Source organism: Thalassophryne amazonica, chromosome 15, assembly GCF_902500255.1.
Source record: "Thalassophryne amazonica chromosome 15, fThaAma1.1, whole genome shotgun sequence".
Lineage (NCBI taxonomy): Eukaryota > Metazoa > Chordata > Actinopteri > Batrachoidiformes > Batrachoididae > Thalassophryne > Thalassophryne amazonica.
The window spans coordinates 2,190,198-2,334,376 of record NC_047117.1 but is presented as its reverse complement, the minus strand read 5'-3'; the positions used below and the strand labels follow the sequence as shown (position 1 = coordinate 2,334,376).

At 43.1% G+C, this 144,179-nt stretch overlaps 1 protein-coding gene and 1 long non-coding RNA gene across 3 annotated transcripts; one reads left to right on the top strand and one right to left on the bottom strand.

The window, feature by feature from the left end:
* The first annotated feature begins 38,272 nt into the window (after nucleotides 1–38,272).
* Nucleotides 38,273–48,986, top strand: LOC117527096. Its single transcript, XR_004565434.1, has 3 exons — nucleotides 38,273–38,373; nucleotides 47,622–47,624; nucleotides 48,976–48,986. It is a non-coding gene; the product is annotated as an uncharacterized LOC117527096 (long non-coding RNA).
* Nucleotides 48,987–69,917: 20,931 nt separating this feature from the next.
* On the bottom strand, nucleotides 69,918–120,967 carry pex6 (peroxisomal biogenesis factor 6). Of its 2 annotated transcripts, none has more exons than XM_034189258.1 (18): nucleotides 120,476–120,967; nucleotides 109,962–110,588; nucleotides 109,054–109,223; nucleotides 99,877–99,960; nucleotides 97,262–97,370; nucleotides 97,037–97,170; nucleotides 96,709–96,814; nucleotides 96,427–96,629; nucleotides 96,160–96,346; nucleotides 95,324–95,400; nucleotides 95,127–95,244; nucleotides 94,772–94,977; nucleotides 89,857–89,918; nucleotides 75,017–75,125; nucleotides 74,828–74,944; nucleotides 74,617–74,694; nucleotides 73,505–73,644; nucleotides 69,918–71,356 (listed from the first exon to the last, which is right to left on the bottom strand). In XM_034189258.1, exons 1-18 carry the CDS (start codon nucleotides 120,941–120,943, stop codon nucleotides 71,220–71,222), a joined length of 3,132 nt encoding a protein of 1,043 aa, XP_034045149.1. In that variant the 5' UTR covers nucleotides 120,944–120,967; the 3' UTR covers nucleotides 69,918–71,219. The 2 variants fall into 2 exon arrangements, with proteins under 2 accessions (XP_034045149.1, XP_034045150.1); XM_034189259.1 differs by having other exon boundaries at nucleotides 71,222–71,356; nucleotides 73,505–73,552.
* Nucleotides 120,968–144,179: the final 23,212 nt, after the last annotated feature.

Genomic DNA, 144,179 nt, shown 5'->3' with positions numbered 1-144,179 from the left:
TAATCAGCAGGTTGAGATGGACACAGCCAGGGCTGACTCGGTCCACGACTATGGTTCTTTGGACTGGCCAAACACTGTGCTAACAGCTACTTCTAAAAAAACAAAAAACTAATCCAGGACAAATGTGAAACTTGAAACGGACTGTTACTGTGACTGTGAGCGGATTGCTGCTCTTTTGCACGCGCATGAAGTTGCTCGTAGCACTGCCGCCGCAGAAAACAGGCTTCACTTCCTAACTGCTGTTTGCATTCAATTTTTTATTTGAAAATCAATTTCAGGCTGTGCGCACGCTGGTGTCGCAGACCGAACGGTCCCCCTAAAAATCAGTCCCCCCGATGACGCGGTTCACGGATTATCACCTCATTTCTGCTTCAGACTGACTCCAGTCATCATCTATTTCACCGACAGATATCTGAAGCTTTTGTACAATCATTTCCACATAAATTCAGCATTATTTCATCATAAAAGACGGAGGAAGCGATCAGAGCGCCGCGGCTACACGAGCTGTTAGCTGATGTGTTCACTGCTCGTCAGACATTTTAAAGTGTCATGGAATTTCACCTCATTTCTGCTTAAAATGGCCTCTTTTCTGCTTAAAACTGACTTTCGAATGAATTAAGAGGTTTTACCTTCATCATCTGATGGTTAATGATCACATTAAACCATTTGATTGCTTTGAGTGAAGAGACTCCGTCTCAGTCGTGCTGCTGTGGTCTGAAATGACACGTGCAGGTGCAAAGGGGGGGGGGGGCGATTTTTAGGGGGGGACCGTTCGGTCTGCGACACCAGCATTGTGGAGGCATACAGTCTCCAAAAATGGGTGGAGGTGAAAATTTGGTGATGTCATGAAATTGCTCATCATCACGTGTAAATATCCAACGATATAACCACGAGGTTCATTTATTTAGTAAAATCACAAAGCGGATGCTGGCGTGTTAGCAGAATATGCTGGTTTTCAGCCCAGCTACATGCTAACTATCCAAGCTAACAGGTTAGCTTGGATTGGGCTTGTTAGCCTGTAGCTCACTCAGGTTCTGCTTAGATGAAAAGTTAATTTTCTTGAAACAGATGTATCTGTCTGACCTGGGCTTGAAACCACACTTTGGACCATTAGCACTGTAGCGCTCAGTGAAACTGGCCCCCAACCCACGTAAAAAATCCAAGCAAACACGGAGTGCTTAGTGCTTCATTTGTGCTGATCTGTGCCGTTAGAATTTTCGTTTGTGCTGCTATAGTTTCTGAGATATTAAGCGTTTTACTTTTGTGCGATAACGGCGGGCACACGCACAGCGCTGCATTCAGGTACCGTCGGAAATTACAGGGCTTTTTTGTTGGTGTTTCAAACTCAGCAGTGGCTCGTGGCAAGGGTGTGGTTTTGATTTTGGAAAAATAATTCATTGTCTCCACACAAAAGATTAATTCTGGCCCATATAATCTGCCTGGAGACACAAGCATAGTCTCCAGCAAGCTACACACAGTTACTTTCAGTCTTTTGTGCATTTACAAATGAAAGTATTAGCTGTTCAATTTTGAAAATGTTAGCTATATCATGTGCTAACGCTGGATTTTAACTAAAACCTGTGTATTTTACAAGTCCATTTACTGTGTCTTGAAATCAGATTCATCTGAGGGTTGTAAAAATACCACTGAGATGGTAAAATTGTGTAAAGGTCATTGAATTTTTTTTTTTTCCAGAATACTTGTTGATTCGCTATGAAAGACCGCTGTTTTGGTATAGTACGGCTGCAGCTATCGATTATTCTGGCGATAATCGATGTGCAGCTTATTCGTAGCTTTGGAGGCCAGGCTGGGCGAATTGGAGACTCGGCTCCGCACCGTGGAAAATTCTACAGCTAGCCAGGCCCCTGTAGTCGGTGCGGACCAAGGTAGCTTAGCCGCCGTTAGTTCCCCCCTGGCAGATCCCGGGCAGTCGGGAAAGCAGGCCGACTGGGTGACTGTGAGGAGGAAGCGTAGCCCTAAACAGAAGCCCCGTGTACACCGTCAACCCGTTCACATCTCTAACCGTTTTTCCCCACTCGACGATACACTCGCCGAAGATCAAACTCTGGTTATTGGCGACTCTGTTTTGAGAAATGTGAAGTTAGCGACACCAGCAACCATTGTCAATTGTCTTCCGGGGGCCAGAGCAGGCGACATTGAAGGAAATTTGAAATTGCTGGCTAAGGCTAAGCGTAAATTTGGTAAGATTGTAATTCACGTCGGCAGTAATGACACTCGGTTACGCCAATCGGAGGTCACTAAAATTAACATTAAATCGGTGTGTAACTTTGCAAAAACAATGTCGGACTCTGTTGTTTTCTCTGGGCCCCTCCCCAATCGGACCGGGAGTGACATGTTTAGCCACATGTTCTCCTTGAATTGCTGGCTGTCTGAGTGGTGTCCAAAAAATGAGGTGGGCTTCATAGATAATTGGCAAAGCTTCTGGGGAAAACCTGGTCTTGTTAGGAGAGACGGCATCCATCCCACTTTAGATGGAGCAGCTCTCATTTCTAGAAATCTGGCCAATTTTCTTGGATCCTCCAAACTGTGACTGTCCAGCGTTGGGACCAGGAGGCAGAGCTGTGGTCTTATACACCTCTCTGCAGCTTCTCTCCCCCTGCCATCCCCTCATTACCCCATCCCCGTAGAGACGGTGCCTGCTCCCAGACCACCAATAACCAGCAAAAATCTATTTAAGCATAAAAATTCAAAAAGAAAAAAATTATATAGCACCTTCAACTGCACCACAGACTAAAACAGTTAAATGTGGTCTATTAAACATTAGGTCTCTCTCTTCTAAGTCCCTGTTGGTAAATGATATAATAATTCATCAACGTATTGATTTATTCTGCCTAACAGAAACCTGGTTACAGCAGGATGAATATGTTAGTTTAAATGAGTCAACACCCCCGAGTCACACTAACTGTCAGAATGCTCGTAGCACGGGCCGAGGAGGAGGATTAGCAGCAATCTTCCATTCCAGCTTATTAATTAATCAAAAACCTAGACAGAGCTTTAATTCATTTGAAGGCTTGTCTCTTAGTCTTGTCCATCCAAATTGGAAGTCCCAAAAACCAGTTTTATTTGTTATTATCTATCGTCCACCTGGTCGTTACTGTGAGTTTCTCTGTGAATTTTCAGACCTTTTGTCTGACTTAGTGCTTAGCTCAGATAAGATAATTATAGTGGGCGATTTTAACATCCACACAGATGCTGAGAATGACAGCCTCAACACTGCATTTAATCTATTATTAGACTATCGGCTTTGCTCAAAAAGTAAATGAGTCCACCCACCACTTTAATCATATCTTAGATCTTGTTCTGACTTATGGTATGGAAATAGAAGACTTAACAGTATTCCCTGAAAACTCCCCTCTGTCTGATCATTTCTTAATAACATTTACATTTACTCTGATGGACTACCCAGCAGTGGGGAATAAGTTTCATTACACTAGAAGTCTTTCAGAAAGCGCTGTAACTAGGTTTAAGGATATGATTCCTTCTTTATGTTCTCTAATGTCATATACCAACACAGAGCAGAGTAGCTACCTAAACTCTGTAAGGGAGTTAGAGTATCTCGTCAATAGTTTTACATCCTCTTTGAAGACAACTTTGGATGCTGTAGCTCCTCTGAAAAAGAGAGCTTTAAATCAGAAGTGTCTGACTCCGTGGTATAACTCACAAACTCGTAGCTTAAAGCAGATAACCCGTAAGTTGGAGAGGAAATGGCGTCTCACTAATTTAGAAGATCTTCACTTAGCCTGGAAAAAGAGTTTGTTGCTCTATAAAAAAGCCCTCCGTAAAGCTAGGACATCTTTCTACTCATCACTAATTGAAGAAAATAAGAATAACCTCAGGTTTCTTTTCAGCACTGTAGCCAGGCTGACAAAGAGTCAGCGCTCTATTGAGCTGAGTATTCCATTAACTTTAACTAGTAATGACTTCATGACTTTCTTTGCTAACAAAATTTTGACTATTAGAGAAAAAATTACTCATAACCATCCCAAAGATGTATCGTTATCTTTGGCTGCTTTCAGTGATGCCGGTATTTGGTTAGACTCTTTCTCTCCGATTGTTCTGTCTGAGTTATTTTCATTAGTTACTTCATCCAAACCATCAACATGTTTATTAGACCCCATTCCTGCCAGGCTGCTCAAGGAAGTCCTACCATTATTAATGCTTCAATCTTAATATGATCAATCTATCTTTGTTAGTTGGTTATGTACCACAGGCCTTTAAGGTGGCAGTAATTAAACCATTACTTAAAAAGCCATCACTTGACCCAGCTATCTTAGCTAATTATAGGCCAATCTCCAACCTTCCTTTTCTCTCAAAGATTCTTGAGAGGGTAGTTGTAAAACAGCTAACTGATCACCTGCAGAGGAATGGTCTATTTGAAGAGTTTCAGTCAGGTTTTAGAATTCATCATAGTACAGAAACAGCATTAGTGAAGGTTACAAATGATCTTCTTATGGCCTCGGACAGTGGACTCATCTCTGTGCTTGTTCTGTTAGACCTCAGTGCTGCTTTTGATACTGTTGACCATAAAATTTTATTACAGAGATTAGAGCATGTCATAGGTATTAAAGGCACTGCGCTGCGGTGGTTTGAATCATATTTGTCTAATAGATTACAATTTGTTCATGTAAATGGGGAATCTTCTTCACAGACTAAAGTTAATTATGGAGTTCCACAAGGTTCTGTGCTAGGACCAATTTTATTCACTTTATACATGCTTCCCTTAGGCAGTATTATTAGACGGTATTGCTTAAATTTTCATTGTTACGCAGATGATACCCAGCTTTATCTATCCATGAAGCCAGAGGATACACACCAATTAGCTAAACTGCAGGATTGTCTTACAGACATAAAGACATGGATGACCTCTAATTCCTGCTTTTAAACTCAGATAAAACTGAAGTTATTGTACTTGGCCCCACAAATCGTAGAAGCATGGTGTCTAACCAGATCGTTACTCTGGATGGCATTTCCCTGATCTCTAGTAATACTGTGAGAAATCTTGGAGTAATTTTGATCAGGATATGTCATTCAAAGCGCATATTAAACAAATATGTAGGACTGCCTTTTTGCATTTACGCAATATCTCTAAAATCAGAAAGGTCTTGTCTCAGAGTGATGCTGAAAAACTAATTCATGCATTTATTTCCTCTAGGCTGGACTATTGTAATTCATTATTATCAGGTTGTCCTAAAAGTTCCCTAAAAAGCCTTCAGTTGGTTCAGAATGCTGCAGCTAGAGTACTGACGGGGACTAGAAGGAGAGAGCATATCTCACCCGTGTTGGCCTCTCTTCATTGGCTTCCTGTTAATTCTAGAATAAAATTTAAAACTTCTTCTTACTTATAAGGTTTTGAATAATCAGGTCCCATCTTATCTTAGGGACCTCATAGTACCATATCACCCCAATAGAGCGCTTCGCTCTCAGACTGCAGGCTTACTTGTAGTTCCTAGGGTTTGTAAGAGTAGAATGAGAGGCAGAGCCTTCAGCTTTCAGGCTCCTCTCCTGTGGAACCAGCTCCCAATTCAGATCAGGGAGACAGATACCCTCTCTACTTTTAAGATTAGGCTTAAAACTTTCCTTTTCGCTAAGGCTTATAGTTAGGGCTGGATCGGGTGACCCTGGACCATCCCTTGGTTATGCTGCTTTAGACGTAGATTGTGGGGGGGTTCCCATGATGCACTGTTTCTTTCTCTTTTTGCTCCGTATGCATCACTCTGCATTTAATCATTAGTGATCGATCTCTGCTCCCCTCCACAGCATGTCTTTTTCCTGGTTCTCTCCCTCAGCCCCAACCAGTCCCAGCAGAAGACTGCCCCTCCCTGAGCCTGGTTCTGCTGGAGGTTTCTTCCTGTTAAAAGGGAGTTTTTCCTTCCCACTGTCGCCAAGTGCTTGCTCACAGGGGGTCGTTTTGACTGTTGGGGTTTTTTTGTAATTATTGTATGGCCTTGCCTTACAATATAAAGCGCCTTGGGGCAACTGTTTGTTGTGATTTGGCGCTATATAAGAAAAAAGTTGATTGATTGATTAATCGGACAAAAATTACTTTTGCATTTTTAAACGTCATCAATAGTCCAGGGCTCCCCGACTAAGCAGTGGCACAATGTCGCTGTGCCAAAGTCTTGATATTTTGCTGAAATGGTGATGGGATGTGGCTTTTTGTTTTTGACCATTTTTTTTTTTTTTTTTTTTTGGCTGGTGGCTCCCTGCATGATTTTTTTAAAATCCCTCTTTCTCTGTGATTCAGCAGATGCATTTCAGCTGGAGGTTGAACATGTAAGCCTCAAAGTCATTTAAAAAAAAATTGATTTTATTTAAGTTACGGTGTTTGTGAAGCATTGTATGTTGCCCAAAAAAGCAAATAACACAGACTGAACATCCTCATGTTATTACATTAGTTATTGTACACGTATATACATTAACATGTTATAAACGGTGCAGACCACAGATGTAATCAGTTTGGACGAGATATGTGATCCTCTGTAAATAAAACTTGCAATATCTCAGAAACTGAAGCAGCACAAATGAAAATTTTAACAGCACAAATCAACACAAACAAAACACTAAAAAAAGTGGAGGGGTGACCTCTGAATTACCTAAAAAATGATCTTTAATATCTCAAAAACCGTTATCAGCACAAACAAAAATTCTAACAGCACAATCTGCACAAACGAAGCACAAACCACTCAGTGTGTTTGCTTGGATTTTACGTGGGTGGGGGTCAGTTTCACTGAGCTCCACCTTAGCAGAGGACAATTCTACAAAGTTTGATGTGGCAGCGAGTCGCTTGATCGTTAGCAGACGGATGACGACAGTTTCTGAAAAGCTGGTCTTGTCAGTTTGCATCCTTTCAGTCAAGTGAAATGGAAGTGCTCCAAGTTCAATTCAAATGAAATCTTCTTTTGTTTTCATGATGTGACTAAAATCTGATCATCTGCACGTCTGAGATTTAAAAAATTGATTTACAGTACGTCATTCATCCGGGCAGTGCAGCCACCAAGTGGTCAGTGCACGTGTTTCCAGAGCAGAAGGTTCCTGGTTTAAGGTCCATTCTCCAAGTAATGTGGATAGGGCTGCAGGTGTCGATCATTTTAGTAATAGAGTATTCTATTGATTATTCTGGCGATTAATTGAGTAATTGGATAAAAAGTACTTTTGCATTTTCAAACATCAATAGTTCAGAGTTCTCCTTAAGCAATGGCACAATGTCGCTGAAAAGTCTTGACATTTTGCTGAAATGGTGATGGGATGTGGCTTTCTGTTCTGTTTTTTCCCAAACTTGTAAAGTTTAACCTTTTTTTTTTTAAGGCTGGTGGACTTTGTCCCTATGTGATTTTTTTCTTTAATCCCTCTTTCTCTGTGATTCAGCAGATGCATTTCAGCTGGAGTTGAACATGCAGCCTCACAGCCACTGTTTGTTTTTACTGTGTTCGTGAAGCGTTGTGCGTTGCCCCAAAAAAGCAAAAATTAAAAGACGAAACACTCAGTGTGAGTCTGAACAAACAGACAGCCTGTGGCTGTGTGTCGAGCAGACCATGTGTTTTTTAAAATAGACAAACGCACTGCTTCACTTTAAATGCACAGTCAGTCTATTTCACATGATCAGTGTGGACCCTCTTTCTCTTAAAAGGCTTTATTTTATGCACTGGAAAGCAGTAACTTTAGGGCTACATTATTAGCTATTACACAGCCTGAGCTCATCCTCTAGTCTTCTTCTGTTGTTTTTCTGGGGACGTTACAGCGCCACACACGGGCCTGGCATATGTACTACAATGTTAAGCAATCATTTTTTGTAATTGAATTATTTGAGTAATAGTTTCAGCCCTAAATCTGGAGTTGCATCACAAAGACAATCCAGTGTAAAACTTGCACCAAATAAACTCTCAGATCTGCTGCGGCGCCTCCAAGTGAACAAAGGGAGAAACTGAACTTAATGTGATAATCCTTTTTGATTTCTGTCCCTCGTTAGTCGGACTGCAGGAATGCTACAGGGCGTGTGCTTTGATATTTGGGCATAAAGTCCTCGATGTTTCACTGAAAGTTGATTTTTTTCATGTTTGTACAAGTTCACAGTTTTATCCTCATGAGATCATACGCCTCCAAAAGGCCAAACTTGATGATTATATGTGAATTAATGCAAAATACACACCAAAAAGGTTCATTAAACACAGAAAAATGATCAATTCTTAATGACGGACACAGAAGGAAATCAACACAAAAAGAGTCTGAATTTAAATTAACTCTTAATTTAAGGAAACAACTGTTAAACCTACGAGACATAACTTCAGATAACTTTTAGATCAAATTAATAATAAAAAAAAAGATTGAAAAAGTGACTTTATTTCATCAGAATTTTTTATAATTTACAACCCCAATTCCAATGAAGTTGGGACGTTGTGTAAAATGTAAATAAAAACAGAATCCAATGATTTGCAAATCCTCTTCAACCTATATTCAATTGAATACACAACAAAGACAAGATATTTAATGTTCAAACTGATCAACTTTATTGTTTTTGTGTAAATATTTGCTCATTTTGAAATGGATGCCTGCAACAGGTTTCTAAAAAGCTGGGACAGTGGTATGTTTCCCACTGTGTTACATCACCTTTCCTTCTAACAACACTCAATAAGCGTTTGGGAACTGAGGACACTAATTGTTGAAGCTTTGTAGGTGGAATTCTTTCTTGTCTTTGTGGTGTATTCAACTGACTATAGGTTGAAGAGGGTTTACAAATCATTGTATTCTGTTTTTAGTTACATTTTACACAACGTCCCAACTTCATTGGAATTGGGGTTGTAATGTTTGAATTAAATTCTAGTCCAGTCATGGTGACAATAGAGAAATAATCTAAAATCCAGTTTTAATCAGATTAGAGAAACCTGAATATCACATTTTTGATCTGAATTTGTACTTTCAAAGACAGCTGATTTAAATTCATATTGTTTGGACACTTTATTTGTCCTGTGTGAACATAACTCATTAGTGATAAACAGACATGAGATTACCTTAATATTTACACAAAATGATGACATTAATATGCTAATTTGTATATTTTTTGCAGGTTTTTATGTCAGTATCTTAACAAGACATAATAAGAGCCAGAGAGTTTATCCAGATTTATTGAAGAAATGTCCATTAAGGTTTATGAAATGAATGGGACTAAAATTTAAAAACATGTCAAATGTTGATTAACTTTTTTTTTTTTTTTTTTACAAAAACTTTCCTTTCCCCATTTGCTGATTATGAATAATTTCTCAACACTAATTAATGTAAAGGAGGTTGAGGGTGGTGAGATAAGTGTCACCTGCAAACAAGGTTTGAAGACTCAAAGAGAACACGGTCACTGAAATGTTGTCTTTTGTCTGTGTCATGTGCTTTTACTGCCACACGTGCAGTTTGTGCAGCGAGCCTGGCTCCTGTGTGTGGTACTTTTGTGTACTTTGTCCTGTGATCTCTGATGCACTCTGTCCTTCCTTCCTGCACGATGCTAAAGCTAAGTCTGAGCCATCGCTAAACTGCTAGCTGAAGATGTCGGATGACATCACGATGACACTTTGCATGAACTCCACCTCCATGTTGAAATGGTGAAGTATCTTTAAATAAAGCCACATATGCACTGCTCCAGAGGAAAAGCTGATCACCACATTGTCAGGAAGGAAAATTATCAGCACAAAGACAAATATTCAGATGTCATCAATAAACTGTTTTATACTTTGGACTCTCAATTCAATTTCAATTAATTTTCATTTATATTGCGCCACTAGCCCTAAGCTTCACTAAAAGACCCAGAATTTAGGTTAAGTTGAGGCTGCAGCACGCTCCGTTTACTAATAAAATGAATTAAAAGAGTAAAAAGAACCATCATTTCAGTCTTATCAGAGTTTAAAAGTAGGAAGTTTCTAGAAGTTTCCTGAATTTTAGAGTAAAATGATATCGGCATATAGTTTTTCAATACACTAGGGTCAGGATTAGGTTTCTTAAGTAATGGTTTAATCACTGCAGATTTGAAACATTTAGGAACAGATCCAGAATCAGAAAAAGGGGCTTAAATAAAGATCTTCAGGCATTTTTGAGTAAAAGTTGGCAAACATCTTTTTCTAAATGTATTTTTTGTGCTGAAAACCATTTTTGCTGTTCCCAAGCTGTACCTCCCCCGAGGAACCCAGTAGGGGGCGCTTTTTGTAAAAAGAAAAATGGTGTTTTTCCATTATTTTGAGTATAAAACCTGTACATCTTCAAAAAGTTAAATTGCAGAAAGCTGCATATATCCCTTAGCTAGATTAGTAACAAATTTGGCTTTAATTGGATGAAAGAAACTCTGAAAAACAGACCTTGAGGTAATGTACAAATTACCAATTTCAATGACAAAATAAAGACTGTAGTCTGTAGTTAATGGTCTCAGTGACTTTACTGGCCATCCCTTAATGACTACTTGTCAGAATATATCCCACATTGTCATCTGGAATAAATAAGTCACTAGACTGTATAGCCCAGGTCAGAATCACCAAAATGTGTACAGGAGGCATGAAGAGCCTCTGGCATTTCTGAGGGGGCAAACAGACTTTTGGCAAAAGTTGGCCAGTGAACTTTTCTAAGGGTATTTTTTCTGCTGAATCCATTTTTGGTGTTTGCCAAGCTGTAACTCTTATGTACAAGTCAATACAGCCCAAAATCTGGGACGACCAGGAAATTCCACATTTTACAGTTTTATATCGTGTGTGACAACAATAATCAAGTGCAGTTGGTTATTTTTGGTGGGAATTAAGATACTGGATGTGACAATGATAACTGAAATTTAATTTCTCATTGTAGTCATTAAAATATCTTATTTCATCCCCATATTTCAAGCAGACGAATAGAATATCTAAAATTCCTGAGTCATTTATTTTGGAGCCACTAGCAGACTATTGTCCTCAGATTAAAGTCTGTAAATAAGTTCAGAGTTATACAAGAAATGTATTTTTTGAATTCAAAAGTAAATTACTTTCTCCCGTTATTCCCACACATCATTCGGATATTGTCATCAGAATTAAAGACAAATGTGGGTATTCACTTCCACCATTGAGAATGTCTTAAAACTTTGCAGCAAGTTGAAGAAGGTATTTATTATGAAAAAAAAAGGCTATTGTTTGGAATTGATCAGCTGCACGTTGTGCCTCACGATGTAAAGTGTAAAAGGACTCGTCTGCGTTGCTCTGCAGCATGTAGTGCAATTCAAGTGATGCAGAATGTCAGCAATTACTGAACTGAATAAGAGCATTTCCCAGGGCCATGATATAACATTCTGCTTAGTGTTGGGAAACTGTGGCTTTTAAATTGATTTTTTATTTGGTGATGAGATCATATTGAGAATATCGCTCACCATTGTTTATAGTTTTATGTTAATATGTTCACCCATTCTCCTAGTTAAATTACCTTATTTACATGTCCATGTGGATATACAACTAGTTTAAAGATTGTAATTTCATCTAACTAATGTTTCTTTTGGTTTATTTATGCAAAATAGACAGATTGGTTGCATATTGGTATATTGCTGCCTCCAGCATGATGTTAATGTTCTTTTGTGTATGTACAAAATAAAAGGTCAGTGTTGACGAGGAATGTTGTAGGATACTGTATGTCTGATGTGTTTTAATTATTATGTTTGTTTCCTGTACCCAGTAAATCTTATATCACAATATAAACTGTTTTTTTAGCCAGAACTGATATCTGCTGTATAAATACAGTATGAGCCTATTAGGTGCCCGTTCTGTTGAGATACACATAAGAGTTACAGCTTGGCAAACACCAAAAATGGATTCAGCAGAAAAAATACCCTTAGAAAAGTTCACTGGCCAACTTTTGCCAAAAGTCTGTTTGCCCCCTCAGAAATGCCAGAGGCTCTTCATGCCTCCTGTACACATTTTGGTGATTCTGACCTGGGCTATACAGTCTAGTGACTTATTTATTCCAGATGACAATGTGGGATATATTCTGACAAGTAGTCATTAAGGGATGGCCAGTAAAGTCACTGAGACCATTAACTACAGACTACAGTCTTTATTTTATCATCAAAAGTGGTAATTTGTACATTACCTCAAGGTCTGTTTTTCAGAGTTTCTTTCATCCAATTGAAGCCAAATTTGGTAATAATCTAGCTAAAGGATATATGCAGCTTTCTGCAATTTAACTTTTTGAAGATGTACAGATTTTATACTCAAAGTAATGGAAAAATGTTAATTTTTTACAAAAAGCGCCCCCTACTGGGTTACACGTGGGAGGTACAGTTTGCAAACAGCAAAAAATGGATTCAGCACAAAAAATACATTTAGAAAAAGTTGTTTGCCAACTTTTACTCAAAAATGCCTGGGGGTGTTACTTTATCTGAAAATCAACCTAGACTATATAGGATCAAATAAGCAGGTTGTGCTTTTTGTAGACGTTACGAGTTTTGTCAGCATGCCTAGTGAGACACTACGAGGTCTGTGAGAAAAGTATCGGACCTTTGGCTGGGGAAAAAAAACTGGCTTACCTGGAGTGTTGGAAACCTAATCACCCTCGAAGTAGTCTCCTTGGGACTCCACACACTTCTCCCAGCGGTGTCGCTACTGTTGGAAGCATTCCAACAATTGGGGGCCTGCACGTGATGGTGACATCCAACCTTTCACCTAAGGTTTTGTACAGCACACCCTGCTGTGATTACCTTCTAATTCTTAATACTAATCTCTACCAAAAACATTCCCTATCATTTTGGACTTGAACTAACAGTCTTTTTCAAGACTTTTTTTACTTTTTTACCTTTTTACTTTTTTTAACTTTTTTACTGTGCTCCAACGCCTAAGGAAGACCTCTAACGGTCGAAACATCGCGACGGAGCACTTTTATCAGCTAACTTTCATTAGCGTTGGCAGGCTAACTAGCTTGCTAACGCTTTCGTTTTTATTTTTTTATTTTTATTTTATTTTAGCACCGTTGTCGTGCGTTCGCTGTTGTCGTGCATTGCCTGTGCTGCTTCATGGCCTGTTTGGTGCCTTGATTGGGGCACTCCTTCTGCTGAATCACCTCTGGATTATTTGCACATTATTCACTTTGCGTGTTTTTAGGAATCCGCTAGGTTGCGTAGCTACTAGCTCTTAGCCGATTTAGCATGGCGGCTTCTCCTGTCTCTCCCGCACTTTTCTGCTCTGGGTGTGAAATGTTTAGTTATTCCTCGGCCTCCTTTAGCAGTAACGGTACTTGTAATAAGTGCAGCTTATTCGTAGCTTTGGAGGCCAGGCTGGGCGAATTGGAGGCTCGGCTCTGCACCGTGGAAAATTCTACAGCTAGCCAGGCCCCTGTAGTCGGTGCGGACCAAGGTAGCTTAGCCGCCGTTAGTTCCCCCCTGGCAGATCCTGGGCAGTCGGGAAAGCAGGCCGACTGGGTGACTGTGAGGAGGAAGCGTAGCCCTAAACAGAAGCCCCGTGTACACCGTCAACCCGTTCACATCTCTAACCGTTTTTCCCCACTCGACGATACACTCGCCGAGGATCAAACTCTGGTTATTGGCGACTCTGTTTTGAGAAATGTGAAGTTAGCAACACCAGCAACCATTGTCAATTGTCTTCCGGGGGCCAGAGCAGGCGACATCGAAGGACATTTGAAATTGCTGGCTAAGGCTAAGCGTAAATTTGGTAAGATTGTAATTCACGTCGGCAGTAATGACACCCGGTTACGCCAATCGGAGGTCACTAAAATTAACATTAAATCGGTGTGTAACTTTGCAAAAACAATGTCAGACTCTGTTGTTTTCTCTGGGCCCCTCCCCAATCAGACCGGGAGTGACATGTTTAGCCGCATGTTCTCCTTGAATTGCTGGCTGTCTGAGTGGTGTCCAAAAAATGAGGTGGGCTTCATTGATAATTGGCAAAGCTTCTGGGGAAAACCTGGTCTTGTTAGGAGAGATGGCATCCATCCCACTTTAGAGGGAGCAGCTCTCATTTCTAGAAATCTGGCCAATTTTTTTGGATCCTCCAAACTGTGACTGTCTAGCGTTGGGACCAGGAGGCAGAGTTGTAGTCTTACACACCTCTCTGCAGCTTCTCTCCCCCTGCCATCCCCTCATTACCCCATCCCCGTAGAGACGGTGCCTGCTCCCAGACTACCAATAACCAGCAAAAATCTATTAAGCATAAAAATTCAAAAAGAAAAAATAATATAGCACCTTCAATTGCACCACAGACTAAAACAGTTAAATGTGGTCTATTAAACATTAGGTCTCTCTCTTCTAAGTCCTGTTGGTAAATGATATATAATTGATCAACGTATTGATTTATTCTGCCTAACAGAAACTTGGTTACAGCAGGATGAATATGTTAGTTTAAATGAGGTCAACACCCCCGAGTCACACTAACTGTCAGAATGCTCGTAGCACGGGCCGGGGCGGAGGATTAGCAGCAATCTTCCATTCCAGCTTATTAATTAATCAAAACCCAGACAGAGCTTTAATTCATTTGAAAGCTTGACTCTTAGTCTTGTCCATCCAAATTGGAAGTCCCAAAAACAGTTTTATTTGTTATTATCTATCGTCCACCTGGTCGTTACTGTGAGTTTCTCTGTGAATTTTCAGACCTTTTGTCTGACTTAGTGCTTAGCTCAGATAAGATAATTATAGTGGCGATTTTAACATCCACACAGATGCTGAGATGACAGCCTCAACACCTGCATTTAATCTATATTAGACTCTATCGGCTTTGCTCAAAAGTAAATGAGTCCACCCACCACTTTAATCATATTTTAGATCTTGTTCTGACTTATGGTATGGAAATAGAAGACTTAACAGTATTCCCTGAAAACTCCCTTTTGTCTGATCATTTCTTAATAACATTTACATTTACTCTGATGGACTACCCTGCAGTGGGGAATAAGTTTCATTACACTAGAAGTCTTTCAGAAAGCGCTGTAACTAGGTTTAAGGATATGATTCCTTCTTTATGTTCTCTAATGTCATATACCAACACAGAGCAGAGTAGCTACCTAAACTCTGTAAGGGAGTTAGAGTATCTCGTCAATAGTTTTACATCCTCTTTGAAGACAACTTTGGATGCTGTAGCTCCTCTGAAAAAGAGAGCTTTAAATCAGAAGTGTCTGACTCCGTGGTATAACTCACAAACTCGTAGCTTAAAGCAGATAACCCGTAAGTTGGAGAGAGGAATGGCGTCTCACTAATTTAGAAGATCTTCACTTAGCCTGGAAAAAGAGTTGTTGCTCTATAAAAAAGCCCTCCGTAAAGCTAGGACATCTTTCTACTCATCACTAATTGAAGAAAATAAGAACAACCCCAGGTTTCTTTCAGCACTGTAGCCAGGCTGACAAAGATCAGAGCTCTATTGAGCTGAGTATTCCATTAACTTTAACTAGTGATGACTTCATGACTTTCTTTTGCTAACAAAATTTTGACTATTAGAGAAAAAATTACTCATAACCATCCCAAAGATGTATCGTTATCTTTGGCTGCTTTCAGTGATGCGGTATTTGGTTAGACTCTTTCTCTCCGATTGTTTCTGTCTGAGTTATTTTCATTAGTTACTTCATCCAAACCATCAACATGTTATTAGACCCCATTCCTGCCAGGCTGCTCAAGGAAGTCCTACCATTATTTAATGCTTCAATCTTAAATATGATCAATCTATCTTTGTTAGTTGGTTATGTACCACAGGCCTTTAAGGTGGCAGTAATTAACCATTACTTAAAAAGCCATCACTTGACCCAGCTATCTTAGCTAATTATAGGCCAATCTCCAACCTTCCTGTTCTCTCTCAAAGATTCTTGAGAGGGTAGTTGTAAAACAGCTAACTGATCACCTGCAGAGGAATGGTCTATTTGAAGAGTTTCAGTCAGGTTTTAGAATTCCTCATAGTACAGAAACAGCATTAGTGGAAGGTTACAATGATCTTCTTATGGCTTCGGACAGTGGACTTATCTCTGTGCTTGTTCTGTTGGACCTCAGTGCTGCTTTTGATACTGTGACCATAAAATTTTATTACAGAGATTAGAGCATGTCATAGGTATTAAAGGCACTGCGCTGCGGTGGTTTGATCATATTTGTCTAATAGATTACAGTTTGTTCATGTAAATGGGGAATCTTCTTCACAGACTAAAGTTAATTATGGAGTTCCACAAGGTTCTGTGCTAGGACCAATTTATTCACTTATACATGCTTCCCTTGGGCAGTATTATTAGACGGTATTGCTTAAATTTTCATTGTTACGCAGATGATACCCAGCTTTATCTATCCATGAAGCCAGAGGATACACACCAATAGCTAAACTGCAGGATTGTCTTACAGACATAAGACATGGATGACCACTAATTTCCTGCTTTTAAACTCAGATAAAACTGAAGTTATTGTACTTGGCCCCACAAATCTTAGAAACATGGTGTCTAACCAGATCCTTACTCTGGATGCATTACCCTGACCTCTAGTAATACTGTGGAAATCTGGCGTTATTTTTGATCAGGATATGTCATTCAAAGCGCATATTAAACAAATATGTAGGACTGCCTTTTTGCATTTACGCAATATCTCTAAAATCAGAAGGTCTTGTCTCAGAGTGATGCTGAAAACTAATTCATGCATTTATTTCCTCTAGGCTGGACTATTGTAATTCATTATATCAGGTTGTCCTAAAAGTTCCCTAAAAAGCCTTCAGTTGGTTCAGAATGCTGCAGCTAGAGTACTGACGGGGACTAGCAGGAGAGAGCATATCTCACCTGTGTTGGCCTCTCTTCATTGGCTTCCTGTTAATTCTAGAATAGAATTAAAATTCTTCTTCTTACTTATAAGGTTTTGAATAGTCATGGTCCCATCTTATCTTAGGGACCTCATAGTACCATATCACCCCAATAGAGCGCTTCGCTCTCAGACTGCAGGCTTACTTGTAGTTCCTAGGGTTTGTAAGAGTAGAATGGGAGGCAGAGCCTTCAGCTTTCAGGCTCCTCTCCTGTGGAACCAGCTCCCAATTCAGATCAGGGAGACAGATACCCTCTCTACTTTTAAGATTAGGCTTAAAACTTTCCTTTTCGCTAAGGCTTATAGTTAGGGCTGGATCGGGGTGACCCTGGACCATCCCTTGGTTATGTTGCTTTAGACGTAGACTGTGGGGGGGTTCCCATGATGCACTGTTTCTTTCTCTTTTTGCTCCGTATGCATCACTCTGCATTAATCATTAGTGATCGATCCTCTGCCCCCCTTCTCGGCATGTCTTTGTCCTGGTTCTCTCCCTCAGCCCCAACCAGTCTCAGCAGAAGACTGCCCCTCCCTGAGCCTGGTTCTGCTGGAGGTTTCTTCCTGTTAAAAGGGAGTTTTTCCTTCCCACTGTGGCCAAGTGCTTGCTCATAGGGGGTCGTTTTGACCGTTGGGGTTTTTCATAATTATTGTATGGCCTTGCCTTGCAATATGGAGCGCCTTGGGGCAACTGTTTGTTGTGATTTGGCGCTATATAAGAAAAAAGTTGATTGATTGATTGATTCCAAAAACACCTCTTTCGGGATGGCGCACACCGCCGCCGTCATTGCAGCCATGATGTCCTCCCTCGTCTCAAAACGCGTTCCTTTTGATGGTGTTTTGATTTTTGGGAACAGCCAGAAGTTGCAAGGGGCCATGTCAGGAGAGTATGGAGCCTGTGGAACCACAGGAGTTTGGTTTTGAGACAAAAAAGTCCAAATTAAATTGGAGGAATAAGCTGGCGCGTTGTCGTGGTGGAGGCGCCAATTTCCTGTGGCCCACAATTCCCGTCTCTTGCGCCTTACAGCATCATGGAGGTGACGGAGGACATCTCTGTAATACTCCTTCGTTACTGTTTGACCCTGTGGTGTGTACTCGTGGTGTACCACACCACGGGAGTAAAAAAAAACAGCATAACCTTCACGTTGCTGCGCACTTGGCGCGCCTTCTTCGGTCGTGGCGACGTGGAATGCTTCCACTGTGACGACTGGAACTTGGTTTCCGGGTCGTACCCGTACACCCAGGACTCATCACCAGTTATAATGGTGTCCATAAAACTGGGATCAGTGTGAATGGAGTCCAGCATGTCCTGTGAGACTTCCACATGGAGGTGCTTTTGCTCCACTGTCAGCAACCTCGGCACGAACTTCGCAGCCACTCGCTTCATGTCCAAATCTTCTCTAATAATGGAATGTGCCGAAAAAGTACTTATGTCCACTTCCTCCGCAATTCTTCGGACGGTCACTCGATGGTCCCGCATCACCACAGTGTTCACTTTGGAAATGATCTCCTCATTTTGGGACGTCGATGGTCGGCCAGAGCGCGGCTTGCTCTCCACCGTTACGCGTCCGTCTTTAAACCGGTTGTACCACTCCTTAATCCGTGTGGTGCTCATGGCTTCATCCCCGAAAACCATCTGTATTTTTCGAATCGTTTCCGCTTGGCTGTCGCCACGTTTCTGGCAGAATTTAATGCAAAATCTTTTGCTCCAAGCGTTCCGCCATTTTCCGCACAAACAGAACTCCGACGAAGGGGGTGGAGCACTCCTCCCGTAAGGCGTGCTCACATGCGAATGACGTCACCAACAGGCATGGAAAAACTCATGCATGCGCACGAGGGTTCAAGCTTGCCTGACACATTCACACGTGATTCAAATACATATGGTTTTTTTAAAAAATAAAAAGGTACGATAGTTTAATCACAGACCTCGTATCAAATTCTGTAAATCTAGGTAATACCTCAGTAGTGGCACCCACCTCAATAGCAGGGTGTAGTGGCTGGGCTAAGGCATGCTGGGATATGTTTAACCTGATGTCTTCTATTTTCTTCTCAAAGTAATCCAGGAAATCTTGTGCTGTAAAAGGAGAGCGAACTACAGGTGGTTGTCCATGAATAAGTGTTGCCACCGTGTCGAACAAGAACTTTGAGTTATGCTTGTTTTTGTTGATCAAATCAGAGTAATAGGTCCACTTTGTAGCCAGTAGTGCATGTTATAGTCTAAGATAGCATCACGCCACGCAAGGTGAAATACTTCTAATTTTGAACTACGCCATTTCCGTTCTAAACCTCTGGTCTTATGCTTTAGGTCATGCAGGTAATCATTGAACCAAGGTGACTGTGATTTGGGGGAGCGTGGTTTTAACACAGGTGGCACAATCATGTCGAGTGTAGTTTTGAACACTGAGTTTAAACTGTCCACAAGACTGTCTACTGATTGGGTATTTTACAAATGTGAAGCTAAGATATCAAGCAGTCTAGCTTCGAGTTCAGTTGTAGTTGAGGAGTTGATGCATCACCGTAATGATATATAAGGTTGTTGTTCCACTAAACACGGCAGCAAAACTGTAAACTTAATAAGTGAGTGATCAGAGACCACTGATGTAAGAGGCATGATGTGAATATTCGTGACAGCAATACCACGTGAGAACCAAATCCAGGGTATTTCCACTAATGTGTGTCGAGTCCTAAATGCATTGCTAAAATCTTAATGCATCCACAATGTTGGAGTTATTCTGTAGATACACTGTTTTATTTTATCATGCATGTTTTGTGTTCTCTGCTCTGGTAGAATGTAGTTCTCTCTGCTCTGATAAAGTGTATTGTACTGATGTGATGGGTGAAGGTTACTTAAGATATGTGACATGACGTGTTTCTGCAAGTTGTGGTATCTCTGTGTGCACGCTAAGCTCTTTTTCAGGACATGTGAAGATGACCCAGGCAGAATGCAGCCGTAAGCGGAGCAGTGAGATAAAGAATAGAGAATTGAATGTTCCAACCACAGTGTGATTATGATACATTAGTCCTTGTGTCAGAAGAAGTGTGATTAATCGTTAGATGTCTTAAACACATCTTAATTGAGCCCAAGATTTAAAAGGTTCTGAACGTCCTGAATGTATTGTGCAATCAGCGGTTCTGCGGCAACAGCTCACGCGCTATCACTCTTCCCCTTAGGAGCTGTACCGCCCATGTATGTAGGGAAGTCCTAAATAAAAAGAGCGGGAGCGCAGGCCAGACTTTAGTGTAGCTTTGGTGTACAGCCTGACTGCACTCCTCGCGAGCTTAAAATTGAATTCTATCTCTCACTTGTTTTATTGCCAGGTTGTCTCTTCCTCTTATCAAAGATACAGTATTGTAAACCCGACAAAGACTGGGGGCTCGTCCGGGATCCCAACAGACCTGACGGTTCCAGCGAGCGTGATCGACACCAGAGAAATCCTTGGCCAAGGTAACTCAGACCCTTTGACGGGACTGGCTCAATCCGTTGGCTGGGATCTGAAAGGTTGACGGGATCACCGAGAGGGAAAGAGACCGACAGGAGTGTGAGTATAGAATTTGATTCTGATAAAATTGTTGTCGTGAATGGTGGCAGTAGGCTGCGTAAAATAGAAATGTTGAAATAGTGAAATAGTGACAGAAAGTCACGGTTAAACAGGGAAATAAGTGCACAGTGAAAAGGCAGTTAAACCTCGCAGGGATGGTGGAGTCCCCTAATGCAGGACATTAGTTAAATTCCACGGGAGGGCGAGCTCCCCTGACCTAAGAATACGCAAAATAAGTGCACAGTGAAAAGGCAGTTAAACCTCGCAGGGACGGTGGAGTCCCCTAATGCAGGACATTAGTTAAATTCCATGGGAGGGCGAGCTCCCCTGGCCTAAGAATACGCGTACGGTTATTAAAAGTGTTTCTATGTATTTGTGTAAATAAAATAACTGTGTGTGAGTGTAATAAAGGTGACTGAGTGAGAGTGTGGAGTCACTTCGACTCCCCTCTATGAAAATCTCACAGGAAAGTAAGTAGTAAGTTTTGAGAAGAAGCAAAGGCAAGGCCTTCCCGTGCCCTCCGGGGTGGCGAAAGGGAACGCACTTCTCAGAATAGTTGATTACTACCCTGTGATTGTAACAACACCAGTGGATTAGGACCCTGTAGGGGCAAAACCATCACTGGTCTAAAACGTTCTGAAAACACAAAATGGGAAAATCTAACAGTAAAAATGAGAGACCTAAGTCCCGGGACGATCTAAAAACAAAAGATTGGATATACATGAATAAAATTGATCCAAATTCAACAAAACACTTAGATAAGTGGATAAAAGATCATGGATTTGATGGATGCCTGCAGAAAGAAATCTGAAAACAAAAAAGGCAGCCCGCTACTGTATATCCAAATTTGGCCCAGGCCTGGCAGTACTGTTTGGATCTGTCGGAGTTGAGACAAACTGAACAATTATTGGAGGAAGGTCTGATGACCTGTGAAAACAGAGAACATGTAGTAATGATGTCACCTAAAGATCTACACATAACTATGCTATTCACTCCACTTAAGGATGAAAGGTATGGAGCAGGATTTCTGAAAATTCCATCAGAATTACAGACAGTAGCACACCTATACACAGACAGAAAAACCACCTCTGTGTGTAGTGTAGTGCTGACCCAAAGTGCAGACAAATGGTACAGAGGAAAACCTGAGGCTGTGCCGCATATTTCACTGATAAGGGCAGACACTCAGTCCTGGAAGGACCTTGGAAGAATTGTTAAAATAGCTGAGGAAGCAACTGATTGGCATGAAGCAGATGCAGTGTCGGTGTGGGAAATACAAGTTTGTAAGTGCTTGGACGACACCGGTGATACATGAAGTAGATCTGGATGATTGAAATTTAACAACATCTGTGTTGTTGACACAGGAAGATGAGACTTTATTGGCCAAACTGCCTCCTCATCTCTGGGTGAATGCACCCACAGATGTAGGACTGTTGAAAAATATTCCGCCAGTCAAAATTAAGCCACGATCTGATTGGAGACCACGGATCAAACAATATCCGTTAAAACCTGAAGCAGAAAAAGGAAATGATGACTTTTCTAGGTATCTGTAATTATTGCAGAGCCTGGATTCCATGTTATGCTGAGATGGTGCAGAAATTGCAGGATTTAATACACTCTATACCAATGGATATGACTGACAAAATACAGTGGAATAAAGAAGCTGAAGAACAGTTTACAGCTCTTAAACAAGAACTTGTGAGTTCCACAGTATTATCTCTGCCCAATTATGCCAAGCCATTCACTCTCATGGTGGACACAAAACGGGGATTCATGTGTGCAGCTACAACAACATGGTAATAAAAATAAACCAGTTGGCTATTATTCCAAACGTTTGGATACATTCTTATCGCCTGCTAGACAGACAATGAACCATTAATAGATTCTGACCTTTTATTGGATATGCAAAAACAGGCACCAGCGCAGGAACGACATTTGTGGTTGAAAAATGGGGCAACCCCAAACCCCAAAGGACTTTATTGTATACATAACAAACCCATCCTACCCAAAAGCTTATTCAAAGCAGCTGCAATTGCGACACATGGGTGTGTCGACAGGGGGGATGGTATATATGGTAGACCAATACTTTACTACCTATGGATTTAATTTCTACTCAAAAAATTTTTGTAAAGCCTGTGTTACCTGATTGAAACACAACCCACAGGGAAGTATAAGACCCCGGAGAGGGCAATTCCCAAAACCACAGTATCCTTTTCAAATTGTTCATATGGACTTTATTGAACTAAATCGATGTGGACCTTATCAATACTGTCTAGTATTAATTGATGCCTTTTCAAAATGGGTAGAAATTGTTCCATCACAAAAAGCAGATGCTTTAACAGTAGCAAAAGCACTGTGTAAGACAATTATTCCGTATTATGGAATACCAGAGACATTGTACAGTGATAATGAAACACATTTTGTAAATGAAGTTGTACAAAGAGTAGCAGAACACATGAAAATTAAGTTAAAACATCATTGTGCTTACCACCCACAAAGTGCAGGATTAGTGGAAAGGACAAAGGGCACAATAAAAATAAGATTAAGGAAATGTATAGAAGAGACAAAACGAACCTGGATTGAATGTTTGGACCTAGTAAAATTGTATATGAGAATAACACCAACACCATCAGGTTTAACACCATTTGAGATACTTTATGGACGACCATGTCGTCTACCAATTTTTGACATGGATACTAAAACAGCAGATGAGGAACAAACATTAGCAAATTTTATGAAAAAGACATTAACACAGAAAGAGATAACTTAAACACATTTACTGCCGAATAATTTTGATCTTCCACAGGACGGCCTTCCAGTAGTCCAGCCAGGAGACTGGGTGTTCATCAGAGTGATTAAGAGGAAGAACTGGTCCAGTCCTCGTTGGGAAGGTCCATACCAAGTGCTGTTAACAACACCAACTGCAGTAAAGATAGTAGAGAGATCAACGTGGATACATCTAAGTCACTGTAAGATACAGCGTGTGTTGGCTGCCTCCACAGTGTAAGGGGAAGTCTGGCTACAAAGGGAGTCTATTTAATTAGTAATAGATTGTCTCAATGCCAGTGAAGCAGGGAGATCCTTGCACTATTAGGTGAGGTTGGTTAACAACACTGTATCCTAGCAATCATGACTGAACTACAGCAGACCCCGGAGCGGCGTGCTCAGCGCCGCCGCTGCCGGACTGTTGGTAGGGCAGCCGGTTGCGTTGTGATCTTAGTGTGTTTCGTGCTCCTCGGATTCCTGGCCTGGTGGTTGACCCAAGAATTGCAGCTCACTGTGGACCGAGCCAGAGAACAACGCAAGCAACGTCAGAAGAGGTTTATTCATAATGTAAATGAGACAGATGGACACCCTCATATATACCATACTAATTTGTGGTACAGAGATGTTCATTTATTGGCTATGGAATTACGTTACTAATTGTTATGTTTGTTCGCAAATGCCTATATCCTCAACACACCCAGCTCTGACGGCTAAACTGTACCCTGCTAGGGTGACAGAATGTCTTATCATACGGATGCATAATCAAACTGTATTTCGGGGGCAACAGTTCTCAGCAAATCTGACAAGACGTAACACCACTTGCCTCAGTGCAACCACTTATATGATAGGGATTTCAACAGAGGACGTACAAGCGTGCCCAAGTGCTGCTCCATTGACTAGACTGAAGGGAAATGCAAAAATATCATCACGTTAAATTGTCATCACAACGGCCATTCCCGATTTGCTTTTACGGGACAGGGAATAAAACTGTAGGTAAAATTAAGAAACGTCTGTGTACCCAAACGTATGTTTTATCAAATAATTTAAGCCTAACCAAAACATAATATGTGGATGGTACTTATCTTCATCACATTGGACGGGGATGTAATTATACAGGCTCCTGTCCATGGGGAACGGATGAAGCATGTGCTTATGTTAGTAAGTTTTTGCTACCACCTGTAAATGGTACTCCGGTGTATGATGACATCTATTGGCTTTGTGGTTCCAGACTGTACATGAGTCTCCCACCAAATTGGGGTGGTGTGTGTGTACCTACCCAGGTGACTGACCATACATATGTGGTAGTGCCAAGGACCTCCACAGAGAAGAATGGCAGCACCAGACGGAGGAGATTGATATACCCAGATGTGTTACCACATGATCACATGTGGGGCTCGGATGTACCAAAGGACCAAAAATTGTGGTCTGTAGGAGATAAAATAGCACATTCATTGTTCCCCTGGATAGGAGTGGTAAAAAATTCATTAATGATTGAAACTCTGAATTATCGATTGGGTCTGTTCATGAATGTAACTGAGAAAATAGTAGCAGCTCAAAACACTGAAATAGATGCTTTACGTACCATGGTGATGCAAAATCGCATGGTTTTAGACTTGCTTACTGGTTCACAGGGAGGAGTTTGTGTTCTGCTGAACACAACATGCTGTACTTTCATCCCAGACTCCATTCATTCAGTGGATGTGCAGGACGCATTGGAAGAGCTGAATAAACTTCGTGATGCTATGCATAAAGACACCCTAGCCGTGAACCGGTGGAATCCCTGGTCCTGGTTGACTTCAGGACCATGTTGGCAGTTACTATTGAAAATGGTGACACCAGTTATTATAGTCCTAATTCTGATTGGACTTTGCATGTGTTGTGTGATCCCTTATATCAAAACAATGGTTGGCAAAATGGTGTCAAATACATTTGTACAGTGTAATCTGGCTTTCCAACAAACTATGCCAAAATATTAAGCATTGAAACAGTCAGCCCTTAGTGGAGAAAACTATAATGACTGTGCTGAGAATTATGATGATATTGAAAAGCTCACAACTCCAGTTCAAGCTTGAACTGTTGACGTGATGAGTTAACACACTCTTAGCCTATGAAGCTTTAGCTGAAAATGTAATAAGACAAGTGGTGTAGTCGAATAATACAGATAAACGGTTCATTTATACCAGTCAGCCGAAGTGACGTGTGGTGGTGGTGTGGAGATAATAGAATTTTTGACAGATTGCCTAGGAATGTGTCAGGCTACTGTGCTTTAGTGTCCCTACTCCTCCCAGTAAAAGCCATTCCCATTTTAGCCAAGGACTTGTTGACGCACCTAAAGTCTGTGGTGCCTGAAAATTGCAGCTGAAAATCTGAATAAGAAGTGGTTGCTTAGTAACAATTGTTTACTTTTAGGTGAAGATGTAATACCGTTGGAATGCATGATAAACAGAGGGGAAATGTTGGAGTTATTCTGTAGATACACTGTTTTATTTTATCATGCATGTTTTGGGTTCTCTGCTCTGGTAGAATGTAGTTCTCTCTGCTCTGATGAAGTGTATTGTACTGATGTGATGGGTGAAGGTTACTTAAGATATGTGACATGACGTGTTTCTGCAAGTTGTGGTATCTCTGTGTGCACGCTAAGTTCTTTTTCAGGACGTGAAGATGACCCAGGCAGGATGCAGCCGTAAGCGGAGCAGTGAGATAAAGAATAGAGAATTGAATGTTCCAACCACAGTGTGATTATGATACATTAGTCCTTGTGTCAGAAGAAGTGTGATTAATCGTTAGATGTCTTAAACACATCTTAATCGAGCCCAAGATTAAAAAGGTTCTGAACGTCCTGAATGTATTGTGCAATCAGCGGTTCTGCGGCAACAGCTCACGCGCTATCACTCTTCCCTTTAGGAGCTGTACCGCCCATGTATGTAGGGAAGTCCTAAATAAAAAGAGCGGGAGCGCAGGCCAGACTTTAGTGCAGCTTTGGTGTACAGCCTGACTGCGCTCCTCGCGAGCTTAAAATTGAATTCTATCTCTCACTTGTTTTATTGCCAGGTTGTCTCTTCCTCTTATCAAAGATACAGTATTGTAAACCCGACACACAATTTCCATAAATGATTTGCAGAGGGGATGATAAGGCTTATTTATATGAACGTTAAAGTCACTAATGATCAGAATGTTATCTGCACTAGTTGACAAGTTAGAGATGAAAACATCAGTTTTTACAGGAAATCAGCCCCCCCCCCACCCCCGTCAGATTCTGATTGGCCAACATGGCTCCACAGTAACGCTGCATTCAGTTTGACTGTCTTTTCTGGTCCTGCCGCTTACAGCCAACATGCCAACACAGCATTCGGGTTGTAGCGCCACCTGTTGTTTTGGCATGCTGAGAGAGCTCTTTACATGTTTTTCAGTTTTCATGTTGAAGGAGATTTTTTGTTTAAACTGAAGGTGAAAATCCATGTTTGTTGTCATGGTATCACATTGTCTTCTTTGCATCTTATTCTGCTCCCAGTACCGTGATCTGGTCCTGGTCTTGAGTCTTGGTCCGAGTCTCCTGTCCTGCTGGTGTGACTCGTCTTTGTCACAGTTCTGTTGGATGTTGAATGTGGAGGACAAATTTCACAACAGAATGATAATGAAAATCAAATCAAAATAATAAAAGCCGTCTTTCTTGTTTTGTATCTTGATTTTCATGTTGATCTTCATCCTCAGTCCTGTTTATTTTGTAAAACAAATCCATCTTCACCCGTTTGTCTTCAGGTTCATCTTCCTGTTTTGGTTCATTGCTGTGGTTGTTACATGCTTCATTCAACACACTGTTCACACTGTAGAAGATTAAAACATGACTTTCAGACTATTCAACAACCACGGCAGTCCTGCAGAACCTCTGCCCACCCAGTGTGGACTGTGGAGGACCTGCAGAACCTCTGCCCACCCAGTGTGGACTGTGGAGGACCTGCTCAGGCCCAGTGTGCAGCTTCATTCTGTGTGGTGTTGTCAAAACCCGGCACTTTCTGGATGGTTCACTTCAAGGACTCAGGTCATGTGGTTCCCTGCTTTCTTCAGGTTTCCAGCACCACACACACAATGACACGTGTGGTTTGATTCTCACCCACAGTTTTGGCTGCAACTGCTGGATGGTAACTAGGAACCTACAACATGGACCAGATGTCTGGTTCTGGGTCTCAGAGAGTCTCTGGAGTGAGGGTTGCAGGAACCATCAGCGGTGACTGTGGTCATGTGGTGCAGCCTGCTCCAGCACAGTGGACCATAGTCAGGACTCACAGCCTCAGCGCACCCCAAGTGTCCATGAGCAAGACACTGACCTACAACATGGTGCTGGTTCCAAACCGCACGTGTGACTGCACAAACCTGACCGTGAAGGTCCTCAGTCATCCAGGTCAGGGGTCACGATAACACCTTGGAGACAAAACTTATCCTGCACCTTCAAACTCAATTTCTGGATCCTTCTGGAAAACCTCAGATGGTTCATGAAACCAAGGAAGATAAAAAGTTACAAAATTATTAACTTCACACTGACAACACAGCTTTTGGCTCCGCCCACTCACCATCATCATTCATACAGAGATGATCAGAAAGCATCTGACCAGGAGGTGGGTCTGACCGGGAGCCGGGTCTGACCGGGAGCCGGGTCTGACCGGGAGCCGGGTCTGCACGCCACTGCAGCATCATTCAGATCAGAGACACAGACCCTTTTAAATTAAATTCTTTCTTTGAATATTTTTGAAGCAAAACTTTGTGGAATCAAACCATCAGTGAATCCCCCCCCACCGCAGTCCTGCTCCCTCCCTGCCTCCCTCCACAGTCCTTCTCACCCCCTCCCCCTGCAGTCCTCCTTTCCCCCTCCTTCCTCTTCTCTCTGCAGTGCTGCTCACCCCTTCCCTCACTCCCTCCCCCTGCAGACCACCTCCCCCTCTCCTCCCCCTACAGGCCTCCTCCTCCCCCTGCAGACCACCTCCCCCTCTCCTCCCCCTGCAGACCTCCTCCCCCTCCAGGCCTCCTCCTCCCCCTCTCCTCCCCCTGCAGACCACCTCCCCCTCTAGGCCTCCTCCTCCCCCTGCAGACCTCCTCCCCCTCTAGGCCTCCTCCTCCCCCTCTCCTCCCCCTGCAGACCACCTCCCCCTCTAGGCCTCCTCCTCCCCCTGCAGACCACCTCCCCCTCTAGGCCTCCTCCTCCCCCCCTCCTCCCCCTGCAGCCCACCTCCCCCTCTAGGCCTCCTCCTCCCCCTGCAGACCTCCTCCCCCTCTAGGCCTCCTCCTCCCCCTCTCCTCCCCCTGCAGACCACCTCCCCCTCTAGGCCTCCTCCTCCCCCTGCAGACCACCTCCCCCTCTAGGCCTCCTCCTCCCCCTCCTTTGATCTGCATTGCAGCGCCCCCCCCCCCCCCCCCCCCAGCAAACATCCTTCATTGTGTACTGCTTCATTCTGATACCACAGCGCCCTCTACAGAGCAGATGACAGTAACCTCAAGGTCTTTGCAGTTTGTTTTTCTATCTGTTATTTTTTTATATTCTTCAGGTTATTTATTCATGTTTTATCACACTTTATTTTAACTTTATTATATAACTTTATTTTCTGCACATCTTTGACAGCAGGAACCCTGAAAAACAGACGTGCCTAAACTTCTCAGAAACTCCTCTTTTTTAAAACTGACCTTCAAACAGCAGCAGCGCCCAAACATGTGACCTCAAAAAAGGGCGGAGTCAGAAACGTTAACTCTGAGTGGTTCAGATTGAATGGATGGAGCCTGGAAATAATAATAATAATAATAATAATAATAAAAAATTAAATGTGATACCAATGTCTGGCTCATATTTGGATAAAAAGGTTGATTTACTCCGGCAGCTGTAACATAAAAAGTGATGCTCTGTGAAGATTTTACTGTAGATCTGATGAAGATCATCTTCGGAAGTGTTTATTCTGACGTATGTTCCGATCAGAACGTCAGCTGACATGTTTGTTTCTCGTCACCGTCGTGTTGCTGGATGTTTACAGTAAAGATGCGCTCACACGGTCCATCTCCAGATGTGACAGCTCCTCAGGCCTGAGTGACGGCTGTCATGGCAACAGCTCCGTGCTGATCCGATTGGCTGTGTCGGTGGGATCAGCTGATGTAGAAATGCTGAGTTGACCATCTTGTGTGAAGTCCCCCCCGGGCCAGGTCGCGGCCTCCTGTTATTCAGCTGAAGCTTCTCGTGCCCGAGGCAGCAGGCGGACGGTATATGTGCCTGAGCGGGGGGCCGGGGGGCAGAACCTAACAAATGTGCGGGGTCAACTGGTAAGAACTGAGTGCTGAAGTGTGGATTTGAACACTGATTAATACTTAACATGGTTTTACGCTGAGCATGTGGGCCACGGGTGAAGTGGTTTAGTTCTGCGTCCAGATGTCGATCTGGTTCAGACGTTTTGCTGCTGTAACGTTTGGACGTGTTTCTGGACAAACAGTTTTTTTGATTTCGATAAAACTGACGTTCGTGTCGCTTGCTGTGACGTGACTCTGTTCTCAATCCGGTTTCATTCAGGATCCACAGGACCATCCAGTGGACCGGCCCACTGTTCCAACACTTTGAAGAACTTTTTTTAAATAACTGATGTTCACGCCCACTGATGATGTCATCACTGCTTACATTTTGAACCTTGCTTTTTTTCTGGTTGTGAACACTTACTAACTTTTGGACCTGTGAACCCGTTGACAGTGATTCACTGGAGATAATATGACATAATGAATATTTAATGAGGGAAGCCACCAGGATGCCCATGGCAGCTTTCAAAGGGCACTGAACCTTCAGAGAGACGCTTGTCTGCGTCATGGTCGAGTGGGACACAGAGACTTTGGTCGAAAGAAGACATTCAGTCCTTTTGAGCAGGTTTTTCAGACAAACCTGGTGAAGCAGGTCCAAGTTGTGTTTTTCTGTAAGGATCAACCCGGGTCTCCTCTGGACCTAGGTCAGATACAGTACTAATGCTACCTGGGCCTAGAATGTGGACATTTTTTCATGGTAAATTTTGAATAACCTTTTAGCTTATGTTAGCACCGTTAGCACTAATTAGCAGGTGAATCTGCAGGGTCACTTGTAGAAACAACGCCACCCACGCGACCTTTAGCACGAGCCCCATGGACCACAACAACAGCAGTGCTGGTTTCATCCACGCGTTGCTGGATGTCTCTCTGGCTTCAGTGCCGCTCAAACATCAAAACGTCCAACAAACAACATCAGCAACTCACGAGCCGCACAAACACAAAGACAGCCGCAGGTCCGTCCACAGCCTGCAGGCTGGTGGGTGAGTCAGACAGGTGTCGCAGACTGAACGGTCCCCCTAAAAATCGGTCTGCCCTGCCTTCACTGCACATGTGTCATTTCGGAGCACAGTGGCACGTCTGAGTCTGAAGGCGCCCTGACACTTGCACTGCTTTCATCCGTCCACTTGCATGCACTTCGTTGTGACTATCCTGCCTGCTGTGTTCCCAGCTGGATGCCGTGCTTTGTTCCACTGGCTGCCCTGCGCTGTGCAATGGACACTGCATATATAAAATAATTATTTCATACCGAATTAATCATTTTCTCTCCGAGTTGGCTCTAATCACTTCTGGAATCACAGAGGACTGTTCCAGCTGCTGCCTTTCTCTCTCACATGGTCACGAGCTTCATGAGGTGGAGAAAGCATTTGGAACTGTCTAAAAAGGTAATTATTTGTCATGTTTACATTGTCATGGCTTGGTAAAACAGTTGCATGTTCATTCCTTCTTATGAGCAGCAGTAAAAGTATGTTTATGACAGATTTAAAATCTCATTATAATCGTTCTGATGAGCAGCACTGTGATGCGGTGCGCTGACACAATCACTCACACTCACATGCATTGTTTTTGAATTGTTTGCGTAATGTTCACTTGAAGTTCATGCAATTAATGCATGATGGAGATTTAGAACATTTCAAAATTTTCTTTGTGCACGAAGCAGCACACAGTTTACAACAGTTTACAACAAGTTTACAACAAGTTTGAGATGAGTTTACTCTCCTGCATGGCAGAGTGCGTGCAAGTGCACAGATTAAAGTCATGCAAGTGTCAGGGGACCTTGACTCTCTCCACCCACAGCATTCAAAGGGAGTAATAATGTGATTATTAACCGTCATATGACAAAGTAAAACCTCTTAAATCATTCTAAAGTCAGTTTTAAGCAGAAACAAGGCGATAACTGAAAACAACAAAACAATAACAAACTGTGGTGATAGTCACAGGGTAAACAACAACAAAACAATAACAACAAACCACGGTGATAATCACAGGGAAAACAACAACACATCAATAATAACAAACCGCTGTGATTCTTGCTTGCCTCTACTGGTGGTTGGCTCTCACTGCGGTATTGTATCACTTCCTGTTCCGGAGCACAGCGGTGTTTTTCTGTATCTGTTAGCTGTTTAATCTGCGCAGTTAGATTGATCTAGTTATCTAGATTACGATTTGTTTCCCAGTGTAATCTTTACGTGCCTTAACTAAAGCACTCCTTCTGCTGAATCACCTCTAAATTATTTACACATTATTCACTTTGTGTGTTTTTAGGAATCCGCTAGCTTAGCGTAGCTACTACCTCTTAGCCGATTTAGCATGGCGGCTTCTCCTGTCTCTCCCGCACTTTTCTGCTCTGGGTGTGAAATGTTTAGTTATTCCTCGGCCTCCTTTAGCAGTAACGGTACTTGTAATAAGTGTAGCTTATTCATAGCTTTGGAGGCCAGGCTGGGCGAATTGGAGACTCGGCTCCGCACCGTGGAAAATTCTACAGCTAGCCAGGCCCCTGTAGTCGGTGCGGACCAAGGTAGCTTAGCCGCCGTTAGTTACCCCCTGGCAGATCCCGAGCAGCCGGGAAAGCAGGCCGACTGGGTGACTGTGAGGAGGAAGCGTAGTTCTAAACAGAAGCCCCGTGTACACCGCCAACCCGTTCACATTTCTAACCATTTTTCCCCACTCGACGACACACCCGCCGAGGATCAAACTCTGGTTATTGGCGACTCTGTTTTGAGAAATGTGAAGTTAGCGACACCAGCAACCATAGTCAATTGTCTTCCGGGGGCCAGAGCAGGCGACATTGAAGGAAATTTGAAACTGCTGGCTAAGGCTAAGCGTAAATTTGGTAAGATTGTAATTCACGTCGGCAGTAATGACACCCGGTTACACCAATCGGAGGTCACTAAAATTAACATTAAATCGGTGTGTAACTTTGCAAAAACAATGTCGGGCTCTGTAGTTTTCTCTGGGCCCCTCCCCAATCGGACCGGGAGTGACATGTTTAGGTGCATGTTCTCCTTGAATTGCTGGCTGTCTGAGTGGTGTCCAAAAAATGAGGTGGGCTTCATAGATAATTGGCAAAGCTTCTGGGGAAAACCTGGTCTTGTTAGGAGAGACGGCATCCATCCCACTTTGGATGGAGCAGCTCTCATTTCTAGAAATCTGGCCAATTTTCTTAAATCCTCCAAACCGTGACTATCCAGGGTTGGGACCAGGAAGCAGAGTTGTAGTCTTACACACCTCTCTGCAGCTTCTCTCCCCCTGCCATCCCCTCATTACGCCATCCCCGTAGAGACGGTGTCTGCTCCCAGACCACCAATAACCAGCAAAAATCTATTTAAGCATAAAAATTCAAAAAGAAAAAATAATATAGCACCTTCAACTGCACCACAGACTAAAACAGTTAAATGTGGTCTATTAAACATTAGGTCTCTCTCTTCTAAGTCCCTGTTAGTAAATGATATAATAATTGATCAACATATTGATTTATTCTGCCTTACAGAAACCTGGTTACAGCAGGATGAATATGTTAGTTTAAATGAGTCAACACCCCCGAGTCACACTAACTGTCAGAATGCTCGTAGCACGGGCCGAGGCGGAGGATTAGCAGCAATCTTCCATTCCAGCTTATTAATTAATCAAAAACCCAGACAGAGCTTTAATTCATTTGAAAGCTTGACTCTTAGACTTGTCCATCCAAATTGGAAGTCCCAAAAACCAGTTTTATTTGTTATTATCTATCGTCCACCTGGTCGTTACTGTGAGTTTCTCTGTGAATTTTCAGACCTTTTGTCTGACTTAGTGCTTAGCTCAGATAAGATAATTATAGTGGGCGATTTTAACATCCACACAGATGCTGAGAATGACAGCCTCAACACTGCATTTAATCTATTATTAGACTCTATTGGCTTTGCTCAAAATGTAAATGAGTCCACCCACCACTTTAATCATATCTTAGATCTTGTTCTGACTTATGGTATGGAAATAGAAGACTTAACAGTATTCCCTGAAAACTCCATTCTGTCTGATCATTTCTTAATAACATTTACATTTACTCTGATGGACTACCCAGCAGTGGGGAATAAGTTTCATTACACTAGAAGTCTTTCAGAAAGCGCTGTAACTAGGTTTAAGGATATGATTCCTTCTTTATGTTCTCTAATGCCATATACCAACACAGTGCAGAGTAGCTACCTAAACTCTGTAAGTGAGATAGAGTATCTCGTCAATAGTTTTACATCCTCATTGAAGACAACTTTGGATGCTGTAGCTCCTCTGAAAAAGAGCTTTAAATCAGAAGTGTCTGACTCCGTGGTATAACTCACAAACTCGTACCTTAAAGCAGATAACCCGTAAGTTGGAGAGGAAATGGCGTCTCACTAATTTAGAAGATCTTCACTTAGCCTGGAAAAAATTACTCATAACCATCCCAAAGACGTATCGTTATCTTTGGCTGCTTTCAGTGATGCCGGTATTTGGTTAGACTCTTTCTCTCCGATTGTTCTGAGTTATTTTCATTAGTTACTTCATCCAAACCATCAACATGTTTATTAGACCCCATTCCTACCAGGCTGCTCAAGGAAGCCCTACCATTATTTAATGCTTCGATCTTAAATATGATCAATCTATCTTTGTTAGTTGGCTATGTACCACAGGCTTTTAAGGTGGCAGTAATTAAACCATTACTTAAAAAGCCATCACTTGACCCAGCTATCTTAGCTAATTATAGGCCAATCTCCAACCTTCCTTTTCTCTCAAAAATTCTTGAAAGAGTAGTTGTAAAACAGCTAACTGATCATCTGCAGAGGAATGGTCTATTTGAAGAGTTTCAGTCAGGTTTTAGAATTCATCATAGTACAGAAACAGCATTAGTGAAGGTTACAAATGATCTTCTTATGGCCTCAGACAGTGGACTCATCTCTGTGCTTGTTCTGTTAGACCTCAGTGCTGCTTTTGATACTGTTGACCATAAAATTTTATTACAGAGATTAGAGCATGCCATAGGTATTAAAGGCACTGCGCTGCGGTGGTTTGAATCATATTTGTCTAATAGATTACAATTTGTTCATGTAAATGGGGAATCTTCTTCACAGACTAAAGTTAATTATGGAGTTCCACAAGGTTCTGTGCTAGGACCAATTTTATTCACTTTATACATGCTTCCCTTAGGTAGTATTATTAGACGGTATTGCTTAAATTTTCATTGTTACGCAGATGATACCCAGCTTTATCTATCCATGAAGCCAGAGGACACACACCAATTAGCTAAACTGCAGGATTGTCTTACAGACATAAAGACATGGATGACCTCTAATTTCCTGCTTTTAAACTCAGATAAAACTGAAGTTATTGTACTTGGCCCCACAAATCTTAGAAACATGGTGTCTAACCAGATCCTTACTCTGGATGGCATTACCCTGACCTCTAGTAATACTGTGAGAAATCTTGGAGTCATTTTTGATCAGGATATGTCATTCAAAGCGCATATTAAACAAATATGTAGGACTGCTTTTTTGCATTTACGCAATATCTCTAAAATCAGAAAGGTCTTGTCTCAGAGTGATGCTGAAAAACTAATTCATGCATTTATTTCCTCTAGGCTGGACTATTGTAATTCATTATTATCAGGTTGTCCTAAAAGTTCCCTAAAAAGCCTTCAGTTAATTCAAAATGCTGCAGCTAGAGTACTGACGGGGACTAGAAGGAGAGAGCATATCTCACCCATATTGGCCTCTCTTCATTGGCTTCCTGTTAATTCTAGAATAGAATTTAAAATTCTTCTTCTTACTTATAAGGTTTTGAATAATCAAGTCCCATCTTATCTTAGGGACCTCGTAGTACCATATCACCCTAATAGAGCGCTTCGCTCTCAGACTGGAGGCTTACTTGTAGTTCCTAGGGTTTGTAAGAGTAGAATGGGAGGCAGAGCCTTCAGCTTTCAGGCTCCTCTCCTGTGGAACCAGCTCCCAATTCAGATCAGGGAGACAGACACCCTCTCTACTTTTAAGATTAGGCTTAAAACTTTCCTTTTTGCTAAAGCTTATAGTTAGGGCTGGATCAGGTGACCCTGAACCATCCCTTAGTTATGCTGCTATAGACTTAGACTGCTGGGGGGTTCCCATGATGCACTGTTTCTTTCTCTTTTTGCTCTGTATGCACCACTCTGCATTTAATCATTAGTGATCGATCTCTGCTCCCCTCCACAGCATGTCTTTTTCCTGGTTCTCTCCCTCAGCCCCAACCAGTCCCAGCAGAAGACTGCCCCTCCCTGAGCCTGGTTCTGCTGGAGGTTTCTTCCTGTTAAAAGGGAGTTTTTCCTTCCCACTGTAGCCAAGTGCTTGCTCATAGGGGGTCGTTTTGACCGTTGGGGTTTTACATAATTATTGTATGGCCTTGCCTTGCAGTGTGGAGCGCCTTGGGGCGGCTGTTTGTTGTGATTTGGCGCTATATAAAAAATTGATTGATTGATTGATTGATAGTCACAGGGTAAACAACAACAAAACAATAACAACAAACCGCGGTGATAATCACAGGGAAAACAACAACACAATAAAAAACCACAGTGATAATCACAGGGAAAACAAAAAACCACAGTGATAATCACAGGGAAAACAACAACACAATAACAAACCATGGTGATAATCACAGGGAAAACAACACAATAACAATAATAATCCACGGTGATAATCACAGGGAAAACAATGACAAAACAACAACCCAACCTGGCTCCTCGCCATATTGCGCTCTGGGCCAGCCGGAGTTCTGCGAAATCCTCACGTTCCCTGAATATATGCTCACGTTGGATCGCACCATTTGTAAGGTCTTCTAACAACGCTAACGCAGCCACTGTTAGTGCCATTTTACGCATCACTGTGTGCATGTTTTTATATCCACCCATATAACTGCAAACCCGTGGGTGTGTTAAATGTTCATCAGTGTGTCTCTGATGTTCCTCATCACTCTGATGACTTCATGTGTTTTCACACTATTAACGTGTCGCCAGAGGAACAACAGCTGTAGAAACGTGTGGACGCCAGCCAGAATTTGTGCACGACGCACTGCACATTTCACTTTTGATACATCTGAAAGTTAGAGTTGAGACAGTCATACGCCATGTACGCAGCCAGGGATGGAACAAAGTCACCATCAAGTCACTTTTAAGTCATGAATCAGCAAGTCCAAAGTCAAGTCTCAAGTCATAATGACTACCAATTGTTTGTACTGACGATCGCTGAAAGAAACTGGATTTATGTCCACATTTAGATGGAAGAGGAATGTGACACTGTCACTGTTGTGTGTTGGGGGGGTGTGGCTGGACATTTTGGTGTTCTTTTCTTTTCTTTGCTCTCCAGGTGGTATGCAAACTGGTTTATTGTCTGTGGAGAAGGTGCTGGCAGAAGAGTCCTTCACCCTCATCAACATGATGTGCAGCACCTGTGGATGGTGCTCACGTGCAGACTTAAAGACTTTCAGCTGAAGCAGATAATGAGATGGCGTTCTGCATTTAAGTCATGTGTGATTCAAGCAGAATTGTGCCTGTGAAGGAGGAAGGGTGAGGGACACATGCTGTCAGCACACATCAGAGGTGATTGATTATCTGAATAATTGTTAACAGCAACTTGGTATTTTGTTACGCAGTATATTTGAACTTTGATGAGAGTTGTGCAGTTTGCTTCTCACTGCCGTGGCATGCGGACTGATGATCCTCCACCTGTTGTGAGAAGCTGCTCATTTACATAAAGCTTGAATTCGGACCTGAATGTGTTGCTGATAGTGTGTGCCTTTTGAAGGATATTAGTTGTAGCTGCTGACTTACCTCACCTTTTCTATCCTTCGCAGTTGGTTTGTCGTGTCCACCTGGGGGGTGTTTGGCGGTGAACGTGGGTCCAGAAGCGCCAGGCTTTGATCCTTTTGGGCGCTGGAGAGCGTGCCGTCCTTCACTCTGCCAGACCGACGCAGTTTTTGTTTGTACACTTTGTTATGCACCAAAGGGGGAAAATAAATTGTTTTGTTATTGGAACCGCTTTCTGGTTGTTTTAGCGCTGGGTTCCGTCAGACGCAGGTCCGCTCCTCAACCCGCGTCGACACATAACAGTCACAGGCCATCGCCTCCTCCAGGGGGAGTCACAGACAGTATCCAGGGATTTGGACCTCGGGCCCTGGACAGGACTAAACTTCTTCAATGTTATAAACCTCATTTATTTGTAAAAAATAATCAAATCCACCATCAACAAAGTGATTTTACAGAAGCCTCGACTTGAAGCTCACACTTAAGTGTCATTGTGTTAGACACAGCAGCTGAGAGTAAAGTCTCACCTGAAGATGTCGCTCCTGCTGTTCCTCTAGGTTTCCAAAGGGGACGCTACTGAGAAGCTGGCTCACCAAGTCGCGGCCAAGGTTGCTGCTCCTGATCGCAGGGTTGAAGAGGCCTCAGGTGACCCTGATGAGGAGGAAAAGGATGAAGCGCACAAAAGTAGCAAAGGCCACGTAAGCGGTAAATATGGTTTTATTTTGCAGGAACTAAAATGAAGAAACACGGCGATCCAGCGTCAGTTCCTGACTGCGATCATTCAGCGAGAGAAGACGAAATGAGCAAAAACACCACATTGCCAAACTCACCACAACGCCAATTTAAGGTCCAGAAAATAGAACATATTTTCATAATTCAGACTCCAGCGTCCAAATACCCTTGCGAAAAGAAAATATATTTACCAATATATTTTGTTTAATATATTGAAATATATTTCAATACATTATTACCTCCAATACATTATATATTGTAAATACATGGATTAATATATTGTTGATACATATATTACACACCATATTATATATTCACAAAATATATTGCAATATATTGTAAAATATACAAATGATTGCCGCTTTCCATATATTGCAATATATTCAAAAATATAAATGCAGAATCTCATATATGGAAATATATTGATAAATGTATTGCATGATATTCTCTAATATACTGCAATATATTTTTGTTTCATAAGGGTAGACATACCATCACATACAATACATAAAACATACGAGGTCTGTTAGAAAAGTATCCGACCTTTTTATTTTTTTCAAAAACCATATGGATTTGAATCACGTGTGATTGCATCAGCCAAGCTTGAACCTTCGTGCGCATGCGTGAGTTTTTTCACGCCTGTCGGTTGCGTCATTCGCCTGTGAGCAGGCTTTGTGTGAGCACTGGTCCACCCCTCTCGGCGGATTTTTATTGCGAATAAATGTCTGAACGATTTGGAGCTTTGCTGCATCAATTTTTTTCCAGAAACTCTGAGAGACCTCCAGGTGGACACCGTTCGGAAAATTAATATGGCTTTCAGGGACGATTTTATGGGGATTAAACAGATTAAGGAGTGATCCAGACGGTTTAAAGACCGCCCACAACTGCTGAGAGCGCGGCGCACTCCCAGCCCCCATCGACAGGCTGACACCCCGCTGGAACAACCAGATCATTTCCAACGTGAAGGCTTTGTTGATCCGGGACCTCGTCTGACTTTCACAAAAAGGCTGAAGATGTGGACATCAGCACTTTTTCGGCACATTCCACCATTACAGGAGTTTTTTTCATGGAAAGAAAAGCAGAGGGACGCGCCACGGAGCCGTTCATAACGCGGGACAAAACCACCTCCGTGTTGATCTCACAGGACGGGTGGATTTCAGATGGATTCCGGTTGCTTTTCAGTCGTGTGATTATCCGATTGTGATTGTGCATGAGCTGGACCTGCCCCAACATGTCCTGGAAGGCTTCATCACGGCGTTGCTTTGCGCCATGCAGCTCCACCATGACGCGCGGAATTCCTCAGCATGTCTGTCTCAATGTGCTGAAAAAATGCTGATGTCCACTCTTTTCACAATTTCTGTGCTAGTCAAACGACATACCGGATCAAGACAGCGTCCAGTTTAGAAATGAACGGCACATTCCACTGTTACAGGAGTTTTTTTCATGGAAAGAGGAGCGGAGGGACGTGCCACGGAGCCATTCATTATGCGGGACAAAACCACCTCGGTGTTGGTCTCACAGGACGGCTTAAAGGTGGATTTCAGACGGCTGTCGGTTGCTTTTCAGTCGTGTGATTATCCGATTGTGATTGTGCATGAGCTGGACATGCCAGAACATGTCGTGGAAGGCTTCATTACAGAGTTGCTTTGCGCCACGCGCGGTGGAGCCGCATGGCGCACGACTGAAAAGCAACCGGAATCCATCTGAAATCCACCTGAAAGCCATCCTGTGAGACCAATATCCCCATAAAATCATCCCTGAAAGCCATATTAATTTTCCGAACGGTGTCCATCTGGAGGTCTCTCACAGTTTCTGGAAAAAAATTGATGCAGCAAAGCTCCAAATCGTTCAGACATTTATGTTGTGTGGGCCGCTGAAGAGGAGGTACTGCTGGCCCACCACCACCAGAGGGCGCCCTGTCTGGAGTGCGGGCTCCAGGCACCAGAGGGCGCTGCCGCCTCACAGGAGCAGCCAGGGTGACAGCTGTCACCCATCACCTGAGACGAGACAGCTGATATCAATCAACAGGGAGGTATATCAGCAGGATGGCATCTCCACCTCATTGCCGAGATATCGCTCTACCAAGGAGGTAACGTATCCAGCCAAACAGATCATCTTTTGACCATTAAATACTTTTTGCCTTTACACAGAAAGAGAAAAGACAGCAGGAGACTGTATTTTGGATAAGTACTCACATTCCTGCACTCACCTGTATTTTCCTGACAAGAGGTGGAGGTGGTGTTTCCACCCTGTGTGTTGCTGGGTGCAGCCGCACCCACACCTGACTGTATCTGTTCCTTGCCAGCAGTACCGGATCCGACGAGCGGAGGCAGTGGCCACCTGGGGTTCGGGACTTGGCGGCTCCAGTATCCCCGGGGTTCGGTGGCAGAGGAAATCGGGTGGTTCCGGTTCGACTCGGACAGACGTCTCCTATCGTCGAGCCTGCCCACACGACACCTTTGGAATTCGGTTACTGCTGTATTTGTAATCTGTTGTGTTTGTTGTGTGAATTCACAACAGTAAAACTTTGTGATTTGACTTTCTCCATTGTCCGTTCATTTGTGCCCCCTGTTGTGGGTCCGTGTTCCTACACTTTCCCAACAATTTACTCGCAATAAAAAATAGACGAGAGGGGTGGATCAGTGCTCACACAAAGCCTGCTCACAGGCGAATGACGCAACCGACAGACGTGAAAAAAACTCACGCATGCACACGAAGGTTCAAGCTTGGCTAATGCAATTCAAATCCATATGGTTTTGAAAAAAATTAAAAGGTTGGATACTTTTCTAACAGACCTCGTATAGTGTAAAAAAGGCATTATATCACCTAACATTAATATATATATATATATATATATATATATATATATATATATATATATATATATATATATATTCCACACTTCCCAAATTACACTGAAGTTGGGATGTTGTGTGATAAAAATATTAATAAATAAGATTTGCAAATCCTCTTCAACCTATATTAAATTGAATACACCACAAAGACAAAAACTTTATTGTTTTTGTGCAAATATTTGCTAATTTTGAAATGGATGCAACATGTTTCAAAAACGCTGGGACAGTGGTATGTTTACCGTGTTACTGTTGTGAAAGTGTAGGTACACGGACCCACAACAGGGGGCGCAAATGAACGGACAATGGAATAAGCAAAAATATAACAATTTAATGTTGTGAATGTGCACAACAGAGCAACAGACAACACAATTGAGATCAACAGTCAATAAGTCACGGTGACGTGTGGGCAGGCTTGAGGATAGAAGACGCCCATCCAGTAAAGAGCCGGATCCCACATGCTTTCCACTGCCACCGGATCTGAAGCACCCCGGAGCCACCAAGCGCTGGGTCCCCAGGTGGCCACTGCCTCCGGCTGTCAGATCGGGTACTGCTGGCAGGAAGAACAGACAGGTGATGGTGGGTGCGTGAACACCCAGCAAACAGTCAGAAAGGATGGGTAACACTTCCACCTCTTAAGCACAGTCACACAGGAACAAAAACGTGCAGCGCTTGAAAGACTACTTATCCGAGGAGCGAAGAACGTCGTCTCCTCCTAGCTTCCAGCTGCTGACCAGTCAAACAGGTACGCCTGCAAATGTTCAGAATGTTGTATGGCACAAAACAACGGCTGAGTGTTTACCTGATTGGTAGACGATTTCTCGGCAGTGAGGTGAAGATGCTGCCCGGCTTTTATGGAGATGTGGTTGTGGTGATGATGAGTGACAGCTGGTGCTGGTGATGACTGCCAGCTGCCACTCCCTGTTGCTCCGGCACCCTCTCGTGCCTGAAGACCGCACTTCAGGCAGGGCGCCCTCTGGTGGTGGGCCAGCAGTACCTCCTCTTCAGCGGCCCACACAACAGTTACATCACCTTTCCTTCTAACAACACTCAGTAAGCGTTTGGGAACTGAGGGCACTAATTGTGAGTGTCATGATTGGGTATAAAAGGAGCATCCTCAAAAGGCTCAGCCGTTCACAAGCAAAGATGGGGTGAGGATCACCACTTTGTGAACAACTGAGTGAAAAAAAATAGTCCAACAGTTTAAGAACAATGTTTCTCAATATTCAATTACAAGGAATTTAGGGATTCCATCATCTACAGTCATATAATATATATATATATATATATATATATATATATATATATATATATATATATATATATATATATATATAATATATAATAGTCATATAATCAGAAGATTCAGAGAATCTGGAGAACTTTCTACACGTAAGCAGCAAGGCCAAAAACCAACACTGAATGCACGTGACCTTCGATCCCTCAGGCGGCACTGCATTAAAAACCAACATCATTGTGTAAAGGATCTTACCGCGTGGGCTCAGGAACACTTCAGAAAACCACTGTCAGTTAACACAGTTTGTCACTACATCTACAAGTACAAGTTAAAACTCTACCATGCAAAGTGAAAGTCAAACATCAACAACATCCAGAAACACTGCCGCCTTGTCTGGGCCTGAGCTCATTTGAAATGGACAGACACAAAGTGGAAAAGTGTGCTGTGGTCTGATGAGTCCACATTTCAAATTGTTTTTGGAAATCATGTATGTCCTGTCCTCTGGACAAAAGAGGAAAAAGACCATCCAGACTGTTACCAGCACAAAGTTCAAAAGCCAGCATCTGTGATGGTATGGGGGTGTGTTAGTGCCCATGGCATGGACAACTTACACATCTGTGATGGCACCATCAATGCTGAAAGGTACATCCAGGTTTTGGAGCAACACATGCTACCATCCAGGCAACGTCTTTTTCAGGGACGTTCCTGCTTATTTCAGCAAGACAATGCCAAGCCACATTCTGCACGTGTTACAACAGCGTGGCTTCGTAGTAAAAGAGTGCAGGTACTAGACTGGCCTGCCTGCAGTCCAGACCTGTCGCCCATTGAAAATGTGTGGCACATTATGAAGAGCAAAATACGACGGAGACCCCGGACTGTTGAACAACTGAACAACTGAAGTCGTACATCAAGTAAGAATGGGAAAGTATTCCACCTACAAAGCTTCAACAATTAGTGTCCTATTAGTGCAGAGGTAGGCAACCTGTTCCAGAAAGAGCCATGAGGGTGCAGGTTTTCTTTGCAGCCACTGACTCCACCAGGTGATTTTACTGATTAACTGATTCCATCTGCTCAAAGTGATATTAATCAGTGAAATCACCTGGTGGAGTCAGTGGCTGCAAAGAAAACCTGCACCCTCATGGCTCTTTCTGGAACAGGTTGCCTACCCCTGTTAATTAGTGTAACACACTGGTAAACATACCACTGTCCCAGCTTTTTTGAAACATGTTGCAGGCATCCATTTCAAAATGAACAAATATTTGCACAAAAACAATACTGGAGACAATCCCAGTATTGCCCCAATTTGGACCATATACATTTGCTAGTACCAATCGAGTGCCGTACAGATCCCCTGTCACTGTCACATGTCTTCCCCTCGAGTCAGAGATGGTCTATAGTGGGATGAAAGGGATACCTTTCCTTACTAAGACGGCTGTGCCCCTGGTTCTATAGTCACTCTTTGAACAGAACGTTTGTCCTATCCAGGACTTCTTTAGCTTTGCAGGCTCCGTTGTTCGGACGTGTGTTTCTTGTAGAAATATAATGTCGGGACTCAAAGATTTTAAATGTGCAAAACTCTGCTGCGTTTCATCGGGTTATATTCCAGCTCAAAAAGTGAGTTTTGCCCACATTCTGTGTATCAGACTTCATTTACCTTAAAACAGAATAAGTATATAAGAAACAAAATTCTCCATTGGTGATTTTTTTTTTCTCTTTTTTTTTTTTGGAGCAACTTTTAAATAAAATTGGAAATAGGTGCATATAAATGAGCATTAGCTAATAGGTTTTTTCTTTGTTTTTTGCATTAGATTTATTTAATTAGCATTATTTTATATAATAATATTATTATAATAATTAATTAACTAATAATATAATGTATTTATGTCATCATTATTATTATTTTTTTATTTTAGATTTGTGTTTTCATATAGACACCCACGGGTCAATGTCACATCCCGCCAATAATGCGGCGCATTGTATGAGGCCCGCCCCCAGTGGCTCCTTCGCTGGCAGCCAATGGGGAGAAGCCCTGGGGCCGTGCTCGCAGCAATGTCCAGCCGCCCGCAGGAGTCCACAGACAAGCAAAAAACATAAATAAAGGCCACATTAATAGTCCTGCATTAAAGGAAGAAAAAGAAAGAGCAAATAAGAGTCACGTGAACTGAGTGGAAACTTTCACTCTCAATGTCTTAAACTATCGACATTATCCATTAGCAGTTAGCTGCTAACTCCTGTTAGCCATCTGCAGCATAGAAAAGGTCCATGTCCTAAGGCTTTAGATTCTTTCGGATAAAGTCAATTGCTACAGATGGGTCCTTGAATCGTTTTTTTTTTTTTTTTTTTTTTTGGGCCTGTCGACGGAGTGATGTGAAGAACAGCAGGGAAGACAATCCCAAATTTGATCCCCTGGCAGTTCCGCAGGAGCTGTTCTTTGAGCATTCATCAACTTTCCCAGTCTTTTGTTGCCACTGTCTCAGCTTTTTTGAAATGTGTTGCAGGCATCCATTTCAAAATGAGCAAATATTTGCACAAAAACAATAAAATTGAGCAGTTTGAACATTAAATATCTAACATCTAATATCTTAATCTAATCTAATATCTTAAGCTGTACCATCTCTGTCTTTGCAGGACTCTGAGGAAGATGTGACTCTCACATCGAAACGTTAGTCCCGTGTACATTTTTGCTTTTGTCTTGCACTTATTTCTGTGTTGCACCAGATATTTTTCTCTTTTATTAAACATCTTGTCTTTGTGGTGTATTCAATTGAATATAGGAGGATAAGAGGATTTGCAAATCATTGTATTCTGTTTTTATTTACATTTCACACAACGTCCCAACTTCAGTGGAATTTGGGTTATATATGTTCCTGTGGAAATTATATGTGAAAAATCAACATAAAACAAACTAGAAGCACTCAGAGAGCGCAAACCTCCACCAAGGCCATAGGGTCACTGACGTCACATGGAATACCCTTTGGCAAAGAGACTTATTCCACATCGTTTCACACATCTATCGTCATGTTTCAGATTCAATGGTTAACTTTCTGGGGTCCGAGGGCTTTTTTTGGACAGTTCACTCACCTGGCATAAATGTTTTATTATTGCTGTTAACAGCTCTCCCTGCATCCCACAATCAAGTTTTATGTCTCTTTTTTTTTCAGGCCAACCTGTACTTTCAGAATATATATGCTATAGTTGTGTTTTATAAGTGTATTAAAGGTTTACAATCAGAAATAAGAAAGGATAAAGTAAAGTGGAAAATAATTTTCACACACATTTATTCAAAACACACAGCAAACTATAATAAACTAGTAACACATCACTCCTAAAAACAATCTTTGGTATGTCACGTGAGGTGAATCTGCCCTATGATTGGATTTTGGAAAACCATGTGACGGTGAACCAATTCCGATTGGACACTCACATTGCTCACGTCATCACACAGCTTCTATGAGGAGTACAAAGATGGTGGACGGTGGCTTGAATGTCTGCGGAGTTAACTTTTCAGCAAAAAAAAAAGTATGTTTCTATCTCATATAATGAAAAAGTTAATTTATAATTTAATAAAGCTTGATCTCAGCCGTCGTATACGACGGCCTCGGTCCCAGAGGCTTAAACCCTTAGATCTTCAGCAAATGTATTTATAAAGAGAAACTACATGAACTACACAAGTTTTTTTTTATTTTCTAAGTTTATTCAATGAGGAGAAACAAATGCTAAATTATTGTTGTGCTGTAACTTAATTTTTGTTCAGCCTTTGTGACCCGTCTTCATGAAATTAGATGCAAAAATGTTGAAATTGGCCCGATCCTGCAATGACTTTGTGGAGTAACACCACTCCGCTTCACGTCGTGGTGTTTTAGACTCCGTGTCGTGCATTCAAACCGTATAATGCATGGCTTCTCATTGTTTAATCCTTACATAATGCTGAATTTATGAGGAAATGATTGTTGTACAAAAGCTTCAGATATCTGTCACTGAAAGAGATGATGACTGGAGGCAGTTTGAAGCAGAAATGAGGTGTTAATCCGTGATCCGCGTCATCAGGGGGCATCGATTTTTAGGGGGACCGTTTGGCCGGCGACAGTGGTCTTTGTTGCTTACAAATGCTTAGTTGACAAAACTGATCATATTGAAATGACAAATTTCCAAAGGAAAATAACAGGAAACTACAGCAAATCTTCGAACGGATTTAATCCACCAAAACTGGTGTTACATTTATACAGAGGACATTGATCAATCATATGAATCATTCATCTCCATTATTTCCATTTTATAGGATAAACATTGTCCACTGATGTTAAATGTTGGTAATAAGCAAAACAGATAAACCTTTGATCACTAAGAGACTGCTGAATCCATGTAAAAAGAAAAACGTTTTGTACAAGCACTTATTAAAACTCAGACCAATTGAAGCTGAGAATAAATATAAGACATATAAAAACAAGCTGACCAATATTATGTGATCTTGCAAAAGGCAGTATTACAGTGATCTGTTGGAAAAAAAACATTAAAGGTACTTGGAAGCTCATAAATGAAATCATCAAAAATAAAAAACTTATCCAACATATTTTTACACAAATACTGATACAATTGTTAAGGAAAAGAAAGCTATAGTAGATCATTTTAATGATTATTTTGCTAATGTGGGGAAAAATGTAGCAAACTCAATTGTACCTTCTAATATGTGTTCTTGGGATAACGGGACAACAAGGAATAACCTTTTGGACTCAGTGTTTATCAGAGAAACTGCTGAATATGAAATAATTGGCATAGTTCATAAACTAAAGGGAAAAAAATCTACTGATTGCGATCATTTCAATAAGTTTTTGAAAAAAAATTATTGATCGTGTCGCTAAACCTTTGACTTACATTTGTAATTTGTCATTAATGACTGGGAGATTTCCTTCTAAAATGAAAATGGCTCAAGTGGTACCGCTGGTGACAAATATCTTCTTTCAAACTACAGGCCAATCTCACTGTTACCTCAATTTTCAAAAATTCTGGAAAAGTAGTCATTAAGAGGTTAAATGATTTTATATCCAAACATCACATACTAAATGAGCAGCAATATAGATGTAGAAAAAAAAAAATCGTACTACTTCATTGGCGGTAAATGATTTTGTGGAACAAATTATGAATGCAATTGAAAACAAACAATACAACCCCTGGCAATAATTATGGAATCACCGGCCTCGGAGGATGTTCATTCAGTTGTTTAATTTTGTAGAAAAAAAGCAGATCACAGACATGACACAAAACTAAAGTCATTTCAAATGGCAACTTTCTGGCTTTAAGAAACACTACAAGAAATCAGGAAAAAAAAAAATTGTGTCAGTAACGGTTACTTTTTTAGACCAAACAGAGGGGAAAAAAATATGGAATCTAACTAACACCTGCATCAAATCAGATCTGCTCGTTAGTCTGCATCTAAAAAGGAGTGATCACACCTTGGAGAGCTGTTGCACCAAGTAGACTGACATGAATCATGGCTCCAACACGAGAGATGTCAATTGAAACAAAGGAGAGGATTATCAAACTCTTAAAAGAGGGTAAATCATCACGCAATGTTGCAAAAGATGTTGGTTGTTCACAGTCAGCTGTGTCTAAACTCTGGACCAAATACAAACAACATGGGAAGGTTGTTAAAGGCAAACATACTGGTAGACCAAGGAAGACATCAAAGCGTCAAGACAGAAAACTTAAAGCAATATGTCTCAAAAATCGAAAATGCACAACAAAACAAATGAGGAACGAATGGGGGGAAACTGGAGTCAACGTCTGTGACCGAACTGTAAGAAACCGCCTAAAGGAAATGGGATTTACATACAGAAAAGCTAAATGAAAGCCATCATTAACACCTAAACAGAAAAAAAACAAGGTTACAATGGGCTAAGGAAAAGCAATCGTGGACTGTGGATGACTGGATGAAAGTCATATTCAGCGATGAATCTCGAATCTGCATTGGGCAAGGTGATGATGCTGGAACTTTTGTTTGGTGCAGTTCCAATGAGATTTATAAAGATGACTGCCTGAAGAGAACATGTAAATTTCCACAGTCATTGATGATATGGGGCTGCATGTCAGGTAAAGGCACTGGGGAGATAGCTGTCATTACATCATCAATAAATGCACAAGTTTACGTTGATATTTTGGACACTTTTCTTATCCCATCAATTGAAAGGATGTTTGGGGATGATGAAATCATTTTTCAAGATGATAATGCATCTTGCCATAGAGCAAAAACTGTGAAAACATTCCTTGCAAAAAGACACATAGGGTCAATGTCATGGCCTGCAAATAGTCCGGATCTTAATCCAATTGAAAATCTTTGGTGGAAGTTGAAGAAAATGGTCCATGACAAGGCTCCAACCTGCAAAACTGATCTGGCAACAGCAATCAGAGAAAGTTGGAGCCAGATTGATGAAGAGTACTGTTTGTCACTCATTAAGTCCATGCCTCAGACTGCAAGCTGTTAGAAAAGCCAGAGGTGGTGCAACAAAATACTAGTGATGTGTTGGAGCGTTCTTTTGTTTTTCATAATTCCATCATTTTTTCCTCAGAATTGAGTGAGTCCATATTTTTTTCCCTCTGCTTGGTCTAAAAAAGTAACCGTTACTGACCTCCACAATTTTTTTCTTGATTTCTTATAGTGTTTCTTAAAGCCAGAAAGTTGCCATTTGAAATGACTTTAGTTTTGTGTCATGTCTGTGATCTGCTTTTTTTCTACAAAATTAAACAACTGAATGAACATCCTCCGAGGCCGGTGATTCCAGCATTTTTGCCAGGGGTTGTATACCGTAGGGGTTTGTTTTGACCTACAGAAAGCATTTGATACCATAGATCACACCTTATTATTGGATATATTATGGAGGTATGGTATCAGAGGTTTAGCTCACGATTGGATAGCAAGTTATCTCCACAAAAGGTATTAAAGTGTTCATATTGGTTGGATAAATTCTGAATTTTTGAAGTGCATTTGTGGGGTGCCCCAGGGCTCAGTCCTTGGGGCTTTGTTGTTTCTTTTATATATTCATGACATATGTTTAGTTTCTAAATTTGTGAGTTGCATTTTATTTGCTGATGACACGACTGTGTTTTGTAGTGGGGGTTTGGGACAGGTTCTAGACATGATGGAGAGGGAACTACAGAAATTCAAAGAATAGTTTGTTTCAAATAAATTAGCACTTCATTTTGGTAAAACAACATGTATTATATTTGGAAATGAACCCAGGAATTTATGTAGGAATTGACTAGTGCACGATATTGATATTGAAATTGAACTTATAAATGAAACCAAATTTCTTCTAAGTTCAGTGATTAATTTATATTTTGAATTAGTTACAATTCAAAATATACATATATGAGTATATGGTATGTATATATATGTATTTTTGGATTGTTGGATTGTTTTCTTTGTGAGATGATTTTGTTTTTTGGGGTCTATACATACTGAATAAATTAGTTAATTCATATACATATATATATATATATATATATATATATACATACACTGCGATTTTGCAAGTTCTCCCACTTAGAAATCATGGAGGGGTCTGAAATTTTCATCTTAGGTGCATGCCCACTGTGAGAGACATAATCAAAAAAAAAAAAAAAAAAAACGGAAATCACAATGTATGATTTTTTTTTTTTAATAATTTATTTGTATGTTACTGCTGCAAATAAGTATTTGAACACCTGTGAAAATCAATGTTAATATTTGGTACATGATATGATGTTTCCACCCCCATGCTTCACGGTTGGGATGGTTTTCTTGGGGTTGTTCTCATCCTCTAAACATGGTAAGTGGAGTTGATTCCAAAAAGCTCTATTCTGGTCTCATCTGACCACATGACCTTCTCCCATGCCTCCTCTGGATCATCCAGATGGTCACTGGTGAACTTCAAACGGGCCTGGACATGTGCTGGCTTGAGCAGGGGGACCTTGCTGCCCTGCAGGATTTTAAACCATGACAGCATCATGTGTTACTAATGTAATCTTTGTGACTGTGGTCCCAGCTCTCTTCAGGTCATTGACCAGGTCCTCCTGTGTAGTTCTGAGCTTTCTCAGAATCATCCTTACCCCACAAAGTTTGATCTTGCATGGAATCCCAGACCGAGGGAGATTGACAGTCATCTTGTGTTTCTTCCACTTTCTAATAAATAATCATAACAGTTGTTGTCTTCTACCAAGCTGCTTGTCTGTTGTCCTGTAGTCCATCCCAGCCTTGTGCAGGTCTACAGTTTTGTCCCTGGTGTCCTTAGACAGCTCTTTGGTCTTGGCTATGGTGGACAGGTTGGAGTGTGATTGATTGATTGTGTGAACAGGTGTCTTTTATACAGGTAACAAGTTCAAACAGGTTGCTGGGAAGGTGTCGTAGCACAGACCCACAACAGGGGGCGCAAATGAACAGACAATGAGTAAGCCAAAAGGTGCTTGGAGTGCGGGCTCCAAGCAGGGCGCCCTCTGGTGGTGGTGGGCCAGCAGTACCTCCTCTTCAGCGGCCCACACAACAGGACCCCCCCCTCAACGGGCGCCTCCTGGCGTCCGACCAGGCTTGTCCGGATGTCTTGCGTAGAAATCGGCCAGGAGGGCCGGGTCCAGGATGAAGCTCCTCTTCACCCAGGAGCGTTCCTCAGGTCCATACCCCTCCCAGTCCACCAGATATTGGAACCCCCGGCCCTTACGACAGACGTCCAGGAGCCTGCAAACTGTCCAGGCAGGCTCCCCGTCAATGAGCCGGGCAGGAGGCGGCGTAGGTCCCGGAGTACAGAGGGGCGAGGTGTGGTGTGGCTTGAGACGGGAAACGTGAAAAACAGGGTGAATCCGCAGTGAAGCCGGGAGTTGAAGCTTCACTGCGGCCGGGTTGATGATCCTGAGGATCTTGAAGGGTCCTATAAACCTGTCTTTCAAGTTCGGGGAGTCGACACACAAAGGGATGTCCTTGGTCGAGAGCCACACCTCCTGCCCGGGCTGGTATGTGGGGGCCGGGGAACGCCAGCGGTCCGCATGGGCCTTGGCCCTCATCCGGGCCTTTAACAGGGCAGAGCGGGCGGTCCGCCACACCTGGCGGCACCTCCTGAGGTGGGCCTGGACCGAGGGCACACCGACCTCTCCCTCCACCAGCGGGAACAATGGGGGCTGGTACCCCAAACATGCCTCAAAAGGGGAGAGGCCGGTAGCAGACGAAACTTGGCTGTTATGGGCGTACTCGATCCAGGCCAGATGGTGACTCCAGGCCGCCGGATGCGCGGAGGTGACGCATCGAAGGGCCTGCTCCAGCTCCTGGTTGGCCCGCTCTGCCTGGCCGTTTGGGGGTGGTACCCGGACGAGAGACTCACGGTAGCCCCCAGCTCCTTACAGAAACTCTTCCACACCTGCGAAGAGAACTGGGGACCACGATCTGAAACGATGTCCGATGGTATCCCATGCAGCCGCATGACGTGGTGGACCAGGAGGTCTGCCGTCTCCTGGGCCGTCGGGAGCTTCGGGAGGGCCACGAAGTGGGCCGCCTTGGAGAACCGGTCCACTATCGTGAAAATCACGGTGTTGCCCTGGGACGGCGGGAGGCCCGTGATGAAGTCCAGGCCGATGTGAGACCAGGGGCGATGAGGCACCGGCAGGGGTTGGAGGAGTCCCGTAGTCCTCCGATGGGCTGCCTTGCCCCTGGCGCAGATGGTACAGGCCTGGACGTAGTCCCGGACGTCGGTTTCCAGGGACGCCCCCCCGAAAGCGCTGCTGGACCACTGCCACGGTCCTACGCACTCCGGGATGACAGGAGAGCTTGGACCCGTGACAGAAGTCCAATACGGCAGCTCTTGCCTCTGGTGGGACGTACAGTTTGTTCTTGGGGCCAGTTCCCTGGTCCGGGCTCCTTGTCAGGGCCTCCCGGACGGTCTTCTCCACGTCCCAGGTGAGGGTGGCCACGACAGTGGACTCGGGGATGATGGTCTCGGTAGGGTTCGACAGCCCCGCTTTGGCTTCTCCTTCGTGCACCCGGGACAATGCATCTGATTTTTGGTTCTTGGTCCCGGGGCGGTACGTGATCTGGAAGTCAAAGCGCCCGAAGAACAGAGACCAGCGGGCTTGCCTGGGGTTCAGCCGCTTGGCGGTCCGGATGTACTCCAGGTTCCGATGGTCCGTGAAAACCGTGAAGGGCAACGATGCCCCCTCCAGCAGGTGTCTCCACTCTTCAAGAGCCTCCTTCACTGCGAGGAGCTCCCGATTGCCGACGTCATAGTTCCGTTCAGCTGGGGTCAACCTGCGGGAATAAAAGGCACAAGGATGGAGAACTTTATCAGTCTCCACGCTCTGGGACAGCACGGCTCCCATCCCTGAGTCAGAGGCGTCCACTTCTACTACGTACTGGCGATCAGGATCAGGCTGCACCAGAACTGGTGCAGTCGAGAACCGGCGTTTCAACTCCTGGAACGTGGCTTCGCACCGATCCGACCAGGCGAAGTGGACCTTGGTGGAGGTCAGGGCAGTCAGGGGGCTAACTACCTGACTGTAACCTTTAATGAACCTCCTGTAAAAATTTGCAAAGCCGAGGAACTGCTGTAGTTTCCTGCAGCTTGTTGGTTGGGGCCAATCTCTCACCGCCGCAACCTTGGCCGGATCAGGGGCGACGGAGTTGGAGGAGATGATGAACCCCAGGAAGGACAAAGAAGTGCGGTGGAACTCGCACTTCTCGCCCTTCACAAACAGCCGGTTCTCCAACAACCGCTGTAGGACCTGACGTACATGCTGGACATGGGTCTCAGGGTCCGGGGAAAAGATGAGTATATCGTCCAGATATACGAAGACGAACCGATGCAGGAAGTCCCGCAAGACGTCATTTACCAAAGCTTATATATATATATATATATACAGTTTTCACCAAATTAAATATTTGTTCCATTGAAATAATGTAAAAACATTCATTATTTGTTTTATATAATGGCTAAAATAGATTCTTGTCATTTTATATGATATTAATTTACAAAAAACAGAATATGTTTTGGTTGCTCCTCAGTGCAGTGAAACAAATAACGCCAGAAATTAATCCAGCGTTGGCGCGTCACTGCTACTTTGACATCAACAATCCCATCCAAATGTTAATTAGGAGTCCAAAAATAATCCTGACAATGAAGTCCACCATGCCGTGTATCAGATCGTCATCTGTCAGCAAAACAAACTCCGCCATGTTTGATTTAGAGCTAAGCACCGCCCGGATTGTGTGAGCACGCACCTCGTGTGTATGTGTGTGCACGTGTGTGCACGTGTGTGTGTCTAGGTGTTTACAGTGGTATGCAAAAGTTTGGGCCCCCCTGATAATTTTCATGATTTTCCTTTATAAATCATTGGTTGTCTGGATCAGAAATTTCAGTTAAATATATCATATAGCAGACAAACACAGTGATATTTGAGAAGTGAAATGATGTTTCTAGTATTTACAGAAAGTGTGCAATAATTATTTAAACAAAATTAGGCAGGTACATAAATTTGGGCACCCTTGTCATTTTATTGATTTGAATACATTTAGCACTAATTATGGGAACACAAAATTGGTTTGTAAGCTTACTGACCCTTGACCTCCTTACACATGTGAATCCAATCATGACAAAGGGTATTTAAGGTGGTCATTAGTAAATGTTTCCCCTCTTTGCATCTCTTCTAATGACTGGCAACATGGGAGCCTCTAAACAACTGTCAAATGACCTGAAAACAAAGATTATTCAACATCATGGTTTAGTGGAAGGATACAAAAAGCTATCTCAGAGATTTCAGCTGTCAGTTTCCACTGTGAGGAACATAGTGAGGAAAGGGAAGACCGCAGGCACAGTACTAGTTAAGGCCTGAAGTGGCAGGCCAAGAAAAATCTCAGATAAGCTGACGTGAAGGATGGTGAGAACAGTCATAGACAACGCACAGACCTGCTCCAAAGACCTACAACATGCTCTTGCTGCAGATAGTGTCTCTGTGCATCGTTCAACTATACAGTGCACTTTGCACAAAGAGGTGCTGTATGATGCTGTAATGCAGAGGAAACCTTTTCTGTGTACACGCCACAGAGTCACTTGAGGTATGCTAAAGCACATTTGGACAAGCCAGCTTCATTTTGGAATAAGGTGCTATGGACTGATGAAAGTAAAATTGAGTTATTTGGACATAACAAGGGGCGGTATGCATGGCTGAAAAAGAACACCATTCCAAGAAAAACACTTGCTACCTAGAGTAAAATTTGGAGGTGGTTCCATCATGCTGTGGGGCTGTGTGGCCAGTGCAGGTACTGGGAATCTTGTTAAAGTTGAGGGTCACATGCAAGTTGTGACGGAGCTGGATCTTTCAACAAAGCAATGACCCTACACACTGCTCAAAATCTACTAAGGCATTCATGCAGAGGAACAAGTACAAAGTTCTGGAATGGCCATCTCAGTCCCCAGACCTGAATATTATTGAAAATCTGTGGTGTGATTTTCAGGGGACTATCCATGCTCGGAAACCAACAAACCTGACTGAACTGGAGATGTTTTATAAAGAATATTGGTCCAAAATACAACCCCTGGCAAAAATGATGGAATCACCGGCCTCGGAGGATGTTCATTCAATTGTTTAATTTTGTAGAAAAAAAGCAGATCACAGACATGACACAAAACTAAAGTCATTTCAAATGGCAACTTTCTGGCTTTAAGAAACACTATAAGAAATCAGGATAAAAAATTGTGGCAGTCAGTAACGGTTACTTTTTTAGACCAAGCAGAGGGAAAAAAATATGGACTCACACAATTCTGAGGAATAAATGATGGAATCATGAAAAACAAAAGAACGCTCCAACACATCACTAGTATTTTGTTGCACCACCTCTGGCTTTTCTAACAGCTTGCAGTCTCTGAGGCATGGACTTAATGAGTGTCAAACAGTACTCTTCATCAATCTGGCTCCAACTTTCTCTGATTGCTGTTGCCAGATCAGCTTTGCAGGTTGGAGCCTTGTCATGGACCATTTTCTTCAACTTCCACCAAAGATTTTCAATTGGATTAAGATCCGGACTATTTGCAGGCCATGACATTGACCCTATGTGTCTTTTTGCAAGGAATGTTTTCACAGTTTTTGCTCTATGGCAAGATGCATTATCATCTTGAAAAAAGATTTCATCATCCCCAAACATCCTTTCAATTGATGGGATAAGAAAAGTGTCCAAAATATCAACGTAAACATGTGCATTTATTGATGATGTAATGACAGCCATCTCCCCAGTGCCTTTACCTGACATGCAGCCCCATATCATCAATGACTGTGGAAATTTACATGTTCTCTTCAGGCAGTCATCTTTATAAATCTCATTGGAACAGCACCAAACAAAAGTTCCAGCATCATCACCTTGCCCAATGCAGATTCGAGATTCATCACTGAATATGACTTTCATCCAGTCATCCACAGTCCACGATTGCTTTTCCTTAGCCCATTGTAACCTTGTTTTTTTCTGTTTAGGTGTTAATGATGGCTTTCATTTAGCTTTTCTGTATGTAAATCCCATTTCCTTTAGGTGGTTTCTGACAGTTCGGTCACAGACGTTGACTCCAGTTTCCTCCCATTCGTTCCTCATTTGTTTTGTTGTGCATTTTCGATTTTTGAGACATATTGCTTTAAGTTTTCTGTCTTGACGCTTTGATGTCTTCCTTGGTCTACCAGTATGTTTGCCTTTAACAACCTTCCCATGTTGTTTGTATTTGGTCCAGAGTTTAGACACAGCTGACTGTGAACAACCAACATCTTTTGCAACATTGCATGATGATTTACCCTCTTTTAAGAGTTTGATAATCCTCTCCTTTGTTTCAATTGACATCTCTCGTGTTGGAGCCATGATTCATGTCAGTCCACTTGGTGCAACAGCTCTCCAAGGTGTGTTCACTCCTTTTTAGATGCAGACTAACGAGCAGATCTGATTTGATGCAGGTGTTAGTTTTGGGGATGAAAATTTACAGGGTGATTCCATAATTTATTCCTCAGAATTGAGTGATTCCATAGTTTTTTCCTCTGCTTGGTCTAAAAAAGTAACTGTTACTGACTGCCACAATCTTTTTTCCTGATTTCTTATAGTGTTTCTTAAAGCCAGAAAGTTGCCATTTGAAATGACTTTAGTTTTGTGTCATGTCTGTGATCTGCTTTTTTTCTACAAAATTAAACAACTGAATGAACATCTTCCGAGGCCAGTGATTCCATAATTATTGCCAGGGGTTGTACTTTCTACCAGAATCCAGACTATATAGGAAGCGTTTAGAGGCTGTTATTTCTGCAAAAGGAGGAGCTACTAAATATTAATGTATTTTTTCTGTTGGGGTGCCCAAATTTACGCCCCTGCTTAGTTGCTCCAATTTCAGCAAAAAAATTATGCAAATTATTGGTTGAAATAAAAGGATCAATACATGGAATAGTTTTGACTGTGTTGAATGCTTTGTCTCCAAAGTAAAGGTCAAACAAGGTCAAACTTCATTGAATTCTATGACATGTGACATATGTTACCCTGTAACATGATTACTGAGCATGACAGATGGTGCAAACTAGTCCTTTTTAGAACCCTATTAACCCAAACAATAATTTCCATAATTCTTTACTGAAACTGGAGCAACTGTAACTTTAGACCCCTGTACAAACTGACAGGGGTCAATGGTGACCTTTGTCACCATTTTTGCTGTTTTGACCCCGTAACTCCAGAACATTCTGTCATAGATAGTCTCAACTATACATTTTGGAATCGTTATGATCAGACAAATAATATGATACAGTTTTCAACATGAATGGAGCATTTTTAAAGTTTGACCTCTGTGCAATTCTTCATTGACCCCTACGTGGCTACAGCTACCACCCTGGGATGGCTATCATACATTTTTGTGTAGGCCATGATACACTGAGGCTGGATTCTAAGTGCTGTTTTTTTCCCCTTAAGTGGTACCAAAAACCTGCTTGGCCCATGGACTATAAAGAGCCTTGTGCACAACGACCACAAAACACTCCAAGCTATCGTTGATGTTAAAGGGGGCAACGCACGGTATTAAAAAAAGGGGGATGTAAACTTTTGATCAGGGTCATTTGGGTAGTTTGTTGTCATTATGATTTAAAAAAGAGTAAACACAACTGTTTGACAATAAATGCCTTCACCCAACCAGCAACCACTAACCATGAGTGACAAAAAAGTGGTATCATGGTGGTGGTATCATTCATATTCTCTGAAAAATGGCCAAAAAAATATGTAAACTATGTAAGTATGTAAACATATAACGTATGTAAACTTATGAACACAACACTGTATATACGAGGTCTATTAGAAAAGTATCCGACCTTATTATTTTTTTCAAAAACCATATGGATTTGAATCACGTGTGATTACATCAGACATGCTTGAACCCTCGTGGGCATGCGAGAGTTTTTTCACGCCTGTCGGTTACGTCATTCGCCTGTGGGCAGTCTTTGAGTGAGGAGTCGTCCACCCGCTCGTCGATTTTTTTCATTGTTTAGGAATGGCTCAGAGACTGTTGCTTTGTTTGATCAAAATTTTTTCAAAACTGTAAGGCACAACTGAGTGGACACCATTCGATAAATTCAGCTGGTTTTCGGTAAAAATTTTAACGGCTGATGAGAGATTTTAGTCTGTAAGTGTCGCTTTAAGGACGGTCCACGGCGCCTGACGGTGATCTGCGCTTCGAGGCGGCAGCGTCTCGCCGTTTCAAGTTGAAAACTTCCACATTTCAGGCTCTGTTGACCCAGTAAGTCGTCAGAGAACAGAGAACTTTCAGAAGAAGTCGGCATGAGGAGTTTATTCGGACATTCCATTGTTAACGGACATTTTGTAATGAAAGAACGTGCGGGCAGAGTCGCATGTCGGGCCGGACCCGACCGCGGGGGGTCGCGACAGGAAAAACACCTCCGTTGGAAACCTTAACGGGCAAGTTGGAACATGCCCAAGCTGTTAAACAATTTCTCAGATACTCACTTGTTGAAAGCCATCAAAAGCCGCCTGAATTTTACAAATGGTTTTCAACACGGAGGTGTTTTTCCTGTCGCAGCGCACACAGATTTGCGCGCACGTCTTTCATTAAAAAATGTCCTTAAACAGTGGAATGTCCGCATAAAGTCCTCATGCCGGCCTCTTCTGAATCTTCTCTGTTCTCTCACGACGTCCTGGGTGAATTAAGCCTTAAATTAGGATGTTTCAGGTCGAAACAGGCCGACGACGGCGCCTGGAAGCGCTGCGCAGCTATTCAGACAAAGAGATTCCGACAGGCGGGGTGGAGCACTCCTCACTCAAGGCCTGCCCACAGGCAAATGACGTCACCGACACGTGTGAAAAAACTCACGCATGTGCACGAGGGTTCAAGCATGTCTGACGTAAAAACATATGAATCAAATCCATTTATTTTTTGAAAAAAATAAAAAGGACCACTTTTTTCATCACAGACCTCGTATATATATATATATATATATATATATATATATATATATATATATATATATATATATATATATATATATATATAAACAGCTGTGTGGATCCTTGTCATTTGATTGGTGCTTCGTCCCATTTGTGCTGCATTAAATTTAGAGTGCAAATTTGGTTCCATACATACATCTCCAGTCACAGACAGTGACAGACTAACGTCTCTCCAGTCACAGACAGTCACAAACTAACCCCTCTCCAGTCACAGACAGTGACAGACTAACCCCTCTCCAGTCACAGACAGTGACAGACTAACCCCTATCCAGTCACAGTCACAAACTAACATCTCTCCAGTCACAGACAGTCACAGACTAACATCTCTCCAGTCACAGACAGTGACAAACTAACATCTCTCCAGTCACAGACAGTGACAGACTAACATCGCTCCAATCACAGACAGTGACAGACTAACCCCTCTCCAGTCACAGACAGTGACAGGCTAACCTCTCTCCAGTCACAGACAGTGACAGGCTAACCCCTCTTCAGTCACAGACAGTGACAGACTAACCCCTCTCCAGTCACAGGCTAACCCCTCTCCAGTCACAGACAGTCACAGGCTAACATCTCTCCAGTCACAGACAGTCACAAACTAACCCCTATCCAGTCACAGACAGTGACAGACTAACCCCTCTCCAGTCACAGACAGTGACAGACTAACCCCTATCCAGTCACAGACAGTCACAAACTAACATCTCTCCAGTCACAGACAGTGACAGACTAACATCTCTCCAGTCACAGACAGTGACAGACTAACCCCTCTCCAGTCACAGACACTGACAGACTAACATCGCTCCAGTCACAGACAGTGACAGACTAACCCCTCTCCAGTCACAGACACTGACAGACTAACATTGCTCCAGTCACAGACAGTGACAGACTAACATCTCTCCAGTCACAGACAGTGACAGACTAACCCCTCTCCAGTCACAGACAGTCACAAACTAACATCGCTCCAGTCACAGACAGTGACAGACTAACCCCTCTCCAGTCACAGACAGTCACAAACTAACATCTCTCCAGTCACAGACAGTCACAGACTAACATCGCTCCAGTCACAGACAGTGACAGACTAACCCCTCTCCAGTCAGAGTGACAGACTAACCCCTCTCCAGTCACAGACAGTCACAGGCTAACCCCTCTCCAGTCACAGACACTGACAGACTAACATCGCTCCAGTCACAGACAGTGACAGACTAACCCCTCTCCAGTCACAGACAGTGACAGGCTAACCCCTCTCCAGTCACAGACAGACTAACCTCTCTCCAGTCACAGACACTGACAGACTAACATCTCTCCAGTCACAGACAGTGACAGACTAACCCCTCTCCAGTCACAGACAGTCACAAACTAACATCTCTCCAGTCACAGACAGTGACAGACTAACATCGCTCCAGTCACAGACAGTGACAGACTAACCCCTCTCCAGTCACAGACAGACTAACCTCTCTCCAGTCACAGACACTGACAGACTAACATCTCTCCAGTCACAGACAGTGACAGACTAACCCCTCTCCAGTCACAGACAGTCACAAACTAACATCTCTCCAGTCACAGACAGTGACAGACTAACATCGCTCCAGTCACAGACAGTGACAGACTAACCCCTCTCCAGTCAGACAGTGAGACTAACCCCTCTCCAGTCACAGACAGTCACAGGCTAACCCCTCTCCAGTCACAGACACTGACAGACTAACATCGCTCCAGTCACAGACAGTGACAGACTAACCCCTCTCCAGTCACAGACAGTGACAGGCTAACCCCTCTCCAGTCAGACACTGACAGACTAACATCGCTCCAGTCAGACAGTGACAGACTAACCCATCTCCAGTCACAGACAGTCACAAACTAACCCCTCTCCAGTCACAGACCCAGACTAGAGTGCCTTGATTGAGAAAGCGGCGTCAACTCAGAACGTGGCGTCATTTTGGTTCCAACTGCGCTGAACTACTGAATGAACCTTTAATGTTTCCAACATTTTTAAAATCCTTTAACCGCAAACAGAAACACATCCAGGTCCAGGTGCTATCAAAATAATATAAAAATAGTTAAGATATCAAATTTATAAGTTATGATGATTTATTTAATTAATTTAAAGCCTGATTTATGCGTCTGCAGCTCTGTAACTCTGTGTCATACAACGACGTGTGTGACAGTTTTAAAGTTCTCTGTCTCTGGATTTTGCTTTATTCTGGACTAATTTGACCCTCAATAAGTTTTTCTTTCTACAATCATCACCTCCAAATCAAAGGGAAGCTGAACATTTTCCTCTTTTACTGACTTTGTGCTGTAAATGTGATGAGGACTTTTCTGATCCGTTTATCAGCGTGTAAACTGTAAAACTGTTAAAATATGAAGCAGTGAAAGCAGCAAAGTGTCAAATCACAGCCTTTTGCTGCGTCTGATTTAACAGGTTCACGTCAGGCTGCAGGTCCGAGTCTGAACACGGTGTGAAAAAATAAACGGTTGGACTTTTAATAACGTAAATGTCTCCGGTCCCACATGTGAGGGGTTTAATGGAAATACATTGTGATTGGACGAGACATTTTATCAGATGTGAGTGAAAAATCTGTTATATACGATGTTTATTCCATGGAAAACAATACAAAAACTTTAGGACTTTTTTGTCTGGTGACTGTGAATATCTGGTTTATACGATGACGGTTTAGGTGAGTTTTACTGGACATGGGACTGAACAATAAATTGACCTCTCAAAGCTTTGATGATGAAGTCGCTTCATCCCACACGCTGACTTTATTTTACCAAATGTTTCTTCTGTTCAGATCTGAAGTGAATCTGTACATCTTGAAGCCCTTGTTGTGTCTATTTGTGCCTCCAAACGAACAACCCGACATTTTCAGAGAATAAATGAATAAAATAGCTGATTTACATACAGACACATTAACAGTCAACACTGTTTTGGAACCAAGATGGCTCCAGGAGTCACGTGACTGATTTTTTTCAACTCGTCATGTTGCCACTCTCTCTATCAAGGCACACTAACACAGACTAATGTCTCTCCAGTCACAGACACAGGAACCTGTCAGAGTGGTCTTGATGGCTTCCCTCACTCATCTCCTTTGTGCACTTAGTTTTTCAGGTCTGTGCACATGTAACTGAATATTTTGTGTTGTATTTAAATTTATTTCCATTTTTACTTTTATTCTTGCATGTTTGATATCATTTTTCTCATAAAACAGAATTAAAAAGAAAAGGATGTGATTTGTTCCAAATTCATCAAATAAAATAATAATAAATTAATGAGATCAATCAATCAATCAATCAATTTTTTTATATAGCGCCAAATCACAACAAACAGTTGCCCCAAGGCGCTTTATATTGTAAGGCAAGGCCATACAATAATTACGGAAAAACCCCAACAGTTAAAACGACCCCCTGTGAGCAAGCACTTGGCTAACAGTGGGAAGGAAAAACTCCCTTTTAACAGGAAGAAACCTCCAGCAGAACCAGGCTCAGGGAGGGGCAGTCTTCTGCTGGGACTGGTTGGGGCTGAGGGAGAGAACCAGGAAAAAGACATGCTGTGGAGGGGAGCAGAGATCAATCACTAATGATTAAATGCAGAGTGGTGCATACAGAGCAAAAAGAGAAAGAAACAGTGCATCATGGGAACCCCCCAGCAGTCTACGTCTATAGCAGCATAACTAAGGGATGGTTCAGGGTCACCTGATCCAGCCCTAACTATAAGCTTTAGCAAAAAGGAAAGTTTTAAGCCTAATCTTAAAAGTAGAGAGGGTGTCTGTCTCCCTGATCTGAATTGGGAGCTGGTTCCACAGGAGAGGAGCCTGAAAGCTGAAGGCTCTGCCTCCCATTCTACTCTTACAAACCCTAGGAACTACAAGTAAGCCTGCAGTCTGAGAGCGAAGCGCTCTAATGGGGTAATATGGTACTACGAGGTCCCTAAGATAAGATGGGACCTGATTATTCAAAACCTTATAAGTAAGAAGAAGAATTCACCTGAAGATTCACCTGAAGGTTTTTTTTTCTCTTCCAGGAGCAGAACACCGTATGTCAGCTGAGACCTCAAGGACCTCAAGGACCCCGTGGACCGAGACCAGGAACACCCAGGAACCAGAGAGACCAGGAACACCCAGGAACCAGAGAGACCAGGAACACCCAGGAACCAGAGAGACCAGGAACACCCAGGAACCAGAGCGACCAGGATCCAGATCCGAGACACCTGTCGCCTTTAGGTGTGAAGCATCCTGATGTCTCGGTCCTCCGTTACAAGTTGAAGGTTCCAGACCTCAGACTGAATCCATTTTGTTCTTCAGAAAACGGACCAAAAGTTTCCAAAGTCCTGTTTGTTTACATGTAAAAAGTGGCTATGGCGGGAAACAAACAAACACACAAAAACTCTCCTTTAAGAAGCTGAAATTTGAACTGAACATATGTTTCTGCTTTTTAAATAATTTAAAAAATGGACGTCAGTGTTTATTCAACATAAAACAGCAGGAAAAAAAAAACCCTAAACTGATTAGAACTGATTTATTCATGTCATCTGGAGGCGTAGATTCTGAACTGGAGGCGGGGCTCCATGACATCAGTCCAGATGTTTGAAGTGACGATGAATTCATTCACTTTGCAAATTTCACATCAGATTAAATTCACCACAATTCATCCAAACATCAGAATATTTCCGCTGCTGACGGTTTAGTGAATCTGAGCTGAAAGTCTTCCTAATGCTAAAAAACTAAACTGCATCCAAAGTCAACGTAGCTAACGTTACGTTAACGCCAGAAAACAAAACAAATTTTAATTTGTTCCAATACAATTCCTTATTGTAAGAAGGTGGGGGGGAGGTGTTGATGTGGTCAATTTCGGTTTCTGTTGCTGAATTCGAGGAAACGTTGAGAAATGGCGGCAACTATTTAGCAAGCCTGTTAGCTTAACTTTGTTTTACAAAGGCTCACTAAGCTAGCGAACCTGGCTAGCTAGCATGTATCTAGCTAAAACAAGCAAACAAAAAAAGAAAAGGCTTGTTGCTTCTTAATGACACAGTAACGTACACCGCGGATATTTGTTAAGCGGTAAGATTCAGCTGCAAATATTTGAGATTGTACTCAATAATTTTGTGTTAACCATTTCTCTATGACACAGCTTCCAGCCCCATCCACTGCACTAGAGTGTGTGGACAAAATCTGTTGCCATTCCTTCACGGCCACGCCAAAAACAAATGATGTCACGAGTCCATAGTTCCAACACATCAAAAACCAAATTACTGTCTGAAGACTCTGAAACTATCAACATGTCTGAAAAACAATCCTACGTTCAAACAGAGATGAGAAATCCAGAGCTAATCTTAGGCAGTGGGAGGGGTCAGGGCCAAACTGGGAGGGGCCACAGCTAATCTTGGGCAGTGGGAGGGGCCACAGCTGATCTTGGGCAGTGGGAGGGGCCAGGGCCAAACTGGGAGGGGCCACAGCTAATCTTGGGCAGTGGGAGGGGCCACAGCTGATCTTGGGCAGTGGGAGGGGGCGCCTCGAAATGCATCATTTCCAAATTATGGCTGATCCTGAGTCAGTTTTCCATAATAGTTTAATCATTGTCAAAAGGAAAAATCAGAATAAGCTTTGAAAAAACACTCAGTCAGTAACTCTGACAAACAGTCAAAATACAACAAAAACACAAGAATTAGTGAACATAAGATGGGAGTGAGGGACAAGGACACTATAAACTGAGCTAAACAGAACATAATACTACTATGAAGAGGAACGTGAACACAGCATGAATCATGAGACCTAAAAGACAATAAGTACAAAAGCCAAAACTACACGAGAACTGATCAGAGAAATATTAGGAATGTACACACAAAGACAAAACTAAACTGGAACTGACTAATGACGGAAGAATACAATAAAGATAACACGCAAAGACTAGATAATAAACAGAAAGCAAAATCCGACAATAAAGTACAGCAGAAAACTAATAAATCCAAGCAGAAGTCAACTGTCAGAAAAAGGAAGGGGCTAAATAGGGATCAAAACTTGGATCACTAAGTCAAGATTTTTCTGCTATTAATAAATTTTAAACTGTTAAAATCTGCTGTTTGTGAATAAAAGTCCACAGATAAAATCAGCTGATAGAAAGTGTGAATATTTGCAGTAAAAAGAGAAATGATGCAGTCATGTAGCTTTAGCGGAGCCGCGATCATCTTTGTGCTTTATTTCTGCTTTGAAGTGAGGAAAAGCTGCTTTTTGCTGAGTCAACGCAGACTAAATGCTTCATTTTAAATAAAGTTTCACTTGTTTCTAAATCTGCATGCTACCTGATTATTTAGCTCTCGTGTCACGTTAGCATTAGCAGTGAGCAAACTTTTTATTTCACTGTAATCTGATACAACACTGGCGAAATCCACAGGATTAGCTCGTACACAAAAATAATCCCAGTAGTCCACATTATTTCACTGTGTAAAACTGCACCAGCTAAATGCTACTGATTGCTAAGTGGTTATCAGGTTAGTAAGCTGTGTCACATCATCCAGTAACATTCTGCTCCACCAGAATAGAAACTGCTCCAAAACCAGATGAATCTGGTTTATAATCAGTTGCACAAGATTGAAAGTACATATTCATTCACTTGATGGAACTTTTTTCATGTAGCGACTGATAGGGTTGCCAACTCTCTGAAAAATAAATAAGGGACACCTCACCGCCAGGGCCGACCGGCCGACTGACCATCGCCTTCACCCTTCCCAGCGTCTGTGTGGAACGATTTTTAACCATTTGACTGTTGACGTGACCCTGAATTTAGGTAGATGCATACATGCATTTGTTCTGATATGAACACGTGGAAAACAAATTATTATTTAGCAATTTATTTTTAGTGCAAAATAAATTTTCACTCACAATTTCAATATGAGCATTCTGTCTTCTTTAAAAATAAATCTCTGTAGTGCTATTGCTTAACTTAAAATTGTATAAATTAACAAAAAAAAAAACAATAGAAAATTTGCATCATCCAAAACAATGTAACAGTGCACATTTACACATTTAGTGTAATAAAAAGTGCAAAAAATAAAGTCTAAAAAGTAAACAATACTGTTGTCGCGCACCTTTTCCACCCAGCCATTTTCCTTTTTTCATTCTCCTCTGTATTTTTGCATTCTTTTTTGTTTGTTTGTTTTTTTTAGGAGGAGGAGTAACGACGTTACATTGCTGTCCGTAGTGTCTGTGTCGATATCAGCCATGCTGCTTTGTTATCGTTGTCCAGCAACCGTCGTCGGCTCATGACGTCGGTATCTTCTTGCGAGCTTCATGTGCCTCGACCAATGAGATAAGAGTGATTCTGTATTGTCAACTCGTGTCTGTCAGCTCATTGGTGAAAAGCAGGAGAGAGGCTGGGATCAAATTTACCGTAAGTTTCCATATAAAGCGCCAGTCAATTCCATTGACATTTTACAGACTTTTTGATTCTCACAGAAATACGGTACAAACTGCGTCCCGTTTCAGATCAATACGGAACGAACACTTTTATTTCCAAATAAGGGACGATTCCGTTTTTCAAGGGACGGTTGGCAACCCTAGCGACTGAGTTAGCTAGCAGGAGAACCCGCGCTGACACAGTGACAGTTAACTTTGGTAGTTATCGTGTTTAACCTTAGTTATCGTGTCTGTTTGATGCTATTATGTGCTCAAGAGTTAAAAGCCTGCTATCAAATCAGAAAGTTACAAAAATATGAAAAATGAGCAAAGAAAAAAAAAGTGATTCTTACTTACATTTTCATGTTTGCTTGTTTTTTTTATTATTATTAGGGCCCGAGTAGGCAACGTCCTACGAGGACCCTATTGTAATTGCACTGTTTATTATTATTATTATTATTCTCACTCTTGAAATCGAAATTTCGGCCTCTTCCCATGCTCAAAACTCACCAAACTTTCCAAAGTTGTCCCGCCGGATCCGAAATTCAATATTTTGGGGGCGTCGCACATGGTCGCAGAAAAATCGCGAAATAGCGCCCCCTAGAAATTTTCAAAAACCCCTCCGCATTGGGCTTTTTTCGTCATAGCCTCACGAAATTCGGTACACATATTTACCATGTCAGGACGCACGAAAAAGTCTCTTACTGTCATGGTGAAATATCAACAGAAGTTGGCCATTTTAAGTTTCGATTTTGAGCAAATTTTTGCCATTTTTGGCCATTTCCACTACTTACATTTGAACGAACTCGTCCTAGGGATTTCATCTGATCGTCATCAAATTTGGTCATCATCAATCATGACCCAATGGTGATCAAAAGTTATCAAGATTCTAATTAAGTCAAAAGGTGTGGCTGCTAGGGGTCATCAAACTTTGGCGAGCTTTTCAGAGCACTCATTTCACTTCGAACAGCTGTCACGCCCACATACATCATCGTAGATCCTTCAAACTTTCTGGACATGATGAGGGCTCCGCCCTGAACGTCTACATATATTAAGTTCCCACCTCCATCGTAGCGCCCCCTGGTGGTGGCGGGAAATGTCCTATTTCTACTTCAAGAGTTCCTGATGTCACATACTTAACCCAATCAACTTCATTCCACTTCTAAAGCATGCAGTACAAGTTGTTGAACATAGGCGATGAACGCTGTGACGTTACAAGTAACGGCGTCCTTGTGGCGGCGTGCCAAATATTGCCCATTTGCCATGAAATTACGTTCTTCCTTTTGACGGCTTTAATTTTATCATATCATCATGAAAATTGATACACAGGTCAAGCATGACAACCTCTTACAATTCATATGGGCGTCGCCCATGGGCGGGGCAAAATGCCTCAATAGCGCCCCTTTGAAACTTTCAAAAAACCCTCCCCGTAGGGTTTTTTTTTTTTTTTTTTTGGAGTATAGAGATGAAAATTGGTAGACGTGACTTGCATAGACGCACAAAAAAGTCTCTTGCACCATGAGTCTACTCCAAACAGGAAGTCGGCCATTTTGAATTTTCTTGTTACTTAAAAAGCCATCACTTGACCCAGCTATCTTAGCTAATTATAGGCCAATCTCCAACCTTCCTTTTCTCTCAAAAATTCTTGAAAGGGTAGTTGTAAAACAGCTAACTGATCATCTGCAGAGGAATGGTCTATTTGAAGAGTTTCAGTCAGGTTTTAGAATCCATCATAGTACAGAAACAGCATTGGTGAAGGTTACAAATGATCTTCTTATGGCTTCGGACAGTGGACTCATCTCTGTGCTTGTTCTGTTGGACCTCAGTGCTGCTTTTGATACTGTTGACCATAAAATTTTATTACAGAGATTAGAGCATGCCATAGGTATTAAGGCACTGCGCTGCGGTGGTTTGAATCATATTTATCTAATAGATTACAATTTGTTCATGTAAATGGGGAGTCTTCTTCACAGACTAAGGTTAATTATGGAGTTCCACAAGGTTCTGTGCTAGGACCAATTTTATTCACTTTATACATGCTTCCCTTAGGCAGTATTATTAGACGGCATTGCTTAAATTTTCATTGTTACGCAGATGATACCCAGCTTTATCTATCCATGAAGCCAGAGGACACACACCAATTAGCTAAACTGCAGGATTGTCTTACAGACATAAAGACATGGATGACCTCTAATTTCCTGCTTTTAAACTCAGATAAAACTGAAGTTATTGTACTTGGCCCCACAAATCTTAGAAACATGGTGTCTAACCAGATCCTTACTCTGGATGGCATTACCCTGACCTCTAGTAATACTGTGAGAAATCTTGGAGTCATTTTTGATCAGGATATGTCATTCAAAGCACATATTAAACAAATATGTAGGACTGCTTTTTTGCATTTACGCAATATCTCTAAAATTAGAAAGGTCTTGTCTCAGAGTGATGCTGAAAAACTAATTCATGCATTTATTTCCTCTAGGCTGGACTATTGTAATTCATTATTATCAGGTTGTCCTAAAAGTTCCCTAAAAAGCCTTCAGTTAATTCAAAATGCTGCAGCTAGAGTACTGACGGGGACTAGAAGGAGAGAGCATATCTCACCCGTGTTGGCCTCTCTTCATTGGCTTCCTGTTAACTCTAGAATAGAATTTAAAATTCTTCTTCTTACTTATAAGGTTTTGAATAATCAGGTCCCATCTTATCTTAGGGACCTCATAGTACCATATCACCCCAATAGAGCGCTTCACTCTCAGACTGCAGGCTTACTTGTAGTTCCTAGGGTTTGTAAGAGTAGAATGGGAGGCAGAGCCTTCAGCTTTCAGGCTCCTCTCCTGTGGAACCAGCTCCCAATTCAGATCAGGGAGACAGACACCCTCTCTACTTTTAAGATTAGGCTTAAAACTTTCCTTTTTGCTAAAGCTTATAGTTAGGGCTGGATCAGGTGACCCTGAACCATCCCTTAGTTATGCTGCTATAGACTTAGACTGCTGGGGGGTTCCCATGATGCACTGAGTGTTTCTTTCTCTTTTTGCTCTGTATGCACCACTCTGCATTTAATCATTAGTGATTGATCTCTGCTCCCCTCCACAGCATGTCTTTTTCCTGGTTCTCTCCCTCAGCCCCAACCAGTCCCAGCAGAAGACTGCCCCTCCCTGAGCCTGGTTCTGCTGGAGGTTTCTTCCTGTTAAAAGGGAGTTTTTCCTTCCCACTGTCGCCAAGTGCTTGCTCACAGGGGGTCGTTTTGACCGTTGGGGTTTTTCTGTAATTATTGTATGGCTTTTGCCTTACAATATAAAGCGCCTTGGGGCAACTGTTTGTTGTGATTTGGCGCTATATAAATAAAATTGTCATTTTGCCATGATTTCCACATTGTATTTGAACGAACTCCTCCTAGGGATTTTGTCCAATGCACTTCAAATTTCTTTCACAGCATCCAGAGATGATACTGACCAAAAGTTATCGAAAGCTTTTCTCTATGTTGAAGGGTGTGGCCGCTATGGTGCCGCCATTTTGACCCTTTGCCATGGAACATCAAGTCATGATAACTCCTTCATGCTTTGCCTGATTGACTTGAAACTTCACATGTATGATGACAGTTGGCCCCTCAACACACCTGGCCCCTGTTTGTACACTGAGCGCCCCCTAGTGGATGAACCATCAACATGTCATAACTCCTTGATGCATTGTGTGATTTGTTTAAAATTTTAACTGTGTGATGAGTGGTTGCCCCTGCATGCACATGCCCACAGGTGGTCACAAGGGCACCCACTGGCCTGGGTAGGCGGTTGCGTGGAATGAGGGCCCGTATATGACTGCTTGTAGTCCTAGTTTCTGGTTGTTTTCAGTTTCTTCATGGGTTTTATGTTCCTGTCTTTTTCTGTCAGGGAACAAATGCATCTGTACGTTAATGCTAGCCTTAGCTGGCAGCGAGCTACAAAGAAATAGTAATACTACACAAACTACCGTGGACTGTATGCTTTGTTCCTGACTTTCCTCCATTGGATGGTCATGGTTGGTGTGGTGTCAAATGACATCAACTAAGTAAAACGGCAGCATCACATTATCTTAGTTTGACTTTATCACACAGGAAGAGAAAAACCAGAGGTTTTACTTTAAGCAGAAACAATGATTCACTGAGGTCAGTACAATTATACAGCTACAAAAATGAGATCATGACATAGAAATATGACTGCAATTTACATTTTTTTTTTACAAATTTAGCACATTAATTTACAGAATCTTTACATTTTAGTCAATCAGCATTTACACTGTAAAATACACAAATCATCTGACTCTGACGACGTGTCACTGTCACCGTCGTTAGTCTTGTTTTCAAAATTACTCTCATCATTAATCAGCTTGTCACTTATTCAATTGTCTCTGTCGTCATCACTCATCGGTATCATTTGCCTCGTAATTATCATCAGCGCCATCATTGTTGTCACTGTTATCATAAGTCTCATAATCATGAGCCTCATCATCGGCGTCATCATTAGTCTCATCATGAGTCTCATCATTGTCATCAATAGTCTGTTTGAAATGTCAGTCACGTCAATAGTCTGTCGCCATCAGTGTCATCACTATCATTCGCCACTGTCATTGTCAGCCATTGTCAATGACATCATTATTGTCATCAGTCTCGTCACGTGTCTTGTCATCATGAGTTATCGTTGGCATCATCTGTCTCATTGTCATCAATAGTCTCTCGTTGTCGTCATGTGTCTTATTGCTGTCATGAGTGTCACTGTCATCATTAGTCAGGTTGAAACTGTCATCAGTCTTGTAGTCTGTGTCATCATTAGTCATGTAAATAGTCTCTGTCGTCATCAGTGTCAGTGCTATCATTCATCTCATCGTAATTGTCATCGTTAGCGACATCATTGTCATCAATAGTCTCGTCATCATTAGTCTGGTTGAAACTGTCATCAGTCTCATCGTCTGCATCACCATTAGTCACGTCAATAGTCTGTTTTCATCAGTGTCATCGCTATCATTCGTCTCATCGTAATCATCATCAGTGATATCGTCATTAGTCTTATTGTCATCAATAGTCTCATTGTTGTCATCATGAGTCTCATCGCTGTTATCAGCCATCTTTGTTATCACGAGTCTTGTTCTCATTATGAGTCTCATCATTGTCATCATTAGTCTGGTTGAAACTGTCATCAGTCTCATCATCTGCTATCATTCGTCTCATCGTAACTGTCACAGTTAGCGACATCATTGTTATCAATAGTCTCATTGTCAACACAAGTGTCGTTGTCATCAATAGTCTGGCTCAAACAGTCTTCATGAGTCTCATTGTAACTGTCATCATCAAGCTGCCTCTGTGGTCTGTTGGTGGTGCTGAAGATGACTTTCTGTTCTCCGTGTTGCTTTTTAGTTTTTATGTTGCTGTTAATTTCTGTTGAATGCTTTTGTATCGGAGGAGTTCGTGCTCTGAAACTGAAGGTTTGAAGCTTTCTAAAGCCGATGAGAAATCTTCAACAGAGAGCAAGACCAGCGAATCCTCTGAATCCACGCCTGACAGACAGAGACAGACAGGGAGAGAAACAGCGAGACAGTGAGTGACCGAGAGCGTGACAGAGAATACATCCAAAATCAACTTAACTTGATTGAAGAATCAACTGAATTTAATGAATTCTGGGAAAGCAAATCCATAAACAATGATTTACTAAATCACTTCACAAACCTTTCAGCAACATAAATGAGTCAGACAAACATCAATATTCTATTTTCCAGACTATTAGTCACAGTTTATCTTGTTTTGCTAGTCCTGTGAGTTATATTTGGAACTGTATTATCATCTATGGCCACAACATGGCACCATCAACACGTTTGACAAGCTGCTCCTGCATGCTGATCTGACAGAGGCTCTGTGATTCACCAGATGACCTAAATGAGAAGGACATGCTGGGCCTGAGAAAGAGTGACCTTAATAAATCATGCTCACAAACTGAAAGACTGGGTTTGTGAATAAAAAGAGGGAATAAAACCTTCATACATCAGAGGCGTTAAGTTTATGATTTCTTTGTAATCATTACAATTTCAACACACACTGTACAACTTTAGCAAATCTCCCACAGTTATTACAATGTCAACATTTAGTAAGCACTTGTGTTCTCGACTGTGTAGAGACAAAAACGTATCTGTGTGTGATAAGAACTCAGTTGTTTCTGGCTCCAGTCACTGACCGGCTCAGCTTCCATTTAAAGAAAAGAAAAGAAAAAAGTCATAGCAGCAATTGCAGAATTGGACTCCAGTGCAAACAAGGTTGGTAAGAGTTCCCCGAGGAAGGCTGAAGGGACTAAAGTACTATTCGCACTTAATATTCAGTGTTTCTACCGCCTGCCACGCTAATCAGAACCCTGCCAGGCCAGAATGTTTTTTTTTTAAATAATGCCAACGCAAAAAAAAAACCAAAAAAAAAACAGGAAATAACACCAATTATTATATGGCTGTGATGCGACGAGCGCTCTGATCGGCTGATTACCGGTCGGATATTTGCCCATATCGGATCAGGAATCCATGACAATCAGTCTGAAACGTGTAAAAACACCACACTAACCACACATGCTAAATACTCCACCAAAATATTACACACTCCAAACATGCCAAATACTTCTCAGATACCAAAACTCTAATCGCTGTCTGCTTTTCTCTCCTCGCTGAATCAGCCACAATGTCCTTTCACTCAGCAGCCATATTACATGTGTTGGGGATCACTGTTATCGGCTTATCTAGTTTATTTTCCACCAGTGATGAAGACAAATTCATCTTATGTTTATTTTTACTTGTGTTGCTTCAGGCAGAGGGAGGAAAAGGAAGAAAAGAAACTCTGTTTGCACGTGTCATGCGTAAAGTGTGCACCCACAAGCAATCTCATGTGGGGTGGGTGGGCTGTGATCAATCACACATGGGGTTAGTGACTTCTGATTAGTTAGCTTGTGCGTTTTCCATCAATGAATAAGAAGGGGTCATGTTTCTTCCCATCGCTGTCGTTGCTGCAGCAGAGAAGAAAATGATCCTTTTGGCTGCGTGTGTGACATAAACGTGCAACAGAAATGACAATATACATGAAAACACATGGCGTAAAAAATACTCATAAGTCAAGTTATACTAGACCAAATAAAATTTAAAAAGTGGTGTAAAGGTTGAAGACTGCATGTTTAACACTCATACAAAGGGAGACAGAGTGCAGCGGATTGGGTGTTGCAGCAACATAGGTCATGTGACTTGTGATGCGGAGGCACGTCAGTTGACTCCAGAGGGTTAATTAGCTCATCAGCTTCTGCTCACAAACACCATGTTTGTATATTAAATAATCTGCAAATTCAATTAATTTTGCGTCTTCTTGCATGAAACAACAGCACCATGTTTCACAAATAAACGCAACTGACAGACCTGTGTGATGCGTTTTTAACTCTTCCTGGTACATTTTTTGACAGATGTAACTTATAGTCCAGAAAATAAAGCAAATGGAAAAATGAAAAATTCCCAAATCTGAGGGGGTGGGATTAAAGACATTGATGCTCGGATCACTGCAGTGTGAGGACGTGAGGACAGACAGACAAAGAGACAAACTGATCGCAGCAGAAGATGATGAGTTTTTCTGAACAGAACAACGGTCGTCTGATTTATTTGTCAGCGTCGACATTGTTTCTTCCTGACCTTCATCAATGAGGGAGATCTTCCTCTTGATGGCGGCTGTCATGGCATCTGAACAGAGGGCATAAAGGTCAGCGCCTGTCATGTGGGCGGGGCAACGTGCAACAATATCCTGGAGGTTGACTGCAGGGTCCAAATGGAACCTGTCAGTCAAAATTACATGTCAATAAAGGCAATAAATTCACTTTAACCACTAAATACAACCAAAATGTGGAAAACAGAAAAAAGATGTAATGTTGCCAAGGAGCAAACCCTGAAAAGGGACACAGACCTATGAAGGGTGCAGACCCTGAAATGGGACACAGACCTATGAAGGGTACAGACCCTGAAAAGGGACACAGACCTATGAAGGGTGCAGACCCTGAAGTGGGACACAGACCTATGAAGGGTGCAGACCCTGAAGTGGGACACAGACCTATGAAGGGTGCAGACCCTGAAAAGGGATACAGACCTATGAAGGGTGCAGACCCTGAAAAGGGACACAGACCTATGAAGGGTGCAGACCCTGAAAAGGGACAGGCCTATGAAGGGTGCAGACCCTGAAAAGGGACAGGCCTATGAAGGGTGCAGACCCTGAAGTGGGACACAGACCTATGAAGGGTGCAGACCCTGAAGTGGGACACAGACCTATGAAGGGTGCAGACCCTGAAGTGGGACACAGACCTATGAAGGCTGCAGACCCTGAAAAGGGACACAGACCCATGAAGGGTGCAGACCCTGAAGTGGGACACAGACCTATGAAGGGTGCAGACCCTGAAAAGGGACACAGACCCATGAAGGGTGCAGACCCTGAAGTGGGACACAGACCTATGAAGGGTGCAGACCCTGAAGTGGGACACAGACCTATGAAGGGTGCAGACCCTGAAGTGGGACACAGACCTATGAAGGGTGCAGACCCTGAAGTGGGACACAGCCTACTCAAGGATTCAAAACGAGTTTATTGTCATATGCACATAAGGAACATGTTCCCTGCACAATGAAATGTGTTTACTGCATTTTTACCCATCCTAATTGCCAGTTAGGAGCAGAGGTCGCCTTTTACGGCGCCCGCTCGCTACCCTTCCTGCATATTCCTTCTGCTGTAGTGTGTTTAGCCATTATGCCAGCGTTCTTACTTCCTGAGGACGGCCTGAAGAACCAGTATCTGAGAGTCTCTGTCCTCGTTAACTCCAACATAAACCAGTTTATCAAATCTGAAAAACAAACAACTCCACAGAATTTAAATGATTATTTTTTCATTCAAAGTTGGGTTTATGTTCAGTTCAACGATCTGAAGGTGGCTTCACGCTGAATTATGACGTCATAATCCATACGATGACCTCTGACCTCCCAGGCCGGAGAAGAGACTGGTCCAACAGGTCCGGACGGTTTGTGGCACCAATCACAAAAATGCCAGCAGACGAGTGCAGAGCATCGAGCTCGGCCAGAAGCTGAGAGATGACTCTGCAGGATACAACAGGAAGTGAGACACCCAAAAGGACGACTGCTGCTCCGTACATACATATGGACACTCACCTGTCCATCACGCCACCAGAGTCTCCACTGCGCCCTCTGCTGGGTGCAAGTGAGTCAAGCTCATCGAAGAAGACAACACAGGGAGCAGCAGCCATCGCTCTGCTGAACACTGAAGACAACACGCATGACTTCAACGAGACCTTCTGGATTTAAAGGACACGTCGCACCAAAATCATAACAACTTAGACTAGTCTGTTAGTGACCATCCGATCCACAGGGATTACTTTGTGCACTTCCATGACCGGTTTCAAAGTATACGGCATTTTCAACAAACAGCATGCATATGGAGCTAAATCCAGGCCAAACGTTTTGTAATCTGAAAATAAAAAAGATTGAAAAAATTAATTTTGAAACTGAAAATTCAATGTTTGTTCTTGAATTTTATATCCATCCATCCATCCATTTTCTTCTGCTTTATCCGGAGTCGGGTCGCGGGGGCAACAGCTCAAGCAAAGCTGCCCAGAACCTCCCCCAGCACCTCCGGGGGAACCCCAAGGCGTTCCCAAGCCAGCCGAGAGATGTAGTCCCTCCAGCGTGACCTGGGTCTTCCCCGGGGCCTCCTCCCGATGGGACGTGCCCGGAACACCTCTCCAGCGAGGCGTCCAGGGGGCATCCGGAAAACATGCCCGAGCCACCTCAACTGACTCCTTTCAACGTGGAGGAGCAGCGGCTCAACTCCGAGCTCCTCCCGAGTGACCGAGCTCCTCACCCTATCTCTAAGGGAGCGCCCAGCCACCCTGTGGAGGAAACTCATCTCGGCCGCTTGTACTCCCGATCTCGTTCTTTCGGTCATGAGCCAAATCTCATGACCATAGGTGAGGATCGGAACGTAGATCGATCAGTAAATCGAGAGCTTTGCCCCCCTACTCAGCTCTCTCTTCACCACGACGGTCCGATACAGCGACCGCATCACTGCAGACGCTGCACCGATCCGTCTATCAATCTCACGCTCCATCCGTCCCTCACTCGTGAACAAGACCCCAAGATACTTAAACTCCTTCCACTTGAGGCAAGGACACTCCACCGACCTGAAGAGGGCAAAGCACCTTTTTCCGGTCGAGAACCATGGCTTCGGATTTGGAGGTGCTGATTTTCATCCCAGACGTTTCACACTCGGCTGCAAACTGCCCCAGTGCACGCTGAAGGTCCTGATTTGACAAAGCCAACAGAACCACATCGTCCGCAAACAGCAGAGACAAGATTCTGTGGTTCCCAAACCAGACCCCCTCTACACCCTGGCTGCACCTAGAAATTCTGTCTATAAAAATAATGAACAGAACCGGTGACAAAGGGCAGCCCTGGTGGAGGCCAACGTGCACTGGAAACAAGTTTGACTTACTACTGGCAATGCGAACCAAGCTCCTGCTGCAGTCGTACAGGGACCGGATAGCCCTTAGCAAAGGACCCCAAACCCCGTACCCCTGGAGCACTCCCCACAGGGTGCCCCGAGGGACACGGTCGAATGCCTTCTCCAGATCCACAAAACACATGTGGACTGGTTGGGCGAACTCCCATGAACCCTCGAGCACCCGATAGAGCGTGTAGAGCTGGTCCAGTGTGCCGCGACCAGGACGAAAACCACACTGCTCCTCCTGAATCCGAGGTTCGACCATCGGTCGAATTCTCCTCTCCAGTACTCTGGAATAGACCTTACCGGGGAGGCTTGAATTTTATAATCATTTAAAAAGTATTATCAAAATAAAAATAAGTGTATGATATATATTTTTCCGTTTAAATAAATTTTTGATTCAGCTCTGTAAATGTTTTGATCAATTAATTTATTTTCATTCATATTTCTTTTTTTCACCTTCAGAACTTTTTTTCACTTTCAGATCTTATTTTTTCAGTTTCAAACTTTTGGCCCCGTTCTGGCGTGGAAGGGCGTGGCTTCGACTGAGAGGGGCGTGGAATTGTGAGTGACAGGAGTCCTCACATGATGTTGCTTTCAGGAAACGTGGGTACTTTGATAATGACTTAACACTTTCTCCTATGTGTCCCAAATTCACACAAGACCGTGAACGCAGCGCAGCATCGCTGCATGAAAATGAGGCAGGTCGCTCACTTTACAGGCTGCAGCGGAGTGTTACGAGCTTTCTAAGTGACACACAGAGAGACCTGGCTCAGCAGATCTGAAGGAAGCTTTAATATGAACAGAACCAAGCAGACCGGCCGGAAATCCAAATCCACAGCCGCCCGGAAGAGCGTTCCGGCTACCAGCGGTGTGACGAAGCCTCACCATTACAGGCCCGACACCGTGGCACTCTGCCGTTACCAGAAATCCACCGAGCTGCTGATCCACAAGCTGCCCTTCCAGCACCTAGTGAGAGAAATCGCTGAGGACTTCAAGACCGACCTCCGCTTTCAGAGCTCCGCTGTGATGCTCTGCAGGAGGCCAGTGAGGCTGACCTGGTCGGCAGCTTGCGGATCAGCAGTTCCATGGATTTCTGGTAGCGGCAGATCTCTCTCAGCACCACAGTGCCATGCCTGTAACAGTGAGGCTTCTTCACACTGCCAGTAGCCAGAGCGCTCTTCTGGCTTTGGCTTTGGATTTACGGGCGGTCTGCTTGGTTCTGGTCATATTAAGTTTACGCTGTGAAACTGCTGGCCACTTTGTTACATTGTCATTAAATTCACTATCCAGTACAACATACGGATCCACTGAACAAACTGTTACACATCGATCACAATAAACAGTTTTATCTCAAGGGTTTAAAGCCTCGTAATAAGCTTTCATTCTCTCTATTTTCTTTCACGTGCCAGCTGCATAGTAAGCAAACGATGGAGACGGGAGGAGAGTCATTATCTATCAAAATTTATTTTATTCAATCTTTTTCATTTTCAGATTACAAAACTTTTGGCCTAGATTTAGCTCCATACATGTGCAGCCTGCTGAAGACAAAGTACTCATGAGTACTCGTTTTCAGACAGCGTTATGTAGTTTTGAGGAAAAATGAAGGATAATTTTCATGAGTTTCCTTTATAAATTATTGGTTGCTTGGATCAGAAATTTCTGTTAAATATATCATATAGCAGACGAACACACTGATATTTGAGAAGTGAAATGAAGTTTATAGGATTTACAGGAAGTGTGCAATAATTTTTAAACAAAATTAGGCAGGTGCATAAATTTGGGCACCCTCGTCATTTTATTGATTTACATTTGGCACTAATTATTGGAACATGAAATTGGTTTGGTAAGCTCACTGACCCTTGACCTCCTTACACAGGTGAACCCAATCATGAAAAAGGGTATTTAAAGTGGCCATTTGCAAATATTTCCCCTCTTTGCATCTCTTCTAATGAGTGGCAACATGGGAGACTCTAAACAACTCTCAAATGACCTGAAAACAAAGATTGTTCAACATCATGATTTAGTGGAAGGATACAAAAAGCTATCTCAGAGATTTCAGCTGTCAGTTTCCACTGTGAGGAACATAGTGAGGAAATGGAAGACCACAGGCACAGTACTAGTTAAGGCCCGAAGTGGCAGGCCAGGAAAAATCTTGGATAAGCTGAAGCGAAGGATGGTGAGAACAGTCATAGTCAACCCACAGACCTGCTCCAAAGACCTACAACATGATCAATGCTGCAGATAGTGTCTCTGTGCATCGTTCAACTACAACCCCTGGCAAAAATTATGGAATCACCGGCCTCGGAGGATGTTCATTCAGTTGTTTAATTTTGTAGAAAAAAAAGCAGATCACAGACGTGACACAAAACTAAAGTCATTTCAAATGGCAACTTTCTGGCTTTAAGAAACACTATAATAAATCAAGAAAAAAAAATAGTGGCAGTCAGTAACGGTTACTTTTTTAGACCAAGCAGAGGGAAAAAAAAAATGGACTCACTCAATTCTGAGGAATAAATTAGGGAATTACCCTGTAAATTTTCATCCCCAAAACTAACACCTGCATCAAATCAGATCTGCTCGTTAGTCTGCATCTAAAAAGGAGTGATCACACCTTGGAGAGCTGTTGCACCAAGTGGACTGACATGAATCATGGCTCCAACACGAGAGATGTCAATTGAAACAAAGGAGAGGATTATCAAACTCTTAAAAGAGGGTAAATCATCACGCAATGTTGCAAAAGATGTTGGTTGTTCACAATCAGCTGTGTCTAAACTCTGGACCAAATACAAACAACATGGGAAGGTTGTTAAAGGCAAACATACTGGTAGACCAAGGAAGACATCAAAGCGTCAAGACAGAAAACTTAAAGCAATATGTCTCAAAAATCGAAAATGCACAACAAAACAAATGAGGAACGAATGGGAGGAAATTGGAGTCAACGTCTGTGACCGAACTGTAAGAAACCGCCTAAAGGAAATGGGATTTACATACAGAAAAGCTAAACGAAAGCCATCATTAACACCGAAACAGAAAAAACCAAGGTTACAATGGGCTAAGGAAAAGCATTCGTGGACTGTGGATGACTGGATGAAAGTCATATTCAGTGATGAATCTCGAATCTGCATTGGGCAAGGTGATGATGCTGGAACTTTTGTTTGGTGCCTTTCCAATGAGATTTATAAAGATGACTGCCTGAAGAGAACATGTAAATTTCCACAGTCATTGATGACAGGGGGCTGCATGTCAGGTAAAGGCACTGGGGAGATGGCTGTCATTACATCATCAATAAATGCACAAGTTTACATTGATATTTTGGACACTTTTCTTATCCCATCAATTGAAAGGATGTTTGGGGATGATGAAATCATTTTTCAAGATGATAATGCATCTTGCCATAGAGCAAAAACTGTGAAAACATTCCTTGCAAAAAGACACATAGGGTCAATGTCATGGCCTGCAAATAGTCCGGATCTTAATCCAATTGAAAATCTTTGGTGGAAGTTGAAGAAAATGGTCCATGACAAGGCTCCAACCTGCAAAGCTGATCTGGCAACAGCAATCAGAGAAAGTTGGAGCCAGATTGATGAAGAGTACTGTTTGTCACTCATTAAGTCCATGCCTCAGAGACTGCAAGCTGTTATAAAAGCCAGAGGTGGTGCAACAAAATACTAGTGATGTGTTGGAGCGTTCTTTTGGTTTTCATGATTCCATAATTTTTTCCTCAGAATTGAGTGATTCCATATTTTTTTCCCTCTGCTTGGTCTAATAACGTAACCGTTACTGACTGCCACAATTTTTTTTCCTGATTTCTTATAGTGTTTCTTATAGCCAGAAAGTTGTCATTTGAAATGACTTTAGTTTTGTGTCATGTCTGTGATCTGCTTTTTTTCTACAAAATTAAACAACTGAATGAACATCCTCCGAGGCCGGTGATTCCATAATTTTTGCCAGGGGTTGTATACAGCACACTTTGCACAAAGAGGTGCTGTGTGATGCTGTAATGCAGAGGAAGCCTTTTCTGCGTACACCAACAGAGTCGCTTGAGTTATGGTAAAGCACATTTGGACAAGCCAGCTTCATTTTGGAATAAGGTGCTGTGGACTGATGAAACTAAAATTTAGTTATTTGGACATAACAAGGGGCGGTATGCATGGCTGAAAAAGAACACAGCATTCCAAGAAAAACACTTGCTACCTACAGTAGAATTTGGAGGTGGTTCCATCATTCCCTGGGGCTGTGTGGCCAGTGCAGGTACTGGGAATCTTGTTAAAGTTGAGGGTCACATGGATTCCAGTCAATATCAGCAGATTCTTGAGAACAATGTTCATGAATCAGTGACAAAGTTGAAGTTGTTCCGGGGCTGGATCTTCCAACAAGACAAGGACCCTAAACACTGCTCAAAATCTACTAAGATATTCATGTAGAGGAACAAGTACAACGTTCTGGAATGGCCATCTCAGTCCTCAGACCTGAATATTATTGAAAATCTGTGGTGTGATTTTAAGCGGGCTGTCCATGCTCGGAAACCAATAAACCTGAGATGTTTTGTAAAGAAGAATGGTCCAAAATACCTTCAACCAGAATCTAGACTCTCATTGGAAGCTATAGGAAGCATTTAGAGGCTGTTACTTCTGCAAAAAGATGATTTTTTTTTTTCTGTTAGAGTGCCTAAATTTATGCACCTGCCTAATTTTGTTTAAAGAATTCTTGCACACGTTCTGTAAACCCTATAAACTTCATTTCACTTCTCAAATATCATTGTGTTTGTCTGTTATATGATATATTTAACTGAAATTTCTGATCCAAACAACCAACCTGTACGTCACACGCTGAGAAATGTGAGTAAGAAGTTTTCTGGAAATGCACCTGCTATTTCGCTGAGCGAGATGAATAATTAGCAATAAAACACATCAGAGACCACTAATAATTACCGCATGTGCTCGGACAGACTTACAATCATGAATATTTTGATGTTGTGTTCCTAACCGAGACGTTAAATAACTTTCTTTCACCTCCAACAAAGATGTCCTGATTGTTTTTCACCAAACTGAACTTGCTGAGTCTGACCGGCAGCAGCTGCCATCACATTTTGGGATGGATCTGCAAAAACAGCTGATCTGTGAAAGCCTGAGTTCTGGGAGCGGTTCGGCACCACGCCACCAGACCACTCTGGGTTTTGGAAAAAAACCAGTTCATCCTGTTGACTTCTCCTGATTCTTTTATTCATACCGTCCCAAGTAGAGTCCAGAAACAAACCGTTCCTCAGGTTAGATTTACTCAAAGTTACGGTGAGATTTACAGATCACGCAAGAGTTACATTCAGCCAAGAACCACGAGCAAAGAAAGACAGAACTTTTTATAAACAGCATTCGTAGACGTTACAATGGGCGGGCCTTATTCTCGCAACTCCTTATCTTATTGGCTCCCGTAGACAGAGAGGAAGGCCCCTCCTCCAAGCCACGCAGCTCACGTATGATCAGCTCACGGTTGAAGCCTGGCTTATCGCTCTGCATGTGCAACCTTAACCAGTCACTTTGCATGCACTCTTAAGCCCTGGTCCCACCAAATACTGAACAGTGAATAATGAGCCACGCAGCATGTCTTTTTTTTTTTTTTGCTACGAGAGGATTTATTCAGCTATCGTGGGAGAATAGAGGCTCTTAGAGGCAGCATATTCTGCTAATGAGGCTCATCTCTGAGCGTGGCACTAATTTCAAGAAGTTCAACAGCGTGGGGGAGTTTGTGTACGAGTTACTATGAGGACAAATGAGGATTATAGAGGCGTGTTTGTGGTGAGGACGAGGCTGTTAAAAGCTCGTTATCTGAGCACCTACCAGCTACGAGGAGAGGACAGGCTATTTTTGGAGAGGCTCCGCCCTCTTGCACACACAATTCCACCTGCTTTGTGTGCTGGACGCTGTATATAAAATAATTATTTTGTAGCGGATTAATTGTTTTCTATCAAAGCTTGGATGTTGAAAACACCTCTAATCGCTTCTGGAATCACAGAGGACTGTTTCATCTGGACACTTTTTTCCTCTCTCTCATGCACTGATGTGGAAAACGGATTTGAAACAGCTTAAAAGGTAACTATTCGGAATGTTTTTATTTTAATAGCTTGGTAAAACAGTTGGATGTTCATTCATTCTATATAATCAACTGTAAAAGTATGTCTATGATAGATTTAATATCTTGTTAATGGATCAGGAGCTCCGCTGTGTGTGCGCACTGATACAATGACTCGCACTCAAAACGAGCATTTAGGCAGAACAGCAGCGCACGCAAAAGACATAAATGGATGAACACAAAGTTAAAGTGGGATCACAGTGTCAAAAGAAATAAAGCCAGTGAGAGGATGTATGCCTGTCCAGGAACCCGTGGTTTGGTTCTCCCTGGTCTGCTGCAGACCAGGGAGACCTGGTCTGCTGCATTTAATGGCTCTAGAACACAGCTGAACGGCGGACTGTGCAGGAGCGTCTATTTTTGGACTGTGTTTAAAAAATGTGACATCTTGAATGGATGCTGTGAATTGAAAACCAAAACTTTAAAGGGACCAAGTGTGTGAGGGCTGGAGGTTTGGACAAAACTCAAGCCTAAACATGCATCAACTGTTGTGTGGGCCGCTGAAGAGGAGGTACTGCTGGCCTACCACCACCAGATGGCGCCCTGCTTGGAGTGCGGGCTTCAAGCACAAGAGGGCGCCAGAGCCACTGGGAGTGACAGCCGTCACTCATCCTCAACACCAGCTGTCACTCATTCATCTCATCACCATCACCATAAAGGCCGGACGGCAACTCCACCTCCTCGCCGAGAAATCTTCTACGATTAGAGGTAACCTTCTCTGCTGTGATCACTGTTAATCTACTATTGTTCTGTGTGCAGTTGCATGCCCGTGAAGACCCAGGAGAGGGACAAACGGGAGCTGCACAAGTAAAGACGTTTCCTGGAGGTGGAGGTTATCCCTCTCGGAGGAATCACTAATAAAGGTTGCTGGGTGTGAGGACTCACACTCACCACCTTCTGTTTCTGTCTGCCAGCAGTACCAGGGCCGACAACAGAGGACAGAGACCACCTGGGGACTCAGGGCTTGGCGGCTTCGGTGTTCTTCAGGCCGTTGGTGGTAGAAGCGGTGTGGGCCCCGGCTCTTCGTTCATCCGAGGTCTCCTATCTTCAAGCCTGCCCGCAGTCCTCCTGTGTATGATTGGCATTACTCTTGTTTATATTCCGTTGTGTTCTTTCGCAACATTAAATTGTTACTCCTTCTCTTATCCATTGTCCGTTCATTTGCGCCCCCTGTTGTGGGTCCGTGTTACGACACTTTCCCAACAGGATTTCTCGGCCATTCGTCATGGATCCCGAGGGGCGTCAACCACAGCTTGAACAGCCAATGGGAGAACAAGGAGCGCAGGCGTCAGCAGGAGGCGTGGTAAGTGATCTGCAGCAAATCCTTACCGCTTTCACTGCTCAGTTACAGCTAGTAACCGAGCAAAATGCAGTCCTCAATCAGAGGATGGAGGCTCTCACCGCCAGAGTGGAAGCACGCGAGTCGAGCGTCGCTGCAGTGTCTCCTCCTGCTGGCCCGGGGCCTAATGTAGATGTTCCATTGGCCGTTCAACTACCCCCCCCACCGTCCCCTGAAGCTTACATAAGTCCTCCCGAACCGTACGGAGGCTGTGTGGAAACGTGCGCAGACTTCCTAATGCAGTGTTCGCTCGTTTTTGCACAGTGTCCAGTCATGTACGCAGCAGACGCCACCCGGGTGGCTTATGTAATTAATCTGCTTCGAGGTGAGGCACGCGCTTGGGCTACAGCGCTCTGGGAACAGCAGTCATGGCTTCTGACGTCATACGCTGGGTTTATACGGGAATTCAAACAGGTGTTTGATCATCCCAACAGAGGCGAGACCGCCTCGACCGTGCTGCTGTCACTGAGACAGGGGCGTCGGAGCGCAGCTGATTACGCTGTCGACTTCCGCATCGCGGCTGCGAGGTCGGGTTGGAATGACGTTGCGCTCCGCGCTGCCTTCATAAGCGGACTGTCTCCAGTACTGAAGGAGCATTTACTGGCTAAGGACGAACCGCAGACTTTCGACGGGCTTGTCACTCTGGTTATACGCTTAGACAACCGCTTGAATGAACACCGTCGGGAGCAGGCCGGGGGGCGTGGCCGGGCACAAGCCGTCCCTCTCTCTTCCGGGTCTGAAAGGGTGACGTCGTCCCCACGCTCCATTGCCAGTGGGCTCCGTGTGGCAACAGCTCCCCCTGCTGATGAAGCTATGGACACGAGCAGGGCCAAAGTGAGATCTGATATCAGACAAAGGAGACTGGCCCGCGGGGAATGTTTTTACTGTGGCTCATGTGAACACATGTTAAAAGACTGCCCCAAACGGTCAAACACCAACGCCCGTCCTTAGAAACTGGGCTAAGGGTGGGCCATAACATGTGCACGGGGAAACCCCGCAAATCAGCACGAATCCCAGTGTTAATCCTGAGTGGGAATTTAACCCTTCACGCCCCAGCACTGGTGGACACGGGGTCCGAAGGGAATCTGTTGGATAGCAGATGGGCAAAGGAAGTGGGGCTCCCTCTAGTGGCTCTGCCTTCGCCCTTGAAGGTACGGGCACTAGATGGCACTCTACTCCCGCTAATCACACACCGGACCCAGCCTGTGACCCTGGTTGTGTCTGGGAATCACCGGGAGGAGATAGTGTTTTACGTGACACCTTCTACCTCCCGAGTGATTTTGGGTTTTCCTTGGATGGTGAAGCACAATCCCCGGATCGATTGGCCGTCTGGGGCCGTGGTGCAGTGGAGCGAAACCTGCCACCGGGAGTGTTTAGGATCCTCGGTTCCTCCCGGGATCACGGCTAAGGAGGAGGTTAAAATCCCTCCCAATCTGACGGCGGTGCCAGGGGAGTACCATGATCTGGCTGACGTCTTCAGCAAAGATCTGGCGCTCACTCTTCCACCGCACCGACCGTACGATTGTGCCATTGATTTGATTCCGGACGTTGAGTACCCGTCCAGTAGACTGTACAACCTCTCACGTCCGGAACGCGAATCAATGGAGACCTACATCCGGGACTCCTTGGCCGCCGGGTTGATCCGGAACTCCACCTCCCCGATGGGTGCTGGTTTCTTTTTTGTGGGTAAGAAAGACGGCGGACTCCGTCCATGCATCGATTACAGGGGATTGAACGAGATCACGGTTCGCAATCGATACCCATTGCCCCTCTTGGATTCGGTGTTCACACCCCTGCATGGAGCCAAAATATTCACCAAACTCGATCTTAGGAATGCGTACCACCTAGTTTGGATCCGGAAGGGAGACGAATGGAAGACGGCATTTAACACCCCGTTAGGTCATTTTGAGTACCTGGTCATGCCGTTTGGTCTCACCAATGCGCCCGCGACGTTCCAAGCATTGGTTAACGACGTCTTGCGGGACTTCCTGCATCGGTTTGTCTTCGTATATCTGGATGATATACTCATCTTTTCCCCGGATCCTGAGACCCATGTCCGGCATGTACGTCAGGTCCTACAGCGGTTGTTAGAAAACCGGCTGTTTGTGAAGGGCGAGAAGTGCGAGTTCCACCGCACTTCTTTGTCCTTCTTGGGGTTTATCATCTCCTCCAACTCCGTCGCCCCGGATCCGGCCAAGGTTGCGGCGGTGAGGGATTGGCCCCAACCAAAAAGCCGTAGGAAGCTGCAACAGTTCCTCGGCTTTGCAAACTTCTACAGGAGGTTCATTAAGGGTTACAGTCAGGTTGTTAGCCCCCTGACCGCCCTGACCTCCACCAAAGTCCCCTTCACCTGGTCGGACCGGTGCGAAGCCGCGTTTAAGGAGTTGAAACGCCGATTTTCGTCTGCGCCAGTTCTGGTGCAGCCTGATCCTACTCGCCAGTTTATAGTGGAGGTGGACGCCTCAGACTCAGGAATAGGAGCCGTGCTGTCCCAGAGCGGGGAGTCCGATAAGGTTCTCCATCCTTGTGCCTACTATTCCCGCAGGTTGACCCCCGCTGAACGGAATTATGACGTGGGCAATCGAGAACTCCTCGCGGTGAAGGAGGCTCTAGAAGAGTGGAGACACCTGTTGGAGGGAGCTACGGGGCCTTTCACGGTTTTTACGGACCACCGGAACCTGGAGTACATCCGGACCGCCAAGCGGCTGAACCCCAGGCAAGCCCGCTGGTCCCTGTTCTTCGCGCGCTTTGACTTCCGGATCACCTACCGCCCCGGGACCAGGAATCAACGATCCGATGCATTGTCCCGGGTGCACGAAGAGGAGGCCAAGGCCGAGTTGTCGGACCCCATCGACACCATCCTTCCCGAGTCCACTGTCGTGGCCACCCTCACCTGGGACGTGGAGGAGATCGTCCGGGAGGCCCAGGCAAAGAACCCGGACCCGGGAGACGGTCCGAAGAACAGACTCTACGTCCCACCAGAGGCTAGGGCTGCCGTCTTGGACTTCTGCCACGGATCCAAGCTCTCCTGTCATCCCGGAGTGCGTAGGACCGTGGCAGTAGTCCAGCAGCGCTTCTGGTGGGCGTCACTGGAAGCCGACGTCCGGGACTACGTCCAGGCCTGCACCACCTGTGCCAGGGGCAAGGCGGACCATCACAAGACCAGGGGTCTACTCCAACCCCTGCCTGTGCCTCATCGCCCCTGGTCCCACATCGGCCTGGACTTCGTCACGGGCCTCCCGCCGTCCCAGGGCAACACCGCCATACTGACGATAGTGGACCGGTTCTCCAAGGCGGCCCACTTCGTGGCCCTCCCGAAGCTCCCGACGGCCCAGGAGACGGCAGACCTCCTGGTCCACCACGTCGTGCGTCTGCATGGGATACCGTCGGACATCGTCTCGGATCGTGGTCCCCAGTTTTCCTCACAAGTCTGGAGGAGTTTTTGTAAGGAGCTGGGGGCCACCGTACGTCTCTCGTCCGGGTATCACCCACAGACGAACGGCCAGGCAGAGCGGGCGAACCAGGACCTTGAACAGGCTCTTCGTTGTGTCACCTCCGCGCACCCGGCAGCCTGGAGTACCCATCTGGCCTGGATCGAGTACGCTCACAACAGCCAAGTATCTTCTGCCACCGGCCTCTCCCCCTTTGAAGTGTGTCTGGGCTACCAGCCCCCGTTATTCCCACTTGTGGAGGGAGAGGTCGGGGTACCCTCGGTCCAGGCCCACCTGCGGAGGTGCCGCCGGGTGTGGCGGACCGCCCGCTCTGCCCTGTTGCGGGCCCGGACGAGGGCCAAGGCCCATGCAGATCGCCGGCGTTCCCCGGCCCCTGCATACCAACCGGGGCAGGAGGTGTGGTTATCCACCAAGGACATCCCGCTCCAGGTGACATCCCACAAACTAAAGGACCGTTTCATCGGGCCGTTCCCCATCGCCAAGATCCTCAGTCCGGCCGCAGTGAAGCTGACACTCCCGGCTTCACTGCGGATCCATCCGGTTTTTCATGTTTCTAAACTCAAGCCATACCACACCTCACCACTCTGCACCCCTGGACCCGACCCACCTCCTGCCCGGATCATCGACGGGGAGCCGGCATGGACTGTTCGTCGGCTCCTGGACGTCCGTCGGAAGGGTCAGGGTTTTCAGTACTTGGTGGACTGGGAGGGTTACGGACCCGAAGAACGCTCCCGGGTGAAGAGGAGCTTCATCCTGGACCCGGCCCTTCTGGTCGATTTCCACCACCGACACCCAGGAGGCGCCCGTTGAGGGGGGGGTCCTGTTGTGTGGGCCGCTGAAGAGGAGGTACTGCTGGCCCACCACCACCAGATGGCGCCCTGCTTGGAGTGCGGGCTTCAAGCACAAGAGGGCGCCAGAGCCACTGGGAGTGACAGCCGTCACTCATCCTCAACACCAGCTGTCACTCATTCATCTCATCACCATCACCATAAAGGCCGGACGGCAACTCCACCTCCTCGCCGAGAAATCTTCTACGATTAGAGGTAACCTTCTCTGCTGTGATCACTGTTAATCTACTATTGTTCTGTGTGCAGTTGCATGCCCGTGAAGACCCAGGAGAGGGACAAACGGGAGCTGCACAAGTAAAGACGTTTCCTGGAGGTGGAGGTTATCCCTCCCGGAGGAATCACTAATAAAGGTTGCTGGGTGTGAGGACTCACACTCACCACCTTCTGTTTCTGTCTGCCAGCAGTACCAGGGCCGACAACGGAGGACAGAGACCACCTGGGGACTTAGGGCTTGGCAGCTTCGGTGTTCTTCAGGCCGTTGGTGGTAGAAGCGGTGTGGGCCCCGGCTCTTCGTTCATCCGAGGTCTCCTATCTTCAAGCCTGCCCGCAGTCCTCCTGTGTATGATTGGCATTACTCTTGTTTATATTCCGTTGTGTTCTTTCGCAACATTAAATTGTTACTCCTTCTCTTATCCATTGTCCGTTCATTTGCGCCCCCTGTTGTGGGTCCGTGTTACGACACTTTCCCAACATCAACGTCACGTTATCATGGCGCTACATGGATCATATGCGGCGACATGAGTCATTGGAGGCTGGACGGGGCTCACTAGAAGCACACGCGAGGTACAGAGAGGCGCCTTAGTCGCAGATATGTGATGGCTTAAAACATGGATCCATTATTCAAATAATCGCTGACACACCCATGTGTGGCTCATTATTCATGGATTATTATTCGGTGGGACTGAGGCTTAAGACAAATAACCAGATGGGAAACAAATAATCTGCAAATTATAACCACTCAAGCAAAGCAAATACTTGATACCAAAAATAAAGTAACAAAATAAGGAATTAACACACAGATATATCTGACAACCACCACCTCTCCAAAGTAACCACCGATCAGGTGACATGTGGGCGTGTCCTTGGCCTTCTCCAGTCTCTGAGGTCCTCCACACAGACACCTGTGTCCAGAGAGACTCCCCACATGGACTAAATGTGGTGTCTGATGTTCCCTCACAGTGTCAGTGATCCTCCTCATCAGAGTCTCACTAAGTAACTGTTCACTGGACACAAAGTCATTCCAGCAGGACCCAAAGATCCTCCACAGAGACCTGGGACCGGGTTTACTGGACTTTTTTCTTTTGGTTGGTAAATACATGATGAAGGACCTGCTGCAGTGACCCTAGCGGCCAGAAGAAGACCTGAGCAACTTCAACATTTTATTAAAGACAAGATTAATATGAGTTCAAAGCAGCGAGCTTCGGACAAATGTGGACATGGATTTCCGACCTTTCACCCCAGCAGCTCAAGCCACTTTCTGCGGGTTTTAAAATAATTGATGTTGAACAAAAACCACAGAGTTCAATGTGTAAAATAAGACGGCACACAGAGAAAACACCTTCACGAAGGCCAAACCATAAAAGTCAACTTTTTCATAGCTGCAGCCTTTTTTAAGTCAAACAAACTCAAAATGTGACGGCTTCTATTCCAGGTCAGACTCAACCAAATCAGGTTTTCACATTTGGACTAATCCTCCTAAAAAATGTTATGTACGCTGCAATACTGACCTTCTCGAACGTTCTCTTCACTCTGACCCACGTACATGTTGATGAGTTCTGGACCTTTGACGCTGCAGAAAGACAAAGAAAGAATTTCAAACGCTGGACAAACTTATAGACAGCAGGAAACCCCAAAACTAAGAAAAACATAAGACAATAAAATTCCAGCTATATTCAGATAAAAAAAACACTTCAGAATCCTAAATATCTGTTCTATACTGCCTCCTACTAGAAGATACAAGCAACCCATCCTGAAGACTGCAACACTGCAGCCTCAGACAGCCCACGGCAGTCCCAGGCTGTCCCGGTGTCGCAGACCAAACGGTCCGTCCCGCCTCCACTGCGCATGTGTCATTTGTGACCACAGCTGAATTCATGTGGAAATGATTGTTGTAGAAAAGCTTCAGATATCTGTGGCTGAAACAGATGATGACTGGAGGCAGTTTGAAGCAGAAACGAATCAATGAACCGCAGCTGATGACGCATGCGCAGTGAAGGCAGGGGGGACCGATTTTTAGAGGGGACCGTTCGGTCTCCGACACCGTGCAAAGACGGTCCACAGCCGTCTCAGGCTGTCCCATGCGAAGACAGCCCATGGCCGTCCAACCCAAATTAATGTTCTGGTGACTGAGCTGAATGAAGGTCACAGTGACCTGAAGTAACGTTTTGTCCACTCCGATTCAAAACGATCTTTGTTTTCATATAGTGTTCTGTAAACAAGGCAACATTTAAAGATTTATGTGTTCACACTAAAACTACACCTGCCGGGACTGTAGGTGGCGCTGTATGTTATGTGAGTGCATGTGTGCCTTTTTCTGTCATTCACTGGACTTTCTACAGCTGGAAAACAAAACAGACAGAAACAGAGCGAGAAGTTACCAGCTAAAAACAAGCTAAATATTAAAGGATTCATTCTCCATGCTTCAGTTTGGATTTGTCTCATGTGGACCTCAATCATGTTCTGATTAGCCTTTTGCTAGAAACCAATGAAAATCAATGTTTGTTTTTCTGTATTTGATCAAAAAAGAATGCCACATGAAAAAACTATGGATTTGACAAAGACCGGAGCGCAAGACTGAAAAAAACAAAACAAAACAAAAACAACATATTTTACAAAGACAGACGCACCACACGGAGAAACAACATATTTTACAAAGACAGACGCACCACACGGAGAAACAACAGATTTTACAAAGACAGACGCACCACACGGAGAAACAACAGATTTTACAAAGACAGACGCACCACACGGAGAAACAACAGATTTTACAAAGACAGACGCACCACACGGAGAAACAACATATTTTACAAAGACAGACGCACCACACGGAGAAACAACAGATTTTACAAAGACAGACGCACCACACGGAGAAACAACAGATTTTACAAAGACAGACGCACCACACGGAGAAACAACAGATTTTACAAAGACAGACGCACCACACGGAGAAACAACAGATTTTACAAAGACAGACGCACCACACGGAGAAACAACAGATTTTACAAAGACAGACGCACCACACGGAGAAACAACAGATTTTACAAAGACAGACGCACCACACGGAGAAACAACATATTTTACAAAGACAGACGCACCACACGGAGAAACAACATATTTTACAAAGACAGACGCACCACACGGAGAAACAACATATTTTACAAAGACAGACGCACCACACGGAGAAACAACGATTTTACAAATGACAGACGCACCACACGGAGAAACAACAGATTTTACAAAGACAGACGCACCACACGGAGAAACAACAGATTTTACAAAGACAGACGCACCACACGGAGAAACAACAGATTTTTAACAAAGACAGACGCACCACACGGAGAAACACAGATTTTACAAAGACAGACGCACCACACGGAGAAACAACAGATTTTACAAAGACAGACGCCACCACACGGATTCAGACAGACGCACCACACGGAGAAACAACAGATTTTACAAAGACAGACGCACCACACGGAGAAACAACAGATTTTACAAAGACAGACGCACCACACGGAGAAACAACAGATTTTACAAAGACAGACGCACCACACGGAGAAACAACAGATTTTACAAAGACAGACGCACCACACGGAGAAACAACAGATTTTACAAAGACAGACGCACCACACGGAGAAACAATAGATTTTACAAAGACAGACGCACCACACGGAGAAACAATAGATTTTACAAAGACAGACGCACCACACGGAGAAACAACAGATTTTACAAAGACAGACGCACCACACGGAGAAACAATAGATTTTACAAAGACAGACGCACCACACGGAGAAACAACAGATTTTACAAAGACAGACGCACCACACGAAGAAACAACAGACAGGAGCGCCAATTTGGGGGGGAGGGGGTGGGGGGGGGGAAATCTATGGATTTTACAGAGACAGCAGCACCACATGGAAAAAAAACAATAGATTTTACAAACACTGGAGCACCACACGGAGAAACAATAGATTTTACAAAGATCAAAGAAAAAAAAAAAAACAATGAATTTTACATAAACAGGAGCGCCATATGAACAAACAATGGATTTGACAAAGATCAAAGAACCACATGAAAAAAACTATGGATTTTACAAAGACTGGAGCACCACAAGGGAAAAAAAATGGATTTTACACAGACCAGAGCACCACATGAAAAAAAAAAAACTATGGATTTTACAGTGGGGAAAATAAGTATTTGACCCCCTGTCAGTTTTTCAGGTTTTCCCACCTACAAAGAATGTAGAGGTCTGTAATTTTTATCGTAGGTTCACTTCAACTGTGAGAGAATCTAAAAAAAAATAAATCCAGAAAATCACATTGTATGATTTTTAAATAATTAATTTGCATTTTATTGCATAAAAAAGTATTTGACCCCCTAGAAAAACAGAGCTTAACAACTGGTACAGAAACATTTGTCTGGCATTACAGAGTTCAGACGTTTCCTGTAGTTTTTCATCAGGTTTTCACACACTGCAGCAGGGATTTTGGTCCACTCCTCCATACAGATCTTCTCTAGATCTTTCAGGTTTGGAGTTTCAGCTTCCTCCAAAGATTTTCTATTGAGTTCAGGTCTGGAGACTGGCCAGGCCACTCCAGGACCTTGAAATGCTTCTTACGGAGCCCCTCCTTAGTTGCCCTGGCTGTGTGTTTGGGGTCATTGTCATGCTGAAGACCCAGCCACAACCCATCTTCAATGCTTTTACTCCATCCTCCCTTCAATACGGTGCAGTCGTCCTGTCCCCTTTGCAGAAGAGCACCCCCAGAGTATGATGTTTCCACCCCCATGCTTCACGGTTGGGATGGTTTTCTTGGGGTTGTTCTCATCCTCTAAACATGGTAAGTGGAGTTGATTCCAAAAAGCTCTATTCTGGTCTCATCTGACCACATGACCTTCTCCCACGCCTCCTCTGGATCATCCAGATGGTCACTGGTGAACTTCAAACGGGCCTGGACATGTGCTGGCTTGAGCAGGGGGACCTTGCTGCCCTGCAGGATTTTAAACCATGACAGCATCATGTGTTACTAATGTAATCTTTCTGACTGTGGTCCCAGCTCTCTTCAGGTCATTGACCAGGTCCTCCTGTGTAGTTCTGAGCTTTCTCAGAATCATCCTTACCCCACAAAGTGAGATCTTGCATGGAATCCCAGACCGAGGGAGACTGACAGTCATCTTGTGTTTCTTCCACTTTCTAATAAATAATCATAACAGTTGTTGTCTTCTACCAAGCTGCTTGTCTGTTGTCCTGTAGTCCATCCCAGCCTTGTGCAGGTCTACAGTTTTGTCCCTGGTGTCCTTAGACAGCTCTTTGGTCTTGGCTATGGTGGACAGGTTGGAGTGTGATTGATTGAGTGTGTGAACAGGTGTCTTTTATACAGGTAACAAGTTCAAACAGGTGCAATTAATACAGGTAAAGAGTGCAGAATAAGAGGGCTTCTTAAAGAAAAATTAACAGGTCTGTGAGAGACAGAATTCTTGTTGGTTGGTAGGTGATCAAATACTTATTTTATGCAATAAAATGCAAATTAATTATTTAAAAAAAATACAATGTGATTTTCTGGATTTTTTTTAGATTATGTCTCTCACAGTTGAAGTGAACCTACAATAAAAATTACAGACCTCAACATTCTTTGTAGGTCGTAAAACCTGCAAAACTGACAGGGGGTCAAATACTTATTTTCCCCACTGTACATAGACCGGACTGCCATACAAACAAACTATGGATTTGACAAAGACCGGAGCACCACATCTTCCATACGAGGTGTTTTGTTTGGTGCTTCAGGCTCTTGTGGAAAAAGCAGTTGATTTAATACCATTTTGTCCGTCGTGATGACAGCTTGTTAGCTGATGTTACAGGTTGTCATCCTAACAGTCATCGAGGTGCAGATTACTGCCAAAAATGCATTTAATGATCCACCAAGAGTTTAAAAAAGTAGTTACACTATTTACAACATCAAGTGATTAATTATGAGCTGCTGTGGTTCCACAGGTGGCGCTGTGATGTAATCCCTTCAGAAACATTCTGTATTGTTTGTGCACATGGAGACGCAAATCCAGGGTTTTCAGATTTACCGCCCCCCCCCCATTTTCAAATGCTGTTATTTTCGGTCACTGAAAACGCCATTTATGTGTGGACAAAATTTCAAAACAACTTACACAGATATACCTTAATCTATTCCCGTGTGGGCGGGGCCTAAGTATCAGTGGTTCTGACTAATGAGAAAAAATGGTCCAAACACAAGAAGCCTGTGGTGTTCATGTCTAATGAACGAGCTTGTGGTTCTGTGGTGGTTCTACTGACCCACTGAACCCCGGTGGTCTGAGCAGAGGAGGAGATGGTTTTCTGACTTCAGAGATTTGATGATTGTCCGACCCAAGGCCAGAGATGGAGGGTAAGAAATGTAAAACCGACACTGTCCTTACCTAAGAAAGGTCATTGAACACTCTGTGGCCACAGCCTTGGCGAGCAGAGTTTTTCCAGTGCCGGGCGGTCCATACAGCAGGACTCCAGTCCGGTTCAGACCCAAAGACAGGAGCTGTGGATGCTGCAGGGGAAGCTGAATTGTGTCCAGGATCTCCTTCTTCACCCGTTGGAGACCGCCGACATCCTCCCAGTGCACTTTTGGAATCTGTAGGTGTTTAGAGCCTGTGTTTAATCAGTCGTAGGTCATCAAGAGAAGGTTTTAGAGCAACTCACATAAAAAAAAAAAAAAACATGACCCAGAAAGAAGATCTAAGTCCTAAACTCCCCAGTCCCAAAAGCCAGACCCTGGATTACCTTGGGCGCACCGATGGCCCGGGATTGGTACTTTTGCAGAGTCTCCAGGGCATTGATGAAGTCCTGGTTGAGGATGGTCACTCCACTTAAACACAGGTCCTCCTGCTGCCGACCCTGACTGCACAGAAACTAGGTTTTCAAATCAGGATCACGATCTGAATTCAAGTACTGGAGCAAAGATTTCAGTCCTGTTTTACCAGATCTGGAGGAGCCTCCTGCAGGCAGCTCTGCCGGCCTCCACCACCACGGCACTCAGATCCCCCAGAACAAAACCCTGAGGAGGAGAAACCTTCAGGTCAAACCTGCATCTGATGTGACGGGACCAACAAGAGCCAGGCGACGGGTTCACAACCTGTCTGTTGACCCCACAGAGAGGAACTTCAGGTGTTGGTTTTTGGTTTTCTTTGGTAACTATTGCAGGGGTTAAACTGATTTTTATCATCTGAACTTCTTTCGTCCAATAAGCAGACAGCAGGTTTTAGCATTAAGCCCCTCCCCCTCCCCTGTGGTTAGTGTTTGTAGCACAGAGCTAAATCCTGTTAGCTGAGACGGGTCCAGAACCTCCGATGGGAAACAGATGAGGCTGGTGACATTGAGATTAAGGAGTGAAAACTTTAATTTGCTGAGACACAAAAGCTTTTGATTCTTTATGTCTTAAACTTTGGATAACCGTCTGCTTCAGGAGTCTTCATGTCGTCTGTGTTCTTGCTCTGGGGGTTGGGTAGGTTAGATCTTACTTGTGTGAAGTGACTTCAGGCAGCTTTGTTGTGATTTGGTGCTATATAAATGAAATAAATTTATTACATTTATGGACCCAAAGTCCTCGTCTGTTCTAACACCACAGAAGGAGCCGCCTCAGGCACCTTCAGCCAGATTCTGTTTGGCACAAATGGACAACCTGCAGCACTCAGCGTCCTGAGGGCGAGGATTTGGAAACACTTGGTTCAAATCTGTCCTGTAGGTGGCACTAGAGGGCAATTAGAAAGCTCGACTCTGGGACGGACACAGGCTGGGTCTTTTTTTTGAGACATACTGCGGTCAGTCTGGCGATGTGCTGCAGGTTGATGTCTCTCCCCAGATGAAGGTCTCTGCTCAGAGCGGCGAGCACGGCGCAGCGCTGCTGCTCATTGGGCCTCTCTACTGCCACCACATGGAGGAATGCTGCCATGACATCCGACGACAGCTCCCGAGCCCTGGAGGCCGTCGCCACCACCACCACACTGCGAAAAAACAAAATTAAACACAGAGTCTGCAAGTGGAACAGGCTCCTCCCACTGCTGCAACGTCATTGAACCATCACCTGGTGGAGACGCCGCTGAGAAGGCGGCGCAGTGCAGCCTCCACCCTGCCGTCCTGCTCAGCTCCCCCGTGAGGCTGGAACAGGAGGTGCAGGTTTCTCAATAGCAGGATGCAGGGCCGCAGGGTGTCGGCTCTTTGAAACGCCGCCATCAGCTTGGCCTCTGAGGCTGCAGGCGTGTCGGCGCACAGCGTGACGCAGTCCACCTGCAGGAGAGACACTCTGAGCACGGCTCCAAAAGCTCTGCATGGTTCCTCTGAACACGTGACCGCTCGGTCCTCGTACCTTCATCAGATGGAGGTGGAGCCTCTGGCCTGCAGTGCTGACCGCTGTGACCTTCCCACTTCCTGCAGGACCGTGAAGCAGGACGGTGCAACCCGACAGTGAACTCCTTCACCAGACAAAACATTGGCGTCACTCACGTGACCCTGCTTCTTCACCGCTCACACTCAGGTTTATTTAATTTCACCGTAAGCTAGCGTGACACGGCGCCGCCGCGGAAAACTTTGCAGGATGAGATCAAAGCGGTCTTGACTCCACCCATTTATTTCTGAGTCGTCTTTCACCATCACACTCTCGCTGGTCAGGTCGTGTGTGTCGGCGGTGTGGTTACCTGTGATGGAGGTGTGGCATGATGACGCTGATCATGTGGTCCACGGTCTCCGTGAGGCCCGGCGGAGAAAGGCTCCTCCACAGGTCAGCTCCGCCTACAGAGGCGGGGGGAACACGGCTGCTCGTGGGCGCCCCCTGAGGACAAACACAACAGTTGTATACTGATGTTACATCAGAGTAGTAGTAGTAAAGACGGCACTGTCTGAGGTCAAAGGTCAAACCTCACCATGTACAGTGACGTGTGACATCTGTCAGCCAGGTAAGCTCCGCCCCCATCATCTTCTGGCTCTGCAGATGTGCACACCTTCTGCACTCTGAAGAAGAGGACCGGACTCCTAACAGAGATCAAAGGTCAAACATGCTGCGTGTAGGAGACACTTTGTGCCCAGCGACGAAAGTGAACCGCAAAAAAAAAGAAAAAAAAAAGAAAAAAAGGCCTGTAGGCCCTGGTGGGGGGTTGAAACTTTAGATGCTATCAGATGCAGATTCTGGTGCATTTTCTGGTCAATTTTTCCAACACGTTGTGTGAAAAGACTATTTTCTCATGTTGTCCAGATGACAGAACTGTAGCACACAGACTGTCCACTGGATCAGAACACGGTGAGATCACTGTTCCACTAATCCACATATTCCCGTTGCACTGTTCCTGTTCTCTCTTCATCCAAACATTTGACTTCAGCAGTTTGTGTTTTTGTACCAACTGATAGTGTCTTAAAATAAACTCAAAGTTTAAAGCTGCACCTGCTGTTCATTAAGTCACTAACAGAACTTTTAGTTCTCAGGACACTGATTTGGGTTTAAATTTGATTCTGATTTTTCCGTCCAGCGCCGACGTCAGCGTTTCTGGGAAACTCACAACTTCAGTGTTGCACAAAACGACACACAGATGTTTTCTGCATTAAAATCTGACGTCTGTGAGCGTGTTAATTATTTATCAGATTTTTATTAACATGAATATTTCACATCTGTGTAACAGAAGAAACCACAAAACGCAGATTTAGCAGGTTAACACATCATGTTTCCATGGAGACGGTTTGAAGTCAATTCATCCCAAAGACAGTTTGATTTGTGTGAAATAACTCTAACGTCAACGGACAAAGAATTCTGTCAAAACCACGATATAAGATGAGCTGCTCGTTGAGGTCCCGAGGTCCAAGCGGACGCTCAGAGGGGATCGATCATTTCCTGTGGCAGCTCCTAAAGTTTGGATTGATCGACCTGTACATTAGGCCTCTTCATGGTCTGTTTTTAAAACCAATCTTCAAACCCACTTTTATTCACGGGCTTTTAACACAATATGAGACTCGCTCCGTTTGATTGTTCTTTTTGTGACCTCATGTGCAGCACTTTGTTTCAGTTTTGGCTGTTCAAAAGTGCTCCATGAATAAAGCTGAGTTAATAAGATCAAAGACTTAGCGGGAGAGTTAACATTTCTGTATCAATGAAGATTTTTAGGAGTCAGTCAGCGTTTTTGGTCCTTTTGCTGGAACCAGCCCCGAACCCTGCAGCAGAACAATGTTTCATCACGACACAAAGGTCATGCTAAAATCTGTAACGCCGTCATCACTGGTGCCAAATAAAATGAAGACAAGCTTGTCAGAGTCACCTCGTGTCCTCACAGAGACACCTTATGTTGTCACAGAGTCACCTAGTGTCCTCACAGAGACACTTTATGTTGTCACACTCACCTAGTGTCCTCACAGAGACACTTTATGTTGTCACAGTCACCTCGTGTCCTCACAGAGACACCTTATGTTGTCAGTCACCTAGTGTCCTCACAGAGACACCTTATGTTGTCACAGTGTCACCTCGTGTCCTCACAGAGACACTTTATGTTGTCACAGAGTCACCTAGTGTCCTCACGGAGACACCTTATGTTGTCACAGTCACCTCGTGTCCTCACGGAGACACCTTATGTTGTCACAGAGTCACCTCGTGTCCTCACGGAGACACTTTATGTTGTCACAGAGTCACCTCGTGTCCTCACAGAGACACCTTATGTTGTCACAGAGTCACCTCGTGTCCTTACAGAGACACCTTATGTTGTCACAGTCACCTCGTGTCCTCACGGAGACACTTTATGTTGTCACAGTCACCTCGTGTCCTCACAGAGACACCTTATGTTGTCACAGTCACCTCGTGTCCTCACAGAGACACTTTATGTTGTCAGTCACCTCGTGTCCTCACAGAGACACTTTATGTTGTCAGTCACCTCGTGTCCTCACAGAGACACTTTATGTTGTCACAGTCACCTCGTGTCCTCACAGAGACACTTTATGTTGTCAGTGTCACCTCGTGTCCTCACAGACACTTTGTTGTCACAGTCACCTCGTGTACTCACAGAGACACTTTATGTTGTCACAGAGTCACCTTGTGTCCTCACAGAGACACCTCGTGTACTCACAGAGTCACCTAGTGTCCTCATGGAGTCAAATTGTGTCGTCGGAGTCACCTTGTGTCCCCACGGAGACACCTTGTGTCCTCACAGGGACACCACGTCTCCCCACAGACAAACCTCATCTCCCCACAGACACCTCGTGTCCCTACTGAGACACCTCATCTCCCCACAGACAAACCTCATCTCCCCACAGACACCTCGTGTCCCCACAGACAAACCTCATCTCCTCACAGAGACATCTCGTCTCAGAATCCTGAGTACTGTGCATTTTCCATTTGTCCCTGATTGACTCAGACCAGATCACTGAGGTGGTCGAGGTGATCTGCATTACTATGTGCAGTACTTTGGGTCCTGAGGACCTAAACGGGGTCCCAGTGTTCTAGAAGAACTGAACAATCAGCAGGTTCAGATGGTCTGGGTTGGTTCTTGGTGCGTCTGGGTACCTGTGGATTCCCTCGGCGTTCTTCTCCAGCAGGTCTGGATGGTTTCCAGCTGGGACTGACAAGACGTCTCCCAGTGAGACGAGTCTACAATGAGATGGACAGACGGGTTGTGTTCAGCGTGAAGTCAAAACCTAGCTAATGTTGGGCAGCAGTGCTGCTCGCATAAACTTTGATACATGTGAACATAAAGTCAGCATATGTTAGCACTCTGTTATGTCTGTCTTAGCTTGCATAAATGACGGCGCTAATGTTAGCAAACCAACATACTAACCCACAGGTGGCCATGCCAAATTCGACTGGAAACACTAACACTACAAATATCATACAGTAGTATGAGGAAACTGCAATAGTGTGTCAACATGCAAATATAATGTTAGCAATGACATTAATCTGCCAATGATAGCATCGAATTAAAAATGTTGCGACATCACCAAAGACTGTATGCTGTATTAGCATAACCATGATCGTCTGTACAGGTGCTTTGGGGGTGTTAACATGTTAACTTTATCAGACACAGACGTGAGGCTGTTTAAACATCACGCTGCTCTCAGCTGACCGCCGCTATCGTACATAATCAGTTGATCAGCAGCCTGTCAAATCACTTCCAAAATCAGTTTCTCCACAGAACAGTGTGTGTGTGTGTGTGAAAACCATAAAGAGATTAAGAGATTTGTCCTTTATTCATTGGTTTTGTTTTATTTGCTGTAGAAAACCACATGACCACATTACCTGCAAAGGAGAAAATACAGTGAGGAAAATAAGTATTTGAACACCCTGCGGTTTTGCAAGTTCTCCCACTTACAAATCATGGAGGGATCTGAAATTTTCATCTTAGGTGCATGTCCACTGTGAGAGACATAATCTAAAAAAAAAAAATCCAGAAATCACAATGTATGATTTTTAATAATTTATCTGTATGTTATTGCTGCAAATAAGTATTTGAACACCTACCAACCAGCAAGAATTCTGTCTCACAGACCTGTTAATTTTTCTTTAAGAAGTTCTCTTATTCTGCACTCTTTACCTGTATTAATTGCACCTGTTTGAACTTGTTACCTGTATAAAAGACACCTGTTCACACACTCAATCAATCACTCCAACCTGTCCACCATAGCCAAGACCAAAGAGCTGTCTGAGGACACCAGGGACAAAACTGAATTGAAGATGGGTCATGGCTGGGTCTTCAGCATGACAATGACCCCAAACACAGCCAGGGCAACTAAGGAGGGTTCCGTAAGAAGCATTTCAAGGTCCTGGAGTGGCCTGGCCAGTCTCCAGACCTGAACTCAATAGAAAATCTTTGGAGGGAGCTGAAACTCCAAACCTGAAAGATCTAGAGAAGATCTGTATGGAGGAGTGGACCAAAATCCCTGCTTCAGTGTGTGAAAACCTGGTGAAAAACTACAGGAAATGTCTGAACTCTGTAACTGCAAACAAAGGCTACTGTACCAAATATTAACATTGATTTTCACAGGTGTTCAAATACTTATTTGCAGCAGTAACATACAAATAAATTATTTAAAAAAATCATACATTTGTGATTTCCAGATTTTTTTAGATTATGTCTCTCACAGTGGACATGCACCTAAGATGAAAATTTCAGACCCCTCCATGATTTCTAAGTGGGAGAACTTACAAAACTGCAGGGTGTTCAAATACTTATTTTCCTCTCTGTAAACCACCTGAACCTCTTTACTTGGACCTTCTGGACTTTTGGCCTTAAGTGGTGTTCTGGACGACACCTCGGTGTGAACTTGTGATAAACCCTGAACTAACGCCAGATACAGTATATTCCTAGTGTCTCCACTACACTGTTATTATTATTTTATTTTTACTTTTATTTTGTCATTTGAGTTTTAAATGGACCACAATGGAATAAGTGTTTTCACTTTCTTGTGCCATCCATGTATTTTTAATTTATTTACAATTATATTATGTACTTACATTGAACTTACTAAATAAAATCAGACACTTATGCTTTTTATAGATGATTTTAATGCCCCCTGCTGGAATGGTGTGTGAGTCCAGAATGAAATTAGTAACATCCAGTGTTGTTAGCTAATATCTATGGCATCTCCAAAAATATTTGTCTTATCAACGTTCTGATTTTACAACGTTCATCCTTGACCAAAAATACATAAACATACCAAACAGCAAGTATCAGCTCTCCACAGTTTGTCCGTGACCAAAGCCATACACTCACACATGCCACTTCGCTTTTATTACCTTGCGGCGAGCTGCACAGAAGAACGAGTTTATCTTTACTGCATTCTGCCATAAGCAGGCACTTTGTTGGGAAAGTGTCGGTACACGGACCCACAACAGGGGTGGCAAAGGAACGGACAATGGAGTAGGTCAAATAACAACACTTTACTGTTGTGAATGTGCACAACAAATACAACAGATTACAACAATAGATCAGAATCAATTCACAAAGGTGTCGTGTGGGCAGGCTCGAAGATAGGAGACACCTGTCCAAAGCAGAACCGGAACCACACGATTTCCTCCGCCACCAGACCCCAGGAATACTGGAGCCGCCAAGTCCCGAACTCCCAGGTGGCCACTGCCTCCGCGTGTCGGACCTGGTACTGCTGGCGAGGAACAAAAACACAATTAAAGGTGGGCGCGTTTGCACCCAGTAATCCGCACGGCAGGAAAGCTACCTCCACCTCTCGTTGGAAAAAAGGTCTGTTATCACTCACAAAAATCACAAAAGGTTACTGTCAAGCAGTCAGCTGAGAATATTACCTTCCAGGTAGAAAGATATCTCGGCAAAGAGGTGGAGACTTCGTCCTGCTGATGTACCCCTGCTGATTGGTAACAGCTGTTGCAGGTGATGCGTGACAGCTGTCACCCTAGCTGCTCCTGTGAGGCAGCTGCGCCCTCTGGTGCCTGGAGCCCGCACTCCAGGCAGGGCGCCCTCTGGTGGTGGGCCAGCAGTACCTCCTCTTCTGGCGGCCCACACAACAGGACCCCCCCCAGGCTTGTCCGGGTGGCGGTGGTAGAAATCGGCCAGGAGGGCCGGGTCCAGGATGAAGCTCCTCTTCACCCAGGAGCGTTCTTCGGGGCCGTACCCCTCCCAGTCCACCAAATACTGGAAGCCCCGGCCCATCCTACGGACATCCAAAAGCCGGCGTACAGTCCAAGCCGGCTCGCCATCGATGATCCGGGCAGGAGGCGGCGCCGGACCCGGAGTACAGAGGGGTGAGGAGTGATGAGGTTTAATCCGGGACACATGAAACACAGGATGGATCCGCAGTGAGGCTTCGGCTGCCGGCCTCACTGCGGCTGGACTGATGACCTTCAGGATCTTGAATGGGCCGATGTAACGGTCCTGTAACTTGGGGGAGTCCACTTGGAGGGGGATGTCCTTTGTGGATAACCACACCTCCTGCCCAGGCCGATACGCAGGGGCCGGGGTCCGCCGACGGTCTGCATGGGCTTTTGCCCTCGTCCGGGCCTTTAGCAAAGCAGAACGGGCGGCACGCCACACCCGACGGCACTTCCGCAGGTGGGCCTGGACCGAGGGCACACCGACCTCTCCCTCAACCACCGGAAACAACGGGGGCTGATACCCCAGACATACCTCAAAAGGGGAGAGGCCGGTGGCTGAAGACACCTGGCTGTTATGGGCATACTCGATCCAGGCCAAATGGGTACTCCAGGCCGCTGGGTTAGGGTTAGGGAGGGCCACGAAGTGGGCCGCCTTGGAGAATCGGTCCACTATCGTGAGGATGGTGGTGTTACCCTGGGACGGCGGGAGGCCCGTGACAAAATCCAGGCCGATGTGGGACCAGGGGCGATGAGGCACAGGCAGCGGCTGGAGTAAACCTGATGCCCGGCGATGGTCAGCCTTGCCCCTGGTGCAGGTGGTGCAGGCCTGGATATAATCCCGGACGTCGGCCTCTAGGGACGCCCACCAGAAGCGCTGCCGGACAACTGCCACGGTTCTTCGCACCCCTGGATGACAGGAGAGCTTGGAGCCGTGACAGAAGTCCAGGACTGCAGCCCTAGCTTCTGGTGGGACGTATAGTTTGTTCTTCGGCCCAGTTCCGGGGTCCGGGCTTCGTGCCAGGGCCTCCCGGACGGTTCTCTCTACGTCCCAGGTGAGGGTGGCCACGATAGTGGACTCCGGGATGATGGGTTCCGGTGGATCCGACAACTCCGCTTTGACTTCATCTTCATGTACCCGGGACAAGGCATCCGATCTCTGGTTCTTGGTCCCGGGACGGTAGGTGATCCGGAAGTCAAAACGGCCGAAGAACAGTGACCAGCGGGCTTGCCTGGGGTTCAGCCGCTTGGCGGTCCTGATATACTCCAGGTTCCGGTGGTCAGTGAAAACCGTGAATGGCACGGACGTTCCCTCCAACAGATGTCTCCACTCTTCAAGAGCCTCTTTCACCGCAAGGAGTTCTCGATTGCCGACGTCATAGTTCCGTTCGGCCGGGGTCAACCTGCGGAAAAAATAGGCACACGGGTGAAGGACCTTATCGGTCTTCCCGCTCTGGGAAAGCACGGCTCCTATCCCTGAGTCCGAGGCGTCCACTTCAACCACTAACTGGCGACTAGGATCGGGCTGCACCAGAACGGGTGCAGACGAGAAGCGCCGTTTCAACTCCTTGAACGCGGCATCGCAACGATCCGACCAGGTGAAGGGGACTTTTGGTGAGGTCAGGGCTGTCAGGGGGCTAACTATCTGACTGTAGCCCTTAATGAACCTACTGTAGAAATTTGCAAAGCCGAGGAACTGTTGCAGCTTCCTACGGCTAGTGGGTTGGGGCCAGTCTCTCACCGCCGCAACCTTGGCCGGATCAGGAGCGACGGAGTTGGGGGAGATGATAAACCCCAGGAAGGACAAAGATGTGCGGTGAAACTCACACTTCTCGCCCTTCACAAACAGCCGGTTCTCCAACAACCGCTGCAGGACCTGACGTACATGCCGGACATGAGTCTCAGGATCCGGAGAAAAGATGAGTATATTGTCTAGATATACGAAGACGAATCGGTGCAGGAAATCCCGCAAGACATCATTAACCAATGCTTGGAACGTCGCGGGGGCGTTTGTGAGGCCGAACGGCATGACCAGGTACTCAAAGTGACCTAATGGGGTGTTGAATGCCGTCTTCCATTCGTCTCCCTTCCGGATCCGAACCAGGTGATACGCATTTCTAAGATCCAGCTTAGTAAAGATTTTGGCTCCATGCAGGGGGGTGAACACGGAATCTAATAATGGCAACGGGTATCGGTTGCGAACCGTAATCTCATTCAGCCCCCTGTAATCAATACATGGACGAAGTCCGCCATCTTTCTTGCCCACAAAAAAGAAACCTGCCCCCATCGGGGAGGTGGAGTTCCGGATCAGCCCGGCAGCTAATGAGTCCCGGATGTAGGTCTCCATTGATTCGCGCTCAGGTCGTGAGAGGTTGTACAGCCTGCTGGACGGGAACTCAGCGCCTGGAACCAAATCAATGGCACAATCGTACGGACGGTGCGGGGGAAGGGTGAGTGCCAGATCCTTGCTGAAGACATCAGCAAGATCGTGGTACTCAACCGGCACTGCCGTCAGATTGGGAGGGACTTGACCTCCTCCTTAGCCTGGAACGGGAGGAACCGAGGATCCTAAACACACCCGATGGCAGGTTTCGCTCCACTGAACCACCACCCCAGACGGCCAATCGATCCGGGGATTGTGCTTTAACATCCATGGGATGCCCAAAATCACGCGGGAGGTAGAAGAAGTTACAAAAAACTCAATCTCCTCCCGGTGGTTTCCAGACACCACCAGAGTTACTGGTTGTGTTGTGTGTGAGTAAAGGGAGGAGGGTGCCATCTAGTGCCCGCACCTGCAATGGCGAAGGAAGCGCCACCAGAGGGAGCCCTACCTCCTTTGCCCATCTGCTGTCTAGCAGATTCCCTTCTGACCCCGTGTCCACCAGTGCTCGGGCTTGAAGGGTTAAATCCCCGCTCAGGATTGTGACTGGGAGTCGTGTGGCAATTTGTGTGTGTCTCACTTGAATGTCTTGACCCCCCCTTAGCCCAGTCTCTAAGGGTGAGTGTTGACGTTTTGGCCGTTTGGGGCAGTCTCTCTGTGTGTGCTCTGTTGAGCTGCAGAGAAAACACTCTCCACGGATCAGCCTCCCCATTTTGGCCCTGTGCGTTTCCCTAACAACATCACCAGGGGGAGCTGTTGCCCCACAAAGCGCTGCGGCTGTGGAGCGTGGGGAGGGCGGCCCCTTTTCGAACCCGGAAGGGAGAGGGGCGGCGCGTATCCGGTCACGTCCTTCGCCTCGCTCCCGACGGCGTTCCTCTAACCGATTGTCTAATCGTATAACGAGATCAATAAGCCCGTCTAAATCCCGCGGTTCGTCCTTGGCCACCAGGAGCTCCTTCAGGACCAACGACAGTCCGTTTACGAGGGTGGCACGGAGGGCAGTGTTATTCCAGCCGGACCTCGCAGCCGCGATGCGGAAGTCGACTGCATAAACAGCTGCGCTCCGGCGCCCCTGTCTCATTGACAGCAGCACGGCTGAAGCGGTCTCTCCTCTATTTGGGTGATCGAACACTGTTCTGAACTCCCTCACAAACCCATCATATATCAGAAGGAGCCGTGAATTTTGCTCCCAAAGCGCTGTAGCCCAAGCGCGTGCCTTGCCGCGAAGCAGATTAATGACATAAGCTATCTTACTAGCATCAGTCGCGTACATGACGGGACGTTGTGCGAAGACAAGCGAACACTACATAAGAAAGTCCGCGCACGTCTCCACACAACCTCCATACGGCTCTGGAGGGCTTATGTATGCTTCCGGGGAAGGTGGGAGGGGTCGTTGAACGACCTGTGGAACGTCACTGTTACGCACAGGGTCGACAGGAGGGAGAGCCGCAGCAGCGCCCTGAGGGCGCGCTTCCACCTGTGCGGCGAGAGCCTCCACCCTGCGGTTAAGGAGGACGTTCTGCTCGGTCATTAAATCCAACCGAGCCGTGAAAGCGGTGAGGATCCGCTGCAACTCACCGATCATTCCTCCTGCGGACGCCTGTGCGCCCTGTTCTTCCATTGGCCGTTCAACAGCCGGTTGACTCCCCTCGGGATCCATGACGCTGGCCGAGATATCCTGTTGGGAAAGTGTCGGTACACGGACCCACAACAGGGGGCGCAAAGGAACGGACAATGGAGTAGGTCAAATAACAACACTTTACTGTTGTGAATGTGCACAACAAATACAACAGATTACAACAATAGATCAGAATCAATTCACAAAGGTGTCGTGTGGGCAGGCTCGAAGATAGGAGACACCTGTCCAAAGCAGAACCGGAACCACACGATTTCCTCCGCCACCAGACCCCGGGAATACTGGAGCCGCCAAGTCCCGAACTCCCAGGTGGCCACTGCCTCCGCGTGTCGGACCTGGTACTGCTGGCGAGGAACAAAAACACAATTAAAGGTGGGCGCGTTTGCACCCAGTAATCCGCACGGCAGGAAAGCTACCTCCACCTCTCGTTGGAAAAAAGGTCTGTTATCACTCACAAAAATCACAAAAGGTTACTGTCAAGCAGTCAGCTGAGAATATTACCTTCCAGGTAGAACGATATCTCGGCAAAGAGGTGGAGACGTCGTCCTGCTGATGTACCCCTGCTGATTGGTAACAGCTGTTGCAGGTGATGCGTGACAGCTGTCACCCTAGCTGCTCCTGTGAGCGGCTGCGCCCTCTGGTGCCTGGAGCCCGCACTCCAGGCAGGGCGCCCTCTGGTGGTGGGCCAGCAGTACCTCCTCTTCTGGCGGCCCACACAACACACTTACCGTGGCAGCAAACGTACTACACAAAAAGACAGCAAACATACTACACAAAAAGACAGCAAACGTACTACACTTCTCACTCATGGTAATGGCAACACAACACTTAACTAAAATGACTAAACCAACTGAACTACAAAAATAAAAAGAAATCAGTAACACAAACAACACTATTAAACTAACATGAACCACAATAACATTTAAAACCCCAAACTCCCATGCTGCATTGCAGCACAACATCCATTGTTCACTGTTGTTAGCTAGTATCGCTAATTTCTCGAGTCATTTCCATTCACAGCATACCGCAGTCTGGACATGAGGCTGAAGACCTCAAAAGGAAAGCAGGTTTGACTTATGGTTTTGATGGATGGCAATGTTCTATGTATTTTGATCCATCTACTGGATGGCAGTGTGAATGGCGCCCTGTTATATCACACAGTTGCTGCTGAATCACAACTTAAACAGGTTTGCAAATGCCTTTTTTTTACAAATGGAAAAAAAATGACATTTTACATACAATGAATCAACCAATCAGTGATGAGTGGAGGCACAGTTTACCCATAATGCCTTTTGGCATGTGTGTGTTAATGTTCAAAACTTCATAATTTGTGCATTATTTTAGAATGAAAAGATATGCGTTATATTTTCATTTTGTACAAATGATAGAGTTGACATTAATGTAGTTAAACTATCCAGATTAATTTGGTTTATTAAGCAAAACCATAAGTCAAACCTGCTTTCCTTTTCATGACTTCCACCTCACGTCTGGACGGCTGCTGTGAATGTAAATGACTTTTGTTCTTTTCTTTTTGCAGCAGCCTGGGGGCCAGGCCCCTTCTGCTGGGGTAGAGTTGAGCTCAGCTCCTCACAGCTGCACAATACATAGCAGACAGGAACCAACATGTATGATTTTAGAGTTTACAAATGTTCTTCACCACTACTAACTCTGCAAAAAAACAATAGTAGACTAAATTAGCCGAACTAAATTTAGCAGAATTGGTCTAATTGCTCCACTGATGATTTATGAAGTTAGCTGAAAAGCTAATCCACTAACAAAAAAGTTAGCTAGTGGTCTAGTGGTTAAGGCGTTGGGCTTGAGACCAGAAGATCCTTGGTTCAAATCCAAGCCTGACTGGAAAATCATCTTGGACAAGGTCTTTAATCCCAGAGTTGCTCCCTGTGTGTAGTGAGCGCCATGTATGGCAGCACCCTGACATCGGGGTGAATGTGAGACATTATTGTAAAGCGCTTTGAGCATCTGATGAAGATGGAACAGCACAATATAAATGCAGTCCATTTACAATTTATTTAGCTTCGTTAATTAGCGGAACTGTGCCCACCCCTGGTTTGACCTGCTCTTGTCCTCATGCTAACATGCAGTGATTAACCTCGGTGTGCTGAAGTGCTCAGACAGCAGGGCGCCATAGTTTCCACCTGTGCCGTACAATGGCGACACGACTGGCTGGATGTGAAGCTCGGTGGTAAACGGCGGAGAAACCAGACGACAGAAACTCTCTGAGTGTTGGCCATCGACCCGCCGAGGACTCTGCCTCCACCTCTGCAACAAAATCATCATTTAATTATTATTTATCAAAAAAATAATAAAGTTATACCTGCACTCTTTAGTGTAACAACTTAATTATCAGATTTCCAGAGACAGTACAGTGCTGTGCAGACAAGACCATGCAAGAACGAGATATGTGAGGGAAGCCACCAAGAACCCAAAACAACTCTGAAGGACTTCAAGCTCTGTGGCTGCCAGTGGAGAAATATTGTAATTTTGAATTTTGCATCACCACTTCAGAGGGGAACAGAGAAGGATTTTCCCACAACACCACAAAAGCAAACCCAGGCTAGCATCTCCCATGTGCCTTCTGGCAAACTGTAGCTGAAATTTAAAGTGTTAAGAAAATGCTCCTCTTAACCACGTCACCATGAAGCTGTATAAGTGGTGAGGCGCAGTGCAGAGCGTGCTGTCTGGGCATCTTTGTGGCTTCCCTCACTCGTCTCCTCCATACTGTTTGTATTTCTGAAACACTGATGGAAATGTTCATGTGTTCATCACCTGAAAACTGGCTGTAAAAGTGATGATTTTCACGTGTGACACTAAACGGTGCCGTTACTTATTGAAGCCATCGCTTTGTTTTTTAGATCTTTGTTTGTGTCGTGGTGTCAGAGGTCAGTTTTCACTCGGACGTGATTCTAAAAAGTTTATATATTAAAACGGTTGAATTTTATTTTTTTAAATCTGATGTCATGTCAAAATGAAGATGTGCAGCAGGTTTGGATGAACCACCTTAATCCTCAGCGTGCTGGTACTGGCTGGAACTGATTCCCCGTCACTCAGGTTGAACCACAGTGTCGACGACATGAATCCAGTATCAGGACTGAGGTCCAGGTCTGGACTCAAGTCCACAACCACAACACAGCTCAGGTGCTCTTTGACGACGCCCACCCTGTCACTGGTGGGCGTCGGCCTGTCCGTGTGGTCCGGTGGAGCCTTTGAAAAGCCACCGGGTCGTGAAAGCTCCACCCACTCATGATTAAAGAGTCCCAGCTTTAGAAGCAGCTGTTTGCTCACAAAGATGGAACTGTTAACATCGACACTGGTTCCTTGCGGACCTTTGACCTCGCACCAACGCTGAGTGTCCACCACACAGACGTCCACTCTGCACTCCAGTGCCTGCAGCACGCCGCAGAAACCCGACTGCACCAATTTACTGCTGTCAAGAAGAGAGCTCCGCCCACTGAGGCCGTCAGCGCAGTGGGCGAAGTCGGACACAAACAGTCTGAGGGGCCTGAAGATCGGAAGTCCAGCCGGCGGGTCGCACAGATCCCAGTCAGTCACCACGAAGGAGGTGTGGGCCGTGATCCTGCCCTGAGTGACCGGGCTGCACTCCAACACCAGCAGGTCCAGCTGCACCTGAAAACCAAAGAAGAGACGACAGCTTGACAGAGCCCGCCCATGTATTGGTCCATATCAGCCTTTCACCAACGCAAAAACATTTATTTTACCAAATAAACGCGATGCAGAAAAACACTCTGGCTGTTGGAACTGGTGTCATTTCATCATTTGTCCAGCAGAGGGCGGTCCGGCAGCACTGTTTACCACCAAGTTGAGCTGGGACCCCATCACCCTCTGGTCACATTAGCTCCAAGAGACAGAGGCAAAGTGAGCAGCTGCGGTTCACGGGTTTTCCCCAGACAATGGAATAACGACGCCGCACTGTTATACTGCCATCTAGTGCTGCTATACTGTGGCGTCATCTCGTGATGTTTTAGTGCAAGACTTGGTGGGAATCAAACCCATTTTTGAGGGGAGATTTCACATAAACAACTTCTCTTATTTTATCCTGTTTACATCCAAATGACATAAATCAAGTGTTACAAGAAGCCCGATGACGATCTCTTTTGTTTCATCTTGGCGGTGACCGCAGCCCCTGTGGGGTGCGGCGATCGAAATTCTTGAGGTACAGAGAGACACTTTCATTCTTTGAGATTTTGGTGCTGACAGCGGCGTGCATTATTATGAGGACTCGTTTTTAGCTGATAACTGTTCATTTTGATGCAGTCACTGTAAAAGCAGCTACTTTCCACTGTGCAAAAACGTAGCGCACGTGCACGTCCATTAATCATGCACAGCATCTTAACCCCCAAAACATGAATCAGCTGCAAATCTTGAATTATCCACAAACTGTTAATTGCAAAACATGAACGCTGAAAAAATATCTCCCAAAATGTGAACGCAGGTCTCATAAAACAGGAATATCATTCATGATCTATATGTATGTTTTTCACTTTAAGTAGTTTAGGAATTTCAGTTTAGAGGTCAATTCCTGCAGGAAGTCTTGATCGCAGGACCCATCACCGCAAAACATTTTTTTTTTTGGTCCACTACAGCCCGTGAGGTGGGGAGGTGATCCGAGCAGATATGGCTTCTGGTGTCAAGCGCCCGGCCCTGCTGGATGTCTCCCACGCTTCCGTTTCTCCGCCGTCTCCTCGTTCAGATTAATATTATTTTTCCAGCTCAGTTGACGGCTCATATGTTTAAAAATAAGGTTGTGACTTGTTGTCTACCTTCCTGAGGTTAGAAACTAGAGTTTGTTTTTCTACAAAGTTTCTCCTCAGATTATTGAGAGGTTTCCCGGGGGGGAGGTTTCTGTCCTCTGTGAGTTTGACAGGTGGACTGTCCCAGTCAAACTCCTCACCTGACACTGTCCCTGAAGTGGGACACAACGAGCGGGACCGGGCGCTTGACACCAGAAGCGACAGCTGCTCTGACCCCACCCCCACAAAAAAAAACAAAAACATTTTTGCAGTGTTCGGGTTTGCAATTAAGATTTCCTGCAGTAATTGACCCATAACCTGAAATCCATGAACTACTTAAACTGAAAAACAGCACACACACACACACACATATATATATATATATATATATATATATATATATATATATATATATATATATATATATATATATATATATATATACAATGAGGAAAATAAGTATTTGAACACCCTGCGATTTTGCAAGTTCTCCCACTTAGAAATCATGGAGGGGTCTGAAATGTTCATCTTAGGTGCATGTCCACTCTGAGAGACATAATCTAAAATAAATAAAAAAAATCCAGAAATCACAATGTATGATTTTTTTTATAATTTATTTGTATATTACTGCTGCAAATAAGTATTTGAACACCTGTGAAAATCCATGTTAATATTTTGTACAGTAGCCTTTGTTTCCAATTACAGAGGTCAAACATTTCCTGTAGTTTTTCACCAGGTTTTCACACACTGCAGCAGGGATTTTGGTCCAGTCCTCCATACAGATCTTCTCTAGATCTTTCAGGTTTGGAGTTTCAGCTCCCTCCAAAGATTTTCTATTGAGTTAAGGTCTGCAGAATGGCCACTCCAGGACCTTGAAATGCTTCTTACGGAGCCCCTCCTTAGTTGCCCTGGCTGTGTGTTTGGGGTCATTGTCATGCTGAAGACCCAGCCATGACCCATCTTCAATGCTCTTACTGAGGGAAGGAGGTTGTTTGCCAAAATCTCACAATACATGACCCCATCCATCCTCCCTTCAATACGGTGCAGTTGTCCTGTCCCCTTTGCAGAAGAGCACCGCCAGAGTATGATGTTTCCACCCCCATGCATCACGGTTGGGATGGTTTTCTTGGGGTTGTTCTCATCCTCTAAACATGGTAAGTGGAGTTGATTCCAAAAAGCTCTATTCTGGTCTCATCTGACCACATGACCTTCCATCTTGCATGGAATCCCAGACTGAGGGAGACTGACAGTCATCTTGTGTTTCTTCCACTTTCTAATAAATAATCATAACAGTTGTTGTCTTCTACCAAGCTGCTTGCCTGTTGTCCTGTAGTCCATCCCAGCCTTGTGCAGGTCTACAGTTTTGTCCCTGGTGTCCTTAGACAGCTCTTTGGTCTTGGCTATGGTGGACAGGTTGGAGTGTGACTGATTGAGTGTGTGAACAGGTGTCTTTTATACAGGTAACAAGTTCAAACAGGTGCAATTAATACAGGTAAAGAGTGCAGAATAAGAGGGCTTCTTAAAGAAAAATTAACAGGTCTGTGAGAGACAGAATTCTTGCTGGTTGGTAGGTGATCAAATACTTATTTGCAGCAATAACATTCAAATAAATATTAAAAAAAAATCATACATTGTGATTAGAGCCCGACCGATATATCGGCCGGCCGATATTATCCCCTTATTATACCCTTTTCAAAGTACACACAATCGGGCAAAATTTTGCTGATAGAACGGCGATAATTTCTCATAAACAGAACAGTTACTGAAATAATGTTGGTGTCGGCAATGTAAAATGTCCTTGCACCGTTTGTCCAGTAGATGGAGCTCTGACTCCATTCAACTGAGAGCTGCTTACACCCTGCTTAAATGTGTTCATCACCGACCCCCGTAGTTCGCCGTCACACTGCACTGATCGGCTGACAAAAGCATACAAGTAAGTTTATAAGGATCTATATCCTTATCCTGAACCTATATCTAAGTTGCAACAACAAGAGGTACAAGATCAAATGTATTTCACAACTCTTTTTAAGGATATGTATTTGCTAATTTCACAAAGGTTTAATTCTTGATTGCATTCTTTGAACTTGAAAATTCTTCTGTTATAAAGTTAATCAATAAGAGGACAACGCTTCAGCTTTTATCTCATACCTTTTTTGTTAAGGGTCCAAAAAAGAACATTTTATTCATTTAAAAAAAAATAAAATAATGATATTGGCTGATTTAACGGCTGTCAGCAAATCAGCCGATTTATCGATTATCTGCATTTTTTCATCCAAATATATTTATCGGCATCGGCCTCAAAAAATCCATATCAATCAGGCTCTAATTGTGATCTCTCACAGTGGACATGCACCTAAGACGAAAATTTCAGACCCCTCCATGATTTCTAAGTGGGAGAACTTGCAAAATCGCAGGGTGTTCAAATACTTATTTTCCTCAATGTGTGTATATATATATATATATATATATATATATATATATATATATATATATATATATATTTATATGTGTGTGTGTGTATGTGTAATGGGGGGTTAAGTGAGTAAATATTGTGATTTTTGGAAAAAAATCTCGACGTCCATTGTGCGTCACAATCTTCCCCTGGGGAAGATAAAGGTAAAGCCAGCAGAATTTCGCCAACACCAGACCTACTTCATGCGCCAAAGGCTGTTCCATTGTTCTGAGCACCGCCACAAATCTTCCCACGCGAGGCGGGGCTCCTCCCTGCCACGGTGCTCGTCTCCCCTCTCGTCACTCCTCTCTGGCGGCTCTCTTCCCAAACACCTGGCGCATGCACGCACGCACGCACGCACGCACACACGCACGCACACACACACACACACACACACACTCACACACACACACCAGAGCCAGCGAACGCACAGTGAACCGTCCCTCAAGCCAAAGGCTCTGACCTCATGAGCAGCACCACACAACACATGACCTGTGCTCTCAGACAGGATCCTCCCCTGCTGCTGTGTGTGATCCACACCGTGGTGCTCCTCCTGGACGGTGAACCTGCTGGCCCTGTGTTACCCACCAGTACGGTTCCTGGTCTCTCCGGCAGCTTCTCCTCCCGTCCTCTGCTCTCCGCACCCTGTCCCAGCTGCGTCCCCACACGGCTCCGCTCCCGTCTTGTCCCATGCCACCTGCATATTTACCAAACTCCAGCATCTTTTATAGGCCACCATTAAGCGCCACGCCCCAGGTGCACTGATTACAGGTCATCACATTAACAAAAGTCAGGTGCTGCTGGGGTTGTCATGACAACCACAGAGGAGGCAAAACTCACAATAAATAAAGCAAAATATACAAACACCACAGCAACACACACACACAAAGAAAACGTGCAAACAAAATATAAATAAATAAATAAAGCCTTCCCTACCATCGACATTGACGCCTGTCCGATTGTCCGGGACAAGTGTAAAATGTGATCGGACAAGCAGTAGCTGTAAATCATTGTCCAACCAGACAAGTGGCATTTTTTTTTTTTGGTTTAAAACATTCAAATTGTTCTCGCACCTCACGAGAAAGCATCTTCGGTTTTCCTGCCACACTCCACGCAGCAGACAATCGGAAAACATGATAACACCGAGTTCTCCCCAGACAATGGAACAACGACGCCGCGCCATCAGTGTTCTGACAGCGCCGTCACACTCTGCCCTGCTATCAGGTAGTTTTTCTAAAATCCAGCCAGACTGTTTGTGCTGAACTGCCCCCCCCCAGCAGACAGAGAGCCGAGCAGCGCTGCAGCGGAAAAAAACTCCAGACAGAGACAGCGAGAAAGAGGAGAGAGAGAAAGGAGAGAGAGAGAGAGAAAGAAAGAGGAGAGAGAGAGAGAGAGAGAGAAAGAGACAGAAAGAAGAGAGAGATTCAAATCCATATGGTTTTTGAAAAAAATAAAAGGTCGGATACTTTTCTAACAGACCTCGTATATATATATATATATATATATATATATATATATATACTCAACAAAAATATAAACAACACTTTTGGTTTTGCTCCCATTTTGTATGAGATGAACTCAAAGATCTAAAACTTTTTCCACATACACAATATCACCATTTCCCTCAAATATTGTTCACAAACCAGTCTAAATCTGTGATAGTGAGCACTTCTCCTTTGCTGAGATAATCCATCCCACCTCACAGGTGTGCCATATCAAGATGCTGATTAGACACCATGATTAGTGCACAGGTGTGCCTTAGACTGCCCACAATAAAAGGCCACTCTGAAAGGTGCAGTTTTATCACACAGCACAATGCCACAGATGTTGCAAGATTTGAGGGAGCGTGCAGTTGGCATGCTGACAGCAGGAATGTCAACCAGAGCTGTTGCTCGTGTATTGAATGTTCATGTCTCTACCATAAGCCGTCTCCAAAGGCGTTTCAGAGAATTTGGCAGTACATCCAACCAGCCTCACAACCGCAGACCACGTGTAACCACACCAGCCCAGGACCTCCACATCCAGCATGTTCACCTCCAAGATCGTCTGAGACCAGCCACTCGGACAGCTGCTGAAACAATCGGTTTGCATAACCAAAGAATTTCTGCACAAACTGTCAGAAACCGTCTCAGGGAAGCTCATCTGCATGCTCGTCGTCCTCATGGGGGTCTCGACCTGACTCCAGTTCGTCTTCGTAACCGACTTGAGTGGGCAAATGCTCACATTCGCTGGCGTTTGGCACGTTGGAGAGGTGTTCTCTTCACGGATGAATCCCGGTTCACACTGTTCAGGGCAGATGGCAGACAGCGTGTGTGGCATCGTGTGGGTGAGCGGTTTTCTGATGCAACTTCGCACAGCCATTGAAGAGGAGTAGACCAACATTCCACAGGCCACAATTGACAACCTGATCAACTCTATGCGAAGGAGATGTGTTGCATTGCATGAGGCAAATCATGGTCACACCAGATACTGACTGGTATCCCCCCCCCAATAAAACAAAACTGCACCTTTCAGAGTGGCCTTTTATTGTGGGCAGTCTAAGGCACACCTGTGCACTAATCATGGTGTCTAATCAGCATCTTGATATGGCACACCTGTGAGGTGGGATGGATTATCTCAGCAAAGGAGAAGTGCTCACTATCACAGATTTAGACTGGTTTGTGAACAATATTTGAGGGAAATGGTGATATTGTGTATGTGGAAACAGTTTTAGATCTTTGAGTTCATCTCATACAAAATGGGAGCAAAACCAAAAGTGTTGTGTTTATATTTTTGTTGAGTGTGTATATATATATATATATATATATATATATATATATATACACACAATGAATGATATTCACATTTTGTGAGACACGTGTTCATGTTCTGGGACATTTTTTTTCAGTATTCATGTTTTGCAGATAATTCACAGTTTGCAAATGATTCACATTTTGGGGTTTAACAGCGTGTTTAACAGTTTACTAGATGCTCATGTTTGTTTATCTTCTGCAATGATAAACATGTTTATCTTCTGCAGTAAGTAAACATGTCTGTTTTTGTTTATCTTCTGCAGTGAATAAACATGTTTTTGTTTATCTTCTGCAGTGAATAAACATGTTTTTGTTTATCTTCTCCATTAGGTAAACATGTTTTTGTTTATCTTCTGCAGTGAATAAATGTCTTTTTATCTTCTGTAGTAAGTAAACATGTTTGTTGGTTTTTCTTCTGCAGTAGGTAAACATGTTTTTTATCTTCTCCAGTGAATAAGCATGTTTGTTTGTTTATCTTCTGAATTAGGGAAACATGTTTGTTTATCTTCTGTAGTAAGTAAACATGTTTGTTGGTTTATCTTCTGCAGTGGGTAAACATGTTTTGTTTATCTTCTGTAGTAAGTAAACATGTTTTTGTTTATCTTCTGTAGTAAGTAAACATGTTTTGTTTATCTTCTGTAGTAAGTAAACATGTTTTTGTTTATCTTCTGTAGTAAGTAAACATGTTTGTTGGTTTATCTTCTGTAGTAAGTAAACATGTTTTGTTTATCTTCTGTAGTAAGTAAACATGTTTTGTTTATCTTTGGTAGTAAGTAAACATGTTTTTGTTTATCTTCGGTAGTAAGTAAACATGTTTTTGTTTATCTTCTGTAGTAAGTACACGTTTGTTGGTTTATCTTCTGCAGTAGGTAAACATGTTTTTATCTTCTGCAGTAGGTAAACATGTTTTGTTTATCTTCTGTAGTAAGTAAACATGTTTTTGTTTATCTTCTGTAGTAAGTACACGTTTGTTGGTTTATCTTCTGCAGTAGGTAAACATGTTTTTATCTTCTGCAGTAGGTAAACATGTTTTGTTTATCTTCTGTAGTAAGTAAACATGTTTTTGTTTATCTTCTGTAGTAAGTAAACATGTTTTTGTTTATCTTCTGCAGTAGGTAAACATGTTTTATCTTCTGCAGTAGGTAAACATGTTTTGTTTATCTTCTGTAGTAAGTAAACATGTTTTTGTTTATCTTCTGCAGTAGGTAAACATGTTTTTATCTTCTGCAGTAAGTAAACATGTTTTTATCTTCTGTAGTAAGTAAACATGTTTTGTTCATCTTCTGTAGTAAGTAAACGTTTTTGTTCATCTTCGGTAGTAAGTAAACGTTTTTGTTTATCTTCGGTAGTAAGTAAACATGTTTTTGTTTATCTTCTGTAGTAAGTAAACATGTTTTTGTTTATCTTCTGTAGTAAGTAAACATGTTTTGTTTATCTTCTGTAGTAAGTAAACATGTTTTTGTTTATCTTCTGTAGTAAGTAAACATGTTTTGTTCATCTTCTGTAGTAAGTAAACATGTTTTGTTCATCTTCTGTAGTAAGTAAACATTTTTGTTTATCTTCTGTAGTAAGTAAACATGTTTTTGTTTATCTTCTGTAGTAAGTAAACAAGTTTTGTTCATCTTCTGTAGTAAGTAAACATGTTTTTGTTTATCTTCTGTAGTAAGTAAACATGTTTTTGTTTATCTTCTGTAGTAAGTAAACATGTTTTGTTCATCTTCTGTAGTAAGTAAACATGTTTTGTTCATCTTCTGTAGTAAGTAAACATGTTTTGTTCATCTTCTGTAGTAAGTAAACATGTTTTGTTCATCTTCTGTAGTAAGTAAACATGTTTTTGTTTATCTTCTGTAGTAAGTAAACATGTTTTTGTTTATCTTCTGTAGTAAGTAAACATGTTTTGTTCATCTTCTGTAGTAAGTAAACATGTTTTGTTCATCTTCTGTAGTAAGTAAACATGTTTTGTTTATCTTCTGTAGTAAGTAAACATGTTTTGTTTATCTTCTGTAGTAAGTAAACATGTTTTGTTCATCTTCTGTAGTAAATAAACATGTTTTTGTTTATCTTCTGTAGTAAGTAAACATGTTTTGTTTATCTTCTGTAGTAAGTAAACATGTTTTGTTCATCTTCTGTAGTAAGTAAACATGTTTTTGTTTATCTTCTGTAGTAAGTAAACATGTTTTGTTCATCTTCTGTAGTAAGTAAACATGTTTTTGTTTATCTTCTGTAGTAAGTAAACATGTTTTGTTCATCTTCTGTAGTAAGTAAACATGTTTTTTGTTTATCTTCTGTAGTAAGTAAACATGTTTTGTTCATCTTCTGTAGTAAGTAAACATGTTTTTGTTTATCTTCTGTAGTAAGTAAACATGTTTTTGTTTATCTTCTGTAGTAAGTAAACATGTTTTGTTCATCTTCTGTAGTAAGTAAACATGTTTTGTTTATCTTCTGTAGTAAGTAAACATGTTTTTGTTCATCTTCTGTAGTAAGTAAACATGTTTTTGTTTATCTTCTGTAGTAAGTAAACATGTTTTGTTTATCTTCTGTAGTAAGTAAACATGTTTGTTTATCTTCTGTAGTAAGTAAACATGTTTTTGTTTATCTTCTGTAGTAAGTAAACATGTTTTGTTCATCTTCTGTAGTAAGTAAACATGTTTTTGTTTATCTTCTGTAGTAAGTAAACATGTTTTGTTCATCTTCTGTAGTAAGTAAACATGTTTTTGTTTATCTTCTGTAGTAAGTAAACATGTTTTTGTTTATCTTCTGTAGTAAGTAAACATGTTTTGTTCATCTTCTGTAGTAACTAAACATGTTTTTGTTTATCTTCTGTAGTAACTAAACATGTTTTTATCTTCTGTAGTAAGTAAACGTTTTGTTTATCTTCTGTAGTAAGTAAACATGTTTTTGTTTATCTTCTGTAGTAAGTAAACATGTTTTGTTCATCTTCTGTAGTAAGTAAACATGTTTTTATCTTCTGTAGTAAGTAAACATGTTTTTGTTTATCTTCTGTAGTAAGTAAACATGTTTTGTTTATCTTCTGTAGTAAGTAAACATGTTTTTGTTTATCTTCTGTAGTAAGTAAACATGTTTTGTTTATCTTCTGTAGTAAGTAAACATGTTTTTGTTTATCTTCTGTAGTAAGTAAACATGTTTTGTTTATCTTCTGTAGTAAGTAAACATGTTTTTGTTTATCTTCTGTAGTAAGTAAACATGTTTTTGTTTATCTTCTGTAGTAAGTAAACACGTTTGTTGGTTTATCTTCTGTAGTAAGTAAACATGTTTTGTTTATCTTCTGTAGTAAGTAAACATGTTTTTGTTTATCTTCTGTAGTAAGTAAACATGTTTTGTTTATCTTCTGTAGTAAGTAAACATGTTTTTGTTTATCTTCTGTAGTAAGTAAACATGTTTTGTTTATCTTCTGTAGTAAGTAAACATGTTTTTGTTTATCTTCTGTAGTAAGTAAACATGTTTGTTGGTTTATCTTCTGCATTAAGTAAACCGGTTTGTTTGTAAACATATTGGTACCTGAAGCGGTTCGGGGCCTAGCAGCTCCGGGGTTCGGGGCAGCAGCAGCGGGTCTCCCTGCCGGACCAGCGGACTCGGTTCCTGGCGGCAGAGTTCCTGCAGTCCCGCCGAGAACTGCTCGGTTCCGGTCCAGCGGAGGCTGGCTTTGCTGCGGGCTCCGACCACCACCCTGTCCAGACTGACCGGGTCGACGGGCCGGACCGTCCCAAGCCGTGGCAGGTCCCGGAGCCGCCAGAAGAACCGGCTGGTGTAAATCCGAACCCGTGTCGTGGGTTCGGTTCTGGAGTACTCTTCGGTCGTTGGGTGAACGCGGAGAACCACGGACGCGCTTCCGGAGCCGTGTGGGGTGAAGAGGAGATGCTGCTTCCGGAACACCAAACCCAGGTCAGAATTCCGGATCAAAGCGTCCAAAAGGCTCACGTGCGCCGGAAAAGCGTCCAAACAACACAACTCAGCCTGCACGGCCATCTTACACTGACGTCATCACTGACGCGACTCCTATCGATGACTCGCTGGCCGCCATCTTATGTAGGTATAAATCTTAAATCTATCATTTTTGACCAATAAAATACTTTTTTGCTTTTTTACATATAAAACGTTTACCAGTGACCCAACAGGCTGTGTTAATTTCTTTATTTTTACCTGAATTAAGATATCCTTTAATAAAACTCAAAGTAAACATGACAAAAATTAAATATTCTCTAATATCATGTGAACAAGTTTCAATTCAATTTAATCAGCTTATAAAATCAAATCACAACAAAGACTGCCTCAACGCGCCTCACACAGAACAGTTCAATATAAAAATTTTAAAGAAATAAGTAACAAAAAAATTCGAATACATAATTAAAAACAAGTAAAAGAATAAAACTGATTTTAAAACACAATAAAAGCTATTCATAAGAAAGAGAATAAAAATAGGTTTTAAGTCAACTTAAAAATGTCCACGGACTCTGACTGCCTCACTGTCGCAGGAAGACTGTTCCACAGAGCGGGTGCATGATAAGAAAAAGCTCTTTGATCCGCTGACTTCTTCACCCTGGGAACACAGACAAGTCCCGCATCCGGCGAGCACAAAACCCAGGGCGGCACATAGGGTTTTACCAGATCGACCAGATAAGACGGCGCCATGAACAACTTTATAAGTCAGTAACAGAAGCTTTAAATCTGCTCTCACACTTACAGGGAGCTGGTGTAAAGATGCCAAAATGGTTGTGATATGTTCAAACCTTCTGCTTCGTGTCAAGTCTGGCAGCAATGATCTGAACCAGCTGAAGACGTCTAATGCTGGACTGTGGTAACCCTGAAAATTGGACATTACATGAATCTAATCCAGAAGAAACAAACGCATGGATCAGGGTCTCAGCATCAGCCATAGACAGGATGGGGCGGATCCTCGCTATATTTCACAAATGGAAAAAAGCAGTCCTTGTAATATCTCTAAGGTGGAGGATAAAGGACAACGTAGGATCAAATATTACCCAAAGGTTCCTCACTTTGTCCATATGATGTATGACACATGAACCCAGGCTGAGCGCCAGCTGGTCAAACTGATGCTGATGTCTCACTGGACCAAGAACTATCATTTCAGTGTTATCAGAGTTTAAAAGTAGGAAGTTGCTAGACATCCAGCTTCTCACTGATAGAAGACAGTCCTCCAGGGATTTTATGGGAATGAGATTTCTTGCAGTTATCAGGATGTACAACTGAGTATCATCAGCATAACAATGAAAGGCAATCTAAAAACACTGCAGTGTACACTCAAGGAGTGTTACATACAGGGAGAAAAGCAGGGGGCCTAAAACGGATCCCTATGGAACACCGAATTTCATGTCACTAAGGTTAGAGGTAGTGTTACTGTACAAAACACAGTGAGAACGACTGGTCAAGTAGGACGTCAGCCATGCAAGGGCACTCCCAGTAATCCCAAAATGATTTTCCAGCCTATCAAGTAGAATATGATGATCCACTGTATCAAATGCAGCACTGAGATCTAACAGCAACAGAACCGTAGTGGTGTCCGAATCCATTGTAAGCAGAAGATCATTCACCACTTTAGTGAGAGCGTCTCTGTGGAATATTTTCTAAAAGCAGACTGCAGTGGCTCAAAGACATTATTCTCAGTAAGATAGTCCACGAGCTGCCGTGACACCACTTTTTCCAGAATTTTAGAGCAAAATTATAGATTTGATATCGGCCGATAGTTTTTCAATACACTAGGGTCAAGATTAGGTTTCTTAAGTAATGGTTTAATCACTGCAGATTTTAAACATTTAGGAACAGATCCAGAAGTTAAAGAAAGATTAATAATTTCCAGCACAGTCGGCCCAAGAGTGGACCACAGGTCCTTAAACAGTTTTGTTGGTTTAGGATCAAATAAACAAATGAACATGATAAAAAAAAAAAAAAACATTAAAGTCCTGATTCCGAATACGACAAACCCATTTAAAGATCTTAAACAAATACATTTACTCTGTTTGCAGTGGTGGGGCACAGTTCCAATAATCTGATAACCGATAATTATCAAAGATAATGTTTTCATTAATGGATTATATTTTAAGATAACGTTGAAAACCATTATTGGACTAAATATCTTCCGATAAATTTTTGTCCGATAATTTTTATACCGTTAACGTGGTAAACAAAGCTGAACAGCTACAAACACTTATAAAATTTAAAATCAGTTGAGCACCTACCTGTTAAATGTTTTGTAGCAGATGTGTAGTTCTACCCTCTGCAAAAAGAGGAGAGCTGCTTCTAGAAGAAACCGCTCTATCCTCTGCAGGCAAAGGAGAACTGGTCACAAAAAAACTAATTTCTTTTAACCCCATACTGATACATGGGCAATATCACCCAAGTCATCCAGAGGCATACATTTTAAATTTATGGTTCAAATTTTAACCAAACGAATTTCAGACAAGTTTTTTAAATTAACGTCACGTCTGAAGTTTTATAAAGTGAAAATATCAGATATGTTTTAGTTTTAAAGTAATGTGCTAATTTTTAAGGTTTTAGTGTGGACATGCTGTGTCCAGGTGCATTATGGGTATGATAGGGTAATCTCAGTACATTCACGACAGGAGAAATGCATTTGAGAGACACTGATCAGGCTCCACGGACAACAGCATTAAACTCTAGTGTCTAAAACTCTTGTGAATATATTCTCTGGTTTATAGATGTTGTTACTGTGTTTGCGTTTATTAAATTTCACGCATCTTAAACGTAGCAGACACGGATTATCTGGAATTTTGTTTTGGCAAGTTTTCACAGTCTCTACTGCCATCTACTGGCCAGTAGTGTTCATGGCAGTATTCGCCCTGAAGCTGGGCTGATATTTTCAATCACTGTACTTGGTTCCAGCTCAAACTGTACCACACAACCGCACGATGTAAAAGTTAAGAGCACACGATTTATGTTCTCACACACATTGTACGTTCAAAAACCACACGTCGGACTCATGTTTCCAGAAGCAAAACGTGAACATAAGCTTTTTTCAAACTTAATTTACAAAAACTCTCAATGGGAGACATCAAAGTAAAAAAAAAAAAAAACCAACAAAAAACATTACAACACAGGTCTGCAGTGTTTGCACAGGCACAGTGCGAGAGGTTGGACGCCTGTAGCACTTAAGCAGCGGGATACCCTCACAACGGCCGACCAGAATATCAAACAGGTTTGATTTTCATCTGACCATACGATCGCCGATCAGGAGGTGGTCGTGAGATGTTAAATGCAGCTTGTTACTCCATGTATACTAAACGATGCAGGACGTGCGATTCACCTGAAACTCGTTGCGATCCAAAAAATTCTAGCAAGAATGAAAAATCAGCTGAAAAAGGGCCAAAACTCGCATAGTGTAAACCCATCTTAAGTACTGATCGTCTGGCACCAGTAGATCATGGCAGTGTTCTATTTATTTTGACACTGGTTATATCAGACGGTTATCTAATTACAACTTGGCTTTTTTTTTTTTTTGAAAATGCCTTTTTTACAAATAAAAAAATGGCATATTTTACAAAAGCACATTTATCTGTAAACACCAACACACGACACACATCACATTAAAGTGTTGGTTTAGATAGAATGAATGAGTCAACCAATCAGTGTTAGCGGAGGCACATTTTACCCAGAATGCCATCTGTCTGTGTTTGTTACAAAACTTCAGAATTAGTGCATTATTCACAATCAGAATCAGAAAAGTTTTATTGCCATGAGTGAACAAGTTCACATTAGGAAATTGCTGCGGTACTTGGTGCTAACATAAAAAAAAATAGTAGTAAAACAAGTAATAATGTTACAAAATGTACAGAATATATGAGCTAAGATAAATAAATGGTGATGATAAATGATGATAGCAACAATCTAGAGTTATAAAAGTTCTTGTTGATGAGGCTAACAGCAGAGGGGGAAAAAACTGTTCTTATGGCGGGAGGTTCTGGTCCGAAGGGACCATAGCCTCCTGCCTGAGGGGAGGAGGTCAAAAAGGCTATATTCAGGGTGAGAAGGATCGGTTCTGATCCGACATGAACGCCCCAGTGTCCTGGAGGTGTACAGGTCCTGAAGAGATGGAAGGTTGCAGCCAATCACTTTCTTGGCAGAGCGTATAATGCGCTGTAGTCTCTGTATGTCCCTGGTGGTGGCTCCAGCATACCATACGGTGATGGAGGTGGTGAGGATAGACTCGATGATGGCAGTGTAAAACTGCACCATGATCCTTGTTGGCCGGTTGAATTTCTTCATCTGCCGCAGGAAGTACATCCTCTGCTGGGCCTTCTTGACAACAGAAGTAATGGTGGACTCCCACCTGAGGTCCTGGGTTAGAGTGATTCCCAGGAAACAGAAGGTGTCCACTATGGTGATGGGGGTGTCTGCCAGGGTAATGAAGGGGAGAGGGGCTGTGTTCTTCCTAAAGTCCACAATAATCTCCACTGTCTTCTCTGTGTTCAGCACCAAATTGTTATAGCTGCACGAGGACACCAGTCGTTGGACCTCCAGCCTATAGGCGGACTCATCCCCATCAGAGATAAGTCCGATAAGGGTGGTGTCATCTGCAGACTTGATAAACTTGACAGACTGGTGATCAGAGGTGCAGCAGTTGGTGTACAGGGAGAAAAGCAGAGGAGAGAGGACACAGCCCTGATGAGTACCGATACTGGTGGTCCGGGAGTCCGAGACATTCTTCCCCAGCCTCACGTGCTGCTTCCTATCCTTCAGGAAGTTGGCAATCCACCTGCAGGTAGAATCAGGCACGTTCATCTGGGAAAGCTTAGCTTGGAGAAGATCTGGGAGGATGGTATTGAAGGCAGAGCTGAAGTCCACAAACAGGATCCTAGCGTAGAACGAAGTGCAAAGCCAGGTTGATGGCGCCAGCCACAGACCTATTGGCTCTGTAAGCAAACTGTAAGGGGTCCAGGAGGGAGGCCATGAGAGAATTGATGTGGGACAGAACCAGATGCTCAAATGACTTCATGACTACAGAAGTCAGTGCCACCAGTCTGTAGTCATTGAGTCCAGTGATCCTTGGTTTCTTGGGCACAGGAACAATGATGGAGGTTTTGAAACAGTCAGGCACGTGGCAAGCCTCCAGTGAGGAGTTGAATATGTCTGTAAACACTGGGGCAAGCTCATTAGCACAGTGTCTCAGAGTGGCAGGTGAGACACCGTCTGGCCCAGGAGCTTTGCGAGCTTTTACGTTCCTAAACTGCTTTTGCACCTCATCTTCATAAATATGCAGAGCTGTGAGGGCGGGGAGAGAGGAGGGGGGCTCTGGGATGGAAGTCCTTGATATTGTGGGCTCCACTAAAGTGTGGTGGGTGGGGGAGGTGGGAGAGTGAATGTCCATGCTGGATGTGTTGCTGGGTATGTTGCTGGGACTGGAGGTGGTGTGAGGGCTGTTAAACTGGCCATCAAAACGACAATAGAACTCGTTCAGTCTATTTTCAGTTTGTAGGTCGTCTGTGAAGTGGGGGGTTTTAGGCTTGTAATTGGTAATCTGCCTAAAACGTTTCCACAACGAGGCTGCATCATTCTCTGAGATCTGCTGCTGGATGTTCTCAGAGTAGTGTGATCTAGCAATGCCCACTTCCTTGCTAAACCTGTATTTGGCCTCTTTGTAGTAATCTTTGTCCCCACTTTTAAAAGCCTCCTTCTTATCTAACCACAGCCATTTCAGTTTGGGAGTAAACCAGGGTTTGTCATTGTTATAACTCACCCTGGTGCATGATGGTACAATGCTGTCCTCGCAGAAGTGGATATACGAGGTCACAGTGTCCATATACTCATCCAAACTCTAACAAGCAGACCTCATTGAGTCCCAGTCTGTGGTTTCAAAGCACGCGCGCAGCTCCTCCACAGCCTCAACGGTCCATTGTTTTATTGTCCTCACTACAGGTTTAGAGAGCTTCAGCCTCTGTCTGTACGCAGGGATCAGATGGATCATTAAGTGGTCAGAGAGGCCGAGCGCAGTGCGAGGCACTGCGTGATAAGCCCCGCTTATCGTGCTGTAGCAGTGATCCAGTGTTCTCTCCTCTCTGGTCGGACATTTGATATATTGTTTGTATTTGGGAAGTTCCTGACTCAGGTTGGCTTTATTAAAGTCCCCAAGTATGATGATTAGTGAATCCGGGTATGTCCGCTCCATGTCCAGAATCTGCTCACTCGCGGAGCAGATTCTGGAGCATCGTGCACGTCCACGTCTGGCGGGATGTTAACAGCAGCCAGTACGAGTGAAGTGACCTCCCGCGGAGAGTAGAACAGTTTACAGTGAATGAAAAAATATTCCAAGGATGGAGAGCAATGCTTAACAATCACTGTCGCATCCGTACACTAGCCACTGTTGATATAAAAGCAGACACCACCACCTATTGCCTTGCCTGAGAGCACAGCTTGCTGGTCCGCTCGGAGGAGATTAAATCCCTCCAGCTGGAGTGCGCAGTCCGGAATCTCTTCACACAGCCAGGTTTCCGTGAAGCATAGCACACAGGACGAAGAGAAATCTTTGTTTATGCTCCTCAGCAGTGTCAATTCCTCCATTTTATTCCTAAGTGAGCATACGTTGGAGAGGAAAATCCCAGGTAAAGCTGTGCATAACCCACGTCTCCTCAAACGCACAAGCACACCTGCGCGCCTCACTCTCCGGATCAAAATGTGTAATAGATCTTCCGCAGATGCGACAAAAACAGGAAATAAATCCACAGGTGTTGTAGTCCTATGGTTCAACAGCTCTTCTCTGGTGTAAGAGTACCCAGAAGAATGTCCAGACACAGAAATAACGCACAAAAACAGACAAAACAGAACGCACTGAAGTACCAGGGCATCCGTTCGTGGCGCCATCTTGGTTCCTTCAACATTCAACATTAAAGATATGTTATATCTTAACTTTGCACAAATGAGAGAATTGACATTAATGGAGTTATTCTATCAGTATTCATTTTATTTACACCAAACCATAACTCAGCACTGCTGACGGCAGTGTTGTGATTGAGTAGAGAGTTGAGCTTTGCGGCTCCTCTCAGCTGCGTTTGTGTTGGAAGCTATGTAGTAAACTGGAGCTTCCAGCAGGGGGCAGGACGCTCAAAGACAGAAGTGCTGACTCATTGTTTGGGTCTGTCGTCGCCTTTGATGCTTTCAGAAGCGAAAGTGGTGTTAAAACTCAAAATCAGCTTGTTAGTAGTTGCAAGTGTACCAGAGACAATACTGGAATTTATCGGTTATCTGTAACTTCCAATACATTTTTGGGTGGTTTATTGTTTTAACTTTATCAAAGATAACTTTTCAGTTATCTGATTATCTGTAATCAAAGTTAATTTTAATCAAAGTTAATTTTATCAGTGCCCACGACTGCCTGTTTGGTTGATTCTGTAATGAACATATCGAATCAGTTCATCTGATTTTTTTTCACATTTCAAACATGTTCTGATTCTGAGTTTTAATCCATAAATAATTTATTAAAGAATTCTGACATTTGAAAACTTTCATATCAGTAACATCAAAGCAGCATGAAAGACAAGTTTTTTTTAAAGACGTCTCTGTTGTTTTTGAATTGTGTTTATTCCAATTATTTTTAAAATTTGTCTAAAAAACCTACTTGACTACCTCGAGCGGTCACATGACTTTCTGTGGAACCGTTGATTTGCTCTGAACAAATGCTTTCATGAATTAATTCAAAGAATGAGAGAGAATTCAAGTTTTGACATGAACCAGAATTTACTTCCATCAGCTCCACAAAAACACAACAGCTCCAAAATCCAGCAAGCAGCTGCAGCGCCCTCTCATGGCTAATCCTATTTCTCTCATGCGCATTTAAAACAAAAAAGAAGGAAAAAAATTAATAAACAAACTCATCAGAACAGACTGGAAACGTACATTTTGGAAGATAAAAATAAAGACGTCTGTATGGGAAATTATTCTATTATATACAATTCAGAGCATAAAGAAAATAAAAGCATCCAGGAAATAGAAGGATAAAAGCATGCCCACTGTCACATCAGATATATTCTATGTTCACATCGGGTTCGTTTCTTCAGCTGAGGCAACATGTACACGGTATATGTAGGAATCTCTGACCACATTAACAAAGATCAGGTGTTTCTTCCAAACCAGTTCAGTGTCAGAGGTTCATGAAGACAAGCAGGATCAAGTTTAATCTGGATTTACTCAGATTCATCTGCCAACAATCAGCCAGGGTTGGTCATGGTGGCAGAAGATTATGTACTGAAGTGCACAAGTCACTGAACAGCTCAAGTTTTAGGCCACATAATTCCTTTAGCATGTTCTGGTTCTGGCTCACAGTCTGAATGTCATGTGCCAAGATGATCTTCAAAAAAAAGAGATGAGGTCACCTTATCTGGCAAATGAACCACCTTCACCAACTGGATGTGACAAAATCTCACTCAGTGCCTCTAAGAGCGAGTCCAAAATTTCTGGCTTCATCTCTAAAGCCCCTTTCACTCCGGGCCAACGTATAGTTGCGTAACGCTGCGTACCTTATACAGCCCCACGGTGAGTTTATGCAGCCATATGTGGCGATTCGCTGACATAAGGGATGCAAAGGGGTCTGCGAAATGGACGCAAAAAATTTAACATGTTTAATAAAACGTTAATTTTTTTTCACGGACTGTCAGGGTAGAGCACCAGACGCAGTAGAGAGAAAGATGACCCACCTTTTGTCAAAAAGTAAATGAGTCCACCCACCACTTTAATCATATCTTAGATCTTGTTCTGACTTATGGTATGGAAATAGAAGACTTAACAGTATTCCCTGAAAACTCCCTTCTGTCTGATCATTTTTTAATAACATTTACATTTACTCTGATGGACTACCCTGCAGTGGGGAATAAGTTTCATTACACTAGAAGTCTTTCAGAAAGCGCTGTAACTAGGTTTAAGGATATGATTCCTTCTTTATGTTCTCTAATGCCATATACCAACACAGTGCAGAGTAGCTACCTAAACTCTGTAAGGGAGTTAGAGTATCTCGTCAATAGTTTTACATCCTCATTGAAGACAACTTTGGATGCTGTAGCTCCTCTAAAAAAGAGAGCTTTAAATCAGAAGTGTCTGACTCCGTGGTATAACTCAAACTCGTAGCTTAAAGCAGATAACCCGTAAGTTGGAGAGGAAATGGCGTCTCACTAACTTAGAAGATCTTCACTTAGCCTGGAAAAAGAGTCTGTTGCTCTATAAAAAAGCCCTCCGTAAAGCTAGGACATCTTTCTACTCATCACTAATTGAAGAAAATAAGAACAACCCCAGGTTTCTTTTCAGCACTGTAGCCAGGCTGACAAAGAGTCAGAGCTCTATTGAGCTGAGTATTCCATTAACTTTAACTAGTAATGACTTCATGACTTTCTTTGCTAACAAAATTTTAACTATTAGAGAAAAAATTACTCATAACCATCCCAAAGACGTATCGTTATCTTTGGCTGCTTTCAGTGATGCCGGTATTTGGTTAGACTCTTTCTCTCCGATTGTTCTGTCTGAGTTATTTTCATTAGTTACTTCATCCAAACCATCAACATGTTTATTAGACCCCATTCCTACCAGGCTGCTCAAGGAAGCCCTACCATTATTTAATGCTTCGATCTTAAATATGATCAATCTATCTTTGTTAGTTGGCTATGTACCACAGGCTTTTAAGGTGGCAGTAATTAAACCATTACTTAAAAAGCCATCACTTGACCCAGCTATCTTAGCTAATTATAGGCCAATCTCCAACCTTCCTTTTCTCTCAAAAATTCTTGAAAGGGTAGTTGTAAAACAGCTAACTGATCATCTGCAGAGGAATGGTCTATTTGAAGAGTTTCAGTCAGGTTTTAGAATTCATCATAGTATAGAAACAGCATTAGTGAAGGTTACAAATGATCTTATGTTCTGTTAGACCTCAGTGCTGCTTTTGATACTGTTGACCATAAAATTTTATTACAGAGATTAGAGCATGCCATAGGTATTAAAGGCACTGCGCTGCGGTGGTTTGAATCATATTTGTCTAATAGATTACAGTTTGTTCATGTAAATGGGGAATCTTCTTCACAGACTAAAGTTAATTATGGAGTTCCACAAGGTTCTGTGCTAGGACCAATTTTATTCACTTTATACATGCTTCCCTTAGGCAGTATTATTAGACGGTATTGCTTAAATTTTCATTGTTACGCAGATGATACCCAGCTTTATCTATCCATGAAGCCAGAGGACACACACCAATTAGCTAAACTGCAGGATTGTCTTACAGACATAAAGACATGGATGACCTCTAATTTCCTGCTTTTAAACTCAGATAAAACTGAAGTTATTGTACTTGGCCCCACAAATCTTAGAAACATGGTGTCTAACCAGATCCTTACTCTGGATGGCATTTCCCTGACCTCTAGTAATACTGTGAGAAATCTTGGAGTCATTTTTGATCAGGATATGTCATTCAAAGCGCATATTAAACAAATATGTAGGACTGCCTTTTTGCATTTACGCAATATCTCTAAAATCAGAAAGGTCTTGTCTCAGAGTGATGCTGAAAAACTAATTCATGCATTTATTTCCTCTAGGCTGGACTATTGTAATTCATTATTATCAGGTTGTCCTAAAAGTTCCCTAAAAAGCCTTCAGTTAATTCAAAATGCTGCAGCTAGAGTACTGACGGGGACTAGAAGGAGAGAGCATATCTCACCCATATTGGCCTCTCTTCATTGGCTTCCTGTTAATTCTAGAATAGAATTTAAAATTCTTCTTCTTACTTATAAGGTTTTGAATAATCAGGTCCCATCTTATCTTAGGGACCTCATAGTACCATATCACCCCAATAGAGCGCTTCGCTCTCAGACTGCAGGCTTACTTGTAGTTCCTAGGGTTTGTAAGAGTAGAATGGGAGGCAGAGCCTTCAGCTTTCAGGCTCCTCTCCTGTGGAACCAGCTCCCAATTCAGATCAGGGAGACAGACACCCTCTCTACTTTTAAGATTAGGCTTAAAACTTTCCTTTTTGCTAAAGCTTATAGTTAGGGCTGGATCAGGTGACCCTGAACCATCCCTTAGTTATGCTGCTATAGACGTAGACTGCTGGGGGGTTCCCATGATGCACTGAGTGTTTCTTTCTCTTTTTGCTCTGTATGCACCACTCTGCATTTAATCATTAGTGATTGATCTCTGCTCCCCTCCACAGCATGTCTTTTTCCTGGTTCTCTCCCTCAGCCCCAACCAGTCCCAGCAGAAGACTGCCCCTCCCTGAGCCTGGTTCTGCTGGAGGTTTCTTCCTGTTAAAAGGGAGTTTTTCCTTCCCACTGTAGCCAAGTGCTTGCTCACAGGGGGTCGTTTTGACCGTTGGGGTTTTACATTATGGCCTTGCCTTACAATATAAAGCGCCTTGGGGCAACTGTTTGTTGTGATTTGGCGCTATATAAATAAAATTGATTGATTGATTGAAAAACTGATTTATGGCCCTGTCAGCCAATCAGAATCGATGACGTCACTATGTCCCGCCCCTAAGCCCCTCCCCTAGTCCCGCCTCCAAGCCCCGCCCCCTATGACATCACAGCCAATCAGACTCAATTGCGTCACTATGTCCTGCCTCTAAGCCCCGCGCCCAGCTCCTCCCCTAGCCCCACCCCCAAGCTCCTCCCCTAATCCTGCCCCAAGCACCTCCTCCAAGCCCTACCTCCCCTCCCACCCAGGGTCTAATATTTTAATGTCATTTTATTTCATGAATTAAAGAATGATTAAAAATACCTAGATCTTTTTAATGTATTAAAGAATTAACTAATTCTGAAATAATTAAACATAAATCAGTGTCTATTATTTAATATCCCTTTAATATTTTTAATTCTTAAATTAAAGCGCGTCCTTTTATGGTTTTTTAATGCCTCAATTAAAGAAGGAATAAAAAATACCTTATCTTATGCATAATTATGGGAGGTTTTCTTCAATTTAGTGATTAAACACGAATATTTTAATACGCCTTTAATATTTCTTAATTCCTAAATTATAGCGTTTCCTTTTCTGTTTTTTAATTCGTAAATTAAAGAAGGGAAACAAATAGCCGTCTCTTGGCTGTAAGTCTTTGCAGCAAGACGGTCAAATACCCACGCATAGAGCTGCTCGAGGAAACATGACCCCACAGCTGTAATACCTGTTGCAGACGCTAACTGTGTGTGTGTGTGTGTGTGGGTGCGTGCATGCGTGCGTGTGTGTTTCGGAGGCGTGTGTGTGTGTGTGTCAGGCCAGATGGTCTTTTATAACATAGTAGAGAAGCGTTCGTCACGCTTGTTTAAAGACGGAAAAACAAAGCCCCCTTCTCAGTTACGGCAGATCCAGTTTCTTTTAAGATATTAGCCGATCAATCAGCGGGATACCCGCTGATCGGAGATGCTGCCCCGAGGTGATGAACCCGAAAAATCAACAAACTTTGGTCTCACTCACGCCAAATGGTGTTTTTAGAGCAAAAGGTGCCAGTAAGTGTTTTTCACAAAAAACCTCGTTTGAAAAACAATTTACCCTTTTCAACAATATTATAGGAAAGAACACAGACTGTATAAGGTTTAGAATATGTGGTTTATTACATTCATTAAAGTCACACACAGAGAAAAAAGCAATTGTTCAAGTTATTAAACACAACATACGTGAAGGAAAACATTAAGAAAAAAGTATTTGGTCCATTTACATGAAGAAAAAAAGTATATATGTTCATGTTTATTAAACACAAATTTGGTCCACTTACATGAAGAAAAAAGTATACGTCCATGTTTATTAAAGGGTAACCATCAGGCTGTCGCCGTAAATTAGCTGATAGATGATTATTAAGTCTCCAGCTGCGTATAATAAACTCAAGTCTGCTCAAAGCCCCTTTTTTAAGGCAACAAGTTTGCATATTTTTTGTAAAGTCAACTTATTATATTTTACACATTTTGGGATTCAAACATCAAATCCTTATCTCAACACTTCACGGTAACGTTCACATGCCAGCAGCTTGGATGTTAAGTCCTAAATCTAAACATTTTCTTTGCTCACTTGTATCGCTGCAAGTTCCTGCTTTACCACCTCATTCTGACCAAGAAACATCTGAAGTGGGTCAAAAAATAACTGAAACTGTTCTTGAAAGCAGCTTTCTCCTGGTTAGTTTTTAATACACCCTGAAGACATCAAGATTCTCTGATCAGATTTCTTGGGAGACTTTCCAAAAGGGAGACATCTATTGTTTTAATATGAAAATCAGCCGTCAGCATTTTATGTCAAGTGTTCCCTGAAAATCACAGATAACTGAATGACGGAGAACTGAAGCAACAACTTTGAAGTTTCAAATAAAACAGGGTTCATCAGCATTTTCTGGTTTATCAGAATCTGAATCAGAACAGCTTTTAATGGCCAAGTATCCACAGAATACATGGAATTTGACTTTGGTTTGAGCCGCACTCTCTCTGTACACTGTAAATGCATGCAAACATACAAACGAATTAAGTTAACCAGACTCAGTTTTCAAGCTGTAGCTTCAAGAAAATTAAGTTGACCTGAATATGATGAATGAACAAAACTATTTTGAGAATTAAGCCGTCACTTGCTGGATGCTCACAGTAAATACATTACTGTAATTTAATTTTTTCAGTACAGCAAAATAAACAAGTTACTGTAATCTAGATTTAATTTTTTCAGTACAGCAAAATAAACAAGTTTCTGTAATCTAGATTTAATTTTTTCAGTACAGCAAAATAAACAAGTTACTGTAATCTAGATTTAATTTTTTCAGTACAGCAAAATAAACAAGTTACTGTAATCTAGATTTAATTTTTTCAGTACAGCAAAATAAACAAGTTACTGTAATCTAGATTTAATTTTTTTCAGTACAGCAAAATAAACAAGTTACTGTAATCTAGATTTTATTTTTTCAGTACAGCAAAATAAACAAGTTACTGTAATCTAGATTAAATTTTTTCAGTACAGCAAAATAAACAAGTTTCTGTAATCTAGATTAAATTTTTTCAGTACAGCAAAATAAACAAGTTTCTGTAATCTAGATTTAATTTTTTCAGTACAGCAAAATAAACAAGTTACTGTAATCTAGATTTAATTTTTTCAGTACAGCAAAATAAACAAGTTACTGTAATCTAGATTTAATTTTTTTCAGTACAGCAAAATAAACAAGTTACTGTAATCTAGATTTTATTTTTTCAGTACAGCAAAATAAACAAGTTTCTGTAATCTAGATTAAATTTTTTTCAGTACAGCAAAATAAACAAGTTTCTGTAATCTAGATTAAATTTTTTCAGTACAGCAAAATAAACAAGTTTCTGTAATCTAGATTTAATTTTTTCAGTACAGCAAAATAAACAAGTTACTGTAATCTAGATTTAATTTTTTTCAGTACAGCAAAATAAACAAGTTACTGTAATCTAGATTTTATTTTTTCAGTACAGCAAAATAAACAAGTTACTGTAATCTAGATTAAATTTTTCAGTACAGCAAAATAAACAAGTTTCTGTAATCTAGATTAAATTTTTTCAGTACAGCAAAATAAACAAGTTTCTGTAATCTAGATTAAATTTTTTCAGTACAGCAAAATAAACAAGTTACTGTAATCTAGATTTAATTTTTTCAGTACAGCAAAATAAACAAGTTACTGTAATCTAGATTAAATTTTTTCAGTACAGCAAAATAAACAAGTTACTGTAATCTAGATTTAATTTTTTTCAGTACAGCAAAATAAACAAGTTACTGTAATCTAGATTTTATTTTTTCAGTACAGCAAAATAAACAAGTTACTGTAATCTAGATTAAATTTTTTTCAGTACAGCAAAATAAACAAGTTTCTGTAATCTAGATTAAATTTTTTCAGTACAGCAAAATAAACACGTTTCTGTAATCTAGATTAATTTTTTTCAGTACAGCAAAATAAACAAGTTTCTGTAATCTAGATTTAATTTTTTCAGTACAGCAAAATAAACAAGTTACTGTAATCTAGATTTAATTTTTTCAGTACAGCAAAATAAACAAGTTACTGTAATCTAGATTTAATTTTTTTCAGTACAGCAAAATAAACAAGTTACTGTAATCTAGATTTTATTTTTTCAGTACAGCAAAATAAACAAGTTACTGTAATCTAGATTAAATTTTTTCAGTACAGCAAAATAAACAAGTTTCTGTAATCTAGATTAAATTTTTTCAGTACAGCAAAATAAACAAGTTTCTGTAATCTAGATTACATTTTTTCAGTACAGCAAAATAAACAAGTTTCTGTAATCTAGATTTAATTTTTTCAGTACAGCAAAATAACAAGTTACTGTAATCTAGATTTAATTTTTTCAGTACAGCAAAATAAACAAGTTTCTGTAATCTAGATTTAATTTTTTTCAGTACAGCAAAATAACAAGTTACTGTAATCTAGATTTTATTTTTTCAGTACAGCAAAATAAACAAGTTACTGTAATCTAGATTAAATTTTTTCAGTACAGCAAAATAAACAAGTTTCTGTAATCTAGATTAAATTTTTTCAGTACAGCAAAATAAACAAGTTTCTGTAATCTAGATTTAATTTTTTCAGTACAGCAAAATAAACAAGTTACTGTAATCTAGATTTAATTTTTTTCAGTACAGCAAAATAAACAAGTTACTGTAATCTAGATTTTATTTTTTCAGTACAGCAAAATAAACAAGTTACTGTAATCTAGATTAAATTTTTTCAGTACAGCAAAATAAACAAGTTTCTGTAATCTAGATAAATTTTTTCAGTACAGCAAAATAAACAAGTTTCTGTAATCTAGATTTAATTTTTTCAGTACAGCAAAATAAACAAGTTACTGTAATCTAGATTTAATTTTTTCAGTACAGCAAAATAAACAAGTTTCTGTAATCTAGATTTAATTTTTTTCAGTACAGCAAAATAAACAAGTTACTGTAATCTAGATTTATTTTTTCAGTACAGCAAAATAAACAAGTTACTGTAATCTAGATTAAATTTTTTCAGTACAGCAAAATAAACAAGTTTCTGTAATCTAGATTAAATTTTTTCAGTACAGCAAAATAAACAAGTTTCTGTAATCTAGATTTAATTTTTTCAGTACAGCAAAATAAACAAGTTACTGTAATCTAGATTTTATTTTTTCAGTACAGCAAAATAAACAAGTTACTGTAATCTAGATTTAATTTTTTCAGTACAGCAAAATAAACAAGTTTCTGTAATCTAGATTTTATTTTTTCAGTACAGCAAAATAAACAAGTTACTGTAATCTAGATTTAATTTTTTCAGTACAGCAAAATAAACAAGTTTCTGTAATCTAGATTTTATTTTTTCAGTACAGCAAAATAAACAAGTTACTGTAATCTAGATTTAATTTTTTCAGTACAGCAAAATAAACAAGTTACTGTAATCTAGATTTAATTTTTTCAGTACAGCAAAATAAACAAGTTACTGTAATCTAGATTTTAAGTGTATTTCAGTACTGCACACTCGCAATAATTAAGGTAATCAAATCTGCTTCAAGACAACATAAATTACTTTGTAAGGGAGCAAGTTTGCATTTTTTGATTATTTTCATTTTTAGTAAAGTCATCTTATTATTTTTTACAGTGTAAGGCATGTAGAAATACCCTAAAGAGCGAATAATCCGCAGTAAAAATTGTACAACGTGTTTTTAAAAACCGCTTGTAATTATGAACAAACTAGTTTAGCTAACAACTGCTACAGAAAGGTGAACATTTATTAAAATGAATCTGAAATACACGAGTTGACCAACATCAGGAGGGTAAGAGTTCTAATGTTAAAACTCACTGTTGTTACTCCGCTGTTTTATGATTTGTAAAAAGCTGCACCAGGCACTTGAAAGTTGCACATTTCCGACCAATTCTGTCAAAAACATTAACAGCCTGTGAGCCGACACACTGCTGTCAGTGTGACAAGAGGAAAGTGTGTCATGTAGAATCTGTGCATTTGTTCAGAGCGTATAATTATAAATCTCAAGTCGTTTTAACGTGGATAAAGATTTAAATGCGGTTGTTTTGCAGAAGTTCCACTGAAAACACACAGAAGCTGTAATTTTTACAATTCACACGCCGTATCTGTGATAGAAACAGTCGGTGGTCATTTATTGAGAAATCTAACTGGCGGAGGGTTTTACACTTTAAACGCTTATTTGGTTGTGAAAAGCTCCACAAAAACTTATACTTTTCGAGCTGATGCTGACTGTTTGCATAAATTTTTGGCTGAGTGGGGAAACGTCTGACATTATATAGCCAATATGTTTTTTTTTCTTACTTTACGGACCTTTAAAAACTTTAGTCATATTACTAAATCATTGTTTTTCTTTTTTCTTACCTCATGAAGGCGACTCTCTCTCCGGCTCCCCGTGTCGTCTAATAACCCTCTGGGCTTCATTTGTCTTCTTCTTCTCGTTAAACCAGAATAAACTTTTTATGCATCGCAATTATTCTCTCTCAAAAACATTCATTAATATCAGTCCAAAATATCCTCGAACCTCCGGGCATCTTGCAGGAGCGACGGTCACGTCTCGCCACAAACTGAAAGAAAAGATGCGACTTATTAAATATTTAGCCTACACTTTAAAAAAAACGTCATGATGTGATTTTTTTCTTCTTACCGTGTAACACGAGTCCGTCCCCGCGGCGCCCTGTTGACGGTTCGACAGACCTCCGTCGGTTAGAACACACCAGCTCCGCGTTATTAACCTGTATTTTTAATATAAATGAGATTTCAGAGGGTTTACTATCTCTGCTGCTGTGTCTGGGGAAAAAAAAACTTGATTAAACAGCGTTTAATAAACTCCTAACAGAATATCCACAAACTGTAACACAGACCATACTTATTAATGAAATATTTACACTTTAAAAAGTTATGAGCTGATTTTCTTACGTCATAAAGGAGAGTCTGTCCCTGGTGCGTCGTGTCTCTAAATGATCCTCTGGGGTTAATTTGTCAGGCCGAATTCTTCTGCTCCATCAGAATAAACTTTTCTCACCGTGGGGCTCTATATCTAACAAAAAACATCATTTAAAAAAATGTTTTTACCGCCGAGGATCTTTAAAAAAAACAGATGCATTTCTATCAAAAGATTACTTAAATCACTTGCTGTGAAAGACTTTCGCACTCTGAAGAAAAAGAAAACTTCATTCCGAGAGAATGAACGTCTGCTCCGGTCAGCGGCTGGAATGAAGGAAAAACACTGCAGCAGGAGGCGGGACAGAAAACTGGACCAGCCTCCAAAACAAGCTCATTACCCACAGGTATCAGGTTTTATGGTGGACCCAAAAAACACACGTAATCATCGATCAGGGGATTTAACCTGACACCTCGGACCGAGGGACACAGCAGGACCTCATAAAAATATTGCTTCAAACGGGATCTGTGACGCTGGTCCGGTTTGTCAAAAGAGGTGCGACCTTTTGTGCTAAACACCCCAAATACACACACACAGGCACACACTTTTAAGAGCAAATATCCCCAGACCCGCGCGTGTAGTGGTCCCATATTATGAACAAAAGTGGATGGAAGTCATGACGGATAATACAGAAATAGTGGACCTTTTAATAGTTGCACTAAAAGAATAAAATTAGTTTTCCCAGCTTCAGCCTGTCTTATTCCAGACATGTCAGAAACCACATGAACAAAACATCTACATATCTTTAACACCAAAGAGATTTAAATATATCCGTACATATACTCAACAAAAATATAAATGCAACACTTTTGGTTTTGCTCCCATTTTGTATGTGATGAACTCAAAGATCTAAAACTTTTTCCACATACACAATATCACCATTTCCCTCAAATATTGTTCACAAACCAGTCTAAATCTGTGATAGTGAGCACTTCTCCTTTGCTGAGATAATCCATCCCACCTCACAGGTGTGCCATATCAAGATGCTGATTAGACACCATGATTAGTGCACAGGTGTGCCTTAGACTGCCCACAATAAAAGGCCACTCTGAAAGTTGCAGTTTTATCACACAGCACAATGCCACAGATGTCGCAAGATTTGAGGGAGCGTGCAATTGGCATGCTGACAGCAGGAATGTCAACCAGAGCTGTTGCTCGTGTATTGAATGTTCATTTCTCTACCATAAGCCGTCTCCAAAGGCGTTTCAGAGAATTTGGCAGTACATCCAACCAGCCTCACAACCGCAGACCACGTGTAACCACACCAGCCCAGGACCTCCACATCCAGCATGTTCACCTCAAAGATCGTCTGAGACCAGCTGTTATGTGGGCCGCTGAAGAGGAGGTACTGCTGGCCCACCACCACCAGTCGGCGCCCTGCTTGGAGTGCGGGCTTCAAGCATGAGAGGGCGCCAGAGCTATTGGAAGTGACAGCTGTCACCTGTCAACCTCACCAGCTGTCTCTCATTAACCTCCTTACAAGAAGCGGATCACAACTCCACCTCCTCGCCGAGAAATCATCTACCACAAAGGTAATCTTCTCTGCTGTGATTATCGATTGTCTAAACTTTGTTCTGTGTGCAGCCGCATTCCTGTGGTGATCCAGAAGAGGGACCAACAGGAGCTGCACGAGAGAAACGTATCTGGAGGTGGAGGTTTTCCCTCCCAGAGACTTTGAGTGTAAAGGTTGCTGAGTGTGAGGACTCACACTCACCTCCTTCTGTGTCTTCTTTGCCAGCAGTACCAGGGCCGACAACGGAGGACAGAGACCACCTGGGGATTCAGGACTTGGCGGCTCCGGTGTTCTTCAGGCCGTTGGTGGTGGAAGCGGTGTGGGCCCCGGCTCCTCGTTCATCAGAGGTCTCCTATCTTCGAGCCTGCCCACTGTCCTCTTGTATACAATTGGCACCTGTAATTTCTGTTTGTATTCCGTTGTGTACTTTCGCAACATTAAATTGTTACTCCTTTTCTTATCCATTGTCCGTTCACTTGCGCCCCCTGTTGTGGGTCCGTGTTACAACACCTTCCCAACACCAGCCACTTGGACAGCTGCTAAAACAATCGGTTTGCATAACCAAAGAATTTCTGCACAAACTGTCAGAAACCGTCTCAGGGAAGCTCATCTGCATGCTCGTCGTCCTCATCGGGGTCTCGACCTGACAACAGTTCGTCGTAGTAACCGACTTGAGTGGGCAAATGCTCACATTTGCTGGCGTTTGGCACGTTGGAGAGGTGTTCTCTTCACGGATGAATCCCGGTTCACACTGTCCAGGACAGATAGCAGACAGCGTGTGTGGCGTTGTGTGGGTGAGCGGTTTTCTGATGTCAATGTTGTGGATCGAGTGGCCCATGGTGGCGGTGGGGTTATGGTATGGGCAGGCATCTGTTATGGATGAAGAACACAGGTGCATTTTATTGATGGCATTTTGAATGCACAGAGATACCGTGACGAGATCCTGAGGCCCATTGTTGTGCCATACATCCAAGAACATCACCTCATGTTGCAGCAGGATAATGCACGGCCCCATGTTGCAAGGATCTGTACACAATTCTTGGAAGCTGAAAATGTTCCAGTTCTTGCATGGCCGGCATACTCACCGGACATGTCACCCATTGAGCATGTTTGGGATGCTCTGGACCAGCGTATACGACAGCATGTACCAGTTCCTGCCAATATCCAGCAACTTCGCACAGCCATTGAAGAGGAGTGGACCAACATTCCACAGGCCACAATTGACAACCTGATCAACTCTATGCGAAGGAGATGTGTTGCACTACATGAGGCAAATGGTGGTCACACAAGATACTGACTGGTATCCCCCCCAATAAAACAAAACTGCACCTTTCAGAGTGGCCTTTTATTGTGGGCAGTCTAAGGCACACCTGTGCACTAATCATGGTGTCTAATCAGCATCTTGATATGGCACACCTGTGAGGTGGGATGGATTATCTCAGCAAAGGAGAAGTGCTCACTATCACAGATTTAGACTGGTTTGTGAACAATATTTGAGGGAAATGGTGATATTGTGTATGTGGAAAAAGTTTTAGATCTTTGAGTTCATCTCATACAAAATGGGAGCAAAACCAAAAGTGTTGCGTTTATATTTTTGTTGAGTATATGTACATACTCATATTTTTTCCCATTTCTATTTCCATGTTTCCTTTTTGTGAATATTTACAAATAAAATAAAGGTCACTGACACCTGTATTAAATATATATCAGCGCCACTGGGGCGTCGTACCAAGATGTGCTGTCTTTATACACTGAAAATACTATCGCAAACAATGATCTGGTTTCTGATTTTGTGAAAAGATATCGTAATTGCCTTAAGAAAAGGGGCAATACCTCCTGTATCCAGCTACAAGGACCTTCGCACACTTTTAAATTCTGTGACAGCTTGTGTTAACCTTTGATCCTAATTTTTTTTTAATGTTTTTTCACGTGAAAATGTAACCCCTGTCTTAGGACAACCTCCCGATCATACCTTTTAAAGTTTTATCACGTTTGCACGCTTTAAAACATTGTTATTAAGTACAGAAAGAAGTGTTAATCTTTGATCCTAAATTTTTTTTATGTTTTTTTTCACCTGAAAATGGGTTGGATGTGTGAGAGCGGCCTTCCGATTTTTTATGTGCGTTTTTTGTGAAAAAATGCTTCTGGTGTGTTGAGAACGCTCTCCCGATCATACCTTTAAAGTTTTACCGTGTTTGGACGCGTTTAAAAATTGTCACGGCTCGTGTTAATCTTTGATCCTAAAATTTTTTAATGTTTTTTTTTTTTTTTTTTTTTGCCTGAAAAGGGACCGGATGTGTTGAGAGCGGCCTCCCGATCATACCTTTAAAGTTTTATCGCGTATGCACGCGTTTAAATATTGTCCCTCACATAAAACATGTTCAAGCTAAAATATCTAAAAATATTTCTAGTACCCTCAACAAAGCAAAAATATTTATTGAATTACAAAGCTCTACATATTTTATATCATTCACTTGTTTCGCCATATCTGAATTACTGCGTGGAAGTTTGAGGCAACATTTACAAATCCTCACTTCGACCATTACCTTTATGATACCTTGTCAGTATTCATGACAGCCAATTAAGCAGTGTCTTTACTATAACCTTGATTAGCAATTTTAATGTGTATTCTTTATTCTATACAACATATAGCCTATTGAAATGATGTAGTTAACTAAGGTGCAGCAATACAAATTCTATGGAAAAAAAGAGACTTACATGATTAATTATAACATTTATTAAAATAAGGGCTTACTTTCATCAATCAGCAACTCCGTCACTACATAAACAGAAAGTTCACCCCTTAAAAGTCAAAATTTAAACACTGCTGACAAGACGAGCAGGAGTAGAGCGTTCCTAGTCACCTATATGAAATTCCACTCAAGATCCATCAGGTTCTTGAGCAGTGTGGCTACCTGGGGATTCACCGTGGTCGACTTTTTTTGAACAAGTCTACCCGTCCTTTTGGAAGTGGTCATGCCGCGGCAGGTCTTTGTCACCCTTTCAGGATTGATCCCAATGTATCACCTGAAAAAACGGTAGTCCGAGATCGGAGGTTGGACATAAATAAAATCTCCAATATAGAGCACGGCTGGGTAATAAAATCAGAACTATGTTTAACCAGATACATTGATGAGATGGCTATTGGCGCATTCCAAACATACGGACATACAGGATTGTTGATAAACAATCACTAGTAATTTGGACGGGATCTTCAGCATCTTCTTTGTCTTTTAGCCGTTCCCGTTAGGGGTCGCCACAGCAGATCAATCGTTTCCTTCTCACCCTGTCCTCTGTCACACCAACCACCCGCATGTCCTCCCTCAGCACATCCATGAACCTCCTCTCTGCCCTCCCTCGTTTCCTCCTGCCTGGTGGCTCCATCCTCAGCATCCTTCTCCCTATGGGTCCCTCCTCTGCACGTCCAAACCATCACAATCTCGCCTCTCTGACTCTGTCTCCAAACCGTCCCACCTGAGCCGTCCCTCTGATATGTTCATTCCTAATCTTGTCACTCCAAAAGAGGGTTGTTGTTTATAGAAGAAGTGAACCTTCTATCGTTAATTTCATTTCAATTTATGTCATTACAGCACCACGATAGAGTTGACCATACAATTTAATGTCAAAATTACTGCTGTGAATAGGTCAATTGGAGAAGAAGAGGCTTACTTTTGAATGAATTCAAGTGTGCTGGCAGCCTCCTCTTGGTACTGTAGTACACTGAAATTACAGCGTCACAGTTACACGCTCTGTCCCATCTGAAATATGAAATTGGAGTTATTTCAGAAAGCATCTTGAAAATATCTCTAATCGGGTTAACATTCAT

Excerpts from the sequence above, each read along its gene's own strand:
- pex6 (XM_034189258.1), bottom strand. The coding sequence starts at position 120,943 with ATGGCCGTGCAGGCTGAGTTGTGTTGTTTGGACGCTTTTCCGGCGCAC. Across the intron at positions 99,961-109,053 it reads GAGCACTTCAGCACACCGAG|ACTCGTCTCACTGGGAGACG; the intron begins GTTAATCACTGC and ends ATCTCATTGTAG. Across the intron at positions 89,919-94,771 it reads TGTTCAATGACCTTTCTTAG|CGTCAAAGGTCCAGAACTCA; the intron begins GTAAGGACAGTG and ends GTCTTTCTGCAG.